The sequence below is a fragment of the Brachycentrus maculatus genome, unplaced genomic scaffold, assembly GCF_059751285.1.
Source record: "Brachycentrus maculatus isolate JH-2025_06_01 unplaced genomic scaffold, ASM5975128v1 h1tg000343l, whole genome shotgun sequence".
NCBI classification, from domain to species: domain Eukaryota; kingdom Metazoa; phylum Arthropoda; class Insecta; order Trichoptera; family Brachycentridae; genus Brachycentrus; species Brachycentrus maculatus.
Genome location: NW_028281092.1, coordinates 26,602 through 170,780, shown reverse-complemented (window position 1 = coordinate 170,780; position 144,179 = coordinate 26,602). Strand labels below are relative to the sequence as shown.

At 32.6% G+C, this 144,179-nt stretch overlaps 6 protein-coding genes across 7 annotated transcripts; 2 read left to right on the top strand and 4 right to left on the bottom strand.

The window, feature by feature from the left end:
- Positions 1–51,175: 51,175 nt before the first annotated feature.
- Positions 51,176–84,238, top strand: LOC148303862 (uncharacterized). The gene is made up of 4 exons (XM_088269262.1): positions 51,176–51,391; positions 80,391–80,483; positions 80,915–81,013; positions 81,831–84,238. The coding sequence occupies exons 2-4, from the start codon at positions 80,393–80,395 to the stop codon at positions 83,447–83,449; spliced, it is 1,809 nt and encodes a 602-aa protein (XP_088125388.1). The 5' UTR covers positions 51,176–51,391; positions 80,391–80,392; the 3' UTR covers positions 83,450–84,238.
- A 4,289-nt stretch (positions 84,239–88,527) lies between these two features.
- Positions 88,528–91,806, bottom strand: strat (RAB interacting factor STRAT). Its single transcript, XM_088269263.1, has 2 exons — positions 91,506–91,806; positions 88,528–89,299 (listed from the first exon to the last, which is right to left on the bottom strand). Exons 1-2 carry the CDS (start codon positions 91,623–91,625, stop codon positions 89,057–89,059), a joined length of 363 nt encoding a protein of 120 aa, XP_088125389.1. The 5' UTR covers positions 91,626–91,806; the 3' UTR covers positions 88,528–89,056.
- Positions 91,807–93,551: 1,745 nt separating this feature from the next.
- Positions 93,552–106,116, bottom strand: NiPp1 (nuclear inhibitor of protein phosphatase 1). Its single transcript, XM_088269267.1, has 8 exons — positions 106,000–106,116; positions 105,710–105,924; positions 103,983–104,091; positions 102,868–102,970; positions 102,700–102,783; positions 101,251–101,470; positions 99,822–99,954; positions 93,552–97,632 (listed from the first exon to the last, which is right to left on the bottom strand). Exons 1-8 carry the CDS (start codon positions 106,026–106,028, stop codon positions 97,404–97,406), a joined length of 1,122 nt encoding a protein of 373 aa, XP_088125393.1. The 5' UTR covers positions 106,029–106,116; the 3' UTR covers positions 93,552–97,403.
- Positions 106,117–106,639: 523 nt separating this feature from the next.
- LOC148303859 (facilitated trehalose transporter Tret1-like) lies at positions 106,640–117,188 on the bottom strand. 2 transcript variants are annotated; one of them, XM_088269270.1, is made up of 9 exons: positions 115,992–116,077; positions 114,427–114,576; positions 113,599–113,831; positions 112,387–112,710; positions 111,688–111,802; positions 110,554–110,712; positions 108,842–109,059; positions 107,741–107,941; positions 106,640–106,991 (listed from the first exon to the last, which is right to left on the bottom strand). In XM_088269270.1, the coding sequence occupies exons 2-9, from the start codon at positions 114,515–114,517 to the stop codon at positions 106,758–106,760; spliced, it is 1,575 nt and encodes a 524-aa protein (XP_088125396.1). In that variant the 5' UTR covers positions 114,518–114,576; positions 115,992–116,077; the 3' UTR covers positions 106,640–106,757. The 2 variants fall into 2 exon arrangements, with proteins under 2 accessions (XP_088125396.1, XP_088125397.1); XM_088269271.1 differs by lacking the exon at positions 115,992–116,077 and adding an exon at positions 117,063–117,188 and having other exon boundaries at positions 106,709–106,991.
- A 648-nt stretch (positions 117,189–117,836) lies between these two features.
- LOC148303858 (ubiquitin-conjugating enzyme E2 T-like) lies at positions 117,837–121,699 on the top strand. The gene is made up of 2 exons (XM_088269266.1): positions 117,837–118,265; positions 119,482–121,699. Exons 1-2 carry the CDS (start codon positions 118,022–118,024, stop codon positions 119,706–119,708), a joined length of 471 nt encoding a protein of 156 aa, XP_088125392.1. The 5' UTR covers positions 117,837–118,021; the 3' UTR covers positions 119,709–121,699.
- Positions 121,700–124,192: 2,493 nt separating this feature from the next.
- On the bottom strand, positions 124,193–128,484 carry LOC148303857 (kxDL motif-containing protein 1-like). Its single transcript, XM_088269265.1, has 3 exons — positions 128,249–128,484; positions 126,934–127,107; positions 124,193–125,531 (listed from the first exon to the last, which is right to left on the bottom strand). The coding sequence occupies exons 1-3, from the start codon at positions 128,386–128,388 to the stop codon at positions 125,102–125,104; spliced, it is 744 nt and encodes a 247-aa protein (XP_088125391.1). The 5' UTR covers positions 128,389–128,484; the 3' UTR covers positions 124,193–125,101.
- Positions 128,485–144,179: the final 15,695 nt, after the last annotated feature.

Sequence of the window (144,179 nt, the reverse complement as noted above, 5' to 3'; positions counted from 1 at the left end):
GTAACATTCACCTATTCAATCCATTATTGACAACCACACTATTAAAATTCTTGGAAGTTCTATATATATGACCCAATTTTGAAACATTGTTCTTGAATCACTACAACTTTACTAGAGACATCTAGTGTTGAGATGAAAATAAGCTTTTTTACTGAGCAGAAATTCTTTTATTAGTATGTGAGGTCCAAATCTTGGATTGTAATCACATACATGAGATACGCCGGAAAATATCATTCTCATTTTTATTACTTTAGCTTATAATTTGACCAGTTAATTTATTTACTACATTTTGAGTGTGTCTAAATACTTATTCACAAATCTGGATAATCTCCAATTATAAGAGTTATTTTTCATATTATTTTTAGACATCTCATCAAAGATGAAGAAGAATATGGAGAATATGGAATATGTAGAATTGTTGAATGTTACACGTGTGTAAAGTGATCGCTTTAATCAGCCTATGACGGTCGTCAGCCCCGTAAATGCCCAGATTTCCATATTCTTCTTCACCTTTGATGAGATGTCAAAAAATAATACGGAAAATAACTCCTGTAATAGCAGATAATCCAGATTTGTGAACAAGTATTTGGACACACTCAAAATGTTGTAAAAAAATAATTATAATAAAAATAAATACCAACACACACAAACAATAATCAATAAGTGTAAGTCCTTCTCCAAGCACAAGAGCTTAGTCTCTTGGATCTGCGTACCCCTGCGGGGAAGCGGCGTGATGGTTAGCTGGAAGATTAATTCAGAATTTCAAAAAATAAATTACATTACACATTTATATCCTTATTTTAATTTTTTTTTAAATATACTTACTAACTTATAACCCTTATCCGCACCCAATGGTGCATAGGGCACTGCATCGAATTGACGCAGTGTAATCTTGATCATTACTTACATGAAGGCAAGGTGATCACTCTTGCGCTTCAGGAACCAGTCCAGGGTAATATATTAAAAATAATAAAAAAATACACAGATCCGTGATAACTTCCATGGCAGGTATTTTTTATGTGTTGAGGTATTTTTTATTACATTTTGTTAGAGTATTTAATATTTGAGTAATTAACAAAAAAGTGACGACAGTTAATAAGCATAATTATTAATTTTAATGACCCTTTCATTTTGAAAAGAAATCAATACTTAATTTTTGTATATTCTGTGACAAGTAAAACCGGGTTAAGTCAAATAATAAAATACTTATAATTTATATTTGAAGCACTAACTTTGTGATTTTACATTTTATAATTAAAATGTAACCTTATTTTAAAATCACTATAAATAGTGATTTTAAAGCAAATTTAAATTTAAATTATAAAATAAAATAATTATTTTTTAATTATATTTTATTTGTTAAATACCACTATTTATTAAAATCTACTATGACACGTGTTTCGATGCATTCAGAATCATTATCAAATACTGTATGTAATTTAACTCAAACCCTTATCCGCACCCCAATGGTGCATAGGGCACTGCATTATATAATTACAGTGTTATCTTGATCGTTAACACGAAGGAAAGGTGATCAGCCCTTCGCTTCAGATACCAGTCCAGGGTAGTATTGAATTAATATTAGAGTGAAAAAATCACTTATATTTATTTGACCCCCCGTGGGAATCGAACCTGGGACCTCCAGAACGGTAGCCGGCGTGCTGACCTTTACACTACGGAGGCGGACAAAAGTTGTAAAGCTAAGTCTAAATTTTAGATTTGTGTCCTTGGGACGTTGAATTTTTTATTTATCAGAGCATAGACAATGGGGGGAAGGGAAAAATTTAGTCATTTTAAGTAATGGGGATATTTATGAAGTAAAATTCAATTTTAAAATGGATGGATATTTATTAGGTACCTACCACAAAGTGACTACCGAATCAATTTAATTTACACAACATTTTTTTAATTGGCGTTCGCTTTCTCTTCTTCTTACCCTTATTACGCATTTGTCAATCATGTATAGAATAGTGAATGTTCCATTGGTGTAAAGTGATCACTTAACCAGACTATAACAAATCATAAGCCCTGTAAATACCCAGACTTCCATATTCTTCCTCACAGGTGAAGATGAAAATTGATGTAGACATGTCAACTATTTTTTTTAATGAATTCCGTCCAAAAACTATTGTATATCAAATCAAATAAATGGCTTTTAACCCCTACCTTGTAGTGTACATTAGAATTTCGTCTAGCCTCCCATCAGTCTGATGATATTGGTAACGATAAAACCCGGTCACTGGTCAAATAATATATAAGGGGAAAAAACTATATAGTTCTTATTTTATTACATTAAATCTAAGAATTATATTTTGTCCGCCTCCGTAGTATAATGGTCAGCACGCTCGGCTACCGTTCTGGAGGTCCCGGGTTCGATTCCCAAGGGGGGTAGAATAAATATTAGTGATTTTTTTACTGTCATATTTATTCAATATTACCCTGGACTGGTAGCCCTGAAGCGGAGGGCTGATCACCTTTCCTTCATGTGTAAACGATCAAGATAACACTGCGTTTATATGACGCAGTGCCTTATGCACCATTGGGGTGCGGATAAGGGTTTCATTATTTATTATTAAATCTAAGAATGAAATGATGAAAAATTATACGATGAAAAACAAACGGTAATTTTAAAAGTAAGATTGGCCCGTTTTTCGTTGTGACCGGGCAATATTGAACCATCATTAGGGAGCATTTCTCGGTCGCCGTAAATTTTCTAATGCGCTTCTTGCCGACATCGGGACGTGAACCAAGGGTCACGCGGTACGGGTCTGGTCACGACCGCAGCGTCCTACCCGCTCGCTCTCTCCCGAGGCCGGAGATGAACTTGATACCTTGCCAAGGTAGGCGTGTACTTGAACCAGTGGCCACCGGGATGCTATAACAGTAATGGTAGAGACAAACTTGGCTTAGAAATGGTTGAAGCCTCAATGCAATTACTATCCTCCAACAATTTTTTTTAAGAGAAAAAATTGTGTTTTAATTATTCACACAAATATTTTGAATTCATGCTATTTCTGTAAGCCAAAGCTGTTCATTATTAGAAATAGGTATAAAATTATGGTAGAGTGGGTGCGAACCGAGAAACTCCGACTTAAGAGTCCGCGACACTAACCACGGGACCACTACCTGACACATATCTACCAATAACCAATTTATATATTTTATTTATTTATTATTATACACGTAATTACTTATTAAGGCCGAACACGCAAACATAGATTTAAGTAAGCCAGCGACTGCGCGAGGCGCCACACGTCTCTCTATGCCCATTTTTCGAAAGAATATACATAGATTGGGTTTTAATTTCAATATACACTTGGGTCTCTTTTCCACGTAATACATTGTTTTTTTTTTTTTTTTTTTCTTTTTAACTTCTTACTTTTCAAAAACGCCTTTCTTTTCAAAACCATATATTTATTTCTGAGTAAAACTTTTTTTTCAATACCAAAACGGTGTTTAAAGAAAAAAAAAACAATTACGTTAAATGTTACCACCCAGGTAATTTTCCACTAATATAATAATAATAAAACCCTTATCCGAACCCCAATGGTGCATAGGGCACTGCGTCATATAAACGCTGTGTTATCTTGATCGTTTTACACACGAAAGAAAGGTGATCAGCCCTCCGCTTCAGGTACCAGTCCATGGTAATATTGAATAAATATTACAGTGAAAAAATCACTTATATTTATTTTACCCCCCTTGGGAATCGAACCCGGGACCTCCAGAACGGTAGCCGAGCGTGCTGACCATTACACTACGGAGGCGGACAAATAATTCCTATTAATTAAATTTCTTAAAAATATTTTTCTTGTTTTAAAGTAATTATCAAATTACTTGAAAACAAAAAAAATATTAATGAAATTTGTAAATATAAACCTACAAAAAAAAAGATTACTTTTTTGAGTTTATTAATGTAAACACGACTAGTTTCGAAAACTACAGATGTTCTCATTAACAGACACGGTAGTTAGTTAGGAAAAAAGTTGTTAATTAATGGAGACAAATCGTGAAAACAGGATGTTACAATATACGAGTATACTGTAACAACTCAATACAGTGGTTCGACTCGCAAATCGTCATCTCGTAACCTTCAACATGGCTAAAATATTAGCCAAAGTTGAAAGTTCAAACATTATTAACATAAATTGTGTGTTATATTTTTGTTAAGTTTGCTTCTTGTGCTACCAAGAATTTAAAAGATTAATGACGTTACTGACGTCTTTATGAGTTCTACAAATTCTACATAAAAATAATTTTTATTACAACTAAAACATTATTTAAGTTAAGTTTATCATACATAACATTGTAAGTATGTAACTAAAGTGTCTATATCGAAGAAGCTACTATTTGGGATACCAAGGTACTATTTTTATCATGTCGCTCACTCCTTCAAAGAACGTCATAAATCAAAATTCGACAATTTTCAGTTGTGCATGTTTCCAGAATGCCTAGAAAATGTACTATATCCCAGCAAAAGTGGCATATTTTTTAACTTAATATTTACCCGTTACAGGGCAGGAAGTGTTGTTTTTGCATTTTGAAGAAAATGTATTTTTTAATTATTTTTTTCGATATCCTAAATATTTTTCAAATGAAGAAAAACCTTTAGGTTTTACCTAAAAAGATCTGTTGCACAGTAAAAAGTTCAATAAGTGGCTTGATATTTATTTTTAATACATTGTATTGTATTTCTAAACTTAAAATACGTTCTCCTGAAAAATCAAGTTTTTTGACTGTTGACTGTCGTCAACAGACCTTCCGTTCCACTAGAAGAGGGTTGGGCATTTTGTGTCCTAGCTTAGTTCATAGTACTTCACTATTTTTATCATGTATGTATCATACATCGCTCACTCCTTTCAAGAACGTCATAAAAAAATAAGATTTTACAGGAGAACGTTTTTAAAGTTTAAAAAAATAATTAAATGTATTAAAATAAATATCAAGCCACTTATTGAACTTTTTACTGTGCAACAGATCTTTTTAAGTAAAACCTGGAGGTTTTTTCTCCATTTAAAAAATATTTAGTATTTTTAAAAAAATAATTAAACAATACCCTTTCTTCAAAATGCAAAAACAACACTTTCTGTCCAATAGCGGGTAAATATTAAGTTAAAAATATGCCGCTTTTGCTGGGATATAGTACATTTTCTGGGCATTCTGAAAACACGCACAACTGAAAATTGACGATTTTTGATTTAGGACGTTCTTAAAAGGAGTGAGCGAAATCTACTATTTGATCTATAAACCTTGCACATAAGAAGCAAGGTAAATAATAAATAAAACTCCTTCCAAAAAAAGGTACTTATGAGATAATGACAGGCTAAGCAATAGTTCAATCATCTCTATTCACTGGTTGTCCAGTAAAACCTAAATATAGAGTGACGTCACTAGTTGCAAAACAGCCCTCTTAATTCTATCACATAAAATACGCAGAATAATCTGTCCGTTGGTTTGGTTACATAATTACCATCGACTATAGATAAATACAGACACATTGCTTAGAAAATTACCTAACAATTGGATAGGTGACCTTTTCTTCGGCATGATTATATCAAAAATATCGATCATTTATCAATTTAATGATGCTGGACCAGTTGTAGAAATGGTAACAGCTTGCACGATTTTTTCTTTAGGAGTTCGATTCAGATCATAATCTATGTCAGGAATGGCCAAATTTGGCGATAGATTGATCCTATTCCTAAGGTCAAATTTAGACTACATTTAACTTGATGATGGAGTATTATTATCTTATTTTTATCTCATCTCATCAAAGAGGAAGAATATGGAATTTTTGTATATTGACTTGGCGTTCAATTTGTAGAACTCCATTTTAATTTATGTATTAATTTTAAATCAAACACAGATTTTTTGAGTCTACTAAGTTGTATTTTATTAACAAAAAACACATAAAAAATTATATCGTGACAATTGTTTCGCCTTGTTAGGGCATTATCAAACGAATGTCACATTCGTTTGATAATGCCCTAACAAGGCGAAACAATTGTCACAATATAATTTTTTATGTGTTTTTTGTTAATAAAATACAACTTAGTAGACTCAAAAAATCTGTGTTTGATTTAAAATTAATACATAAAAGAATACGGAAGTCTGGGCATTTACGGGGCTGTCGACCGTCATAGGCTGGTTTAAGTGATCACTTTACACACGTGTAATATTCACCAATTCTACCCATTATTGTCAATCACACTACTCAAATTCTTGGAAGTTCTATATAAATAAACCAATTTTGAAACATTGTTCTTGAATCACTAGAACTTCACTAGAGATCCAAGATTATTGGTGAGATGAAAAGAAGCTTTTTATTGAGCAGAAACTCTTTTATTAGTATGTGAGGTCCAAATCCTGGATTATAATCACACACATGAGAAACGCCAGAAAATATCATTTTCATTTGTATTATTTAAGCTTATAATTTGACCAGATAATTTATTTACATCATTTTGAGTGTGTCCAAATACTTGTTCACAAAATCTGGATTATCTCCAATTACAGGAGTTGTTTTCATATTATTAATATGAAAATAACTCCTGTATTTGGAGATAATCCAGATTTTGTGAACAAGTATTTGGACACACTAAAAATGTTGTACTAATTTTTAATTTAATTTGTACTTGATAAATTCCACTATTTCTTAAAATCTATTGTGACAGGAGTTTCGGCGCATTCTGCATCATTTTCAAGCACCGTATTGAAGTTAAAGTCTTAATTTTAGAGTTGTGTCCTTGGGACGTTGAAGGATGAAGAGGGTTTCAAAACACGTATCACATTATAAACACGTATAGATTTTAAGAAATAGTGGTACAGTAAAATCTCGATGTAACGGATCTTTATTTGACGAACTTCGGATAAAACGGCAAAAAATCAAACCGTAAAACATAAAAAAATAAAAACGTCATATTAATATTATACATACTTAAATTCAAGTGTCGCCGCATGTTGACAAATTTGTAAGTCATGATAATCTCAAAGTATGTTTCAAAACTTCAAAAATGCAAACATAAATTTGATTCCCTTTTCAAAGCAGGATTACCGAAAACAAACCCGTCGATACCAAACAGCAACGTCACTTCACGACGAGTGTACGGAGACAATAAATACGGGTATATGTTATTGTGAGAAATAAAAAGACTTTGTTTTTTTATCCACTCACATTTTTATTAATAACCAACTAGTTTCGGCAACATCCTGTTGCCCTCTTCAATGTTTATTTTATGACTAAAATAAAATAAAATATCTTAAAAAATGACAAAAAATAAACCCTGAAGAGAGCAACAGGTTGTTGCCGAAACTAGTTGGTTGTTAATAAAAATGTGAGTGGATCAAAAAACAAAGTCTTCTTATTTCTCAAAATAATATATCACTATGGTCTACAAATTGTGGTATGTCCGCCCGTGTCCGCCTCCGTGGTGTAATGGTCAGCGTGTTTAGCTACCGTGCTGGAGGTCCCGGATTCGATTCCCAGGGGGGGGGGTGAAAATAAATATTAGTGATTTTACATTGTAATATTTATTTAATATTACCCTGGACTGGTTCCTGATGCGCAAGAGTGATCACCTTGCCTTCATGTAAGTAATGATCAAGATAACACTGCGTCGATTCGATGCAGTGCCCTATGCACCATTGGGTGTGGATAAGGGTTATAACTTATAACCCTTATCCACACCCAATGTATACTTTACTTATAACTTATAAGTAAAGTATTAGTAAAATGGTCTACAAAGTTAATGCTTTCAATATTCAAAATACAATAAATATAATTTGTATTGTTCATTTATATTTAAATGTAGTGTTTATATTTTCAATAAAAGAAATGTTAATATACAGATTTTAAACCTATTTTTACATCACGGGCTTTCGGTTTTAACGGACAAATTAGTCAGTCATACTAAAGTTTTAATGTATTTACCAAGTAAAACTCAATTAAAAATGGTTAGATATTACCGCAAAGTGACTGCTGAATCAATTAATGAAAAATATACTCATTAATTCAACCGGCAATTTTTTCATTTCCGCTAATTCATAGATCGCTCACTCCTTTCAACAACGTCATATAACAAAAAACTTGATTTTTCAGGAGATGGTTTTTAAGTTTAAAAATATAATAAAATGTATTTAAAATAAATATCAAGCCACTTTTTGAACTTTTCACTGTGCAACAGATCTTTTTAGGTAAAAACTGAATGTTTTTTCTCCATTTGAAAAATAGTAAGTATATTTTAAAAATAATTAAACAATACCTCTTCTTCAAAATGCAAAAACAACACTTTCTACCCTATAGCTGGTAAATATTAAGTTAAAAATAAACCACTTTTGCTGGGATATAGTACATTTTCTGGGCATTCCGAAGACATGTACAATTGAAAATTGTAGATTTTTGATATATGACGCTGTTGAAAGGAGTGAGCGATATATCAAATTTAAATTATTAAAATAGAGCAACGTACCCATCTTGTAAGTTGGGCAATCACCATAGAGAGACGGTGTGAAAACAGAAATTGTATCATCGGTATAACGCTTATCAAATTATAGTGAGAAAAATTCGTGTCACAATGTGATACCCACATAATATAGCAAACTTTTTACCCGGAAGGTAGGAATTTCGGTGTAGGCAAACGCGTGTGAGAACCACGATTATGTATGAAGACTGTAAAATTTTGTTCAAGCATTTTTTTACATAATTTTTTTGACAACTCAGCATAGTCGAAGGAGAATATGGAAGTCTGGGTTTACGATCGTCATAGGCTTGGTTGAGTGATCACTTCACACACGTGTAACATTCACCAATTCTACCCATGATTGACAACCACACCACTAAAAATTTTGAAACTTCTATGTGATAAATTGAACATACTTGTAACACTGTATGCGCGAGTTCTCAAAAGCCATCCATGGTGGAATGAGGAAAGCTTTTATTAAGCAGAGATTCTTTCTATTTGCATGTGCACAGTATTTTACTCACTCCATTTGTGCAGTATTTTACAAATTTTTTTGACATCTCAACATGGATGAAGGAGAATATGAAAGTCTGGGGATTAACCGGGCTTACGACCTTCATAGGCTGGTTTTAGTGATCACTTTACACACGTGTAATATTCACCATGATTGACCATACTACTAAAATTCTTGGAAGTTCTATATATATTATATATGATCCAATTTCGAAACATTGTTCTTGAATCACTAGAATTTCACTAGAGACATCTATTGGTGAGATGAAAATAATATGAATAATAACTCCTATAATTAGAGATAATCCAGATTTGTGAACAAGTATTTGGACACACTCAAAATGTTATAGATTTCAAATCAATTAAGGTACGGGTTGGTTAAAACGTTGGGTTGTGGTCCCGTGGTTAGTGTCGCCGACACTTAAGTCAGAGTTTCTCGGTTCGAACCCACTCTACCACAATTTGATACCTATTTCTAATAATGAGCCGCTTAGGCTCACAGAAATAGTATGAAATTGAAATATTTGTGTAAATAATAAAAACACAAATATTACTCTTTATTAAAAAAAACACGTAATATTTTACCATGTAAATTTTCTGTATTTTTATATGTCCATATATCGCTCACTCCTTGCAACAACGTCATATATAAAAAACAGTCAATTTTCAGTTGTGAATGTTTTCGGAATGGCCAGAAAATGTACTTTATCCCAGCAAAAGCGGCATATTTTTAACTTAATATTTACCCGCTACAGGGCAGAAAGTGTTGTTTTTGCATTTTGAAGAAAAGGTATTGTTTAATTATTATTTTTATTTAGTAAATATTTTTCAAATGGAGAAAAAACTTTCAAGTTTTACCTAAAAAGATCTGTTGCACAATAAAAAATTAATTAAGTGGCTTGATATTTATTTTTAATACATTTGATTATATTTTTAAACTTTAAAAACGATCTCCTGAAAAATCAAGTTTTTTGATTTATGACGTTGTTGAAAGGAGTGATAATATATTTCCGAAAACATCTCACATTAGCGATTTATTATTCCATTTCGGAGGTCATATTGACCTTAGGTTTCATTTTTTGTTTGACGTCTCATCGAAATTTCCTTTATAAAAAAAAACCTCCTAAAACTTCCGCACTCGACCACAATGATATTTGAAGTCTAAGAAATAATGGCTCTGACATTGCATTGGCAAAGTGGGAGGTAAAATGTATTTATTATTTATACTTTAAGATAATAATTGTCTATGTCAATACTGTACACTTGTTTTTTGAATAATTATACATGTATACAAATGAAATTTGCCACGAAAGGCATTGGGGGTTTTCCACATCGTTCACTCATTTCAAGAACGTCATAAATCAAAAATCGTCAATTTTCAGTTGTGCATGTTTTCGTAATGCCCAGAAAATGTACTATATCCCAGCAAAAGAGGCATATTTTTAACTTAATATTTACCCGCTACAGGGCAAAAAGTGTTGTTATTGCATTTTGAAGAAAATGTGTTGTTTAATTATTTTTTTTAATATGCTAAATATTTTTCAAATGGAGAAAAAAACCTTCAGGTTTAACCTAAAAAGATCTGTTGCACAGTAAAAAGTTCAATAAGTGGCTTGATATTTATTTTTAATACATGGTATTATATTTTTAAATATTATAACGTTCTCCTGAAAAATCAAGTTTTTTGATATGTGACGTTGTTGAAAGGAGTGAGCGACATGCCACTAAATTGAATTTTCACGCATTTCAAGAGGTGATTGACAGATGGTATGTGCGTGTGTTGTTAATATACAATTCAACATATATTAGGCCCACCCCTGTCTAATTTGTTTTCTTTTGTATGGAATTTTCGTTTCAAGGTAATATTTTATAGGCATTAAAATATGACCTTTAAAAAAAGTATGCACAACATTATATTTATTAATTTATCAGGGGTGTAAGGTGACGTCCGCCTCCGTAGTGTAATGGTCAGAATGCTCGCCTACAGCCAAATATAAGTGATTTTTTCACTCTAATATTTATTCAATATTACACTGGACTGGTACCTGAAGTGGAGGGCTGATCACCTTTCCTTCATGTGTAATCGATCGACATAACACTGCGTTTATATGAAGCAGTGCCCTATGCACCATTGGGGTGCGGTAAGGGATTTATTATTATTATTATTAAGGTGACAGTATTAATCCCGCCGAACAAATATATGTAAATAAAATATTTTTTTAATACGTGTTTTAAAAATATTTTTTCTATATTTTTAAAATGTACATTCATATTTTATTATTATTTTAAATATCTTTTGCATTTCACGACATAATATAAATACAACTAAATTTAAAAAAAATCAAATTAAAATCCCACAAAGGCATGGCCTGTGTGGCACTGCAAGAACACAATAGATATAAGAAGTAAAATTGGATTAAAAGGGTTAATATAAACTACAAATACTACATATTTTTTATATTTTTTTGGCGCTATGGTGGTATTTTCATTAATATATCGTAGTCGTACAGGAGAAAGTGACCAACTAACAAAACGTAAAATATTCAGGAAGGGCCATTCAAGTCACTTTTGTTTGGCAACAAAATAAACACCAATGCAGTTAGTCATTTTTACCAAGTCAATATATTATACTTCCAAGTTTAAAATCCTTTGGGATTTTTTCAGGGCAATATTAAGCTAGTAACATATCAAATAATCAAAAATCACGTTTTTGTAAAACAATGCACTTGGTCACTTTCTCCTGTATGACTACGATATTTGACAAAAAACAATTAAAAACAACCTGTAATAAATAAAATCACAAATAAATATATACAACAAACTAGACAAATATAGAAATCTTTTAGTACACAACCATGATACACGATTTACCCGCAACGAAGGTTTGATAGTCCCAAGAATTAACAATAAATATGGGAGTCCAACACTGCGATATATCGTTCCGAACATTTTTAATTTGTTGCCGACGGATGTTAGAGGTCAAAATAAAATATGGAACAAAGGCAAAATAAAGGAATGGGTAAATGATCAAGATTTAATTTTATGAAAATTGTAAAATGTTTATATTCTTAATTTTTCTCTCTTTTTTGTGTGTATATTAGGTTAGAATGGTTAAAAACAATAAAAAATGTTATTTTTTGACATCTCATCAAAGATGAAGAAGAATATGGAAGTCTGGGCATTTACGGGGCCTACGACCGTCATAGGCTGGTTTAAGTGATCACTTTACACACGTGTAACATTCACCAATTCTACCCATTATTGAAAACCACACTACTCAAATTCTTGGAAGTTCTATATATATGAACCAATTTAGAAACCTTGTTCATAAATCACTAAAACTTCACTAGAGACATCTATTGGTGAGATGTAAAGAAGCTTTTTATTAAGCAGAAACTCTTATATTAGTATGTGAGATCCGAATCCCGGATTATAATCACACACATGAGAAACGCCAGAAAATACCATTTTCATTTTTATTATTAAGCTTATAATTTGACCAGATAATTTATTTACAACATTTTGAGTGTGTTATTCAATAATATGAAAATAACTCCTGTAATTGGAGATAATCCAGATTTTGTGAACAAGTATTTGGACACACTCAAAATGTTGTAATAAAAAATGTATTCAAAAAGAACTCCACCGACAAGACACACAAGGTGGCTTGGTGGGTCTTTGCAAAATATATATATTTTAAAAATATATTTGAAATTGTGATTAAAATAAATGCATACAATTTATGTTAATAAACAAATAAAAATATATCCAAATCACGGGCGATGCCGGGTAGTAAAAAAACTAATTGGTACTCGTGCAAAATGCAAAATCCAATATGCAAATACGTTTTAAAAGCCATTTTTTAGATGTCTGAACCTTAAATAATGACAAAATGGCGACTTTCTTGTGCATTCATTGTCTACCTAATAATTACCATAAAAGTTGCGACACTTTTCTCAATTTTACAAATTGTGTGACACCTCAAACGCATTCATGTTATCTCGTCTAGAAAATTATGTAAATTTACTCTTAATTTTGACGTAATATTCTCAGGTATATTTTTCGTTTAGCTATGCTTTCAATTGCATTTGCAACGGTCATTTTGCATACCGAAATAAAAGAAAGTGCATATTATTACTACATTTTGAGTGTGTCTAAATAGTTGTTCACAAAAAAAAAATAAGTAGTGTGTAATGCGATCACTTAAACCAGCCTATGACGGTCGTCAGCCCCGTAAATGCCCAGACTTCCATATTCTTCTTCATCTTTGATGAGATTTAAAAAAATAATGTGAAAATAACTCCTATAATTGGAGATAATCCAGATTTTGTGAACAAGTATTTGGACACACTCAAAATGTTGTAAATAAATTATCTGGTCAAATTATATATAATAATATATAATAAAACCCTTATCCGCACCCCAATGGTGCATAGGGCACTGCGTCATATAAACGCAGTGTTATCTTGATCGTTTACACATGAAGGAAAGGTGATCAGCCCTCCGCTTCAGGTACCAGTCCAGGGTAATATTGAATAAATATGACAGTGAAAAAAATCACTTATATTTATTTTACCCCCCTTGGGAATCGAACCCGGGACCTCCAGAACTATAGCCGAGCGTGCTGACCATTACACTACGGAAGCGGTCAAATTATAAGCTTACATATTATTACTATTACTCGCATAAAAAAAAAACAAATATTACAGGTTTTTCACTTCAACGTATTACTCATGATTCAAAGAAGTATTGAAAATCTTGTCTGTAAACGTGAGTACACATCGCGCGCACAGACTATGACAGCGCGCCGCGCAGGCTAATCAACTTGTCGACTAACGCACTTGCTAGTCTTGAGACTAAAATATGTGGGCAGGTGTGGGTATTCACACTGACGGTATATAGCTAAATTCCTCGCAATCAACCTGCTCGTATTTCATCAAGATCCACATTTCAATCTGTAGAGATCGAAATGTGGATTTCACAGATATGTGGAGGTCCTCACCAAAACGTTACATTTCCATTATAAATGATTTTAAACTAACTAACCATCACGCCGCTTCCCCGCAGGGGTAGGCAGAGAGAATAGAGCGCCACACCACTCTGTCCTTGCAAACATTCTTCGCCTCTTCCACGTTCATGCATCTCCTCATACATACCCGCCGATTGTTACGACTCCTAACCTGACCACTTTCAAGTATTTGGCATACCTGATCGTGCCATGTTTTTCTCGGTCTTCCTCTGCTTCTTTTCCCGCTAATTTCATAAATTTGTTTTACCGTTCTTTCCTCATAAATTTGTTTTACCGTTCTTTCCTCACTCATTCGTTCTACATGTCCAAACCATCTCAACACACCTTTCTTAATTTCGAAAATGCTTATCTCAGCTTTGCATTCCTTCATTGTTTCACTATTCGCACATCTATCATACATCGTTTTGTCGCACATTCTTCTGAGAGATCGCATTATAAATGATTTTAAGTAATCAGGAATTCTAGCTTCTAAAATTGTAACGTTATGGTGCGATTTAATGTTTTCATATTGGTTTAACACAGGATTGGTCACGTATTGTCGCAACTTTAATTGAGATTTCGATAGAATACAGTAAACATAACAGATTTGCATTTAAGGAATTTTTGTGCAATATTGGAGATGTAACTTTTTTTTTGAGGACCCATATATAGAATTTACGACAATAGGCCTTTGTCAGGATGTTGGGTTATTGGCTAATAGATTAATATGAAAAATCACATGACTATCGGTAACATTCTAATTAAAATTTGTAGGGAACAAAGGGAGATATTGAAGTTTAAACTTTAGATATTTTCATATTATTTTTTGACATCTCATCAAAGATGAAGAAGAATATGGAAGTCTGGGCATTTACGGGGCTGACGACCGTCATAGGCTGGTTTAAGTGATCACTTTACACACGTGCAACATTCACCAATTCTACCCATTATTGACAACCACACTACTCAAATTCTTGGAAGTTTTATATATATGAACCAATTTAGAAACTTTGTTGTTGAATCACTAGAACTTCACTAGAGACATCTATTGGTGAGATGTAAAGAAGCTTTTTTATTAAGCAGAAACTCTTATATTAGTATGTGAGATCCGAATCCTGGATTATAATCACACACATGAGAAACGCCAGAAAATACCATTTTCATTTTTATTATTAAGCTTATAATTTGACCAGATATTTTATTTACAACATAATATAATAATAATATAATCCAGATTTTGTGAACAAGTATTTGGACACACTCAAAATGTTTTAGATATTTTAATAAAAAGAAAAACGTGCGTTCACATACGTCATCAAATAGAGAGGGTGGATCATAGACATTAACGAATAGAGCCGCCATTAATTAAGCAATGACACCAACATTAAAATAACTCATATTATTTATTGATTCGGCATTAACTTTGTGGAATGACATGATTATTTTATTAAAATTAAACACTTGAATAATCCACTTTATCGAGTTTTATTTTTATTTACGACTAGTTTCGAAAACGACAATTGTTTTCATCTTCTGGTACAAATTAAAACTAACGAGTAAAAATATATTTAGGTGTATATATAGGTTAATAAATATAGGGAGGGGGTTAAGGAACAACATTTTTTGTATAAGGAAAAATTGATAATAATGGTGACGTATTTTGAAACAGTATATTATTGATTTCATTAATTGATTCGGCAGTAACTTTGTGTTAAATCTCTCCATTTTTAATTAATGTTTTACTTAGTAAATACCACTATTTTTTTTAATAGTGGTATTTACTAAGTAAAACATTAATTTAAAAAGTATATTATTAATTATTGTTTTATCTGAAATAAAACTCGATAAAGTGGATTATTCAAGTGTTGAATTTTAATAAAATAATTAAAATAATTCCATTGTTTCTGTGAAGGCGAATTTTCCAAAAGAAAATGATCAATGAAAATATTATATATTATTTCGAGAAATAAAAATACTTTGTGTTCTGATCCACTCACATTTTTATTAACCAACTTGTTTCGGCAACAACCTGTTGCCCTCTTCAGGGTTACATTTATTACTAACTATTAGTAATAAATGTAACCCTGAAGAGGGCAACAGGTTGTTGCCGAAACTAGTTGGTTAATAAAAATGTGAGTGGATCAGAACACAAAGTATTTTTATTTCTCGAAATAATATATCAATATGATCCACAAAGTTAATGCTTTCAATATTCAAAACAATGAAAATATTAATTATATCGGCTGTTATAAACACTTCACGAGTCTAATACAATCTTTTATAGGTTGAGTATGTTAAATTAGATATTGCTCCCGTCTGACAAAGATCCAGTGATCAGTTTACATGAGCACTATTTATAGCATTTTACACAACACAATATTTATTTTTTCTAAACAAATATTTACCTTTCTGATCATGGTCTATCGCTGCGCTCTTCCCAAGAGAGAACACTCTCCATTCCTTGCCACAACACAGCATTCCTCAGTAATTCCTTTACTGTCCAAGCGGCTAGACTCTGGAATGAACTACCTCTACACGTAAAAAATGCACCTTCTATTTTAACCTTCAAAAAACGCCTGAAACATCATTATCTTACCTTAGAACCCTAACTGTCCATCTCCTCCTCCCCTGACCCCTCCTCTCTTCCTTAAACTTGCTATCTGATTCCCTTTTCCCATGCCTTCCTTACTCTATCGTCATTTTGTTTTTCTATTCATGTTACCCTGTTTAAATTCTTAATTTGTAATTATGCTCTCTTATGTTTCTTTGCTTTTCTTTTTTCTTATCCTTGTCTTAACCTGTTCAAGCATTATCTCCCCACTAATTTCTAACAGACATCAAAAGGTACAAGCCTAGATCGTTCACACTAGTCTGTTTTTTTTTGGTTGGTTGGAAGATATTGCTTTATAGCAATAAGCCCGCCAATGTACACACATATTGTACAAAAGTTCAAATAAAAAAAAATAAAATAAAAAAAGTAAATTTAATATATAGTATTATGGTATCACAGCTTTTATTATTTATTCGGTATTGAGGTCGATAACCTTATGTAGGTTTATTTGAATACTGTACAAATAAAGGACAATGGGAAATCATTTATGCAAATGGAGAGTAAATAAATATTCGTAAATACATATATTGAGTAAGGTAAAATCATAAAAGTATGATTTTTTTTATTATTTGACCTTGAATTACAAGTTTGTTTGAGTGATATGATATTTGATATACCTACAATTTAGAAAAAGATGACGTCATGTGTGTGTGAAATGACGTAACAGTTAACGCGATTTATTTTTTGCATAGAGCACTTGGTAATTAACGTTGCATGAGAATTTTATAAAATTAATTTTTATTTTGAATTTTTTTAATTTGTATACATTTATTTAAATCACAATTTATACATATTTAGAACTTTTTTGTAGAGACCCACCAAGCCTTGTGTGTCTTGTCGGTGGAGTTCTTTTTTTTATACATTTTTTTATTGTTTTTAACGATTTTAACCTAATATAGACACAAAAAAGAGAAAAGAATTGAGAATATAAACATTTTACAATTTTCATAAAATTAACTCTTGATCATTACTCATTCCTTTATTTTGCCTTTGTTTCAAATTTTATTTTAACCTCTAACATCCGTCGGCAACAAATTAAAAATGTTCGGAATATATATATATATATATATATATATATATATATATATATATATATATATATATATATATATATATATATATATATATATATATATATATATATATATATATATATATATATATATATATATATATATATATATATATATATATATATATATATATATATATATATATATATATATATATATATATATATATATATATATATATATATATATATATATATATATATATATATATATATATATATATATATATATATATATATATATATATATATATATATATATATATATATATATATATATATATATATATATATATATATATATATATATATATATATATATATATATATATATATATATATATATATATATATATATATATATATATATATATATATATATATATGTATATATATATATATACATATATATATATATATATATATATATATATATATATATATATATATATATATATATATATATATATATATACATATAGTCTATGTGAAATGAATTAAGAGCCATGAAAAATGAGTGTCCTTGCGCGAGTCTGGATTCGCAAAAAGGGATTTCTAGTAAATTATTCATATCTATCAATATTTTTAGGGAAAACATATTTAAGACACTGTTGGCAATAGATTCCTCGTAGCTCTAAAAGTTCAGCTTCCTGAAATAATTCGTTGGAAAGAAAAGTTATATTTTAGACAAGGTTTTATTAATAATAGTTAGTGACGAACATTGATTACGCCTCCATAGTGTAGCAGTCAAAGCATTTGCCTACCATGCTAAAGGTCCTAGGTTCGTTTCGGAGAAGGGTAAAAGCGACTTTTTTAATGACGTCATTATTTAATTTCATCACTTATTGTCTTGTATATACATATCGCTCACTCCTTTCAAGAACGTCATAAATCAAAAAACTTGATTTTTCAGGAGAACATTTTTAAAGTTTAAAAATATAATACAATGTATTAAAAATAAATATCAAGCCACTCATGCCAACTTTTTACTGTGTAACATATCATTTTAGGTAAAACCTGAAGGTCATTTCTCCATATGAAAAATATTTAGTATATTTAAACAATAATTAAACAATACCTTTTCTTCAAAATGCAAAAACAACACTTTCTGCCCTGTAGCGGGTAAATATGAAAAATATGCCTCTTTTGCTGGGATATAGTAGATTTTCTGGGCATTCCGAAAACATGCACAACTGAAAATTAACGATTTTTGATTTATGACGTTGTTGAAAGGAGTGAGCGATATGTACGCTCTGTAGAGGACATCTTGACTCGAGTTAGGTTGGAGGTCCGTCAATGCCTTGTACCTGACTAATTTAAAAACATCTCGCCATATAAAATACAAAGCTCTTACGTAATATTGTCTTAAAACATGCAAAATATCGTAAACCAGACTGCAAAATATCGTAAACCAGACGCAAGTCACTGGTAATTATGTAATTTCGGACATGCAGTTTATTTGGGACGTCAAATAGTGAAAGTAATTTGGTGTATTTAGCATAAATATGGCATTTCGGACAATGTATTGCACTCTATCATATATGAGATGACACCATTGGCAGTATTCTGTCATCCTGTTTGACCCTGGAACAAAACATCTAAATATATTGAAACACTCACACACACATATCGTAGTCATACATGAAAAAGTGACCAAGTGCATTTTTTTTTAAAAACGTGATCATTGACTATTTGATGTCTTACTGGCTGAATATTGCCATGAAATAAATCCCAAAGGATTTTAAACTTGGAAGTAAAAAACAATATATTAGCTATGATTAAAGAAAACACTTCGCTTTTTACCACTTGAGTTTTATTATAGACTACATGTTTCAGAAGTTAAACTTCCATCATTCAGGTCTGTATAATAACATAAAGTTATTATTCAGACCTGAATGATGGAAGTTTAACTTCTGAAACATGTAGTTTATAATAAAACTCAAGTGGTAAAAAACGAAGTGTTTTCTTTAATCATTGTAACATGTCTTACCACAAAGTTAATGCCGAAACAATAAATAAAATATATTAGCTTGTTATAAATGACTAACTGCATTGATGTTTATTTTCTTGCCAAGCAAAAGTGACTTAAATGGCCCTCCTGAACATTTTACGTTTTGTTAGTTGGTCACATTCTCCTGTACGACTACGATATATTGAAACTGTAACAGACGGTTGTTACATCTCTAGTTTGCATAGATTTTTCTAGACCAATTTCCCGTTTGACACATTGTGTGAATAAAATCGTTTAATTGTAATCACAGCAAGAGAATATTACAATAGTAGGTAGCAGATATGAACTGTGATTAACTTAATTTATTACAGTCGGAGAAATATCACAACATTTTCGTATTTCTCAATTAAAATTATAATACCTGGTTAATTCTTACATAGAAGGTACTATAAGATACTTCAAACTAACTCAATGGTACTTGAATAACAAATGGGGATAGGGTATTATCACTCGGGAGGAATATCTTATTTAACATACTCAACCTTCAAAGGATTGCGTAATACTCGTTTTGTATTTATAACAGCCGATATAATCAATATTTTCATTCTTCATTTTCTTTTGGAAAATTCGGCTTCACAGAAACTTTTGCTGGGCAAGAAAATAAACATCGATGCAGTTAGTCATTTTAAACAAGTCAATATATTATACTTCCAAGTTTAAAATCCTTTGGGATTTTTTCAGGTCAATATTATATATATATAGCTAGTAAAATATCAAATAGTCAATAATCACGTTTTTGTAAAAAATGCACTTGTCACTTTCTCCTGTATAATTACAATATAGTTCCGAACATTTTTATTTTGTCGCCGACGGAGGTGAGAGGGTTAACTAAAATATGGAGCAAAGGCAAAAAAGTAATGGGGTAAATGATCAAGAGTTATTACTGTGAAAAATGTAAAATAATTAAAAATTTTAAATAAAAAAAAGAGAAATATTTGTGTTTTTATTATTCACACAAATATTTAAATTTCATTATATTTCTATGAACCTAAGCGGGTCATTATTAGAAATGTTTATCAAATTGTGGTAGAGTGGGTTCGAGCCGAGAAACTCTGACTTAAGAGTCCGCGACACTAACCACGGGACCACAACCCGACACTCTCTTTTTCTCTCTTTTCTGTGGATATATTATGTTGAAATAGAATTTAAAAAAAATCGTAAGTAAAAGAATTTAGTTTGGTACTGATTTTTATATGTTAAAATAACAACTATATAGTTTTATCTACATAAATTTGATTTGACAAGCGACCGGGTTTCGTTGTGTAACCGACATCATCAGACTGGTGGAGGTTTGACAAAATTCTATGTTATATACACAACAAGGCAGGGGTTGAAAACCAGAAAAAATAAATGAACTCAACCCACTTTTGTTTGATAGAAAAAAATCATAGGTTTTCAACTCCTGCCTTGTTGTGTATATTACATAGAATTTTGTGTAGCCTCACACAAGTCTGATGATATCGCTGGTCAAATAAAATTTATATGGAAAAAAATCATGTTATTTTATTATTTAAAAAAAAGTACCTATATTAAAAGAACTCCACCGACAAGACACATAAGGTGACTTGGTGGGTCTCTGCAAAAAATATTAATTATGTTTCTGAATTTATAAATGAATGTTCAATAGAACGCCACACCAATCTGGTCTGTCTTTTGCAAACAATCTTCCACCCTATCCACATTCAGGCATCTCCTATAACATATACGCCGATTATTCCGACTTCTGAAAAACACTATACTAAATTATTGTAACACAAGTACACTATAAAATAAACTATAAAATAAAACAACAACTATGTAGCTTTTTCCATATATATTTTATTTAACAAGGATTTCGTCGTTCCGACATCAATAGACTTGTCGGTAACGACGAAACCCGGTCACTATTAAGATAAAATATATATATTCAACCCTTATCCGCACCCCAATGGTGCATAGGGCACTGCATATAAACGCAGTGTTATCTTGATCGTTAACACATGAAGGAAAGGTGATCGGCCCTCAGCTTCAGGTACCAATCCTGGGTGATATTGAATAAATATTAGAGTGAAAAAAATAACTTATATTTATTTGAACCCCCCTGGCAATCGAACCCGGGAACTCCGGAATGGCAGCTGAGCGTGCTGACCATTACACTATGGAGGCGGAATATAATATATAAGTTGGAAAACTATATACGTAGTTATTATTCTATTTTACAAAATGCAGTTCCACATAGAAATGTCAGTATAAAACTTTAATCAAATAATGAAATTAAAATTGAAAATAGAATAATTAAGTACACTTTAAATACACTGCACTATAGTGTGTATAAGAACATTTCATGCCAAAACCTCGTAAGTAAAATATCAATAGCATTGCGTGTGACCTTAAAAATTGTAAAGTTTACGAAATTGCGCATTTATCTGCATTATTTATGAGAACTTGATCAAGCGAGAGATAAGACGAAAAGAAATTAATTAAAAAAACTAAATATATTACAATTATGACTTATCGAGAAAAAATCTCAACCCTTTGAAGTCCGGCATCGCAATAATTATTTCAAATAAATAAATTAATTGATTTACTCTATTTTTTGTCGATAATTTAATAACAGCCGAAATAATATAATAATAATGTTATAACAGCCGAACAGTGTCTGGATTCAATACTCCTATACACCGAATGTCTCGGCAATGATTTCGCGGACCATATCCGATATCTGGAATATGTCACTTCCTAACTATAAAGCGATAATAATAACAATATTTCTAGCATAATTCCTTGTTTTTTATATGTTCATTCTTGTTTAGATAAGTACTTTACGAACCAATAATATGTAAACTTAAAGAGAAAACATATTATTTTACGATATCATAAAGTAGAGACAACATATCGCTCACTCCTTTTAAGAAAGTCATAAATCAAAAATCGTCAATTTTCAGTTATGCATGTTTTCAGAATGCCTAGAAAATGTACTATACCCCAGAAAAAGAATCATATTTTTAACTTAATATTTACCCGCTACAGGGCAGAAAATGTGGTTTTTTCATTTTGAAGAAAAGGTATTGTTTAATTATTTTTTTAAATAAACTAAATATTTTTCAAATGAAGAAAAAACCTTCAGGTTTTACCTAAAAATATCTGTTGCTCAGAAAAAAGTTCAATAAGTGGCTTGATATTTATTTTTGATACATTGTGTTATATTTTTAAACTTTAAAAACGTTCTCCTGAAAAATCAAGTTTTTTGATTTATGACGTTCTTGAAAGGAGTGAGCGATATTATACACACATGTGACATTATTATCTATCATTAGAATCCTAACTGTCCATCAAACCTTATATCCCTTAGTTTTCCCCTCTACCTCCTTCCTTAAACTCCCTTTTTCCTTTGCCATCCCCATTATCATCAATTTGATCTTTATGTTTTTTTTAATGTTCAAGTACCTACTTACTATCAACCCTCTGATTGCAAACAGCTATATTGAAAGGAGTGCCTTTCAAGAACGTCATAAATAAAAAAACTTGATTTTTCAGGAGAACGTTTTTAAAGTTTAAAAATATAACACTGTATTAAAAATAAATATTAAGCCACTTATTAAACTTTATATTGTGCAACAGATCTTTTTAGGTAAAACCTGAAGGTTTTTTCTCCATTTGAAAAATATTTAGTATATTTCAATGAATAATTAAACAATGCCTTTTTTCAAAATGCAAAAACAACACTTTCTACCCTGTAGCGGGTAAATATTAAGTTTAAAATATGCCGCTTTTGCTGGGATATAGTACATTTTCTGGGCATTCCAAAAACATACACAACTGAAAATTGTCGATTTTTGATTTATGACGTTCTTGAAAGGAGTGAGCGAAATGGTATCAAAGGTTTTGGCCAATATAACTAGCCTGTTTTTGGTTGGTTAGATATTACTTTTTTGGCAATAAGCTCGCCAATGTACTTATTTATTTTTTGTACATGATGTTAAAACAAATAAATCAAAAATATATTATGTACAAATTATGGCTACGGTCGTTAATAGAGGATTGTAAAAAAAAAAATGATTAAGTCTTCTTCTTTTTCAAGATCCTAATGATCTGTTTATACCTCCGCATGTAGCTCTTGGGATGTTGACTCCCAGCTGTCTTCCCACCTTTTTGGAGGTCTGCCTGGGGGTCTGCGTCCTTCAGGGATTCCTTGAAGGGCGATACGCAGAAGTCTGTCATCTGACATTCTGTTTACATGATCATTCCAGTATCGCCTTCGCTGTCGTCCCCACCTCACGATATCCTCCGTCTTACACATGCTCCGGACGTCGGTATTTCTTACTGGGTCTCGCAATGTGTTTCCGGTTATGGATCGGAGAGTCTTCATCTCGGAGGTTCGAAGTCGAGATTTTGTTCTGGAAGTATCTGCTCTTGCCTCAACCCCATAAGTGGCTATTGGTCGAACACATGTTTTGTGAAAATGAAAATGAAAATGATTAAGTGAAAGGGTTAATTTGCGCTTGCGCAGTTCAGAGCAAATTAAGTATGTAGACAGCTGATTATAATGTGTACCTACCATACAGTCTCGTATAGGAATTTCTCAGATTTTCACACTGTTTTAATTTATACAATACACAGATCTTATCTATTATAATGTTTGAATAAGAACGACACATGAATTGGAGAATTTTCATTATTGAATATTTCAAATATTTCATATGTGTTTCAACACATATCAAGTTCTAGCAAAAACAACAACAAATTTGCGCATGCTTCACTGTATACGTGATAGAAGTGAAACTTCTTCAAAAGTAAAGAATAAGAGAATTTTAGTATTATTTTAGAAATAAGTTTTTAAGTTTACCAAGTAAAGTTAAATTTAAAAAAAAATGTTGAACTAAAAAAATATTTCATATTATTTTTTGACATCTCATCAAAGATGAAGAAGAATATGGAAGTCTGGGCATTTACGGGGCTGACGACCGTCATAGGCTGTTTTAAGTGATGACTTTACACACGTGTAACATTCACCAATTCTACCCATTATTGACAACCACACTACTCAAATTTTTGGAAGTTCTATGTGTATATGAATCAATTTTGAAACATTGTTGTTGAATCACTAGAAATTCACTAGAGACATCTATTGGTGAGATGAAATAATATGAAAACAACTCCTGTAATTGGAGATAATCCATATTTTGTGAACAAGTATTTGGACTTATTTATTTTTACTTTAGCTCTAAATTAAGTCTGCCTATTAATTTTCTTAACTGCTATATTTTATTCTTGCTGTTTACGTTTAACTCATATAACATTTCGCTCACTCCTTTCAAGAACGTCATAAATCAAAAATCGTCAATTTTCAGTTGTGCATGTTTTCAGAATGCACAGAAAATGTACTATATCCCAGCAAAAGAGGCATATTTTTAACTTAATATTTGCCCGCTACAAGGCAGAAAGTGTTGTTTTTGCATTTTGAAGAAAAGGTATTGTTTAATTATTTTTTTTAATATCCTAAATATTTTTCAAATGGAGAAAAAACCTTCAGGTTTTACCTAAAAAGATCTGTTGCACAGTAAAAAGTTTAATAAGTGGCTTGATTATCATGTTTAATACATTGTGTTATATTTTTAAACTTTAAAAACGTTCTCCTGAAAAATCAAGTTTTTTGATTTATGACGTTTTTGAAAGGAGTGAGCGATTTGTAATTTTTTTTTTAATTGGAATGTTACAATTAATTACCTGCTTTATTTGTTATTCATTATTGTAAATGTATTTATGTTAATGTTATGTTAAATTTCTAAATAAATAAAATAAAATAAATTCGCAAGTGAAGAAACGTATATTCGTGAACATGGATTTGTACACAAATCCAAAATGCTGTATCTAATTCAGTTTTTTTTTTAATGATGAAATTACATCTTTTCTGCTCGGTTTGGTCATCTCGATACATTCGTTTTGACAAAATCCAACGCGCAATCGGTGTGGGAAGATGTTTTTCACCGAAATGAATGCAGACGTTAATTTAAAAAAGACGCAATACCTACAAAATAATTTAGGACGCAATGCATTATTCTAAATAATTAATCTCTTGGCTATTAAGATTGTGTTACAGAATCCATGTGTAATGTTTAATTAGATTACAGATCTTCTTGTTACAGTAAAACCTCGATATAACGGACCACTATCAATGAACTTCGTATTTTTTTATTTTATGTTAATATGTTATTAGATTAAAACCAATATTTTTAGCTTTTCCACTTTATTTTTATTTGACCAGCGACCGGGTTTCGTCGTTACCGACATCATCAGTCTGGTGAAAAGGTGACAAGACAAAAAAAAAGTGGAAAAGCTAAAAATATTGGTTTTAATCTAATAACATATTAAAAATGCAATTCCATCACGAAGTGTCAGTGGATAATATAAATCTATTATTTTATGTTTTTATTAACATAATCTGTATACATTTATTTAAATCATAATTTTAAACATATTAATTTTTTTTGCAGAGACCCACCAAGCCACCTTGTGTGTCTTGTCGGTGGAGTTCTTTTTTAATACATTTTTATATTGTTTTTAACCATTTTAACCTAATATATACACAAAAAAGAGATAAAAATTAAGAATATAAACATTTTACAATTTTCATAAAATTAACTCTTGATCATTTACCCATTCCTTTATTTTGCCTTTGTTCCATATTTTATTTTGACCTCTAACCTCCATCGGCAACAAATAAAAAATGTTCGGAACGATATATTGCAGTGTTTGACTTCCATATTTCGGCTGTCCAAACTCAAAACTCAGTAAGGGACATTTTTTTTGTAGTACGTTTTTTTTTGCATTTTTGGACTAAGTAGATTCTACTGTGTTTCAAGTTTGGACAGCCGATTTATTGTTAATTTTTAAGACTATCAAATCTTCGTTGTGTGTATATAACGGACAAAAAATCTGATCAAATGTAAAAAAAAATCAAAAACGCCACGCTAATCTGTCACTAATCGCCTGCAGAAGCCTGGGTGAGAACCTATCCGATGTAGGATGCGTGATAGTTCAGAAGGAACTCTCAAGAGAGGTGGTATCATACATGATAAAACTAGTGAAGGAACTAAGCTAGGACACAAACTGCCGAACCCTCTTCTAGTGGAACTGAAGGTCTGCTGACGACAGTCAACAGTCCGGCTTCTCCTGAGGAGTGCAACGTGGTTTCCTCCCAGCAATGAGCAAAAGCTGACAAGTTCCAGATTGGCCCACACTAGATTATCCCTCCTTTCCCCAACACAGATTAAAATAAAACATCTTCTTTTTTCGTCTTCAAACCGTCATCCGCACCCGATGGTGCATAGGGCACTGCATCATATAAACGCAGTGAATCTTGATCGTTAATACATAAAGGAAAGGTGATCAGCCCTCCGCTTCAGGTACTAACTAGTCCAGGGTAATATTGGATAAATATAATAGTGAAAAAATCACTTATGTTTATTTGATCCCCCCCTAGGAATCTAACCTGGGACGTCCAGTACGGTAGCCGAGCGTGCTGACCATTACACTAAGGAGGCGGTCCATATCTGAAGCAGGTCGCATCAATTGGAAAATGTCATATTTCATTTTACAAACAATTTTCTTTCATTGAATATGTATATATCGTAAAATGTGCCCTCGGCAAGTGAAAACTCAGTTTTGGCACATTTTTGTAATTTTAAATTTGTATTTATGTATGTAATAAAATAACTAGGTACCTACCTATACATTTTATTAAGTACTTACAAATAGTACCTACATAAATCAGTTCTACCACCAGATGTCGCATGCGTCGCACAGAATTAAACAAAAGAGATCCGATAGAAAAAAATATAATATTATTAACTGTCAGAATCAGATAGATATAAAATTTATTGTAAAGATTAATTGAGAATAAACTTTTATTGTCGTTTCTTTAATTACAAAGCAACACATTGTTTATTTTATTATTATACACCCACTTTACATATTATTTACACCCAATTTACAAAAGAAAAATATTATCACGTTATATGTATATGATGAAATAAACCAATAGATGACTCAACTTGTCCGTGATTAAAATAATTAATTATAATTTAAAACACAGAAGTAATTTATAAACAATGAAATATTTGAGATGAGAGCGATTACGTATTATTTAATTCATTATTCAATATCTTTTTAATAGAATGGTGAAATAAGGAAGGAATGCAAGGCTGAGATAAGCTTTATCGATAAAATTAAGAAAGGTGTGTTGAGATGGTTTGGACATGTAGAACAAATGAGTGAGGAAAGTACGGTAAAACAAATTCACGAGGCGAACGGAGTTCGAAAAGGAAGCAAAGGAAGACCGAAGAAAACTTGTATTTTTTATAATAATTTTTTTGGCAGTCACTTTGTAGTATAATATATCCGTTTTTAATTCAAGTTTTACTTAGTAAATACTACCATTTCTTAAAATCATGAACTGCAACATTTTGAAACAGTAGAATTTCATTAAAATATAAACAGTAATAAACTCATAATTAACAATATGACAATGATTTAAGTCTCCCCCCTATTGTCTATGTTAATAAAATATTTTACAACATTTTGAGTGTGTCCAAATACTTGTTCACAAAATCTGGATTATCTCCAATTACAGGAGTTATTTTCATAATATTTTTGTAACATCTCATCAAAGATGAAGAAGATCATCTTCTATAATCTTTGATGAGATGTTAAAAAATATTATGAAAATAACTCTTGTAATTGGAGATAATCCAGATTTTGTGAACAAGTATTTGGACACACTCAAAATGTTGTAAATGAATTATCTGGTCAAATTATAAGCTTAATAATAAAAATGAAAATGGTATTTTCTGGCGTATCTCATGTGTGTGATTATAATCCAGGATTCGGACCTCACATACTAATATAAGAGTTTCTGCTTAATAAAAAGCTTCTTTACATCTCACCAATAGATGTCTCTAGTGAAGTTCTAGTGATTCAAGAACAAGGTTTCTAAATTGTTTCATATATATAGAACTTCCGAGAATTTCAGTAGTGTGTTTGTCAATAATAGGTAGAATTGGTGAATGTTACACGTGTGTAAAGTGATCACTTAAACCAGCCTATGACGGTCGTCAGCCCCGTAAATGCCCAGACTTCCATATTCTTCTTCATCTTTGATGTTAAAAAATATTAATAAAATATTTATTTATTTATTTTTCAAAACATATTACATACATTAGTCATACATATAATATTCCCGATGAGTAATTTCTATTTCTCGTCTTGGGACATGGGATTAAGGTTAACGAGACTGGAACACAAATAATAAAGTAACAAAAAAGATTTTTTAAATAACCAAAACTAATAACTAATACATGGCAAAATATAAAAACAATAAACAGGTTTAATAAATAGGCATAAGAAGCATATTTAAAAGAAATAAATGAGAAAAAATAAAAGGTAATGAAATAAAAATCCTCCTACAGCTCCTACCCCCTCTTCATCCTTCAACGTCTCAAAGGCACAACTGTAAAATGTATCACATAGAGCGCTTGTGCACTACACGGAATTTTACCGTCCGGCAGTCCGGTTTTGAAAAATGAAAGCGACTACGACAGTTTAGCGTGATCGAATTTACGCGCAATGCGTTCACGCATCAAGAGCTCCGATCCGAAGAGAGATGGACAAAAGCACAAGGCAATCCAAGCCAATCATCGTATAAAACGATTTTGTTAATTACCCTTCCCTTACGATAACTAATAACAATAAATTATTTACTATAACCTAACTATGAGTATTTCAATGTTTTAAAATTAGTACATAAACCCTGATGATGACAAGGTTCTTGTCGAAACCGGTTGGAAAAAGTGTACCAATAAAAGTGGTTAAAACAAAGTTTTTTCATTTTATAATGTTGCCACAAGGAATCTGCGAAAAACATTTAAGAAAAGGGATTAGTATTAAGTTAAATTTAGGGCACTGTATTATATAAACACAGTGTTAACACAAAGGAAAGGTGATCAGCCCTCCGCTGCAGGTACCAGTCCAGGGTAGTATTAAATAAATATTAGAGTGAAAAAATCACTTATATTTATTTTTAATAAATGTTTTACTTACAACATTTTGAGTGTGTCCAAATACTTGTTCACAAAATCTGGATTATCTCCAATTACAGGAGTTATTTTCATATTATTTTTTGACATCTCATCAAAGATGAAGAAGAATATGGAAGTCTGGGCATTTACGGGGCTGACGACCGTCATAGGCTGGTTTAAGTAGTGATCACTTTACACACGTGTAACATTCACCAATTGTACCCATTATTGACAACCACGCAACTCAAATTCTTTGAAGTTCTATATACATATAGTGACGACCAATAGATGTCTCTAGTGAAGTTCTAGTGATTCAATGATAATGTTTCAAAAATGGTTCATATTTATAGAGCTTCCAAGAATTTGAGTAGTGTGGTTGTCAATAATTGGTAGAATTGGTGAATGTTACACGTGTGTAAAGTGATCACTTAAACCCAGACTTCTTACCCATATTCTTCTTCATCTTTGATGAGATGTCAAAAAATAATATGAAAATAATTCCTGTAATTGGAGATAATCCAGATTTTGTGAACAAGTATTTGGACACACTCAAAATGTTGTAAGTAAAACATTTATTAAAAATAAATATAAGTGATTTTTTCACTCTAATATTTATTCAATACTACCCTGGACTGGTACCTGAAGCGGAGGGCTGATCACCTTTCCTCTGTGTTAACACTGTGTTTATATAATACAGTGCCCTAAACTTAACTTAATACTATTTTTTTTAGTTAGTTCAGTTAGTCAGCTAGATCCGATGTCTCTAATACTGGCAGAGATGTGAACATTATTACGAAACTGCATTATGCATTATGCATCCAAGTACGTACTTGTTAATTTGATGTCATTCAAGAAGCCAGACATTATTGATAAGGTTGCTAAACATGGTTTATAACCTTTTTGAAACCATTTTTGTATCAAGTCATCATCGGAAAGTCATGGATCATTGGCGTTGCGTCATGTTCTATTATAAATATTGTATGTAAGAGGTACTCTTTTGTTAACTTGAAAATGAAGAAGATTGGCCTATTGAACTCTCAAAGCAACTGTCGAGCGATTTCACAGAGCAAAGTGGGGGGACTTCGAAATGTAGGAAATAATTAAATTAATACTGTGCAGTAAAAAAATATTTTATTTGTTACTTCTACATAATATTAAAACTAGCAGAATTGTTGTTAAGAAGTAATATCTCCCAACTTATATATTTATTTTAAAAAAGAAAAACATTTATGCTTTTATTACTTACAAAAATACTTCAGTAAATTATTTTTGTTATATTTAAAACTATTTTATAAGAGAGCAATATGGATTTTTATATTTTAATTAGGATAATGACCTGTCATCGGTTGGTTTGAGCGATTAATCTATAAAGAATAATAAAAACCATAATAAAAATTATATTTTATATATATTTATGAAATTAAAAAAAAAAAGTATAAAGAAATAGTAAAATAATGACAACAAAACGCTTAAAAAATTCATATATATATATATATATATATATATATATATATATATATATATATATATATATATATATATAAATATAAATATATATATATATATATATATATATATATATATATATATATATATATATATATATATATATATATATATATATATATATATATATATATAGATATATATATATATATATATATATATATATATATATATATATATATATATATATATATATATATATATATATATATATAAATGTAGCTCTGGTGATACAAAATCACCCCGCATTACGCCATTTTGTTATTACATTTTAAGATGAATCTTATGAAGTGCGTAAGTATGACAAAGCATGCATGACGAAACAAGATGATAGGCAACTAGTTGTGGTTTGGTCGCAAAATATGGTATTTCGATTAAAGCAACCGCAACCAAAGCATTATGTGGTCGCCCCAATCTCATCTTTACGATTGGGTTTTTATTTTGCACTATAGTACTACAATACAACTTGGCAACTAGTTTATACACCCATACCTCGCTAAACGACCGCTCTTTATACGGCATTTCGCTATAACGGCACTCTTCAATTAAGGCACGTTTTCGATTCACGGCCTAAAATGTTTCGCCATAATGGCAAAAAAACTTTTTTTCGTTGTCAATATACATTTTCTACATGTATATCGACATCGATTTTTTTTATTTAATTTTTTTAAATCGATATACATGTACTCGTATCTACCATTCATTCCTATAATATTTTTATACCATTTCTTCATCGTCTTCAGATTGAATCCATTTAAAAAAAATGTATGTATACAAACACATATTTTATGTAACACGAAGTTGTTTCCAACATTTTGAGTGTGTCCTAATACTTGTTCACAAATCTGGATTATCTCCAAGAATAGGAGTTAATTTTCTTATTATTTTTTGTCATCTCATTAAAGTTGAAGAAGAATATGGAAGTCTGGGCATTTACGAGGCTGATGATCTTGCTGGTCTAAGTGATCACTTTACACACGTGTAACATTCACCAATTCTACCCGTTATTATTACCGATTATCTGGTCAAATTATAAGCTTAAATAATTAAAATGAAAATGATATTTTCTGGCGTTTCTCATGTGTGTGATTATAATCCAGGATTCGGACCTCACATACTCATACCTCACTTAGACCATCAAGATCATCAGCCCCGTAAATGCCCAGACTTCCATATTCTTCTTCATCTTTGATGAGATGTCAAAAAATAATATAAAAATAACTCCTGTAATTGGAGATAATCCAGATTTTGTGAACAAGTATTTGGACACACTCAAAATGTTGAAAATCAGATCTTTACGCTGATCAGTTATCCCAAGATACAACTTTTAAGAGCACCAATGGGTTTCAAGTTTCAAGCCATAATGGGTGAAGTAGAGTTACGTAATGTATGAAGAAGACGATGTAAAGAAAACGGCAAAATGTCAAAATTTATACAAACATAGCATTTATACAAATTGGTTTCGGATCACGGTTGATTCTCGATGTTCCGATTCAAATGCATCGCATTCATTTGTTATCACAGGATGGTCCGAAAATCACTTAAATTTATTTATGTAATAATTTTTAATTCAAATTTTGTTACTGTCTCGCTAAACAAGAGAACAATGTTAGTGTTTACTACTTCATACAACTACTACTTAATTTTTTTTTCCATACAATATGTTTTTAAAAACACTGTAGTAAATATGTAAAAATCTCTTATTTGTAATTGACCTTGTATTTATAAGCAGGGTACAAACATTAAAGGAAGTCTTCTTCTTCTTTTTCCTTATGAACCCTCTGTCCTTCACTGCTGGATATAGGCCTCTTCCCCTTCTTTCCATTTCCTCTGGTTGGTTGCTGCTTGCAGCCAGTTTTTACCCCCCACAGCGACAATATCGTCAGATCATCTTTTTTGGGCTCTTCCGACACCTCTTTTGCTCTCCCAATGTCTTCATTGTAGATTTCTTGGGGTCCATCTTGTAGGGTCCTGTCTCGCTGTATGTCCTGTCCTTATTCTATCTCTTAGACTCTTGCCAGATATGCTCCTTAGAGTCTTCGTTTCTGACACTCTTAGGGTTTTTTATTACTTTAGTGTCCGCTCTGCATTCGATCACATATTCAATTCAATTTATTTATTTATTTCAATTGATACATACACTACAAACTATAAAAAAATTAAATCGTATACATTAAAAAAAAACATTAAAATAAAATAAATGCAAGAACTTTTGCTAAAGGTGTAGAAAAATCCAACTTCAGAAAACTCCTTCAGACACATGGAACTGTTCAATATCCAATGAGATATTGTTCAACATAGCGGTAGCTCTTCCTACAGGCATAACCATCGGCAGGTTGGTCCTGTTTATAGGAATGTGAAACAATCTATGCCGACGCTGTCTTAGGTAACTATCGGGAACATACAGACTAATGTTCCGGATAATTTCAGGATTATCGATCATACCGCGCAACAATCGATAAAAATGCGTAATCAAATACACATTCCTTCTAGTCTCTAAACTATTGTAGCCAACCATACCCTGGAGAAACTCGGTCGGATAATAGCCGTACTCTCTCATGTAGAGAAATACCTAATATATGTAATATGTAATGAGATATAAAATGATGGGTCGCAAACAAATTTCAATAAATAAAAATCAATAAATAAATACTTTTGATTAATTCAAAAAAGCATTTTCTATTTCATTTTAAATGCCATGATTTTCTGGTCAGTCTGTACCAGGTAGAGAAAACTTTCCTTTGATAATACGAGTATATGGGAATATTAGAATGGTTTGTCTTCACTTGTTTCCCTCCATTCGACATAATTATCATTATCGAATTATATAACGTCGATGGCTTTAGTGCGCTAAACTGTTACAAGTCCTCAGAAAATCATATAAATAATATACAAACAATATTGTCAGTCATCATGACGCTTTTCATTCTGTCAAGCACTCTCAAGTTTCTAAGCTGCAATGTCTTCTTCTCTTGGTGTAGGCCTTGTGGCCTGTTTTTAATTTAGGGATTAGTCTCCTGCGATGTCGATTCCCAGATGTCAATCCATCTCTTTGGTGGTCTGCCCGTCGGCTGTCTACCTCGGGGTCGTCCGGGCAATGCAACGTAGGAGAGTCTGGATGGTTCCAATCTCCTCCCATGCGCATACTATTGTCTCCTTCGTTGCCTTCCCCACCTAACGACACCTTCGAACTCGCATATTTCTCTTATCCTGGTGTTCCTTAATCTATAATATTCTATAAATATATTATTAGATTAAAACCAATATTTTTAGCTTTTAAACCAGCCTATGACGGTCGTCAGCCCCGTAAATGCCCAGACTTCCATATTCTACTTCATCTTTCACGAGTCACTGTCAAAGTGTCAGGATTTGATTATTACAAATACTTGATCACGCCAACTTTTCCTCGGTCTTCCTCTGATCCTATTTCACTTGTGTAACGTTCACCATTCTGCCCATTAGAAAACATCCAAAATGTATTAATTTTTAAAAGATGTATTGTACTTTATATGTAGGTACTGTTGTTTGATTCCTTGCGTGTGTGGATTCCTTGTAAGATGTGGAATTTCAGTTGTCGGTAGCTCGCTCAGTTGACAATTTATGAAGCATATAGTCTTCAGACTTCCAACTTTCTTGGTACAAACGTTTTTGTACGAAAAAATAAATAAACCTTGAAAACAATCGTTGGTCACTTTTGTCGAATCTTTTTTAATTTTTTTTTGTTACTTGTTTAATAATGTTACATTTTTAAATACAACATAAAACAATTTCTAAACATTTATACATAATTCAAACTTAATATTTAAGATTCGCTGTGCCTCTTCAAAAAAGAGACTGAGCTCTTGTGCTTGGAGAGGGACTCACACTCAAGGTGAATGTTTAATGTTTTATATAATAAATGATATAATAGTCTTTTATGTATTTTATATCATAAATATGTAACAATAAAATAATAAAACCCTTACCGCACCCCAATGGTGCATAGGGCACTGCATCATACAAACGCAGTGTCATCTTGACCGTTTACACATGAAGGAAAGGTGATCAGCCCTCCTCTTCAGGTACCAGTCCAGTGTAAATATGAATAAATAATAGAGTGAAAAAATCACTTATATTTATTAAACCCCCCTGGGAATCGAACTCGGGACCTCCAGAACGGTAGCCGAGCGTGCTGACCATTACACTGCGGAGGCGGGCGGTAATATATAATGGGCTGTCAGTATTTATATATATAAATATATATATATATATATATATATATATATATATATATATATATATATATATATATATATATATACATATATATCAATGGAAAAAGAATATAATACGTTTCGTATGAATAAGAGACCATGTGCTATTTACTACGATCTTGATCTAAAAGGAAATAAATACCATATTTTGTATAACGCAATAATTATACAATTCGTATTAAAGGGTTTTGTATATTTTGAAGTTTAATTATTCTTTTATATGTATTGAAATGATTCAACCTATTATTTTTCTGAAGTATTGGATTACTAATTACAGTAAATGTCAAAAGATGGCATCTTCCTTCAATGAGAAGTTGTTCAGTTGATCATCTGAAGACCTTGGTAGCTCGTTGGAACTTCCTTATAGAAGGAAGACGTGGTGTTGCCATAAACTAACTAACTCTTCTGTGTTGGCGACTGTTTCTTATACCATAGGGCACTGAAAGCTCCCGCCAAATTCCCAGATTCGGTATAGAAACTATTGGTTTTCATTTGGACCTATCCATTAAAAAAACCTTTTTTTACATTTTAAAAATCTAATATTAGTATTAAATAATTCATGCAAAGTTTTTCAATGTCAAAGATACTTTATTTTCAATACTTATGCTTTTAAAGTTCCTATCACTGTCAGCGGGGCATGTGAGTTAAAACTAACCAGTGTCGGCAAAGAGGTTAAATAGTGCAAGTCTTGACAAAGCACACATATCACAATTAAGACACTTGGTGTCTAGATTAGTACTACTTGATCCAAAACACAGAAACACTTAAAAAACCACATACTTATCTCTTTTGGTCAAAAGAACTCTGTATTATTTTTTGACATCTCATCAAAGATGAAGAAGAATATGGAAGTCTGGGGATTTACGGGGCTGACGACCGTCATAGGCTGATTTAAGTGATCACTTTACACACGTGTAAAATTCACCGATTCTACCCATTATTGACAAACACACTACTCAAATTCTTGGAAGTTCTATATATATATATATATATATATATATATATATATATATATATATATATATATATATATATATATAACACACACATATATATATATATATATATATATATATATATATATATATATATATATATATATATATATATATATATATGTATATATACCAATTTTTTACATTGTTCTTGAATCACTAGAACTTCACTAGAGACATCTATTGGTGAGATAAAAATAAGCTTTTTATTGAGCAGAAACTCTTTTATTAGTATTTAAAAACATAGCCCAGACTTCCATATTCTTCTTCATCTTTGATGAGATGTCAAAAAATAATATGAAAAATAATAATTGGAAATAATCCTGATTTATGAACAAGTATTTGGACACACTCAAAATGTACTAAAAGAACCTTGATTATTATGAAATAAAATTATACAACATGCATTTATTGTCCAAGAAGTCACTAAAAAATTATAATTATGTTTAAAACAGCTATTTATAAATGGATAATGGAGGTGGGTAGATCCGAAATAGATCGCATCATTCGGCCATGTCATATTTGATTGCATGTCAAAAATAATTTTCTTTTAAATATACAGTTTTATAAATAAGTATTGTAAAATGTGTCCTCTGCACGGGAAAATTCAGTAAGGGCACATGATTTCAAATTATAATATGTGTATGATAAAAGAAAATAGACTGGATGCAGTAAAAATGCGATCTCTTTTATGAATATGTGGCAAAACAATTTTCGAATGTGTATGATGAAAAATAAACAAATAAGATCTTTTTTACAACATTTTGAGTGTGTCCAAATACTTGTTCTTTACAAAATCTGGATTATCTCCATTTACAGGAGTTATTTTAATGTTATTTTTGACTTACTAATATGAGAGTTTCTGCTTAATAAAAAGCTTCTTTACATCTCACCAATAGATGTCTCTAGTGTAGTTCTAGTGATTCAAGAACAATGATTCAAAATTGGTTCAAATATATATTGATCTTCCAAGAATTTGAGTAGCGTGGTTGTCAATAATGGGTAGAATTGGTGATTGTTACACGTGTGTTAAGTGATCACTTAAACCAGCCTATTACGGTCGTCAGCCCTGTAAATGTCCAGACTTCCATATTCTTCTTCATCATTGATGAGATGTCAAAAAGTAATATGAATTTTCTTTTATATAAAGTTTTATAAAAGTATCGTAAAAAGTGCCCTCGGCATGAAAAACTCAGTGAGGGCACATCATTGCAAATTATAATTTGTTTATGATAAAAGAAAATAGACTGGATGCAGTAAAAATGCGAGCTCTTTTATGAATATGTGGCAAAACAATGTTCGAATGTGTATAATGAAAAATAAACAAATAAGATCTTATCAATTCATTAATACCGCTTTTAAACATAATCGAAAGTTAATTTTCTCTCATCGGCTATATTTTTTTTGGTGATCAATAACAGTGACCAGTTATTGGCAATTATGGTTATCTCGTGGCCTTGGGATTGATTGAAAGATGCGTCGAGCTGTGGACACGTGTCACCCCCTCACGCGTGGGAAAGTGGTCTCGGAACCGAACTCTTACTTTCCAGATTGAAGGTCATCTTGTACCAGTGGTCCGTCGAGTACTCGGTACTTAGTACATACTTAGTACTCAGTACTCAGTAGTCTGCGCATCAACTATTATCTGTAGTCTATAATATAATCTGTAAAGGTCTCTTCTTTGAAAGTCGTTAAGGATTAATTAGGTAGAATTATCATTGAATTATCAATTATCAAATGCAGCACTGTTGTCACTTAATACAGCATTATATTATTTTTTGACATCTCATCAAAGATGACGAAGAATATGGAAGTCTGGGCATTTACGGGGCTGACGACCTTCATAGACGTTTATATGATCACTTTACACACGTGTAACATTCACCAATTCTACCCATTACTGACAACCACGCTACTCAAATTCTTGGATGTTCTATATATATATATGAACCAATTTTGAAATATTGTTCTTGAATCACTAAAACTTCACTAGAGACATCTATTGGTGAGATGAAAATAAGTTTTTTATTGAGTAGAAACTCTTTTATTAGTATGTGAGGTCCGAATCCTGGATTATAATCACACACATGAGAAACGCCAGAAAATATCATTTTCATTTTCATTATTTAAGCTTATAATTTGACCAGATAATTTATTTACAACAATTAACACAGTGCAGTGAAAAAATCATAGTAATAATCGTAATTTCAATAAATATTTCAAGTAGGACATTTTGCGCGTCGCTTCACGACACTCAATAAATAACTACATTTTTACTAAACGTTTTTTTGCGAATTAATGTACACTACGGTAAAAATAATCCATACACACAAGTGATCATCTTGGAGAGAGATTTAACCCTTTGACCTGTGGTATATGGTTAGCAGCAGCAGTGGAGATTTGCATGACATGAGATTTATAAAAGGAAAAGTGGTCATGCGCGTTGAGAGCCGATAGGATAAACAAATTGTATTGCAAACGGCTTTTTGAGGGGTTATTACTATCGTGATTACAGGGGAATCTTGAGTTACTTCTATCTTGGTTTCGTTTTACCACAGTAAGACTGTTGGTAAAACGAAACCATTATCTTCATTAAAATAGATGAACACGACACCGAGGGTTTTTAACATATAACCTACCACTAATTTGGGGTTTTTGACATATCGCTAACTCCTTTCAAGAACGTCATAAATCAAAAAACATGATTTTTCAGGAGAACGTTTTTAAAGTTAAAAATATAATACAATGTTTTAAAAAGAATTATCAAGCCACTTATTGAACTTTTTACTGTGCAATAGATCTTTTTAGGTAAAACCTGAAGGTTTTTTCTCCATTTGAAAAATATTAAGTATATTTAAAAAGAATAGTTAAACAATAACTTTTCTTCAAAATGCAAAAACAACACTTTCTGCCTTGTAGTGGGTAAATATTAAGTTAAAAATATGCCGCTTTTGCTGGGATATAGTACATTTTCTGGGCATTCCGAAAACATTGCACAACTGAAAATTGTAGATTTTTTAAAATATGACGTTGTTGAAAGGAGTGAGCGATGTGTTTACTGGCAGTATGCAGAATTCATAAGTTTTTCTTATTAGATAAGATTGGACTCTCTTTCTCTAAATATTATGTACGCAAACCGAGGCGTTTTTTCGTTGAAATTTTATTCGTAGCTCGAGGTTTATAATTTTAATTTATAACAGTGATGCTTTCGAATGTCCAATGCGATGTCCGCCTCCGTAGTGCAATGGTCAGCACGCTCGGCTACCGTTCTGGAGGTCCCGGGTTCGATTCCCAGGGGGGTCAAATAAATATAAGTGATTTTTTCACTGTAATATTTATTCAATATTACCCCGGACTGGTACCTGAAGCAAAGGGCTGATCACATTTCCTTCACGTGTAAACGATCAAGATAACACTGCATTTATATGAAGCAGTGCCCTATGCACCATTGGGGTGCGGATAAGGGTTTTATTATTATTATTATTTAACAGCGATGCCTTCGAAACATAATATAAAAACGAATCCTAACCGGATTGTATTTTGGCGTATTATAAAGTTGATTGGCGATTTGAGATGATGAAAAAGATTGATCTTGATGTAATTACACTACCAGTTATCAATGGCAGTATGTAATCGAGCATGAATACATTATCCGCCTTATAAGATTGACCCCATCTCGCGGAATAATGAAATGAGTTCTATGCTTGTTTTTGAAATCCGACATAATGACTTAAATTGTGTAAAGGAAGCTATGTATTCATTATACACAGTATTCGGGTATCATATTTAAACTTACTACTTATAAAAACCGGGAAAAAAACATGGATTCGACAGTCACATTGTCATAAAATCTATCCATTTTTAATTTAAGTTTTACTTAGCAAATACCACTATTGAATTGTTGGGTAATATATCCAATATTAAACACGGTTATAAGATTGAATTCTTCTATTGGTTTTTTACTTTTTAATATAATTAAACAAGTACAAGTAAATAGTAATAAGTCTCAGAATTTGATTGAGTTGGCGGTATGTACATACCAAAAACCTTTCAAAGGGTTAAAAGCAGATCTTTATTACCGAGTTATGAAAGAGTGAAAATGTGTTTTACGGTATGGAACCACGAGTGCTCTAGCTATTGCTCTTTTTTCTTGCCTATTAATCCTCTTTCAATTTCTTTCCCATATAGCAGTTATGTCCTTTTCCAGCAAACTGTATTGCCGGGGCCCATGTCAGTGTAAAGCACAAATATGCGGCGAACTATGATCTACCCGGGCGCATGTTAGTGTAAAGCACAAATATTGTATACCTTTGACACGTTGATCTTCTTCTAGTTCTCCATCAGATATTTCTTCAAAATCAAGATTATCAAGCGCTTCTTCTCCATCATTTTGTTCGTGAGTTGACTCAGATTTAGGTTCCACGCCGGTAACAATTTCCTAAAAGTATAAGCAAAAGGTTAAAAAAAAAAACCAAATTCTACTTTTATTTACATATATAGCTCACTCCTTTCAAGAACGTCATAAATCAAAAAAACTTGATTTTTCAGGAGAACGTTTTTTTTAAATATAACATAATGTATTAAAAATAAATATCAAGCCACTTATTGAACTTTTTACTGTGCAACAGATCTTTTTAGGTAAAACCTGAAGGTTTTTTTCTCCATTTGAAAAATATTTAGTATGTTTAAAAAAATAATTAAACAATACCTTTTCTTTAAAATGCAAAAGCAACACTCTCTGCCCTGTAGCGGGTAAATATTAAGTTGAAAATATGCCTCTTTTGCTAGGATATAGTACATTTTCTGGGCATTCCGAAAACATGCAATCCTTCGTCTATGTTAAGATGTCAAGCAAAAATAAGTAGAGAAATTCAAGAGTTGTGAACATGGATTTGAACTCACTAGAAATGTTGCGGATAGAAATATATTATTTATGAATTTTTATTTCTCTAAAAAGTCTTAAAAAACTACCTTATATTTAATTTATTTTTACTACCGGAAAATTTTGCACGGTAGCCGGACGCGCTTCCACTACACTACGGAGTCGCTACGGACGGGAAACGGCTTTGTAGTATTTAAATATTAAATGAAGAAGAAAAATAGTGCAATTATGTTCTTGCTTGATACCACGTTGTTCCTACATGTCCCGACCGATGAATCTCAAACATGCGCCTGTAGCACCACATCTCAAATGCCTCCAACCGGCCCTTTCTGCCTACCCGATCGTCCATGTTTCGTTTATATACAACAGTATATTCATAACATAGCAAGCTAATAACAGACAAAGGTGGTAAGCACAATAATTTCAAGGGATGCTGATCATTCCTAGTATGTATGGGTGGAATGCGCTTAGTATGTTCTCTGATCTTTAACCAGTATAAACAGTATAAGTAATCTCTGAAAAAAACTCTCATTCATATATCAATGAATAATTTTAATTTTAAAATACGTAAAATTTAATAGTAAGTTATTTCAATCAACTTTTTTGTATTTTATTTTAACCGTACAGAGACCATCAAGTTTTTCTAAATAATAATTATTTTAACCATGCACATGTAAATTGGTAGTTGCATATTATATATACATTGAATTCCTTATAATATTTAAAAAGAACTTTTTAATTTAAAATTATCAAATTCAGGTTAAATATTTAATGAATTAATTGATTTTATTTAACTCATACACATGAACACAGTTTTTTTTATTTTTTTATTATTTATTTATTGGAAAACCAACAGAATATATGTATACAAAACTAACATAGGTAATTTAATAAATTTTAAAAAAACCATCCTAATTACAGGTTTTCACTTAAGTAATCTAAAAATAAAAATAAACTGCCATGTATATAAAAGTATAACTATATAATAAACTTACATGTTTTTATCAAATAATAGAAATTTTCTTAATCAACTAGTCAAATAGACATCAATATTTCTCTTAAACGTATTAAAAGAAACATTACGACATTTTGAGTGTGTCCAAATACTTGTTCACAAAATCTGGATTATCTCCGATTACAGGAGTTATTTTCATATTATTTTTTAACATCTCATCAAAGATGAAGAAGAATATGGAAGTCTGGGCATTTACGGGGCTGACGACCGTCATCGGCTGGTTTAAGTTATCACTTTACACACGTGTAACATTCACCAATTCTACCCATTATTGACAACCACACTACTCAAATTCTTGGAAGTTCTATATATATATGAACCAATTTAGAAACCTTGTTCTTGAATCACTAGAACTTCACTAGAGACTAATATAAGAGTTTCTGCTTAGTAAAAAGCTTCTTTACATCCCACCAATAGATGTCTCTCGTGAAGTTCTAGTGATTCAAGAACAAGGTTTCTAAATTGGTTCATATATATAGAACTTCCAAGAATTTGAGTAGTGTGGTTGTCAATAATGGGTAGAATTGGTGAATGTTACACGTGTGTAAAGTGATACTTAAACCAGCCGATGACGGTCGTCAGCCCCGTAAATGCCCAGACTTCCTTATTCTTCTTCATCTTTGATGAGATGTTAAAAAAAAAATAATATGAAAAGAAACATTATTGATGTCATTTATAAATGTTATTTCATTAAGCACAACATTGCACAATCGCAGGCTCGATTCAAAAATGAATTTTGCTAGGACTTGGTGTGCATTTTGTAGATTTCAAATAAAGTTTAAAGTTACAATTATATCGCTCACTCCTTTCAAGAACGTCATAAATCAAAAAACTTGATTTTTCAGGAGAACATTTTTAAAGTTTAAAAATATAACACAATGTATTAAAAATAAATATCAAGCCACTTATTGAACCTTTTTCTGAGCAACAGATATTTTTAGGTAAAACCTGAAGGTTTTTTCTCCATTTGAAAAATATTTAGTTTATTTAAAAAAATAATTAAACAATACCTTTTCTTCAAAATGAAAAAATAACATTTTCTGCCCTGTAGCGGGTAAATATTAAGTTAAAAATATGCCTCTTTTTCTGGGGTATAGTACATTTTTTAGGCATTCTGAAAACATGCATAACTCAAAATTGTCGATTTTTGATTTATGACGTTCTTGAAAGGAGTGAGCGATATGTCCTCCCTGGCATTTCCCGTGCCGAGGACACATTTTACAATATTGATTTTTTTTTATAACTTATAATTAAATAACTTTGTTTAAAACGCAACCTGCCAAAACTCAACTAAGAAATCGGTAATTATTAAAATATGAAAATAAATATATTAATAAAAAAGTAATTCATTTATTATTTGTTATTTTTTTATTATTTGACGATAAGTTATTTATTCAAGGAATTGTTATGTAACAGGTCCATGAAATGTTTATTATTAAAAGGTTATTGAATGGTTAATTTTTTAAACAATATTAATGGAATTTTATTCATGAAATAATAAAAAGGCCTTTGGATTTTTACCAACGGACTCTCTGTCATATAATTTTACATAGTGGTTTCAAAATACCGTAACAGTCACAGGACGGTTAGTGATTATTTACATGGAAAAATAAACAATAAAAAAAGGTGAAAGCAAATATTTTTTATAGTCTATTATGTTTGTTTATGCGTGGCCGGTTTTAACCTTGAGTGAGTGTGAATTGTGACCTGTGACCCCATGACACGATAATTCATTCTGACCCGAGAATGTAAAATTTTAACGACAAATCTGCGGAAAATTACCGTCCTTATAAATAATTTAAGTTATAAATAATGCAGATTTTTTGCTTTTGTGAAAATATTGATTTTATGTAATAATAATGAAAACATGAAAAAAATATGTCAAAAGGAACAAAATTATTTAAATAAAAAATGATTTATTAAAAAATAAAGTTTTTCCGTTGAAATTAATTTAACTTTAAATTAAAAAAAAAAATAGTTTATGTTTTTCCCAATTATATTTGATTTTCATTATATTAATTAAGTTTTATTATATTTTATTATTGTATGTAAATATTCAAAATCTTATTTTTAATTTCATTTTTATATTTTATAATTTTTAATTTCCTATTTTTTATATTTCGCTTACTCCTTTCAACAACGTCATATATAAAAAAATCGTCAATTTTTAGTGGTGCATGTTTTCGGAATGCCCAGAAATTGTACCAACTACTGTATATACCAGCAAAAGCGGCATATTTTTAACTTAATATTTACCCGCTACAGGGCAGAAAATGTTGTTTTTGCATTTTGAAGTAAAGTTTTTGTTAAATTATTTTTTTTAACATACTAAATATTTTTCAAATGGAGAAAAAACATTTAGGTTTTACCTAAAAAGATCTGTTGCACAATAAAAACTATAATATAATAAGTGGCTTGATATTTATTTTGAATACATATCAAGCCACATACTTTTACATATATTTAAACTTTAATAACGATCTCCTGAAAATTAAGTTTTTTTGATATAAGACGTTGTTGAAAGAAGAGAGCGATATGTGATGAAGTCAAATCAGGAAATATAAATTAAAATTCAATAATAATGGTGACTTATTTCATCCTAAAAACAAACGTTCAGTTGAAATTTCACTTTCAGTAATTAGAATTAAGAATTACAATAAGGTTTGACTGCATGTTAATTTTTAACGGCTTTGTTGCCAAATATTTCTTCTTAAAAACTTATTATGGCATTTTCTAATGTACCTGCTTAATAAAACGCACGAAATCAAGTGTAGCGACCTCCATTTAAACAAAAAGAAACAAAAAAACACATGTCGCAATATTTGATTTAAAGGATTCGTCTGAGAGTAATGTTGTGATTAATAACATATTCAAAATGTATAAAGATTTTTAAAACTTCAAACTCTTAGCTTTACTCTTATAAAGCTGTAATAGTAGTAGTGTGGATTCGTTTCTGTGACGTCGTCATTTGTTACCAATTTACGAAAACAACGTTTTTACGAAGGCGAATTTTGCAAATGAAAATGATGAATGAAAATATTGATTATATCTACTGTTATAAACACAAAACGAGTCTAATTCAATCCTTTATAGGTCGAGTATATATTATATTAGACTCCCGAGTGATAAAACCCCATTAATAAAAATAAACTTTTTTTTTATTTAAGTTTTACTTCGTATATACCAATATTTCTTTAAATCTCTTGCGATACGAGTTTCAATGGATTCCTCATCATTTTCAAACACCGTATGCTGAGAATGATGATGTGGAATGCATCGATACATGTGTCATAATAGATTTTAAGACGCAATGGTATCTTATCAAGTAAAAATTGAATTAAAAATGGATATATATTACCACAAAGTGACCATTGAATCAATAATTCAATGAAAAAATGTATAAAGATATTTAAAAGATGACAAAGTCATTTTAAAAATATTGAATATATCATAAATTAAGAATATTTTAACTGTCGTTTAGGATGTATAAAATACTGCAACGTTGAGATAAGCACTATCGATAAAATTAAGAAAGGTGTGTTGAGATGCTTTGGACATGTGAATCGAATGAGTGAGTGAAAAAGAAACCGTGAAATAAATTTGTGAGACGGATGTAGTTAGAAATAGAAGCAGAGGAGGATGAGGAAAACTTGGCATGATCAAGTAATTTCGATACTTGGGTGTGGTCAGGTCAGGAGTCGAAATAATCGGCGGGTATGTATGAGGAGATGAACGAATGTGGTAGACACGAAGATCGTTTGCAAAGACAGATCGGTGTGGTATTCTATTCTCTCTGCTTACTTATGCGGGGAAACAGCGTGATGATTAGTTTTTTTTACGATGTTTAAAAAGGTTAGGATCAATACAGCTGTCCAAACTTAAAACACATAAGTGACATTTTTTTATAGTATTTTTTTTTGCAATTTTGGACTAAGTAGAATTTACTTAGTCCAAAAATGCAAAAAAACGTACTACAAAAAAATATACCTTACTGTGTTTTGAGTTTGGACAGCCAAATATCGTTACTGTCGAAATAAACGTAACTTAAGTTTTATAATAATCGTGAGAGGTATGATATTTAAAAATTGAGATCGATGTCGTTGATTCTGTTCAAGATGATCACATATTTTGGAAGTTGTGTAATTTTGAGCAGTCAATCGTTGAATTAATATACATGTTAGTTTTTATTTTAGCATTTCTTACTAATTACCACACAACAAACGAAACGGTAAAAGATTGTTGATAGGATGCATTTTTCTATTATCTACATATCTTTGCCTTATACAATAACTTATTTGGTACAATAATCAAAGAAAACACTTCGTTTTTTACCACTTGAGTTTTATTATAGACTACATGTTTCAGAAGTTAAACTTCCATCATTCAGGTCTGTATAATAACTATACATAATAATATAATAACCATAATAACTATGGGATATAATAACTGTCCGCCTCCGTAGTGTAATGGTCAGCACGCTCGGCTACCGTTCTGGAGGTCCCGGGTTCGATTCCCAGGGGGAGTAAAATAAATATAAGTGATTTTTTCACTGTAATATTTATTCAATATTACCCTGGACTGGTACCTGAAGCGAAGGGCTGATCACCTTTCCTTCATGTGTAAACGATCAAGATAACAATGCGTTTACATGACGCAGTGCCCTATGCACCATTGGGGTGCGGATAAGGGTTTTATTATTATTATTATTATAATAACTATAATAACTATACATATAATAACTATAGTTATTATACAGACCTGAATGATGGAAGTTTAACTTCTGAAACATGTAGTCTATAATAAAACTCAAGTGGTGAAAAACGAAGTGTTTACTTTAATTATTGTAACATGTCTTACCACAAAGTTAATGCCGAAACAATAAATAAACTTATTTGGTATTTGTATGGATTGTATGAAAGGGTATAGCAACGTTGTATTTTCATTAATTGATCTGGCAAACATTTTATGGTAATATCTATCTATTTTTTATAAAAAATAAACTTTCAAATTTAGACTAACCTTCAATATTTAATAAGCCTTAATGCACATATTTATGTATTAGTTTTTAAATCAAAAACAGATTTTTTGAGTCGACTAAGTTGTATTTTATTAACAAAAACACATAAAAAAATAATATTGTGACAATTGTTCCGCCTAGTTATGGCATTTTCAAACGAATGTGAAGATCAAATGGACTGACGGTCCTTATGTAGCTATACAATTCTAAGTGACAGTTTTAACACGTGCAACAATAATTTATGGGAGACTTACTTGTTCACAAAATCTGGATTATCTCCAATTACAGGAGTTATTTTCAAATTATACAAAATTATTTGACACACTCAAAATGTTGTAAATAAATTATCTGGTCAAATTATAAGCTTAATAATAAAAATGAAAATGTTGTTTTCTGGCGTTTCTCATGTGTGTAATTATAATCCAGGATTCGGACCTCACATACTAATATAAGAGTTTCTGCTTAATAGAAAGCTTCTTTACATCTCACCAATAGATGTCTCTAGTGAAGTTCTAGTGATTCAAGAACAAGGTTTCTAAATTGGTTCATATATATAGAGCTTCCAAGAATTTAAGTAGTGTGGTTGTCAATAATGGGTAGAATTGGTGAATGTTACACGTGTGTAAAGTGATCACTTAAACAAGCCTATGACGGTCGTCAGCCCCGTAAATGCCCAGACTTCCATATTTTTCTTCATCGTTGATGAGATGTCAAAAAATAATATGAAAATAACTCCTGTAATTGGAGATAATCCAGATTTTGTGAACAAGTATTTGGACACACTCAAAATGTTGTAAGTAAAACATTTATTAAAAATAAATATAAGTGATTTTTTTCACTCTAATATTTATTCAATACTACCCTGGACTGGTACCTGAAGCGGAGGGCTGATCACCTTTCCTCTGTTAACACTGTGTTTATATAATGCAGTGTGCCCTATGCACCATCGGGGTGCGGATAAGGGTTTGAATTGAAATTGAATACAAAGTATTATATACACTTAATATTATTTACATCGCAAATATGTATATACATCTTCTTACAGTACACATAACATTTCATTTTAAGTTCTTTCAGACTCTTTCCATTCTTCGTTATACATTTTAAAACTTTTATATACAGTGAAACCCCTATCTATCGTTTTTAAAGGGACCTACTGTAATAAACTATGAATGCGGGAAAACAATGAATGCGGGATAAAGAAGTCAATACACAAGGATATACGATCGAGTAAAGATACCGTCTTCCCAATAGCAAAACCATTGGTAGGTTGAAATTTTAAGAATGAAATTTTTAGATGTAAAGAAATGTATTAATTAAAAAAATACAACGTTGAACAGAACACAAAGATCTTGAGATCTCTTCTGCTGTATCCATCACAAAAGCTTTTGATAGTCTGCATCCCACACGTTGAAATATTGTCGTCGAATATAACAAAATTGAGAAAATGTAAAAATGTAAAAAAAAACAGACAAATTATATCAAATATATATCAAATATATATGCGGTAAAATGTTGGATGAAAACGATCGATGCGAAAATTTTTTGTATGAAATGAATTCGGGGTAGAAGAAATAAACGACACATCCGGGATAACGATTATTCGAGGAACGATAGATAGAGGTTTCACTTTACTTATTATACAATTTTGCGATTCTATGTGTATAATAATAATAATAAATCCCTTACCGCACCCTAATGGTGCATAGGGCACTGCTTCATATAAACGCAGTGTTATCTTGATCGATTACACATGAAGGAAAGGTGATCAGCCCTCCACTTCAGGTACCAGTCCAGTGTAATATTGAATAAATATTAGAGTGAAAAAATCACTTATATTTATTAAACCGCCCTGGGAATCGAACCCGGGACCTCCAGAACGGTAGGCGATCATGCTGACCATTACACTACGGAGACACTATGTGTATATCACTGTACATAAAATTATTTTCGGATTGTAAGCAAACTGGTTTATTATGTATTTTTACAATGATCTACGCAAATATAGGTCGTCGAATGTATCTGTGCCAGTGTTAACATTATAAGGTACCAGCCAAAGGAAGCATATTTAGCAAGCTCCACTTTTTGCATCCTCTTCTTTCGCAAATGTCAAAGTCATCAGTTTTATTACTCTTATTATTATTTATTATTATTATTGCATCGTTACCATAGGTTAATGTGAAACATAAACTATCCCGATCCAGTTTAATGGTGTCCGAATGAGGTGAAAAATATTTTAAAAATATGTTTTCCATGAAATTATGCAAAATTAAATAAATAAATAAATATATATATATATATATATATATATATATATATATATATATATATATATATATATATATATATATATATATATATATATATATATATATATATATATATATATATATATATATATATATATATATATATATATATATATATATATATAATTATATATATGTATATATATATATATATATATATATATATATATATATATATATATACATAAATATATTCTTCTTCAAACCCTTATCCGCACCTCAATGGTGCATAGGGCACTGCATCAGATAAACGCAGTGTTTCTTGATCGTTAACACATGAAGGAAAAGTGAACAGCCCTCTCCGCTTCAGATACCAGTCCAGGGTAATATTGAATAAATATTATAGTGAAAAAATCACGTATATTTATTTAACCCCCCCCCCTGGGAATCGAACCCGGGACCTCCAGAGCGGTAGCCTAGCGTGCTGACCATTACACTACGGAGGCGGACAATATATACACATATATATATATATATATATATATATATATATATATATATATATATATATATATATATATATATATTTATATATATATAAATATATATATATATATATATATATATATATATATATATATATATATATATATATATATATATATATATATATATGTATATATATATATTTATATATATATAAATATATATATATATATATATATATATATATATATATATATATATATATATATATATATATATGTATATATATATATATATATATATGTATATATATATATATATATATATATATTTATATATATATACATATAAATATATATATTTATATATATATATATACATATAAATATATATATATATATATATATATATATATATATATATATATATATATATATATATATATATATATGTATATATATATATATATATATATATATATATATATATATATATATATATATATATGTATATATATATATATATATATATATATATATATATATATATATATATATATATATATATATATATATATATATATATAAATATATATATATATATATATATATATATATATATATATATATATATATATATATATATATATATATATATATATATCTATATTTATATATATATATATATATATATATATATATATATATATATATATATATATATATATATATATATATATATATATATATGTGTTTACATGTATATTATAGTCGTAATCTTTCATCGTAACTAACTAATTTTTTCAAGTTTTTCTTCGCTATCTCATTATTTTAGTCTGAAACGTATAAAACATCTCCATTTTAATAAAATGCATTAAAATAACATTAATATATATTTTAATATTTATTAAAATATATATTGATAAAACAAATTTTAACAAAATAGACAGATCACAATTACCAAGAGCCCAGGAGCTAGAAGAGGTGGCTTGGTCCAAGGTACCAACACATCCGTATATAAGGCAATCTCCCGCGAGATGCATCATTGCTCTTTGCTTTATGAACTGTGTCACACCGCGCGCTAACGTACGAACAATTCAAGTCTCATATCAAACATTTTAATTCAAATTATTTCATCTCGTGTCCTAGGTGCTTCGGTTTTAAAATCTGTGTATTGTTTGATTTCCTGTCTCTGGGACATTTTTTTAAAAGGACGTTTTGTGAGCTTTTGGTGTTAGTGAAAGGATCGAATAAAAGTTGGTGAGTTTTTTTTCTAAATCATTTATTTGCAAATATTCAGAATATATATTTAATTTATTTTTCAGTAATAAACACACTAACAAAAAAAATAAAAAAACAATTTAAAATATCAATAATTAAACGTTTGTTAGTTGTGAGGTTAAAATGCGATCACTTAGACGAATGTGCGTCAAAACGACGTATGCTATCACATCTTCGAATAGTGAAATAAGGAAATAATGTAAGGATTAATCGATAAAATTATAAAAAGGTGTGTTTAAATGGTTTTGGCATGAGGAACGAATTAATTAGAACGATAATATTGGCAGCACACAACGGAGTCCTAGTTCCAACACTAATGTATGGAAGTGAAGTATGTAGTTGCTCAAACAAATGTGCGGCAAAACGATGTATAATAATCTATTATTTCACCATTCAAACATCTGTTTGAATGGTGAAATACAGAAATAATTCGATGCCGAGATAAGCATTACCGATAAAATTAAGAAAGGTGTGTTAGGATCGTTTGGACATGTGGAACGAATGAGTGAAGAAAGAACAGAAAAATTCATTTACGAAACGAATGTAGTTGGAAATAGAAGCAGAGGAAGACTAGGGAAAACTAAGTTTAAAAGCGGGTATTTATTCAGGCTAAAAACTTTAAATAACAGGTATCATTCAAACAATGGTTTTAGAGTTAACGTTTTTTGCTAGTATACCCACGATATATCACAATATTAATTTTAAGCAAATTTCATGTATGAATTTTACATGTCGCTCACTCCTTTCAAGAACGTCATAAATCAAAAATCGTATATTTTCAGTTGTACATTTTTCGGAATGGCCTGAAAATGTACTATATCCCAGCAAAAGCGGCATATTTTTAACTTAATATTTACCCGCTACAGGGCAGAATGTATTGTTTTTGCATTTTGAAGAAAAGGTATTGTTTAATTTTTTTTTTGAATTTACTTAATGTTTTTCAAATTGAGAAAAAAACCTTCAGGTTTTACCTAAAAAGATCTGTTGCACAGTAAAAGTTCAGTAAGTGGCTTGATATTTATTATTAATACATTGTATTATATTTTTAAACTTTAAAAACGTTCTCCTGAAAAATCAAGTATTTTGATTTATGACGTTCTTGAAAGGAGTGAGTATAGCTGTCTGTAAAGGGTATTAGCAACAATAGTTACCCATAAATATGTAGATAAGTTTAAATTTCCATAATAATAACGATTTTTCATAAGTTGTGCAATCTGTTAGAAATCTAAATGTTTTGTTATATTTAACATTATTTTTAAAACCTATAACAGTAAGTTTTTTAATGTGCAAATCATATAATTTAATTCATATTTATATACTTAAAAAATCGTCAGTAGTAACTATTTTGTAAGGATTTATTAATTTTTTTTCTATTTCTGACATAGTGTTCTTATATATTTTTTTCATGTTATTTCACTTAATTATATTTAAAAAAAAAAACAAATACATGCTTTATACGAATTAATAATTAGATTTAGCTTAAAACAATTAATTACAGGTATACCATATATACAATATGTACATATGTATGTGTTTATAAACATGTGTAAGTATTTTTCAGTGAACGCATTTTTCTGGCACACTTTTCTCTTTTTACGGAATTTCAAAGTACACATTTTTTTGCATATATTTTACATCCTAGTTCCCAGTTCTTATTTTACTTAACGCTTTTTTTAGTGTACGCAATTTCAATATTTTTACACATTTTCATAACGCGTATTTTTCCTTTAACGGATTTTTAAGGTACGCATTTTTCAGTGTACGCATTTTGAATGTAGCCTTTTTTAGTGTATGCATTTTTTAAAGGAACGCATTTTTCAGTGTGCGCAATTTCAATATTTCTTCATATTTTCATTGTGTGTATTTTTCCTTTAACGGATTTTTAATATATGCATTTTTTAGTGTACGTATTTTTAATGTACGCATTTTTTAATGTATGAATTTTTTAATGTACGCATTTTTTAGTGTACGCATTTTTCAATATATCTACACATTTTCTTTGAGTGTATTTTTCCTTAAACGGATTTTAAATTTACGCACTTTTTAGTCTAAGCATTTTTCTGTGAACGCATTCTCCTTGTACGCATTTTCAGTGGATCCAAATTCAATGTACCTACACACTTTCATTTCACTTTATTTTATTTTATTTTAAATTCTTTTGCATTTCACAATTATGTATTATAATTCAAAAAAGATCCAATGTATGTAATATAATACAAAATAAAGAAAATATATAATATTAATACAAGAAAAGATCCCACAAAGGAATGGCCTGTGTGTGGGTATACATTATATTTTAGGTTAAAGTAAAGGGCACTGGCAAAAATAATATATATACTTATTATCAGAAATAACATTAGATTAATAGTGCTAATACAAACTACAAATATTTGATTTTAACAGAAAACAAAAAATGAAAAGCGTGAAAATTAAAAAATGTTACTAAATATGTACTAAATGTTACTAATGTTACTAAATACGTTTAAAAATGTTTTATGAGTTATAAGTTTTTAATGTACCTACGCATTTTCCATACACGTATTTTTTATACAGGTACCCTATTACACTGTTTTACAAAATTTCCTCGTACGTATTTTTACTGTGGTCTTTTACGACAGCTTTTTCTTAACGCGTCCCGTTCGCATTGAAAGCTCACTTACGTCATCTATACACAGTACTTGCCCAAGCACTGACCGTAGGTGAATTAATTTCATTACCTTCACTCGTACTAGACCGCTCGCACGATTCGCATTAGTACTTGCGCCAGTAACTGTCAGCCGATTGAACAATAAACCATTCTGTACCTAATCTATGCGGATCTTTATCTTAACCTTATAATGGTGCTTTGCATGGAGCTTTCACTCGTGGTTACAAGAAGAGAGAACAGATCGTGCACCTTGAATTTGCTTATATGGCCGATGTGTTAACATGGTCGCTGGATAATATAACTTGTATAGAAATATAATTTGCAAGAGTACTGTAAAAATATACAAATGCAATGCGTTATCGTTGATATTGCAAACGTGCCATCTAAAATGATTTAGGAATCACTTGTTTTTATACCACTTGAGTTTATTAATGACTACTAGTTTAGATTCCGAAACTAGTAGAAGTGTTCCCTTAATCATTTTAACATGTCTTACCACAAAGTAAATGCCAAAACAATAAATAAAATAGCCATCTAAAAATTAAAGGCAATCGACAGGAGTATTATTTTTTGACATCTCATCAAAGATGTAGAAGAATATGGAAGTCTGGGCATTTACGGGGCTGACGACTGCCATAGGCTGGTTTAAGTGATCACTTTACACACATGTAACATTCTCAAATTCTACCCATTATTGACAACCACACTACTCAAATTCTTGGAAGTTCTATATATATATATATATATATATATATATATATATATATATATATATATATATATATATATATATATATATATATATATATATATATATATATATATATATATATATATATATATATATATATATATATATATATATATATATATATATATATAAATATATATATATATATATATATATATATATATATACATATATATATATATATATATATGTATATATATATATATATATATATATATATATATATATATATATATATATATATATATATATATATATATATATATATATATATATATATATATATGAACCAATTTAGAAACCTTGTTCTTGAATCACTAGAACTTCACTAGATGAGATTATTTTCTTCTTCATCTTTGATGAGATATCAATGGAAGTCTGGGCATTTACGGGGCTGACGACCGTCATAGGCTGGTTTAAACCAGCCTATGCCCAGACTTCCATATTCTTCTTCATCTTTGATGAGATGTCAAAAAATAATATGAAAATAACTCCTGTAATTGGAGATAATCCAGATTTTGTGAACAAGTATTTGGACATATAATACTCAAAATGTTGTAAATAAATCGGCAGGAGCGCTAAGAAACGTTAATGGATCAATTTCATTGGCTAATAAATTAATATGAAAAATCAGACATCGGTAACATTCTTATAGAAATCTGCAGAGAGCTAAGGGAGAAAAGAAGGTTTAAACTTTAGATATTTGAATAAAACGAAAAACGGACACCGCTATACGTCATCAAATTTTACATTATCGGGTGTGTTATGGGGCGTATCCCTTTATGTATATGCTTTATAGAGCTGTAATAGTAGCAGTGTGGATTGTTTTCTGTGACGTCATTCGTTACCAACCTACGAAAACGTTTTTACGAAGGCGAATTTTACAAAAGAAAATGTTGATTATATCGGCTGTTATAAACACAAAACTAGTCTTACACAATCCTTTATAGGTTGAGTATGTAAAATTAGATATTCCTCCCGGGCGATAATACCCTTTTCATAATATAAAAAAAATATTTGAACATCAATATATTACAAGGTTTCTTCCTCGCTTTGCAGCTTCGTAATCCAGATTTCCGAAGACGTTTCTTCGCGACGCGTGTCTAAATTTTTGTATTGCATTCACTTTTCAGTTTGGAAGATAGTTTAAACACATATTAGTCCGATTTTTTAATGGTTTTGATTAGTAAACAGAGTGTTTTTAAATAAACCACGCTCTTTATTGTCGTAGGTCGGGATAGCAGGTAGTAAGTAGTCGGTAAAATCCATCTTAATACAATAATACAATACAATATTGTACCCGAAAAGATTGCAAGAATTCCAAGAGTCGCAGTATTCAAAGACATAGACCGATTCTGTAGGGGGTGCCTAATACATATGGCCACGGTTGTGTACGTATATATAATATATACACATACCTTTATACAAAGTAAACCTTTACCAATTGCAAGCATTGTATTTCAACTTCAATTATAATTATGGAAATCTTGATTTTTATCTTCCAAAAGTCCTTGACTCGCGAGAGAAATGAAAAAATGTCGCAATCACAAAACAGTGCTATGAAGGGCTAAGATAATTTGTTTCCATTTGTATTGTAAATTAGGGGTGACCAAACTTTCGATCACAGCGGCGACCTGTTTTTTTTAAATATTTTTTTAAATGTTTACCAACGTCACTTGTAAATAATAAGAAAAGTAGTAATTTGAAACCAAATATAAGTATAAATAAGTTTAATTAAGTATAAAGGCAGTATGTTAAATCTGGCACTTCTCCCCAATACAAGTAACACATTATTTATCCAGCAATTATAACAGCAACACTAAAAAAAATCCAGTTTGCTATATCCAGCATTCCTGCCGATTTCGAATAGCCAAACTTGTTATCAGTTATTATTATTAAACCAGAAATACCGAACAAACAAGCATTATTTCGTAGTAAAAATAGAGCATTATCGAGCAATACCGAAAAAGGCGGTATGTTTAATCTAGCATTTCTCTCAAGTAAAAATAGGGCATTATTACACAAGTAATACTGGAAAAGGGGGCATGTTTAATCTAGCATTCTTCTAGAGTGAAAAAAGTGCAATATTAAACCAGTAATACAGAAAAAGACGTTATGTTTAATCTGCCATGCCTCCAGAGTAAAAATAGTGCGTTATTTAACTAGTAATACCGAAAAAGGCAGTACGTTTAATCTGGCTTGTCTGCAGAGTAAAAACAGTGTATTATTTAACTAGTAATACCGAAAAAGGCGGTATGTTTAATCTAGTATTTTTGCTGAGTGAAAAAGTGCATAATTGAACCAGAAATACCGAATAATGTGATATCTTTAATCTGGCATATCTATCGAGTAAAAGTAGAAAAATTAATTAACAGAAATGCTAAAAAAGCTAGTATCTTTAAACTTACGTTCCTACCGAGTAAAAACAGTATTTTATCAGACTAGCAACACCGAAAAGGGCGGCAAATTGAAACTGTCAGGCGTCACCTCGACAAAAAGTTGCCAGACTTTGTTTCCGTTTTGAAATAATTACGCATACACAAGTGCGAGTAATTATTATGAATAGATGGCGAAATCCTTTATTTGTGTATCGTGCGGCCGCAGAATAAACATTTTCGTGGGAAATGTCAGATATATCTAGGAGGCAGTGTAGCCGAAACGCGCCATTGTCTTTCACTCGCCTCTTTTTCAGCCCGGCGTTTTCAATAAATACATTTATTGTGCAATCTGTGGGCATAGTTAATTTTCATTGCTTTATTTGAAGGCAAATTCGATAAGATACGTCAGTGCGAATGGATCGTTCTAGATTTCTTCTTGTGTGCTTGTCATGTAGGTCCCTCTGACGTCGACTATAACTTGAGAGTAATTGTCCTTGTCTTGGGCAGATCTAAACAGGTCCTGATCCCTGTCCAATCTCGTATATTTCCGAGGCAGGAGATCTGTCTTTCGAGGAGGATCCAAGGTGATTGCCTTGTCCCCAAATATGATCAGGCTTATGTATACATATAATTTTTAAACAAATACTATTTATATTATTTTTTGACATCTCATCAAAGATGAAGAAGAATATGGAAGTCTGGGCATTTGCGGGACTGACGACCGTCATAGGCTGGTGTAAGTGATCACTTTACACACATGTAACATTCACCTATTCTACTCATTATTGACAACCAAACTATTCAAATTCTTGGAAGTTCTATCATCTTTGATGATATGTCAAAAAATAATATATAAAAACACTTCCTATGCCACATCAATAGATTCTTCCTTTCCTCGAAAACTGATATAAGTACCTATATGCCCCATAACCCATAAAACACTTGGCCTTTCCCTCACTTATTGTTTTCTCCCATAAAATATTACTGCACATTTTATAACTATTACTTAAGTATCTACAATTTTAAAATAATAATTTAATAAAACCCTTATCCGCACCCCAATGGTGCATAGGGCACTGCGTCATATAAACGAAGTGTTATCTTGATCGTTTACACATGAAGGAAAGGTGATCAGCCCTCCGCTTCAGGTACCAGTCCAGGGTAATATTGAATAAATATGACATTGAAAAAAATCACTTATATTTATTTTACCCCCCTTGGGAAACGAACCCGGGACCTCCAGAACGGTAGCCGAGCGTGCTGACCATTACACTACGGAGGCGGACATAGCTATATTTTATCTTCACAGCCTTTTATCTTCACATTATTTGGAAAATGCCATAACTAGGAGAAACGATTGTCACATTTTTATGTATTTTTAATAATAAAATACTATTTTTTAATTAATTTTTTACTTAGTAAATAGGTACCACTATTTCTTAAAATATACTGTGACACGTGTTTCGATGCATTCCGCATCATTTTCAAACACCGTATTACGGTGTAAAACATTAATTAAAAATGGATAGTTTTACCACAAAGTTACTGCCGAATCAATTAATAAAAATAAAATACTATTTAGTAGACTCTAAAAATCAGCGTTTAATTGTAATATTTGATATTTCAATTAATGGAAACCTACAAATTAAACACCAAATATATATATATAAATGATCAGGTTACTTTTCATACCGTTTTTTGGTAAATATTTTACATTAATTTGCATAAATCGATATCACACGAAATGATTAAAATAACAAAAGCAATGTGAAATATGAATCTTGCATCTGTTCGGATGGCTCAACTTTTATTCTCGTTAAAAAGTCAATATCTAGTTTCTTCAAGGTCGCGTAGATTGGAAATACTATCTAGAGATATTCCTTTCAATGAAAACGTGCTACAAAAAATGACCCTTACTGTGTTTTAAGTTTGGACAGCCGAATACAGAATATGTCAGTTTTGCAATCCAGCGCATCTCAAAGTTTGGAGACGCTCTCTGTATCCAGAAGGTTTGGCAAAAACCTTCTTTGTAACGAACAGACAAGTGTGCCAAATTATTTACGACGGTTTCACAATCCACAACTTGAGGATAAAGCGCTATATAACATCAAAACACAAATATTTAAAATACCGTAGAGAATGCATTTTCAATTCACGTAACACATTTCACAAATGTACGTGTCCTATTGATGATAGTACGAGAAATTATTGCCCAATTCGGAGGCCATCTTATTTATCCCGTAGCGAAATGGATACTCCGTCTTTTGTAGGACGAAGAGCCGTGTGCATAATTAGCATAATTTGGTAAGCCTCCCGACAGACAATGCGGTTTCGCAAATATGTTAACATGTCGTGCTCGGGCCGGGTTATTATCATAATTTTACAAAATTGACGCTAGAAATCTCCTATATTTTGATATTCTGTGAGAATTCCTTGGTTTTGTGTCATTTTGCAACATCGAGCGTTAATTTATAACTGAGCTGTAAAAAAAATCGCCGAAATTAATGCCCGCTCTTAAGGCCCGACATACGATATATCGCAACTTAATTTTCTTTAAACACAGGTAATATTTTTGTCTGCCTCCGTGGTGTGATGGTAGTTTAGCTACCGTGCTGGAGGTCCTGGGTTCGATTCCCAAGAGGGGGTGAAAATGAATCATAATGATTTTACACTCTAATATTTATTATATTACTCTGGACTGGTCCCAGAAGCGTAGGAGTGATGATCTTGCCTTCATTTAGCCTTTCATTATATAAGTTTTTATTTGAAATAACTTAAATGATTTAAAATGAATTACATACATATTACTTTTTGTAATTACACTTTACACACGTATAACATTCACCAATTCTACCCATTAATGACAACCACACTATTCAATTTCTCGGAAGTTCTACATATATATATGAACCAATTTTGAAACATTGCTATTGAATCATTAAACCAGCCTATGACGGTCGTCAGCCCCGTAAATGCCCAGACTTCCGTACTCTTCTTCGTCTTTGATGAGATGTCAAAAAATAATGTGAAAAATACTCCTATAATTGGAGATAATCCAGATTTGTGAACAAGTATTTGGACACACTCCAAATGTTGTGAATTATACACAAGTTAATCTAAGAAAAAAAAGAAAAACACAAAAAAATAATTTGAATAAAAATAAATTATGTTCCCAACAAACAGAAACAATAAATAATACGTGTAAGTCCCTCTCCAAGCACAAGAGCCCTTTGTTAGAGAGAACTGCGTTATTAATTTAGATTGTGAAAGTAGAAATGTCTAAAAAATTAATTAAAATTACGAAAAATAACTTTTGTAATAATAAATCGTTAAAAAACAGCTAGTTTTTGAAATTATAATTATTAATTAATTATATTAAGATATGCTATTACAATTATAATCACATTCTAACATACGACCCTGTGAATAAATCTTCTGTGTAGTTTTTATCTCAAATCGTCTGTGGGAATCTCAATAGTATGATCATTATTGAATAATATTGCCTAGTTCAATACACGAAGATAAGTACCGCGTTATTCTTTTATTTTGTATATAATATGCTCGTACATCCGTAAGACTGTATACTCCGTTCGTTTCTCTGCAGTTCCTCAAATGACATAATGGTTATTATCTAATGGGTGCCACACAACTCGAGGGATATGTTTTATGTTATTTATTTTTTATTATATTGTAAAGAAATGTGTGTTGAGATGGTGTGGACATGTGGAACGTATGAGTGAGAAAAGAACGGTTAAACAAAATTATGAGGAATTACATAGTTGAAAAAAGAAGTAGAGGAAGACCAAAGTCATCTTGGACTCCTGGCCTGACCGCTTTCAAGTATTTGATATACCGAACCATGCCAAAATTCTGCCAATATATATATATATATATATATATATATATATATATATATATATATATATATATATATATATATATATATATATATATATATATATATATATATAATTTTATTTTTTGTTTTTTATTTTTAATTTTCTTATTTTTTATCAATTGTTTCGGCATTTACTGAGTGGTGAGATATGTTGAAATTATTAAACAAAACACTTGTTTTTTATGACATCTAGTTTCATAAGATAAGCTTCCATTTTCTAGTTTACATTTAGACCTGAATATGAAAGTTTAGCTAGTTGTCATGAAAAAACTCAAGTGGTAAAAAAAAACAAATGTTTTCTTAAATAATTGTGTGTTTATATATATATATATATATATATATATATATATATATATATATATATATATATATATATATATATATATATATATATATATATATACGTTTTATTGAGTACCTACATGTACTGCAAATCTACCACCAGATGTCGCATGCGTCGCACTGAATAAACAAAAGACATTAGATAGAAAAAATTATAATATTGTGAACTATCAGAATCAGATAGATAGAAAAATATTGTAAAGATTAATTAAGAATAAACTTTTTCTGTCGTTTCTTTTATTACAAAGCAACACATTGTTAATTTTTTTATTATACATCCACTTTACATATTATTTAAACCCAATTTACAAAGAAAAATATTACCACGTTTTATATATATATATATATATATATATATATATATATATATATATATATATATATATATATATATATATATATATATATATATATATGAAATTAAAGTGTACTGAGAGTTTTGAAGCACCGTATTCAAGCTACAAAACCGATTAAGGTTACATAACAACAAAAGAGGTGCTTTTCTTATCCACAGTAGTTTGTTTAATCTCTTGACTGAAGACACGAGTCACAACTTACTAGTTCCACTATACCAGATCATGCCATCGTTTTTCATGCTAATCATAGATCTTGCATTTGTTTTCGTAGAATCCAAATCACTTTCTCACAAATCATAGTAAATACCATAGTAAATACGTAAATACAGTTTTGGTATACCAAATCGATATTATAGTCCGCCTCCGTAGTGTAATGGTCGGCAATGGTCGCTGGGCCACCGTACTGGAGGTCCCGGGTTCGATTCCCAGAGGGGGGTCAAATAAATATTAGTGTTTTTTTCACTGTAATATTTATTCAACTACCCTGGACTGGTACCTGAAGCGGAGGGCTGATCACATTTTCTTCACTTGTTAACGATCAAGATAACACTGCGTTTATATGATGCAGTGCCCTATGCACCATCAGGTGAGGATAAGGGTTTGAAAATATATAATATGAAGAGAAAATCATATGTTTTAAAACGATCTTTGAAATGTGAGTACAGTAAACCTTTGATATGACGAACTAATTTGGGGGGAGGGGAGTGTTCGTAAAAACTGAAAGTCCGTTATTTAAAGATAGGTTTTAAATAGATCAAAAACTTTTTTTTTTTAATATGAACACTTAATTTATAATAGATAAACAATACAAAACACAAACAAAAATTCATCTATTGTCTTCGGTAATCCTGCTTGGAAAAATTAATCAAATTTTGTTTGCACTTTTATAATTTGTATTTTTTATTATCAACTCTCTAAAATTGGCAATATGTGGTGTTCAATAACGGACAGGATACTGAACATTACACAAGGATCACTCAAGCCAGCCAATGATAAATCACAAGCCCTGTAAATGCCCAAATTTTCATATTCTTTTTATATGAACTTTTAGTATAAGTATACTTATGTATATTAAATCTGTGTTGCAATGTCTATGATATATCGTGAGTTATTATTATCTAGGTGGAATTTAAAAACGAATAATTCAATTTCTAGTTTTTTTAGTCGGTTATTAAATGTATATATTCAAGGAAATCGATGCTACGATTTCGGTTACAAAGCCGCGGAACCAAAATTCGATTATTATATCACAAAAACTCACACGTACAAAATAATCCGTCGAAAAATACACATTTCAATGTTTTATAGCGTTAAAATGTGTAATTATCTCACCGCAGACAAAAGTAAGGCGAAAGAAATGTGCTTTAATTTATTGTCTTACATTTTAGGTCAAAAATATTGCGTCACAGCCGAAATGTGAACATCGTTACAATTTACAGCGCCTTGCATAATGGTGCAGTTCGCGAAGATGAGAAAATAGACCAATCTAGTTATTGTTCTCAGGTGATATGATCATTAATTAGATCCACCGCGTAATTATGCTATTATCCGAACGCAGCGGCGCGGATTTGTGAATCGCAGAGTAATGTACGAACGTACCTCCTTCGCTTTCTCGCGCTAAATTTTGACTTGCCCGCCAATTGAGTTGTCAAATGAAATGTCAGTGTGCAATGCGCATGCGTAAACCATAGATAAATTTACTAATTAAAAAGATAGACAATATTTTGAAATAAATTAAGGAACGTTTGCTACCTGGTATAAACTTGAAAATAAATCATGAAAAAAACTTAATTGGGGGCTGTTTGGTTTTTTAAGTGATTTTTATCACTGCGATATCTAATCGATATGGGTTTCTGCAATAACACTAATTTTACAGCATTTTGAGTGTGTCCAAATACTTGTTCACAAATCTGGATTATCTACACTATTAGGAGTGATTTTAAATATATATAATTAATATGTATAACTTCCCGTTAATGTAATATATGTAATTAATATGTATTTTTATATATTATTTTTTGACATCTTAGCATATAATAATATGGAAGTCTGGGTATTTACGGGGCTTACGACTGTCATAGACTGGTTTAAGTGGTCACTTTATACGCGTGTAACATTCATCAATTCTACCCATGATCCATATGATTGACAACCACACTACTCAAATTCTTGAAACTTATATTGTTCTTATTCGAAACATAGTGCTTGAATTCACTGAAATTTCACTGGAGACATCTATGGTGATGTGAAGCTTTTTATTGAGCAGAAACTCTTTAGTTTGTATGTGAATCCGAATCCTGGATTAAAAATCTTAAAATGAAACTTGTGAAAATGTATCACCATTTTCGTAAAATACCATCTCAAGGGCGCTTTTTGTGATATTATATGATAAATGTTTTATTCTTAGACACGACAATAATAAATGTTAGCTCGAAGGTTTGCTTTTCTTCGGATATAGCGTCAGATTGCCTGGTCAAATTTGTTGCATCCGGTTCGAGTCAGCCAGGGTCACATATCCATCAAACGCATTTTTAATCTTAGCCAGAATTTAAAAAATATATTTGAAATGATTACTTCAATAACTTCAATGACATTTCGTTTACTTTGTGAATGTCTACATAGACTTCTATATTCCTTTTTTTATAAATTCTTTCTTCTCTGACGAGTCACGTTATAATATTCAATTCAATCAAAACCTTCAACCGCACCCAATGGTGCATAAGGCACTGCATCATATAAACACAGTGTTATCTTGATCGTTAACACGTGTCGGATTGTGGTCCCGTGATTAGCGTCGCGGACTCTTGAGTCAGAGTTTCTCGGTTCGAACCCACTCTACCACAATTTGATACCTATTTCTAATAATGAACCGCCTAGACTCACAGAAATAGTATGAAATTGACGTATTTTTGTAAATAATAAAAACACAATATTTCTCTTTGAAAAAATAAAAATAAAACATAAAGAAAAGGTCATACGCCCTTCGCTTCAGGTACCAGTCCAGGATAGTATTGAATAAATATCATAGTGAAATCACTTACATTTATTTGATCCCCCCCTAGGAATCGAATCCTGGACCTCCTGTACGGTAGCCGAGCGTGTTGACCATAACAGTAAGAAGGCGGACTAAATATTTAATGTTACTCATTGTTTTTTGTCAAATTTTTGTTGGTACATACTCGAAAATAAGAAAGTATTTTCATAACCTACGATTAAAATAAGTGAAAGTATGCAAATAAAAAAATAGTTTTTTTTTCAAATTTTATTTCTTGAATATTCGGTGAAGACAAGGATAATGAACGTAAATGATGAGTTTTTTTATTAATATTTAAATTAAATTTTGTAATAGTGTCTGACACTTAGCATCACGCGTGTTATTAGACAGAGTGAATGTTTTTAATGATACGCGCGAATGATGCAGGTGATTTATGATGTGGAGATATAATATTTAATTGAAGTCATAAAAGGCACAATTAGAAAAAAAAGTCTTCCAATTATGTAACAGTAGAATCTTCCCGTGTTTCATAATCAATCTTGAAATCATCATCATGAAGAATTTGTATACAACATTTTGAGTGTGTCCAAATACTTGTTCAAAAAATCTGGATTATCTCCAATTACAGGAGTTATTTTCATATTATTTTTGACATCTCATCAAAGATGAAGAAGAATATGGAAGTCTAATATAAGAGTTTCTGCTTAATAAAAAGCTTCTTTACATCTCACCAATAGATGTCTCTAGTGAAGTTCTATTGATTCAAGAACAAGGTTTCTAAATTGGTTCATATATACAAAACTTCCAAGAATTTGAGTAGTGTGGTTGTCAATAATGGGTAGAATTGGTGAATGTTACACGTGTGTAAAGTGATCACTTAAACCAGCCTATGACGGTCGTCAGCCCCGTAAATGCCCAGACTTCCATATTCTTCTTCATCTTTGATGAGATGTCAAAAATAATAAGAATTTGTATACTTATATAAAAATATTTACAACATTTTCAGTGTGTCCCAATAATACTTGTTCCCAAACCTGGATTATCTCCAATTATATGAGTTTTTTTTTTAATTACCTAAAGTCCAAGTGACTCTGAAATCTAGCTACGGCTTATGCAACACCGTTTATCATGTCCCTACTCAGGCTTCAACTTTATAAGTTTCATAGCCTATGCCTACTTGTGAGTGGATTTACTCTTTATGTTTAAAGTTACTATAATTTCATGTAATTCATGAGTGAAAATTCTAGGCAAAAACACTTGCTATCTCGCTAGAGGCATGAGTTTATATATTTTATTGATTCTAAGTTAGCAGTGAAGTTACTTAGGTGTGTGATTTCAATTCTTGATTCTACTCAGGTAGTGAATTTACTTTTTTGTTCTTATATCTATGTACATACTTACATTGCGCCTAGGAAGGCAGTTATAGGAGTTATTTTACATATTATTTTTTGACATCTCATCAAAGATGAAGAAGAAATCTCACCAATATCTAGTGAAGGTACTTAGTATTTTCCCCTTTTCGGCTTCTATTTTTAACCACGTTCTACTGTTTATGCGACTTTTTTACGAGAAAGCAACAATGGTGGGACTCCAGTTTGCACCGGTTCGCTAGATCAGGTGCCTAAAATTTTTAGAGTTCGCCGAACCGGTCCTCAACCCTTTGTTGTCACACAATATTCCGATTGAGATCATGTATCGGAGCACGCTCAGTTTACTTGGCCCGCCACCTTGTAAAAATATTTGAACCTCACGAAGAGAAAAATATACTGGAAAGATGAAAAAAAAAATAGAAAAATTCAGTCAAGTTATAGCACTTAGTAAAAAGAATATCGCGAAATATATACCCTTCAAAAATATACAAGTAAACAATATTTTCCTTTCCATAACTTGCCGGTCTCCCACAGGGCTAGAAAAAGATAGATACATTAAATTAATTTAAAAATGCGATAGAAAATCACTACAACATTGCTACATTACATTTAATTGACTTTTAAATCTGTACCTACTATTATAATTGGAGCATTCTGAGTTGGTATGTGAATGTTCTATTTATGTGAATAATAAAAAACAAATACATGATTAAACGTAAAAACTATTTATTTAGATACTTAACCCCTAACCCCTATGGGTTAGGGGTTAAGTACCTAAAGGGCGAACGGCGGTTTTTGAAAATTTTGAATCCCATCACTGGGTAGCAAATATCGATTTTTGATTCGATTTCCGATTCGCGGCTTCCGAACGCACGAATTCCGAATACAAAAAAAACTCTATCCCATTTTTTCGCCTACTCGTGTATGCACGACTAAAATATTTGAACCAAATACATTCCTACATAATCGTAGGTAGGTACTTCGTTTATTTTTCCTGGTGAAATCTCTTACGCATTAATTCGTGATTGTGTTTTTAGGCTAAAAACTTCGACGCAAATAATAAATATTGAAATTTTCTCATATTTTGACAAGTGATCGGTATTGGCCAATGAGGATTGGTTGCCAAAGGGTATTATTATCTGCGCTTCATCACGATTTACGCGCAATATGATAATGCTGTGGGAACTAGAATTTAATTTGAAGTACCTACCTGCCTGACGCGTTACGCATGGGTGTGTGCTGTATCGACATGTGAAATTAAAAAGGGGAAAACAAAATATAGAGCAAAAGTAATATAAAGCGCCCTTTGAGGTAGAATTCTACAAAAATGGAACTATTTGGATAATTCATTTAAATTACCTACCCTAATTTCTTATTTACAACATTTTGAGTGTGTCCAAATATTTGTTCACAAAATCTGGATTATCTCCAATCACAGGAGTTATTTTCATATTATATTTTGACATCTCAGAAAATATGAAGAAGAATATGGAAGTCTGGGCATTCACGGGGCTGACGACCGTCATAGGCTGGTCTAAGTGATCACTTTACACACGTGTAACATTTAGATTAAAATGTTTAGATTGAAACAGCAGCAGTGACATTACACATCCCTGTTTAGCGCCTTTGGAGATACCAAACCTAGATGAAAATGAGCCATTTACCCTTATGCATGAAAAAAACTAATTTATTATTATTATTATAAAGGAAAGAAAAGGGTTAGCGATCAAGGGTTTATATACAGTAGAACCTGAACTGTTCGGAATAATTTAGGATAAGGGTAGTCCAGATAAGGATCTGTCAGCGTGCTTCTTGGCAGCTGCTAAAATATTGTATTCTCACAACCACTGTAAAACTAAGCATAACAAGTATTTGTTCCAAATCTTAAATCACCCTAAGTTATATACTGATTGCTTTGAAATATTGTCACAACGATGCATTGGAATACTCGCGTGTTTTTATAAACACTTATGACTGATAATGTTTTTTTTTACCACGTGACAGCAACTCACGCGCTACCAAATATTGCGCTTGGCGGACAGCATCATGCTTCTTGGCAGCTGCTTCACGTAGTATTTTTATTGGTATTCCATTAGACGTGTCATTTCGGTGAGAAAATACGAAATCCTGATTTTTTAAATTTAGCATGTTCGAAAAATTCCATTCGAATACTTGCAATAGTATTCACTTTTAAATTAAGAATTTTCAAGCTTTTTTGATGTATTGTAAGAACCGTAAAAAATCCATTCGAATACTTTTTTTAAACAAATTTTCAGTTTCACCGTTTTACACAGTAAATTTTATTTTGACAGTATTTCTAAATATTTATTATTATCATTTATTCTTAACATCTTTCAACACGCAGTTTCTTTAGAATTTTACAATAATTGTATTATACCCGATGTGAATCTATTATTCAATCGATATTGCAATGTGTTTCGAGTGTTTGCGTGTGTACAGACGTACCCGAAGAAGTATATTGCATAATATTACTTACCTCCATCTTCATAATATAATTTTGATAACTTACAATGTGACTCCAAGGCCGTATATCGTAATAAACGAGATGCAAAATTCATAAAACTTACAAAAAAACATGTCAATTTTCCATTATTTTTCGTAACAGCGACAGGCGCAATAGAATTACGTATGTTGCTGTTACTTTCAACAGATGTCGCTGCCATTGCAGTCAAAAATATTATTTTTGACCATAAACGTGTCTCATATAAAAAAAGCGCGTATTCCAATGCAACGTTGTCAGAATTTTAAATTAATCGATGAATAACGTTAGGGATTTAAGATTTTGAACAAACAAACTTATACAGTTTAACTTTGTACGTGTATTCTTCATCTTCAAACCTTTATCCGTACCCCGATGGTGCATAGGGCACTGCATCATATAAACGCAGTGTTACCTTGAGGTAACACTGCGTTTATATGATCAATTTAACGATCAATCGTTATATACAATTTATGAAGCATGTAGTCTTTAGACTTCCAATTTTCTTGGTACAAACGTTTTTGTACGAAAAAAAAAACAAATGTTGAAAAAAAATCGTTGGTAACTTTTGTCAAATCTTCTCAATAATAATAATAGTAATAAAACCCTTATCCGCACCCCAATGGTGCATAGGGCACTGCATCATACAAACGCAGTGTCATCTTGATCGTTTACACACGAAGGAAAGGTGATGAGCCCTCCGCTTCAGGTGCCAATCCAGTGTAGTATTGAATAAATATTAGAGTAAAAAATCACTTATATTTATTTGCCCCCCTTCCTGGGAATCGAACCCGGGACCTCCAGAACGCTAGCGTGCTGACCATTACACTACGGAGGAGTACAAAGTGTTAAAGATTGAACAAAAAATAGACGTATAATTATGTAAATACTTCGTTCACACATTTCACCATAAGAACAAATTGGCAACTACTATAATAGATGAAAATAAAAACGGTAATGTAATTCCAAGGGTATTTGATTTAGCCATTTTTATTAGCATTTTAAATAAAATCGAAGGTCCAAGTGTGTTGTGTAATATTTATATTGTATACTGAGAAGATGTTCGCGGTGAAAGTGTGTACAGTAGATCATATGCACAGTAGATCACAATATGTATGTGGGTAATAAACTAGTAATCTAATAAAGATTACTGCAAGTTATCCGCCTCCGTAGTTTAATGGTCAACTACCGTTCTGGAGGTTCGATTCCCAAGGGGGTAAAATAAATATAAGTGATTTTTCACTGTCATATTTATTCAATATTACCCTGGACTGGTACCTGAAGCGGAGGGCTGATCACCTTTCCTTCATGTGTAAACGATCAAGATAACACTGAGTTTGCATGACGCAGTGCCCTATGCACCATTGGGGTGCGGATAAGGGTTTATTATTATTATTATATAATATAATTAGTTTTCATAAATCAGGCTTATTTTTATTATTTTATATGGTAGCAAGAATTTTAAATTTTAATCCTGCAATATATCGTTCCGAACATTTTTAATTTGTTGCCGACGGATGTTAGAGGTCAAAATAAAATATGGAACAAAGGCAAAATAAAGGAATGGGTAAATGATTAAGAGTTAATTTTATGATAATTGTAAAATGTTTATATTCTTAATTTTTCTCTCTTTTTTGTGTGTATATTAGGTTAAAATGGTTAAAAACAATGAAAAATGTATTAAAATTAGAACTCCACCGACAAGACACACAAGGTGGCTTGGTGGGTCTCTGCATTAAAAAAAAATAATGTGTTTAAAATTGCGATTTAAATTACATTTTATTAACACAAAATTAACAATTTTTTGTTAATAAAAAAAAATACACATATGTACTAGGTGCTGAATAATATATCGCTCACTCCTTTCAAGAACGTCATAAATCAAAAATCGTCAATTTTCAGTTGTGCATGTTTTCGGAATGCTCAGAAAATGTACTATATCCCAGCAAAAGAGGCATATTTTTAACTTAATATTAACCCGCTACAGAGCAGAAAGTGTTGTTTTTGCATTTTGAAGAAAATGTATTGTTTAATTATTTTTTTAAATATACTAAATCTTTTTCAAATGGAGAAAAAACCTTCAGGTTTTACCTAAAAAGATCTGTTGCACAGTAAAAAATTCAATAAGTAGCTTGATATTTATTTTTAATACATTGTATTATATTTTTAAACATTAAAAAGTTCTCCTGAAAAATCAAGTTTTTTTGATTTATGACGTTCTTGAAAGGAGTGAGCGATATGAATAATAGGTATAAAAAATTCGCCTATTCACCTAGGAAATGCTCAATTAACGATATTTATATGCATGGTTTGTAAAACTAAGCATGACAGAATCAAACAAACATATTTACAACATATTTTTAATTAATTATTTTCTTTTAACAGAATCATTGTAGCGCTAGATTAGGGTTATATTGCACAATGGTTATAATCAAGGTTCTTTGGACCAAAAGAGGTATATGTGACTAGTATAAAAATCAGTGCGTGGTTGAAAAATTCGAAGTTTCCTCATTTGAGCTGTGCGTTGATTTCGCCTCATCAGTTTTAATACCTCGAATATAACAATAATTATTACGGTAATATTTAAGCCTTATTACGCGCGTGCGTTATGCAATGGACCATAGATTAGAGAAAGAGGTGCCTAATAAGCTCGATTATGCACAGTAAAAACGCCGGTTACAAAATGCCAGTAAAAAGACCGTAAACCGATTCAAAGTCTTTATTACATTGTAATTTAAAGTCTAGAAGGTCGCAGAATCAAATTAGAGAAAAGCGATATTAAAATTACATTCAAATTACCTCCCATTACTGGCAGTTTTGGTCATTATGGGGTTTTTTACAAGCGAAAATAATAAGATAAAAAATGTGTGTTGGATGTGGTCCTGCAGTTGGTGTCGAGGACTTTGAATAAGAGTCTCTCGATTCGAATCTACTCTACCACAATTTCTTCTTGCTTCTTATAGATTCTCGAATCTGTCTGTTCCGTTTTCTGTCTCTTGTGATGTGGACACGTCATCGGTTGGATGTCTTTATCACAGTGGATCAATTTCGTGACGTGTTACTATTGGCTAATAAATTCATGTTAATTATCGGTAACATTCTTATTGAAATCTGTAGAGAACTAAGGGAGATATTAAGGTTTAAACTTAAGCTATTTGAATAAAACGAAAAACGGACACCACTATACGTCATCAAATTTTATGTCATCGGGGTGTGTTATGCGGCTTATCCTAAAATGTCTCTGCTTTATAAAGCTCTATAGAGCTATAATAGTAGTAGTGTGGATTGTTTGTTTACCACTACACTACCATTTGTGTTATAATATGAACGGGGGCTATTATTTTAGCAGTGACACCAATATTAAAAAGAGTCCATCGCTCCTGTGACGTCATTCATTACCAACTTACGTAAACAACGTTTTTACGAAGGCAAATTTCCAAAAGAAAATGATGAATGAAAATATTAATTATATCGGCTGTTATAAACACAAAACGAGTCTTACACAATCCTTTATAGGCTGATATCCTTTATATCCTGGCTGGATTTTTTTACATACTTGGAGAGACACATGAACACATGGTTTTCAATTTTGCAATATTATCCAAGATCATGGTTTTTGAAAGAGAAGAATGCAGATCTGAATGTGAAAAAACAGTCTAGGTTTCGAAAGGGTTAAATAATACATCCTGAACACTTACCGATAAATTTCACTTATGTCCTTGGTAATTTTATGAATAATATAATCTCTTCAACAATCATCAAATTTACGAGGCATTGCGTTTATATCATGTTTGGTAATTTGTAATTTTGCCATAAGCGGTAAAAAATTCAACATTAATACTTCCGTGTTGGGTTAGGTCAAATGCTGGATGGGTCTATACTGTATATCGCTCACTCCTTTCAAGAACGTCATAAATCAGAAATCGTAAATTTTCAGTTGTGCATGTTTTCGGAATGCCCAGAAAATGTACTATATCCCAGCAAAAGCGGCATATTTTAACTTAATATTTACCCGCTACAGGGCAGAAAGTGTTGTTTTTGCATTTTGAAGAAAAGGTATTGTTTAATTATTTTTTTTAAAAATACTAAATATTTTTCAAATGGAGAAAAAACATTCAGGATTTACCTAAAAAGATCTGTAGCACAGTAAAAAGTTCAAAAAGTGGCTTGATATTTATTTTTAACACATTTTATTATATTCTTAAACTTTAAAAACGATCTCCTGAAAAATCAAGTTTTTTGATTTATGACTTTGTTGAAAGGAGTGAGCGATGTGTAGCTATACTGACATACTAAAAAAGTTCAAATCTACATTATATATGTACTATAAAGGAAAATGTATACGATATTTTGCTAAAAATCTGTAATCCCCAATTTTTTTTACATCTCAACATAGATGAATTTGGAGGTGTACAGGGCTTATGACTTTATGAATGCTGCATGTTTGTAAAGTGATCGCTTAACCAGCCTAATGGCAGGTCACAAGCCTTGTAATTACCCAGACTTTCATATTCTTCTTCATCCATGTGAGATGTCAAAATGTAAATATACTGAGGCCCAATATACGATAAAATGCAACTTAATTTTCTTTAAAACGTAACATTTAACGTAATCGCATTTTTTGCTTAAAACACCGTTTTAGCATTGTAAAAATAAGTTTTTCTTCGAAATAATTACATGGTTTAAAAAAAGATTTATTTAAAGCTAAGGAGTAAAAAAATTATCAAAAATATTTATTCCCGAAATTCCAATATATTATATATTAAAAAAATATATTGAGCGGACAATACGTGTGGCTTCTACTGACTTTGCGACTGACTGACGTGCGTACTGACTTTGTTCATTTGAGAGTACATCCTTAAACGTATGTAAAACGACAAGTAATTTACAGATCATTACATTGATTCATATAAAAAACCTATTACATTACAAATAATAATTACATACAATACATATAAAAAAAACCGTTACAGAACATCACACAAAAACGCAACGTGTTGTAAGAAATTCATAAATATATATGTCACGTTTTTTGCGGAGATCTCCGGTCAAAAGTCTTCAATTCGTGTGGTATTATTGGATGATGAAAGTACGGGTACCTTCATATGATATTACGACTCTCAATTTCTTTGGTTACTTTCAAATATCGATATAATAACGCCGGTGACTTTCTTTGACCTCGTCTTATTATGTAATTTGTGCAACTGGGAATCTTCGGTGGCATCCTCTTACTGCGTCTGCGCAGGTAAAGCGTGTTGTATTTGTGCATATATATATATATATATATATATATATATATATATATATATATATATATATATATATATATATATATATATATATATATATATATATATATATATATATGAACCAATTTTGAAACATTGTTCTTGAATCATTAGAACTTCACTAGAGCCATCTATTGGTGAGATGAAAAGAAGTTATTTATCAAGCAGAAACTCTTTTATTCGTATGTGAGGTCCGAATCCTGGATTATAATCACACACATGAGAAAAATGTAAATAATAGTTTATATTAGTGTAATATAAGCTAAGTAAAGAAATAAATAACAAATAAAAATGACATTTCAGACTACTTAGTGTATTTTGCCAGTTTATAGAAAAATTAAAACATGATAATACTGCATTATTAGTTAAAATGGCATATTTTCGAGTATCCGTTTATTGCACGTGAATAATCCACGTGTCTGATATAATATATTATATTAAGGATGATACCTACTTTCATATATTCTCTTAGGCTTCTTTTCTGTGACAGAGATGAGTTTATTTAATTTCTCTAATCAATCGTAGTATTAATCTATCTATTACGTATGACATTTACATATCGCTCACTCCTTTCAACAACGTCATATATCAAAAATCGACAATTTTCAGTTGTGCATGTTTTCGGAATGCCCAAAAAATGTACTATATCCCAGCAAAAGCGGCATATTTTTAACTAAATATTTACCTGCTACAGGGCAGAAAGTGTTGTTTTTGCATTTTGAAGAAAATGTATTGTTTAATTATTTTTTTTAAATAAACTAGAGACTTTTCAAATGGAGAAAAATCTTCAGGTTTTATCTGAAAGATCTGTTGCACAGTAAAAAGTTCAACAAATGGCTTGATATTTATTTTTAATACGTTTTATTTTATTCTTCAACTTTAAAAACGATCTCCTAGAATATCAAGTTTTTTTAGATATGACGTTGTTGAAAGGAGTGAGCGATTTATATTCGAACATTGTAAAATAACTCTCACTCGTCTATAGAAGCTTTACACAAGCAAAAAACAGTGCAATTAGTAATAAACTGTTTTGTATAATTTCTTTTAATTATAAAAGAAAAGAAAATTATCAATTGGAAGCGAAAATACTCACGATAGGTACTCATAGGAGTCATGTCATAGGACACATACTCCAGCGGCCGAATTAAGGAGGTAGGTACCCGCAAACACACAAATTAATAAAAGACCCGCTGCACGAGGAGCCACACGTATCTCCGCGCACGATTTAATAAAAAATAATGTAAATATATATTGGAATTTGATTATTCAAAAATATATTTATTGAATAAATATTTTAATCGTTTTTTTTTAACTTTTACCTTTCAATAACTCTTCTTTTCAAAAACATATATTTATTTTGAAGAAAAACTTATATTTTGGGTACAAAAACAGTTTTAAAAAAATCTACGTCAAATGGTTACATTTAAAGAAAATTAAGTTGCGGGCCATCTGGGTCATCTGGGCGATATTGGTTACTCATCTCTAATCAGCCATACGCGCCTAGCGCGTATTCCGTACTAAGAAAAAGGGTATATGTACGCGCCTAGCGCGTAAGCTGCACCCACCGTATAACTCAGTTTTAAATATTTCCACAATTTTAATTCCAAATATCCTACGACCATTCCGGTAAAAATTTAAGTGATTTTTAAGCACCTTTAATATTACGTATAACAAGGCGTCTCTCTTTCTGACCTTTACCCGATTCACACGAAATAATAATACTCAATTTTGGTTCAGGTAACCACTGTAGTGCAGAAAGGACTCGAACTACGCGTTCATGTAAAAAAAAAGTGCTGGGATTAAAATTGTACAACAAAAGACTTCGATATGTTATTTTCCAATGGACATTTGTCGTTATGCGTGAAATGCACCATGTATAATAGTTGACCCTAAATACAGTGACCACACTAAATATACGAGCTGGGACTTGTATGCATATTTTTCTTAACTTAAAAGCACACACAAATATATATATATATATATATATATATATATATATATATATATATATATATATATATATATATATATATATATATATATATATATATATATATATATATATATATATATATATATATATATATATATATATATATATATATATATTATAGCCCTTATCCACACCCAATGGTGCATAGGGCACTGCATCGCGTACGGACGCAGTGTTATCTTGATCGTTACTCATATGAAGGCAAGATGGCAAGATCACTCCCGCGCTTCAGGGACCAGTCCAGGGTTATATAAAAAAATATTCCAGTGTAAAATCACAAATATTTATTTTCACCCCTCCTGGGAATCGAACCCGGGACCTCCAGCACGGTGGCTAAACACGCTAACCATTACCTTCTTCTTTCTGACTCCATCCCAACTTATCTTATTGCATCGTCTTTGTAGACGACTGCTGGGGTCAGCTCTCCTCGTCCTCAGGTTGTAGGTCCTTCTATCGTGGACAACGTCGCCTATGCCATTCTTTCGAATCATATTTTCTTTCTGCAGTTCTTTGGTTGTCCTCTAGATGGTTTTACGAAGAAGATCCACGGCGTCAGATCAGGTTCTCTATGTGCCCATACCATCTCAATTGCCTTTCCTCTACCTTACTATTGATGCCTGTTACAACCAGGCTTCTACGAATGCGTGAACTCTTCATTTTGTCTCTAAGGGACACTCCAGCAGACTATCTGCATTTCAGCAGTTTCTAGATGCCTAGAGTAGGTGTTATACATCGTCCAGCATTTATCCATGTTTTATGATCAGGTTCTCTGCGTCCTATGTGCCCATATCATCTCAATTGCATTCCTCTGCCTTACTATTTATGTCTGTTACACCCATGCATGCGTGAACAAATATCTGGACACATTCATATTTTGCATTTCGTGAGTGTTCTGGCAAAAAATGTTTACTCGAAAATATGCAATTTTGACTTAATGATGCGAAATTTGAAGTTTTCAATTTTATAAACTGGCGAAAACGAGTAAGTAGTTTGAAATATTATGGTTTTAAAAGCAAATTCAACTTTAGTAGCGGGTATTTCATGCAGGCTTTAGCCTTTAAGCTTGAATTAAAAGGGATTATTCAAACAGGGGTTTTAGAGTTAACGTTTTTGTCAGTATACCCCGTGGATATATGATTAATGAATGGGATAGGAAAATTCCTTCTTCTTCTTCTTTACAAGCCGTGTCGATACTTCTTCTTTACAAGCCCCCCGACGTTGAGACTATCACTAGAAAGTTACCCTATTTTGGGCAGTCCGAAACAACTTCTAGACGCTCCGTACTCCTTCCTGTCCACTCGTGTATATTATGGAGCCAAGAGATCCGATTTCTTTCGACACTTCTTCGACCCTTGAAAGATCAAGCAAGAGCTTAGGCAAGATATTTTTAGCAAAATAGGGAAATTCCTAGGAAATCTCAACTTTTCGTCACCCCAACATCCACAAAGGTCATTAGTACTTTAGTTATTTACACTGATGACCTTCAGTTACGATATTTGACCCTAAAACTCGGAATACTTCAAACCGATTCCGTTCCACGCTTCAGCTAATATCGCGGATCAAATCTCGGGCCATTGTTGGTTTGTATAAAAAAAATTATTGAATTTTTATTGTATTAAAATACCTGTGCATAATCAGTAATCAGTTTCGATGCGAATCGCTTGAAATTTTACGCAAAACTACTCGTTCTTGCGACTTCACAGTGGGTAGATGTACTCGTATCTATACACAATTGTTATGGACATTGACCCACTAATTGCATAATTGAAACGAAATATTACGAAACAAATGAATGGGGCGATTGTGGTTGATAATAGAAGCAAGGGAAGATTGAGGAAAACTTGGCATAATCAATTATTTCAAATAGTTGAAAGTGGTCAGGTCAGGAGTCGGAATAATCAGCGGGTATGCATGAGGAGCCCGCCTCCGTAGCACGCTCGGCTACCGTTCCGGAGGCCCCGGGTTCGATTCCCAGGGGGGGTCAAATGAATAAAAGTGATTTTTTCACTCTAATGTTTATTCAATATTACTCTGGACTGGTACCTGAAGCTGAGGGCTGATCAACTTTCCTTCGTGTGTTAACGATCAAGATAACACTGTGTTTGTATGCAGTGTTTGTATTTAACTTTTTTTGCAGAGACCCACCAATCCACCCTGTGTGTCTTGTCGGTGGAGTTCTTTTTACATACATATTTTTATTTTTTTTTTATTTTTTAACCTAACATATTCACAAAAAAAGAAAGAGAAAAAATTATTGATCATTTACCTTTACCTTTTATAATTTCTTTATTTTGCCTTTGTTCCATATTTTATTTTGACCTCTTACTTCCGTCGGCAACATATTAAAAATGACAACATTTTCAAGATGTTGTAAATAAATTATCTGGTCAAATTAAAAGCTTAAATAATAAAAATGAAAATGGTATTTTTTGGCGTTTCTCATGTGTGTGATTATAATCCAGGATTCGGACCTCACAGTATGTAAATAAAAGAGTTTCTGCTTAGTAAAAAGTTTCTTTACATCTCACCAATAGATGTCTCTAGTGAAGTTCTAGTGATTCAAGAACAAGGTTTCTAAATTGGTTCATATATATAGAACTCCCAAGAATTTGAGTAGCGTGGTTGTCAATAATGGGTAGAATTGGTGAATGTTACACGTGTGTAAAGTGATCACTATGACGGTCGTCAGCCCCATAAATGCCCAGACTTCCATATTCTTCTTCATCTTTGATGAGATGTCAAAAAATAATATATCAAAAATGTTTGGATCATTATGCGAATTACTTGTTTGCGAAGTGCTCATTATGAGAGGTTCCACTGTATTTTTAAATCAGCACAGAATACCGGCATCTGCCTACTACTGACCTAGACATTTGCTCTAATGTAATCAAAAATCTTCATACGTTTAATAAATGATAATAGCGGTAAAAAATCAAACACTTGATGAAAAAGATATTACTAAGTGTCAAACATTCAAATTAATGGGCGCTAATTCTGTCTTGAAATGTCAGACAATGTTTGTGAGAAGATGAAAAACATTAATTTATATTTTTAGCCTTGAATGCTAGTAGCAACACAATGGTCTTAAAAAAAATAATCAAAGCTAAGTAACTTACTAATCATCACACTGTTTTGCCTCAGGGGTAAACAGTGAGGATAGAACATCACACCACTATAGGTTTGTGATTCCCCACAGAAGCTCTAAAGCTTAGCAAAAAACAAATAAGCATCCTAACCAGGACCTTGACAGGACACTGCAGACTGAGGAAACACATGACAAAATTGGACTTCATGACTCCCCAGTATGCAGATTTTGTATGGAGGATAACAAAACGCCAATCCACATTCTCTACAATTGTGACGCACTCGCTCGCAAATGAAGTCACATCCTTGGAGGACCCCTACTGGACTCCGAGAAGGTGAAGCTCCTACCACCAAGACAGGTCGTGAGTTACATGACTCACATAGGTCTTGGCAGTGAGCTGTAATACAGAGGGAGGTAACAATAGACTTAATATGGTCGCAGTGACCTAAGGGATGCAAGATCCATTGACCTCAAAAAAATGGGTTTGTGACTCCGAGAAGGTGAAGGTCCTACCAACAAGACAGGTCGTGAGCTACATGACTCATGTAGCACACAATAGACTTAATATGGTCGCAGTGACCTAAGGGATCCACAATCCCTTGACCTCATAAAAAAAGGGTCTGTGAACATTCTTCGCCTATCCTGATTCATAGATCTCCTTACATATAATATATATCTGCCCATCATTCTGAGACTAGAATACATTTAAACAAGTCTGTTTGTTAAATAATTCGATTTGTTGAACATTGAGCCAAACTTAGCACTAACACAGACACAACGATCATATACAGATTACTGAAAAAATTGTTACCAATGTAACAATTTTTACATTCCGATTTACGCTTCTTAGACTCATTCTTTTTATCCTTATAGTCGCTCAATGGTGCAGAGGGCACTGCATCGTATATGACTGTTCATATATCAGCTAAGAGTGATCAGCTCTGAGATGAAATTAATACATATTAATAATAATAATAAAACCCTTATCCGCACCCCGATGGTGCATAGGGCACTGCATTATATAAACACAGTGTTATCTTGATCGTTTACACACGAAGGAAAGGTGATCAGCCCTCCGCTTTAGGTACCAGTCCAGGGTAATATTGAGTAAACATTAGAGTGAAAAAATCACTTATATTTATTTGACCCCCCCTGGGAATCGAACCCGGGACCTCCAGAATGGTAGCTGACCGTGCTGACCATTACACTACGGAGGCGGACAAAAAAAAATTAGAATGATAAATCCCTTATATTTATTTCCACCCCCATGGGATTGGTAGCCAGACGATCTAACCACTGCACTACGGAATCGGAGGTATTTTTTACCTATGTATAAAACTATTAACTAATCTAATTGTTTTTCATGTTGTTACAGAGATGAAGGTGGCAACACTGGGGTTGCTTCTCATGCTGGCAATCCTGCCAGCGTGGTCAGAAGAAGAAGAAATATACGACTATCCACAAGATGGTATAAATTTAAAATTTACCTTATTACTGCTCCGCAATTAAAATTTAAAAAAATTCTAAAACGGACCTTCAGATTTATCTATGATTTCCCATTCCTTTTATATCATTACCAGACTTTTATATCATTATCAGGCTAAATTGATATTAATTAATTAAAAGTGTCTTCTGCTCTCTACCAACAGTTTGTAAAATACACTTTTAAGGTAGAGACTGACCGGAGCATTTCGTCGTAACATAACGTCGTAACATCGCTCGCGGCGGGCATCACCGAGCATTCGAAACTATGGATGGAACGCTCGGCGCGGTGTACTGACTGCCTGAATGCTCGCATCGTAACGTGTTACGTTACGACAAAATGATCCGGTCAGTCTCCACCTTTAAGCGTTTCCCGCAAATAATGTGTCAATTGACTTGTTGATCATCTTATTCCAGCAAGCGTACGACAGGCGAGACAAATCCACGCAGACGAAATGGTCCAGAACATTTTGCAATGGCTCCAGGGTGTGTACAAGCACAATAATAATAGAAAAGGTTGGTTACACTTTTGTACACTTGTATTTCCTAATCACAAACTTTGTCACCCCTAACTAACTTTGTGTTCCTTTCTGATTGTGGTATATTAGTTGCTCTTCTCAGGAGAGAACACATTCCATTCCTCGCCATACCGCAACATTCTTCTGTAGTTCTATTTTTATCTAAGCACAAGCTCTTGTAGATAAAACATAGCTACGTTTGTAAAGATATTTTCAACAAATGCAATGTTATTATTGAAAAACTTATTAGTATAGTGGTTCCTAGTGGAACACTTGGTATTATAAAATGTTACACTCACTTTGAAAACACTCCCCTCTTCCGTTTCACCACAGATACGAGTGTATCAATACAATTTTTACATAATACTTGAGCTGGGATTCCATACGGAATTTATCTATCACTTTAAGTATACAGTGTAGATAATTTAAATTTACTTCTGAGCTCTGGTTTCTAATGTTTTTAGGCATGTTGAAACTAATTGTGGATCAGTTTTGTCAAAAGATAAAAATTACTAATTGGATATTTGTTTTTACCAAGTTGAAGTAAAGTCAAAGTTATCTATACTATGTAATGTAGTTAGAATGTGTAAACATTTCGTACTTACTTCCGTATGAAATCCTAGCAGATATGACTAAAATAATGAATCATTTCCAGAAAAGTACTTGTGCTTTTCAAGGAGATTATGTCACTTACTTGAAGGCTAAGAGCGCTCAAAGTGAAAGGAGACCATTAATATAACTAGCTCCTAAAGTGCTAACTCAAGATTAATTGTGTAATTGACACTTCACAACCGAGATGTTTATTATGTTTTCAGCTCGTCAAAATCTCGGCTACCTTCCGCCGGCAGGTCAGAATGCGGAGAGACCTCGGCCTTTCCGACCCGCACCATCTCAGAAGCCCTATCGGCCTTCCACGTCTGTGACCTTCGAGACGACCGAAGGCCCCACCAATACTCCGTACCAGCCATCCGGATCAGGGTTCTCTCCTTCCGGAGCTCCATACCCTCCATCGAGCCAGCAATTCCCCGACTATAGCAATTCCGGTTATCCTTTACCCGGACCTTCTCCTCAGCCCCCTTTCATAAGCCCGGCGGGCCCGGATTATGAAGACAAACCTTACTCGACGAATACTCCTTACAATCCATCGAGCACTCCCGGGTACAGGCCGACAAGTTCACCAACTTACCAAACATCCACATCTCCTCCGGAGCAAAGTTACGAAACCAGCGAACCATCTTACAGACCGATTCCGACAGAACCCCCGGTGAAACCTTCGTATAAACCGATCCCGACAATCCCTCCACCCAGTCCTACATACCAGCCATCGACCCCGGGATATAGCCCGTCCACAACATACCAACCTAGCACAACTCCGGACGATGATGACTCTCACCCTCCGCACATCCATGCTATAGACGTGCAATGCGCTAAAGACATGATGACCATCAATCTGGAATTCAACAAAGTGTACAATGGCATCATCTACTCTAAAGGGTTCTATTCTAACCCCAATTGCAGATACGTTCAAGAAAACTCAAACCAGATCAAATACTCTTTCACTCTTAGTCTCAACTCTTGCGGCACCGAGTTTATCAACGGTTTCGATACGCAAGGAAAATCGTACTTGGAAAATGTACTGGTTCTCCAGAATGAAGCCGGCATACAAGAAGTCTGGGACAGCATCCGAGCGGTGAGATGTCTCTGGGAAGGAAACATCAACAAGCAGCTCTCAGTTGCCCTAAGTGTCGGCATGCTTAACCAAGAGATCGTCACATTCAGCGGAGACACGGCCATGGCCAGTCTGGACATCCAAGTCGGCAAAGGACCATTCGCTCAGCCGGCTAATGGATTGGTCAAGATCGGAGAAACGATGACTCTGGTCATTTCCATCACCGGAGACCCAGCATTCGATATCCAAGTCAAGGACTGCGTCGCCAGAGACGACAACTCCATCAACGTCGTTCAGCTGACTGACGAAAACGGCTGCATCTTGAAGCCCAAGTTATTCGGGGCTTTCCAGAAGACCAGAGAGACAGGGAACACTGGGGCTTCGATCCTCGCTTACGCTTACTTCAACGCCTTCAAGTTCCCCGACGCCATGGACCTCATCATGGAATGCAACGTAGAACTGTGCAAGACCAACTGCGAAGTTTGCACAGAGCCAAATCAGAAGCTGGAGCCAGGGAAGAGGCGAAGAAGGGATATCTACTCCGCGAATAATACACTCGCGGATCCCGTAAGAGTGGGCAAGTCACTGAAAGTAATTCTGCCAGAAGATATTTCCTTTTCAGAACCTCTGGGAATTTGCCTATCATACTCCGGTTTCCTGTGGGGCGCTGCTTTCGTCCTATTAGTCCTCATCATCAGCTGCATCTCCGCAGGATGCATGTGGCTCAAACTACAAAAGCACGTCCATTGCAAAAATCACATGTGATCACTTACAACGAAACATATTTATAATTTATAATAAACGGATATGCGTGATGAGTGAATGAAAGATTGCCATTTCGTCATCCATAAAAATCATCAAACAAGTGACTTTATCACAATCGCAAGAATTTGAAAGATATTCAAAGAAAAGTATATCATTTGTATTATAAAGAAAAATATTCATCTTATCTCAACCTCTTCTTAAGGTCTCTGACCACTCAGTTAATGTAAATAGTATCTATACAAAGTAAACAGTGGAGTTATCGACACCCTGATTTCAAATGTAATTATTATCCGATATTAGGTGCATATTCAAATTTTAAATATCCCATTTTTACACCACAAAAATACTGCCTGTATAAGATCATCAGATGATAATTTTGACAAAATATTTTGCCTGTATAAGAGATGATAATTTTGATGAAATATTTGTAGTGGTCAACACACACACAGTATTTTTACTATTTTTATTTAATTTTTACATGTGTGTGTTTTAATGTGTCAAACCTTTTATCTTACTCATTAGTGCTGAAAACCGGATATTTTACTGTACTTTCTTCCCATCAATGCTACATCCTGAGGTAGGACTTTTACCTTCACAAATGTTCTCCAGCAGCTCCTATCCCTGATCATCCTTCTCCAGATTCCATTCTTCTCAGTCCTCTAGTCTTTTTCCCCATAGTCCATCCATCTTTTCCTAAGTCTACCCAAAGGGACACCACGCATCGAAGCATCTATTTGATCATTCTTTCCAAATTTTGCCAAATGTCTTACAATTAAAGAAAGAAAAAAAGTACATCAATGATCAAACTCCAAAATGTAAATCATTTGTTACAACGTTAAAATAACGGGCTTCTTTTTGACAATATTTTCATTATCAAATAAACATAAGTTTGTTTTAAAAACATCATTGTGCATATCGCTCACTCCTTTCAAGAACGTCATAAATCAAAATACTTGATTTTTCAGGAAAACGTTTTTAAAGTTTAAGAATATAATACAATGTATTAAAAATAAATATCAAGCCACTTATTGAACTTTTTACTGCGCAGCAGATCTTTTTAGGTAAAACCTGAAGGTTTTTTCTCCATTAGAAAAATATTTAGTATATTTAAAAAAAATAAGTAAACAATGCCTTTTCTTCAAAATGCAAAAACAACACTTTCTGCCCTGTAGCGGGTAAATATTAAGATAAAAATATGCCTCTTTTGCTGGGATATAGTACATTTTCTGGGCATTCTAAAAACATACACAACTAAAAATTGTCGATTTTTGATTTATGACGTTCTTGAAAGGAGTGAGCGATATGTAGAAAATTCTTTAGTATAAAAACATTTAACACTGGCATGGTTGTTAGTATGTGCATACTCCCAATTCAATCTAATTCCAAGCACATTTCTATTTTATATACGTCCATGATTTCATTTAATGGTTTAATTTAATTAATGATGATTAGCCAAATGCATTCTTAAAGTCATTTATGTGTTTGTACTAGACATGAAAATTTCAATTCTAATGTCGGTATTACAGGTAACTGTAAAAAAAAAACTATGTAAAAAGGTCCACAGATGTCACTATAAGTCCTATTCAATTATTACTATTTCTTGAAAACTAAATAGTCACACTCTTTTGAGACTAATTTTGTTTGGATCATACGTACTATCTGACAGATTAATATAAAATAAATATATTTTTAATATCCACAAAGGCGATAGGATGATTAACCAATTACAATGGTCAGTATAAAATAAAAACACTAACATATTTATTATTTATATTATTTAAAGATATCCACACATTTCAAAGCATTTTTATTTTTAAAGGACTGTCAATATAAGGATCATATAATCTATAATTTTCTCAGAGGTTGTGTTTTGTATTAATTTTAAACAATTTGTGTGATTGCATTTAAAACATTTAAGACTATGTAAATAATATTGGAAACGCAATGTAAATACATTCACCCCTTCCCGGTAGAACATTGTATAGATCAATAAAGAACAAAATAATTTATAAACATTATAATAACCATAAACACTTCATAAAAAAAGCATGTAGTATTTTTTATCAGCTTATTTCATAGTACAGATGACAATAAAACCATGTTTTATCTTTTAACAAAATATAGCTACAATCAGGTCACACATAAAAGTGAAAAGTAAACATTTTTCTTACACATTGTTTGCGGGAAACGCTTAAAAGCATCTTTTACATATTGTTGGTAGAGAGTGGGAGACTTGATTACTTTTGATAGAGCGCAAGAGACGCCAAAAAATATTGTACCAATCGGAATTCGGTTTGTGGTTACTTGAGATTACGATCCTATTAAGTATGCTAATTAGGGCCGGGGTTGATGATAAAACCACCTGACAACAATGTGTTAATTACGTGCCCCAAAAGATGCTAAAATATTCAACGACTGGTTGCAATTGCTAGCCTAGAAGGAAGGAGAGGGAGAGGAAGGTCCCCACACGATGGACCGACCAAGTTAAGGCACCTCGGTGGTTGGAGCGCTACGTGCAGCGCAGTCAAGGGATAACAGGAGAAGAGTCATTGCTTCCACAAGGGTCACAACCCTCAGTAATGAGGAGTAAGAGGGAGAAAAAGAAAATTTTAAATTGCAAGATTGTTTTTTTTCCTACAATGTTTTTCCGGGAAGGGATCAATATATATAAAGAATGCCAGTTACCATTTATATAATGTAAAATCTTGTACATTTCTGTGAACAGTTGCTGTATTCAGTTTTTTTATTTTCAGTAACAACAGCCTAATGAAATAATTCAAATAAAAACATAGTAAAAATATCACTGCCAGTAAATAATTTCTATGGATAAAAAATTAGGTGATCAGACAGAGATCAAATGTATATTTTATACTTTTATATAAATACCTAAATGTTATCTGTCTGTACATAGTAGATAAGTATTTTATTTTAGATGTAAACTTGATAATAAAAAAGAAAAAGAATTATACATTATTTTATTTCAAATTCCTTTCCTTTTATTTATTGAACTTCTCTTACAGGAATATACATACGTTGGCGGGCTTAAGAAACATTATCTTCCAACCAACAAAAGACTTGAGATACTGGTCAAAGTTTGATCCTTGTACAGCCGTTTATAATTTAGAGGGCAGATAATGGTTGTACATAAGTATACACGAAAGTCAGTCCGCCTCCGTAATGTAATGGTCAGCACGCTTGGCTACCGTTCTGGAGGTCCCGGGTTCGATTCCCAGCGGGGGTCAAATAAATATAAGTGATTTTTTCACTCTCACATTTATTCAATATTACCCTGGACTGGTACCTGAAGCGGAGGGCTGATCACCTTTCCTTCGTGTGTTGACGATCAAGATAACACTGCGTTTATATAATGCAGTGCCCTATGCACCATTGGGGTGCGGATAAGGGTTTGAATGAAAAAATGAAAATGAACGAAAAAAATAAAAACATAAACTATGCGGTATGAAACAAATTATTATAACATTTTGAGTGTGTCCATACTTGTTCTCAAATCTGGGTTTCCTCAACAAAGATGAAGAATATGGAGGAAGTCTGGGCATTTACAGTGCTTAGGACCTATCATAGGCTGGTTAAGACAAATTCACCATTCTACCCATGATTGAATTGAATTGATGGAATTTTTACGATCTCCTATTCATATAAAACTAAAATTATTATTACTATAATTCTTTGAAAGGCAGAGAAATGAACATGAAACAACATTTGACCTGATGATCTATCAGGTCAAATGTTGATTATTCGAAACTGTTAGTCACGAAGCGGTGTTTTTTAAGAGGCATTACACAAAGTGAAAGATGAATGATAAGGAGAGTTAAGTTTTGTACCGAGATTTCTTGGTGGAACTGTATTTTATAGAATAAAATAACAACTACTTATGTAATTTTTTCCACATGAATTTTATTAGACCAGCAACCGGGTTTCGTCGTTATCGACATCATTAGACTGGTCTGATGATGATGTCGGTTACGACGAAACCTGATGCTGGTTAAATAAAATTTATGCGGAAAAAATTGCAGAGTTGTTATTTTATTCGATAAGGAGAGTTTTATATTACCATATCACAAAGTTAACAATGCTTTTAATATACAAAATATGATAGACTTTAGTTAGGCACCACATATTTATAATGTCAAACAATCGTTCTTGTGGTCTATTTTCGATATAGCCACAAAACTCTTCAAGGTTGTGAGATTGTCAAAAATTTGGAAAATCGTAATTATGATCAGAATCACTGGAACTTTGTCAAAATCGCCTTTCTTCCAAACCAGCTGGGTTTATTCAACTGTAGAGAGTTACACCTGTTCAACTTATTATTGTTTTAATTACAAGCCACCGACTAAATGATATATTTATTAAATATTTAGAAAATGATGACATTTTTAGTAGCCGGGACATTCGTCCTTTTTTTAACACTTCCCTAACAGTGCTAAAAAACTTCCGCATGCACCAATGATATGTATTTTTTACACCGTATGAAAATGTGGTTTAAAACCGGGAAAAATGTGAATATTCCTAAATGTTGCTTTTATTGACCATAATTGAAGTTTAAATGTAACAATTTTGTAATGTTAGCTCTGGTAAGTATCTGAAAATGAGAAAAAAATACATTGCAAGTAGCCGCAACAGCTAGCGTAGCGACACGACTGCCACGTATGATGATCCACACACTACTAAACTTGCTACGACATGTGCGTTTACGCATACACACGCACACTGAGAAACGTTTGTGCATTGGTGATATTATCACCAATTTTTTCACAAATGATTTATTTCCATCGCCGCAAATGAATAACTTTATATTATAATGATTAAAGAAAACACTTGTTTTTTACCACTTGAGTTTTATTATAGACTACATGTTTCAGAAGTTAAACTTCCATCATTCAGGTCTGTATAATAACTAAGTAAGTTATTATACAGACCTGAATGATGGAAGTTTAACTTCTGAAACATGTAGTCTATAATAAAACTCAAGTGGTAAAAAACAAGTGTTTTCTTTAATCATTGTAACATGTCTTACCACAAAGTTAATGCCGAAACAATAAATAAAATACTTTATATTATGATGCTTTTATGTAATGTGTAATTATATTACGGAGGAATACACAAATTCTGAGCCTGTGGATCTATTTAAAAGAGAAATATTTGTGTTTTTATTATTTACAAAAATACTTCAATTTCATACTATTTCTGTGAGCCCAAACGGCTCATTATTAGAAATAGGTATCAAATTGCGGTAGAGTGAGTTCAAACTGAGAAACTCTGACTTAACCCTTACTGGTCCAATGTCGAATCTCATTCGACATCGATTTTTTCCTCTTAGATCCCATGTCGGATGTTATTTGACATTTTTTTCATCATTAGTATTATTTATTTAAATTCCAAGCTTACATTTTTGTCACTCGTATCTATTAAAACAGTATGTGGAGCAGAGGACAATTTTTTTTTCCACTTTTTTTGACTGTCTACCTATATTTTTTATTTTATTTGGGAGACTGGAAAGGGTTAAGAGTCCGTGACACTAACCACCAGGTTAAAATTGCTTAAAATTACTGGTATAATTAAGTTAGGCACTACACATTTATAATGTCAAACATCGTTCTTGTGGTCTATTCTCGCAAGAGCCACAAAACTCTTCTTGGTGTTGAGATCGTGATATCCCACGGGCCCCATCTCGCAGTCTGCGCAGCTGAGATATTTCATGTTGTCCTTGGTGAGGGAGAACCCAATGTTCTCGAACGTGTACATGTCGTCCACTTCCCAGAAGTCCAGCAGGTCTTCGCTTTCCGGATCTAGAAAGTTCTTTTTCTGCGTCATCATCGGGAGATTCTTCTACAAAATAAACAGACACAACATTCAACCATATATAAACATAGGTACCCTTTTTTTAAAATTAACTAACGTCCAAGTGACTCTGAAATCCTAAGTAGGGCAACAACACTCTACTTGGGCTTCAACTTTTTAAGTTTTATAGCCTAGAGAAAGTTCTTTTTCTGCATCATCATCGTGAAATTCTTCTAAAAAATAAACAGACCCAATATTCAATAATATAAAACCATAGTATTTTTTTAAAATAAACTAACGTCCAAGCGATTCTGAAATCTAGCAACACCGCCCTACTTAGACTTCAACTTATTAAGTTTTATAGCCTAGAGAAAGTTCTTTTTCTGCATCATCATCGTGAAATTCTTTTAAAAAATAAACAGACCCAATATTCAATAATATAAAACCATAGTATTTTTTTTAAATAAACTAACGTCCAAGCGATTCTGAAATCTAGCAACACCGCCCTACTTAGACTTCAACTTATTAAGTTTTATAGCCTAGAGAAAGTTCTTTTTCTACGTCATCATGGGGAGATTCCTCTAAAAAACAAACAGACCCAATATTCAATAATATATAACCAAACTTTTCTTTAAATTAACTAACGTCTAAGTGACTCTAAAATCTAGTAACACTGCTTATCATGGCCCTACTCATAGGCTTCAACTTTTTAAGTTTTATAGCCTAGACAAAGTTCTTTTCTGCGTCATCATTTGGAGATTCTTCGACAAAAAAACAGACCCAACACTCAACCGTATTTAACCACACCTTTTTTTAAATTACCTAACGTCCAAGTGACAGTTAACACATTTTGGATGGGTATTTTTTATACTCCTGCAAAAATCAACGCTGGCTTACATGAACAGAAAATTTATTATTAAATGAACAGAAAATATGTTTTTTTTTATTCAAAATCAATAAGTAAAAGAGAATTTTTAAAGAATCGGCTTTTTAGACCGGAATTCTGAAAATTGCCATGGCAGTCAATGTGTTAATTAACACACTAAGGATGGGTATTTTTAAGCCTGCGGACAGCTGGCGACGGGATTTGATAATTATTTACATATTGTTTAGACCTTAACAAAGAGATTGGTACATAATATTCATATAAAAACATCAAAGAATTCCTTCTTTTCTGCCTTTGAAATGAGGCCGGCGCAGAAGGTAAAAATACCCTTCCCATCCTTAAGCATCAATCCACCCAACGGGTAGAAATACCTTACCTGTCCTAAGGGCGATTGTCCATTACCTGGAATTTGACCGTCCGGCAGTCCGGTTTTGAAAAATGAAAGCGACTACGACAGTTTAGCGTGATCGAATTTACGCGCAACATGTTCACATACCGATCAAGAGCTCCGATCCGAAGAACGATGGACAAAAGCACAAGCCAATCGTCGTTTTAAAACGCTAACTAACGTGCCGGGCGGTAAAATTACATGGAATTCCAGGTAGTGGACAAGCGCCCTAAGTGTGTTGATAGTTCCCTGTTGAGAATATTCTAGGCTTAGTGATCGATTATCACTGCCGCGCTTACAATCAACTTACCACTTCTCTGCTATTCAATAGAGCAGTGATCCGCAAACTTTTCCTTTTCAAGGTACACCTACCAAATTAAGAAATTTCAGAGGTGCATATTTACCGTATTATGGTAACATAAGAAATTATGTTTAATGTGAAATGTGAGCCCACTTAACTGAGCACAGGCAATCAAAATTTGGAGCGATTCTAGAAAATCGTAACTGCATACACAATTCGCTCACTCCTTTCAACAACGTCATATCAAAAAACTTGATTATTCAGGAGATCGTTTTTAAAGTTTAAAAATATAATAAAATGTGTTAAAAATAAATATCAAGCCACTTTTTGAACTTTTTACTGTGCAACAGTTCTTTTTAGGTAAAACCTGAATGTTTTTTATCCATTTGAAAAATATCGAGTATATTTAAAAAAATAATTAAACAATACCATTTCTTCAAAATTCAAAAACAACACTTTCTGCCCTGTAGCGGGTAAATATTAAGTTAAAAATATGCCGCATTTGCTGGGATATAGTACATTTTCTGGGCATTCCGAAAACACGCACAGCTGAAAATTGATGATTTTTGATATATGACGTTGTGGAAAGGAGTGAGTTGTTCACAGCAACAATTGTACAAAGATGATAACCATTTATTTTAGTCCTGCAAAAAAGAAACATAAGAGAAATAATACTCACTTCTTGAGATACGTAGGATGCAGATTTTGGGAGCAGGATCTTCGATTTGCAATATTTGCAAAGAACATGATTCTTGTTTTTGTCGTTTTCGATTTCCGATTCGAATTCCGCAGAAGGCATCGTAACTTTTGTTGTTTGACGTTTCTATTTTATTTTTATTTTTAAAACAGTTAATTACTTAAAAGTTTTATCTCAAAAGAGGTTAATTAAAACATAAATCACAATAATAATTCGATCACAACTCGCAGCACGACCGGTAATTTTGACAGCTTGATTTGACAATTAAAGCATAGATAAAACTGTTTCATGTATTAGTTTTATTAAGTTGGTACTTGTACCTATCAATTTATTGACTAAACTCTCGATCATCCGGGATCTCGAAATTTTATGTTTTTTTTTATCATTCAATTTTTTTTTCTAAGAATTTCATTAATAAAGGAGTATAAGGCAAACACCCGGGTCCGTAGTGGGTGTTTGATTCCTTGGAGGATAAAAATAGACAAAGTTATATTTACATTTCTGACAAATCAAACGAAGATGAAGAAGAATATGGAAGTCTGGGTATCCCGTGCGACACATCCAAGACTTCGCTCAGTCACTTCAAAATAAGAGATTCTTCACCATGGATCTGGTGCGCGCATATAACCAGATCCCGGTAGCTGGAGAAGACATGGCGAAAACAGCGATATCTACACTTTTGGTTTATTTGAATTTTTGTATATGTCATTTGGCTTGCGAAATGCAGCCCAAATGTTTCAGAGGTTCATGGACGAAGTTCTCCTCGGCCTGGACTTTTGTTATGCATATATCGACGATATTTTGATCGCCTCAAAGACGTAAGAACAACATCGGCACCACTAAAGTACGCTCTTTAAGCGGTTGCAAGAATACGGTGTTGTGGTCAACGCCGGGAAATGCCACTTTGGCAAATCCGAGGTAAAGTTCCTCGGGTATCTCTTGTCCGCCGAAGGGACATGCCCGCTCCCGGACAAGGTCGAAGCTATAAGAAAATTCAGCAAACCGGAGACGACTAAAGACTTGCGAAGATTCCTTGGGACTCTGAACTTTTATCGTAGGTTCATCCCCAAGGCTGCTGAGAGGCCAGACATTCTGGCCCGATTGTAGTAGGCAGCTCCGTGGGCCACAATGTCTGGCCCGGCGCAGGTATAACTTTAATCACTGATTTCTCTATCACCCAAGTATATTCTACCAAAAAATATTTCAGATAAATACAGTTAATCTTAATTAACATAGTCATGCGAATTGCCAGACAGTGTCCCAAAATTAGGGAACCAAAATATTTATTTTAATGGTAGAAAAACGTCGCATTTTTTTGATCAGAGTAGCTGATCAGTTATGAGAAAAAATGGTCAGAGTGGAAAGGGTTAAATGACCTCCTTGTAAGGAACGTAAAAGGGAAACATCCAGTACAGTGGACGACAGTAAAAATCTCTGCTTTTAAACGGTGTAAAGAAGAATTAGCCCAAGCAAACCTCCTAGCGCATCTAAGGTATGACGCGAAGTAGTTCTACACTAGCGACACGTCTCTACAACCGGCACCAAACTCCGCCTCGGAACATTCGTACTCCGTCAACTCGGGAACCGCTACGTGTCAACTACCATGTATTATCGATAATCGTAATAAGTAATCGATTACTTAAATAAATACCAATAATTCAATTTGAAGTGTTTTCATTACAATCCCTGACCCACCTAACCAGCGAGCCCAAATATCTCTTGCAGGTGTAGTAACCACTTAGAATTTTACCTCTATCAAGTCCTCTCTCTTCCAGTAATGTAAAGGTGGAGGCTGACCGGAGCATTTCGTCGTAACGTAACACGTTACGATGCAAGCATTTAGGCAGTCAGTACAGCGAGCCGAGGGCTCCATCCATAGTTTCAGATGCTTAGCTTCGCCGCGAGCGATGTTACGACGTTATGTTACGACAAAATGCTCCGGTCAGTCTCCACCTTAAGACCTAGTGCGTTTGTGCAACAGTGGTAAGGCATTGAAAATAATGGCAATACAAAAAAAGTAAATGAATATTTCAGAAATAAAAACAAATTTTATTGACACTTTATTAAAACTAAGAATAGTTTCTTCACCATAAAAATAATCTTACATAGTCTTCCATGTTACAAAATACATTATAAAATGAATATATTCAGTTTCATTTTGTTACATATATAGCTAAAAATGAAAAATACAATATTGAGAGAGACAATTTCCAACAGTTATTTTGTACCTATATATTTTCAAGGTTACCTATATATTATATCCGCCTCCGTAGTGTAATGCTTAGCACGCTCGGCTACCGTTCTGAAGGTCCCGGGTTCGATTCCCAGGGGGGTCAATTAAATGTAAGTGATTTTTTCACTTTAATATTTATTCCATATTACCCTGGAGTGGTAACTGAAGCGGAGGGCTGATCACCTTTCCTTCATGTGTTAACAATCAAGATAACACTGCGTTTGTATGATGCAGTGCCCTATGCACCATTGGGGTGCGGATAAGGGTTTGAATGAATGAATGATATATTTCAGGCAAATCAGTGTGAGACAACCCTAACAAAACACTAGTAACAAAACCCCGATCAGCATACACAGAACCTTTAACAAGCGTTGTTTATTTTTACGCTAATCTTTCAAACCAATTGGGTTTACTATGTGATGTGTAATGACAAGTTTTGCTTTAATACATGATGACAAGTATTGCTTAAATATGTAATGATAAGTATAACATTTTGCATTCATATTATTGACAAGAATTACATACTTAAATATGTGATGACAAGTATTGCTCGAATATCTAATGACAAATATTGCTTAAATATTTAATGACAAGTATTGCTTAAATATTCAATGACAAGTATTGCTTAAATATTCAATGACAAATATTGCTTAAATATTTGATGACAAGTATTGCTTAAATATTCAATGACAAGTATTGCTTAGATATTCAATGACAAGTATTGCTTAAATATGTAATGACAAGTATTGCTTAACACGTTGGGTTTGGTATATGCGCCAGGCGAGTAGATTTAACATTTTTCCCGCCGCAAATGAAATGTCAGATGTACATGCATTTTCAACAGTTTGTATTTAGACCTGTTGATGAGAATATTAGTAGTTCTCGAAACTAGTCGTGTTTACATGTCGCTCACTCCTTTTAGAACGTCATAAATAAAAAATTGACAATTTTTAGTTGTGCATGTTTTCGGGATGCCCAGAAAATGTACTATATCCCAGCAAAAGAGGCATATTTTTAACATAATATTTACCCGCTACAGGGCAGAAAGTGTTGTTTTTGCATTTTTAAGAAATGAATTTTGAATTATTTTTTTAAATATACTAAATATTTTTCAAATGCAGAAAAAACTTTCAGGTTTTACCTAAAAGATCTGTTACCTAGTAAAAAGTTCAATAAGTGGCTTGATATGTATTTTTAATACATTGTATTACATTTTTAAACATTAAAAACGTTCTCCTGAAAAATCAAGTTTTTTGATTTATGACGTTCTTGAAGGGAATGAGCAATGTATGAACTCAAAAATTGCCTTATGTAAGTATTTTATTTTTATATACAAATTAGAATATCAGCTTATTTATAACGAGAACAAGTACATTGAGAACGAAATTTGCCAGATTCGATGAACATATGTGGGTAATGAACCTCAGTGATAGTCTTTGTCATTATTGAAGCTTTTTGCCTCTTTCTTGGGACATTGAAAAGAAAACTCCGGCTTATTGTACGGATTAACACAATATCTGATTCAACAGTATAACAAATATATCATATAAATAACATGTCTGGGCAGAGTCTACGAGACAGAATAAGGAACACCAGGATAATGGAAATATGTGAGATTGAAGATGTTGTTAGGTGGGGAAGGCAACGAAGGAGACAATGGTACGCATGTGAGGAGAATGGAACCATCCAGACTCCCTCAAATTGCACTGCACGGTCAACCTCAAAGTAGACGACCAAAGATATGGATTGACAGCTAGGAATCAACATCGCATCCCTCTTAAAAACAGGTCACAAGGCCTAAGAAGAAAAAAAGACATTGATACTTTTAGCGGCTGTAACCGCTTTGTCTTTGGAGAACTGAAAATACAAGACAGCTGTAGCTGTCTCCGTCACAAAAGAGGCTTTATTTATCAACGGCTACATTTGTGTTGCCCGCAAACATATTAAAAATGTTTGTTCTCAAATTTGTTTATTGCAATGTGACATTTTATACATGCCCTCGATCATTAAACCCTCTCATAGGGTCTCATAAGGGTAGAGCTAAGACTTAAAAATATAGCAGACGGTTCTCTCCAAACTTAATATTTTTAGCAACTGTGAATCATTTTTATTTATTGAGTGCAAAAAGCATTTTATTTTAGTAAAAGTAAAAGATAATAATATTACTCTTAATACATTGTCATTGGGCGGTTTTTTCATCAACTCCGGCGTAATCATAAATAACCACAAACCTAATGCCAAGCTGTACAATGTTTTTTGGCATCTTTCGTGCTGCCAAAAGTAAGCAAATAGAATGCTTATAAGCGTCTCCCGCTCTCTACCAACAATATGTAAAAGACGCTTTTAAGCGTTTCCCGCAAATAATGTGTTAAGGTGTAATATGAGATGTAATATTACACTTAGGGCGCTTGTCCACGGTTTTGAAAAATGAAAGCGACTACGACAGTTTAGCGTAATTGAATTTACGCGCAACGTGTTCACGCACCGATCAAGAGCTCCGATCCCAAGAAAGATGGACAAAAGCACAAGCCAATCATCGTTTTAAAACGCTAACTGAAGTGCAGGACGGTAAAATTCCGTGTAGTGGACAAACGCCCTCAGTGTGTAATATTGTCTCAAAAAAAATCCGATCGCACCGTTAATTAAATAAATTTAAGCCGCATTTTAATTTATTGTACTGTATATATTTATTGATCATATTTTTCACAATTTGGGTCTCAGAGAGTTAAGTTTTGGATCATTACAGGTATGTACATTTTCGGTAAGTCAGTATTTGAGCTGTTAAAGGTGGTACAAAATAGTTTTCAGTTGAAGAGCTATTATGAGCTTTGCCGGGTCATAAGACAATTAAAATTTTCTAGATTCCAATCCTTCAAATTCCTGTTTTGGTTTAAAGATAATGTTAAGAACAGTACCGATTGCCTTGCGATATTGTCTTATTAATTTTGCTAACGATGACCACACTCTATTTTCCATCAAAAAAATACAAATCCCATCTAAAAAAAGTGGTAGTATACAAAATTAATATTATTTTTTGACATCTCATCAAAGATGAAGAAGAATATGGAAGTCTGGGCATTTACGGGGCTGACGACCGTCATAGGCTGGTTTAAGTGATCACTTTACACACGTATAACATTCACCAATTCTACCCATTATTGACAACCACACTACTCAAATTCTCGGAAGTTCAATATATATGAACCAATTTAGAAACCTTGTTCTTGAATCACTAGAACTTCACTAGAGACATCTATTGGTGAGATGTAAAGAAGCTTTTTATTAAACAGAAACTCTGTAACATTCACCACAAGAAATTATATGGTGAATGTTACACGTGTGTAAAGTGATCACTTAAACCAGCCTATGACGGTCGTCAGCCCCGTAAATGCCCAGACTTCCATATTCTTCTTCATCTTTGATGAGATGTCAAAAAATAATATGAAAATAACTCCTGTAATTGGAGGTAATCCAGATTTTGTGAACAAGTATTTGGACACACTCAAAATGTTGTATACAAAATTAATGATGGATAATAAGGAGAGTGTTATATTACCATACCACAAATTCAACAATGCTTTTGATGTACAAGATACAGCAATAAAACCCTTGATCTAGATATTCCACACCCGCCATCTCTGGTCTCTTCACACTCCGGAGAGTAGCGGAGGCTTCCGGCCCGGCCAGGCTTCCTTGGCGTACTTCTTCCTCCGGGGCTCGTTGGACGGGCCCTGGGTCCCCTCGGCAGACATGTCGTGGGACCGGTTGACGCTGGAATTGGCGCTCATGTTGGTGCTGATGTTCTCGTGGTCGGAGATCTCCATGCTTTCGTAGAGATCTACGTCCGGCGCGGGGTTCGGAAGCGAGAGACCGAGCCTGTGAAAAAAATAATAAAAATAGTCAGGAACACTTTCCTTAACCAGCCAATGACCGGTCACAAGCCCAGACTGTCTTGTGAACTCAAACATAAAGCGTCATGAAGTTCCAAAATATAGTAGAAGTATATACATAGAAATATATACGTACAAATTTATGTGTATAAATATATACATAGAAGTTCCAAAAAATTTTGTAGTGTGGTTGTCAATCATGGGTAGAATGGTGAATGTTGCATGTGTGTAAAGTGTTCACTTAATCAGTTTACGACAGGCCATAAGTCCTGTAAATACCCAGACTGTCTAATATAATAATAATAATAAAACCCTTATCCGCACCCCAATGGTGCATAGGGCACTGCGTCATATAAACGCAGTGTTATCTTGATCGTTTGCACATGAAGGAAAGGTGATCAGCCCTCCGCTTCAAGTACCAGTCCAGGGTAGTATTGAATAAATATTATAGTGAAAAAATCACTCATATTTATTCTTACCCCCCCTGGGAATCGAACCCGGGTCCTCCAGAACGGTAGCCGAACGTGCTGACCATTACACTACGGAGGCGGACAAAAAGTCCCAGACTGCCTAGTAAACTCAAACATAAAGCGTGATGAGATTAATGATGTATGCAATAGTTTCAAAAAATTTAGAACTTTTCATGTGTGTAAAGTGTTTACTTTAATCAGCTTATAATCAGTCATAAGCTCTATAAATATCTAGACTGTCTTGTGAACTCAAACATAAAGAGTCATGAGATTAATGATATACGTAGAAGTTCCAAAAAATTTAGAATTTTTCATGTGCGTAAAGTGTTCAATTAACCAGCTTACGACAGGTCATAAGTCCTATAAATACCCAGACTGTCTGGTAAACTCAAACATAAAGCGTCATGAGATTGATGTATACGTAGAATTTCGAAAAATTTTAGTAGTGTGGTTGTCAATCATGGGTACTGTGAATCTACAGTTATTTTACCTCTAGATGTTATGTTTGCCAACTAAATATAAATCAGAGGTAAAATAAATATAACTAAATATGTATAGTATAAATATCGTAGTTGTACAGGAGAAAGTGACCAAATAACAAAACGTAAAATGTTCAGGAGGGCCATTTAAGTCATTTTTGCTTGGTAAGAAAATAAACACCAATGCAGTTAGTCATTTTTAACAAGTCAATATACATATTATACTTCCAAGTTTAAAATCCTTTGGGATCTTTTTCAGGGCAATATTAAGCTAGTAAGATATCAAATAGTCAATGATCACGTTTTTGTAAAAAATGCACTTGGTCACTTTCTCCTGTATGACTACAATATGTATAAAGTAAAATAAATATGAATACAAATAAATTAGAGGAAAAATAAATATGAATGGACCGTAGAATGGTGAATGTTGCATGTATGTAAAGTGTTCACTTAACCAGCTTACGACCGGTCATAAGCCCTGTAAATACCCAGACTGTCTAGTAAACTCAAACATAAAGCGTCACTAGATATATGATATACGTACGAGTTCCAAAAATTTGAGTAGTGTGGTTTTATATTTATTTATTTATTGAACGGCTAATGCCTTTAACATAATACATATATACAATATCTAATATAAAAATACACTAATGAATACACTAATACAGAAACAAAAAGTCTTAAACATAAAATAATAATAAAATAACTGGTAAATACACGTCTCCTTCACACACTATCAGCGAGCAGCGAGAGAAAGTGAAACACAATGTTTAAATTTATCCATTATAACATGGAGAAGAAATGCTGAGAAGGTACAGACTTCAAGGTCGTTAACAATATATTAAACAAATCTATACTTTCAAAAGCACTATATAATAATTAGGATACTTTTTATAGCGCCATTTTTATAAAATACTGCCTCAAGGGCGCTTATAATGAATTTGATAATAATAGGACGATGACGATAAAGAAAGATACAAAATAAAACATATTCAATCAGTCTCAAGACGTCGAGAGGGCTGAGTCTGGAATGGGTCAGATGAGCTGACAAATTGCAACGCCTTCCTCTCAATCCTCATGGGCTGGGGAATGGCAAAGATGTTGTGCAGGATGTCCCCGGACAAAGTAGTCAATCATGGGTAGAATGGTGGATGTTGCACGTGCATAAAGTGATAGTTACCCATTAGCACATCTCTACTGAATTGTGATGAGAGTAATAAACATACCTGGCGCCAAACATTGACATGCTTCCCGATAGGGTGAGGCCGGCGTTGGTCTGCGGAGGCGGGAGGTCGTGATACAGCACGGATGGGTGGAGATGCTTCGAAAGGTCTCGGAGGTGATGAGATTGATTGATATCTGTAAAAAAATACACTGTAATGTAACATGACGACATTGATGTCAAGTAGGGGGGATGATGTCAGCCAATGAATGCCCGCCATGTTGCCTGGAGCACGTGTGCTGGAAAACAACTGTTCGATCATACATAAAATCGCATCGCGCTTGTATTATGAATAAACCTTGTGGTACAAACCATTAAGTATCTTTACTGACAATCACGACGGCTTTTACAATATATTAAAAAATACCCTTTGAACAATTTGCCCATACCACATATGCGTAAAAAATAAATGGGACTTTGCGCATATCGCTCACTCCTTTCAACAGCGTCATATATCAAAAATCGGCAATTTTCAGTTGTGCATCTTTTCGGAATGCCCAGAAAATGAACTATAATCCAGAAAAAGCGGCATATTTTTAATTTAATATTTACCCGCTACAGGGCAGAAAGTGTTGTTTTTGCATTTTGAAGAAAAGGTATTGTTTAATTCTTTTTTTAAATAAACTAAATATTTTTCAAATGGAGAAAACACCATCAGGTTTTACCTAAAAAGATCTGTTGCACAATAAAAAGTTCAATAAGTGGCTTGATATTTATTTTTAATACATCCTATTATATTTTTAAACTTTAAAAAATCTCCTGAAAAATCTTTTTTTTAATAAATGACGTTGTTGAAAGGAGTGAGCGATATGTCCGTACCTGGTACGGGCACATAAAATGGACCTTTGCAGCCATGTTATAAATGATTGCATGACTTCTTCTTCTTCTTCCTGGCTTCATCTCAACTTATCGTCTTAGTAGACTGTTGGAATCAGCTCTCCTGGTCCTCAGGTTGTAGGTCCTTGTATCATATACAACATCACTTAGGCCGTGCCTTCGAATCATGTTATCTTTCTGTAGCATCCATGAATTTTTCGGTCTTCCTCTAGATGTATTTCAAGGAAGATCCATGGCGATTGCCTGGTTTACAATATGTTTAGGTTCTCTGTGTCCTATGTGCCCATACCATCTCAATTGCTTTTCCTCTACGTTACTATTGATGTCGGTTACATCCAGGCTTCTAAGATGCGTAAAATCTTCATTTTGTCTCTAAGGGACACTCCAGCTGACCATCTAAGCATTCGCATTTCAGCAGTATGTATCTAGTTGTATGGAGTAGGTGTTATAGATCGTCTAGCATTCGGAGCCATAGAAGAGTGTGAAAACTGTGTGAAATGAATGTATCGACATGATTCATTGTTATACGTTATACGTTTAAAAGAAGAAGGTATTTAGATCTGTTTTATACATTAAAAATAAATAAGTCAACTTACTCTCTTCACCGGTGGAAAGCTTCATCCGTTTGGATCCCAGGGGTCCGGCCGTCGGCACTATGGTAGTCTTCACCAGGTTCCTGAAGCGTCCGATGCTGGGATCTATGTCCTCGGGGTTGATGATGTCCACGTCCTCGTTGAAGGACACCTCTCTCCGGTGACGCTTGGACGGGGGGACGTTGGAGGACACCGCGCTTGAAGAGCGCTTGCCACCCACCGCCTGGAGTGGAAAAAAATTGTAACGTCAATCAAACTTGACAATATATATTTTTTTCTATTTTAAATTCTTTTGCATTACATGACATAAATTCAAATACAAAAAAATATGAATAAAATATAAATATAAATACAAAAAAAGATCCCACAAAGGCATGGCCTGTGTGTGGGTATACAATATACATAGTAAAGGGTATAAAAGTATAGGTATTATAAGTAGAACTAGAATAATAGTGTTAAATGACAGAAAACTAAAACTATAAACAACATTTTGAGTGTGTCCAAATACTTGTTCACAAAATCTGGATTATCTCCATTTACCGGAGTTGTTTTCATATTATTTTTTGACATCTCATCAATGATGATGAAGCATATGGAAGTCTGGGAGTTTACGGGGCTGACGACCGTCATAGGCTGGTTTAAATGATCACTTTACACACGTCTAAAGTGATCACTTAAACATAAACTCGTTGGATGTATTCAGAAATGGAAATAAAAAAAAAGTGTGTTCTATTTTGATATTTATAGTTTTATATTATTTTTTTACATCTCATCAAAGATAAGGAAGAATATGGAAGTCTGGGCGTTTACGGGGCTGACGACCGTCATAGGCAGGTTTAAGTGATCACTTAACACACGTAAAACGTTCACCAATTCTACCCATTATTGACAACCACACTACTCAAATTCTTGGAAATTCTATATATGTATATGAACCAATTTTGAAACATTGTTCTTGAATCACTAGAACTTTACTAGAGACATCTATTGGTGAGATGAAAAACCAGCCTATGACGGTTGTGAGCCCCGTAAATGCCCAGACTTCCATATTCTTCTTCATCTTTGATGAGATGTTAAAAAATAATATAAAACTATAAATATCAAAATAGAACACACTTTTTTTGATTTGCATTTCTGAATACATCCAACAAATTTGATGTTAATGAAATTATAAAGACAACGAAGAAGATAATGGTATGCACATGTGAGGAGAATGGAACTATCTAGACTCCCCCACATTGCACTGTGCGACCAACCCCAAGATAGAGGACTCCTGGGTAGACCACCAGAGATGGATTGACAGATTTACAAATGTGTTTTTAGTTTTTTTCTAAAGATCACCTCGCTCTCACTATTTCTAACTACTGGTGTAAGAACATTATGTTAAATAATGACGTAATCAATTAAATGAAAACTTAAATAATTCATTTATTTCTAATTTTTTTATAATACCTTCATAGTATCAGAGGCATCATCAGTAGAAATTCCAAGCATAGATATTCTTCTATTGTGGGCCGTGTTGAACTCCGTTAAATTCTGTAGGATGAAAAAATATCGTTATCAATCGATTAGGCACCAAAATCAGGAGAAGAAGATTTTACAAAACCATATCGATCTTACATCCATTTCAGTCTGAGTTTCAGGAAGCCCGAGTAGGACGCCTTCAGAATCCGCAGCGGGGATATCTTCCATTATGCTCCTGTTGTTTCCGGAAGGACGCTCTCTAAAAATTATAGAAACAAATATGACCTTGAAACACTGTTTGCGGGAAACGTGTAAAAACGCCTTTTACATACTGTTGGTAGAGAGCGGGAGACGCCAAAAAACATTGTACAGATGAGAATTGGGTTTGCGGTTACTAATGATTGGTATATGACCCTAATTAGTATGTATTTTTTTTTACCCTTATCCCCACCCAATGGTGACGCAATATTACTTTCATGAAGGCACGGTGATCACTCCTGCACTTCAGTGACCAGTCTAGGGTAGTATCAAATAAATATTAGAGGGTAAAATCACTAATGTTTATTTTCATCCCCCCTTGGAATCGAACCCGGGACCTCCAGCACAGTAGCTAAACACGGTAACCATTACAATTTAGGATTGTAATGGTAGGAGGCGGGCAAATTAGGATACTAATTTATCAACTAATTTTAAAATAATAATTTTAAATAGTTTAAGTTTAGTTGCAAAAACTATGGATGTTCTCATCAACAAATGAAAATACAAACAGTTAATATTTCCACCTGTTAATGAGAACATCTGTAGTTCTTGAAACTAGTCGTGTTTACATTAATAAACTCAAAAGTGGACAAGTGTTATTTTTTTGTGTTTACATCATGTTATTCCACAAAGTTAATGTTAAATGTTAAAATCAAATACTGATTTTTTGAGTCTACTAAGTTGTATTTTATTGTTAATAAACACATAAGCGGGAGGCTGATCACCTTTCCTTTGTGTATTTGACAATCAAGATAACACTGCTTCTATACGATGCAATGCCAAATGCACCATTGGGGTGCGGATAAATCAAACTAATGTCTTTCGTTCATTCGGTTGAAAATGCCATGACTAGGGGAAACAATTGTCACAAAATTTATTTTTATGTGCTTTTTAACAATAAAATACAACTTTGTAGGTTAAAAAAATCAGTGCTTGATTTAAACATTGAATATATAAATTAAATTGTAGTTCTATAAATGAAATGGCAAATTTATAAATAATATTAGAAATACCTGATAACATAATTTCTTGTCGAGGCCCCAAAGTGAAAAATAGAGTCGATAGGAAGCTGTGTCGGTTTATTAGATTCTAGCCGCATCTGTCCAATAAACGTACCATGCGCTGCAAGTCAATAAAATAACCACAAATTTACTCATTTCATTCAATTGGTGGAGTAACTTAATGTATCGTAGTCATACAGGAGAAAGTGACCAAGTCCATTTTTTCCAAAAACTTCATCATTGACTATTTGAGTTGCCTACTTTCAAAATCAGCCAGATCCAATTTTATAAGAATTTAAAATTAATACTCTATCGGAATGCCAATTGTGGGTTTTATTGTTTAAAATATTTATACACTTAAAAACCCTAAATAATAAGAACACAAATATTTTTTATTTAAAAAAAAAACAATTTCTAGTTCCTAGTAATATCCTTTTAAAATGGATAGTTTAAATTCGAAATTGATATAATGATGTACATAATTGTGAAAATTATTTTCAGTGCGTAGGGTAGAAAAACCGACTAATCAGAGTTTGGTCGTTGACGGATGGCAGCGAAAAGCCGACTAGTCGGCTTTTGGTAGTTATTGTAATAAAAATCATAATAATCAAACGATTGATACATAAATTATGAATATCAATTGCTTGTATTTTTGCTTTTTGAACAAATTAGCATGGTTTTTAAGGTAAGTCTCTCAAAAATATGTTGGCAAAAAAAGTGTTAAAACGAATATGAAATATGAAATGAAATATATGCTTATCTATATATCTATATATATGACTCTGGCCAATATCTGTACCAGACGGATTCTCCAGTTCTTTGGACACGTTGCGCGTGGCAATGAGCGACTAGTTGTGATCGGTGGCCTGGAGGGAAAGAGAGGGAGAGGAAGATCCCCACACGATGGACCGATCAAATTAAGGCAGCAGCAGGCACCTCGGTGGTTGGAGCGCTACGTGCAGCGCAGTCAAGGGATAACTGGAGAAGAGTCATTGCTTCTGCAAGCGTCACAACCCTCAGCAATGAGGAATAAGACGGAGAAGAGAAGAATATGCTTATCTAGTCAATTGTGATTGTTCCTTTGAAACGAAGAAGGGATTATAATATTGTTTACACAACTTTATACTATTATCTGACTTTCAAAATAATCACCTATGTACATAAATTAACAAAGGTACTAAACTTCATCCAATATTCAGAACTCGGTGAAACAAGGTAGTATTTTTAGTCAATATAACCCAGAGGTATTCAAAAATGCATATGCGTCAATTCTACATATCGCTCACTCCTTTCAACAACGTCATATATCAAAAAACTTGATTTTTCAGGAGGTCGTTTTTAAAGTATTGAAAATAAATATCAAGCCACTTATTGAACTTCTTACTGTGCAACAGATTTTTTTAGGTAAAACCTGAATGTTTTTTCTCCATTTGAAAAATATTTAGTTTATTTAAATACATAATTAAACAATACCATTTCTTCAAAATTCAAAAACAAAACTTTCTGCCCTGTAGCGGGTAAATATTATTAAGTTATAGTACATTTTCTGGGCATTCCGAAAAAACGCACAACTGAAAATTAACGATTTTTGATTTATGACATTCTTGAAAGGAGTGAGCGAAATGTGAAAGAAAAGTATGAGAAGTACCATTTGTGAGCACTTTTAACTTTCGTACTTTTAGACCTCGATCGAGGGTTTAGTGTTCGAGAGGGTTAAAGAAGTTATTTTCTATACTTACTGCTTCCCAGGTCGACTAAGAACGCCCGGTTCAAATGCTTGTGGTACACAAAAGCCGAGTGAACTCTCGAGCAGCTGGCATGGTCAATGCAGAAATCATTCATCTGAGGGTTCCTCCCGAAAAGGTAGCATTTCTTCTCGTCCAGCATGAGTTTCTGTATCAACTTGTCGCCTTTCAAAACATCCAAATGAAGCCCAGTGGGTGGCTTCCCGGCCCTGAATAAAACAAATAACTCATCAAAACGGGGGTTAAATTAAATACGTTGACGATCATATGGACGGATAGTTTACCAGCTCGGTACGTCGTAATGATTCGCCATGATAATCAACGCTGTTTACTCTCTTTCATCATTTAATTTTGTAAATTCGTAATAGTAAACCCATGCTACGGAGGTCAGTTTGACGTTTCCAGTACAATGTTGCCATTCAATAAATTTGAAAAAAAAATACTATTATTAAATTTAAAGTACTTACTTTCAATCATTTCCATTTCACCCTTTAGAAGCATTCCTTGCCGCAAAAATGTTTTTCTTGCGGTTTCGTGTTTTGTTTGCAGTAATAATTCACATTTACAATTAAAAACAAAAACTTGAATTCACTGTAAAATATTGTACAGTTTCTCTATGCAGGGGATTTAAAGGATTGTATCAACAAACGCTTTACGTGTATAAATAAACATTAATTATTCCTATTTTTTTTTGTTGAGAAAATAAATTGAAATATTTCAATTAAATTGGTTTAGGATACACCGTTTTTTAAATCAGTGTTTTTTGACAAATATATACCATATATATTAGTATCAAAATTAAACAAATACATAGATTAGTAATAAAATGAAATATTTTCTTATTCATTTTTAACAGGCTTATGTTTTAAATTTCAATGTAAATTATCAATAAAAATCAAATAAAAAAGTTGTTAAAATTAGTAATTTTTTTATTTTACAACTATTGTTGAAATAATAAAATTTAACAAATAATACGATAGGTATTCAGATAATAATAGACTATAATATTTACAAAATTAGGCTATATATATTTTTTATGGCATCATTTACATATAATCCCTTTATCCAAAATCTGTAGAATTTCATCTTGTGTCTTGCCTTTAGTTTCTGGAATGAAGAGATATGAAAGTATTCCAGAAATAAAAGATGTAGCCGCAAAGAAGAAAAAGACATTGGCTATTCCAAATGTAGAGACACACGGTGAGAAGAAAAACATCAAAATGAAAGAGGAAATCCACATAAATACCATGACGATGGTGTTAGCCAAGTCCCTCACCTGGAAAATTATCTATAGTTAATATACACATACAGAGAGGAAAGACAAAAGAATCTGTATAAATTTGTTTAATATTGACTAATGTGTTTTGTAATATTGACATGTATTTTGGACAAGCGGTCGTTCGAGTCGACACCTTTTGATATTGGAACACACATAATGGAGGATGGTAGTGTCCAGAGGGAACTGAACGAATGAACGAAGAGGGAACTGGAATGGCAGGAACTATATTCAATAATATGTGCAATGTCTGGGACTCACTGCTTTACTCGACAAAAACTAAGTGTTGTCTCTTTAACGCCTGCATCCTAACAGTGTGTAACGCACACGGGTGCGAGTCGTGGCACCTTACCAAAGCTCAGAGCAAGAAACTAGTAAGTTTTGAAAATAGGTGCCTAAGGCGAATACTGGGAGTCAAGTGGTATGACTTCGTCAGGAATGAGGATGTGAGGAGAAGAACCCAACAGCCCCTCATACTGGAAGTTCTGAGGAGTAGAAGGTGGACATGGTTGGGATATGTACTTAGAATGCCACCTGAGAGCATAAACCCTTCATGTCTCTTCTTCTGACCACGAGGATCCCGGCGCTCCGGAAGGCCGCTGACGACCGATTATACTCAGAGGAACTTTGAGATGCCAGACTAACCTGGGAGGAAGCCAAGGAGATGGCGCATGACAGAGTGACTTGGAGACGTCTCGTATTGGCAAATTAAAATAAAATAAAAGAAAAGAAGATTTTGTAAATCATACCTCGGCTGCAAAGTATTCTGCCAGCAAAACAAATACAACAGGAGATGGTCCGGCATTAAATGTGATCACAGACACAGTCAATGCTATAAACGCTAACCAGGCCATCCAATCGGGAGCATAATCGTTAGTGGACATATAGAAAAAGATGCCAAGAATCAGAATTCCAATAGAGACAATGAAACACGACCATATTTGAAGTGCCTGCAAGGAAAAATAAACAAATTCAAGTATTAGAATTGTACCATATTCCATAATAAAGAGATGTAAAATATAAACAAAAACTGCCCTATTTCACAATGATGTATTAGCATAGTAACAACATTGGCTTAGGTTACAATATTAGGTATGAATATATGAGACCATTTTATTTAGTTTATTAATGTAAACTTGACAAGTTTTGAGAACATCTTTAGTTTTAAAAACTAGTCGTGTTTTTGTTAATAAACTCAAAAGTGATCTTATATAAGTGTTTTATTTTTATAGACAAGTGCCGTGGCGTAGTTGGGTAGACCCTCGACTGCGAAAACTAGCATCACGGGTTAGATTTCCGCCAATTGCAAATTTAATTCGAGAAAGATTCATTTTCAATTTGTCAGGGTGTTTGTGATCTATTTTTCATATTTATTTTCCCTATCCTTTCTTTTCTACCTGCAGACAAGCATCTAAAATAGACGCTTTGCAGGTTATTCTTTTAAAAGAAAAATATTGAAATCATCAAGTTATCTCACAAAGTTAATGTCAAGTCAATAAATAATATTATTGTGCTATAGTAACAACAAAACACGTTTTTTTCAATAATTTAGTTTTTCAGGGTTCTTAAATCAATATTTAGACACTTTAATAAACTTACAAATTAACCAACTGACTAACTATTACACCACCTCTACGCAGGGGTAGGCAGAGAGAATTGAACGCCACACCAACCTGTCTTTGCAAACAATCTTTGCCTCTTCCATATTCCTGCATTTCCTCATACATACCCATCAATTATATCGACTCTTGACCTGACCACTTTCAAGTACATTTGAAATACTTGATCACTTTAAACTTGTGTGAAAAATAGTTTATCTCCCAATTCATTTTAAAAACAAGCTTGCTTACGCGTCTTCCAACCAAATCCATCATCAAGGTTCCGGAAGCGCAGCCAATCATCAGTATAACAGAGTAGATTATTGAACAGATGTCTGAAGATAATTTCAGATGAACTGCGTCAAAAACCACGCTAGCATATACCGATATCGCACCGAGACCCATCAAAGTTTGAGAAGCAAGTTGAGCCAGGCAGATGATCAATCCACGAATTGCTGCTCTTGAAGAAACTGGAAAAACAAGAGATTATTATTGTTGTTTTGACAGCTATCAGTCATTGCATCCATGGCATGGTATACTCTCTGTCAGCCCCTTTAAGTCATTGCTCCTCCAGTGAATTTTTATATATTTTTTTAGTTGACTAAGAAAATTCTCCTTGCCTATGTGCAAAATGTACAAAGTTTTAGAATTATGTACAAAGATCTACAGCATATTCAGTTTATATATCTTAAAAATGATTCACTCTAATATTTATTTAATATCGCCTGGACTGGGACGAGAAGCACAGGGCTGATCACCTTGCCTTCATGCAATTAACGATCAAGAAAACTCTGCCTCGCTACGATGCAGTGCCCTATGCACCATTGGGTGCGGATAAGGGTTAGAAGAAAGAAAAGTGATTGTGAATGTGTATATTAAATAATAAATGAATAAGGTTGATCCCTAAAAACAATATAATAGATATAATACAATACAACGGATTCAATATCTTATATCAAGCAAGATTTGTCACATAATAAATTTATTTGTCTTATTCCTCTTGTCATCTTTTTTAAATAAGACTCCACTAAATCTGATAGATCTTTATGCCCATCAAATTTTGTCAACTGCATACGTTCTCTTGCGCATTCTGTTTCCAATTAAAATCTTTCTTTTTAAAAAAATGGACATATCCACACTAAATCAGGGACATTTTGTGATGACGTCTCATCACATTCACAAAAAGAGTTTTTTCTGATTTAAAATTTTAATTTAAGGGAAAAATTACAAACAATATCTTCCCAAGTATACAAAATTTTATAAACTCTCATAAAAAAACATAAATTGAACTATGCAGTGACCCAAATTTTTAAGGGTCATGGAGTATTTCGAGAATACCTCCAGTGACGTTGCTGTGTCTGGGGTTTGACTGGCTCAAAGAGAAGGGTATCAGGGACTGTCTTAAGTGGAGGGTGATTATCATCAGGCGAGCTGTAATTTGGTGTCATGTGAAGACCCATCCCTCAGACACTAGCTATGGAAGAAAATGTACTAAGAAATATTATTTTCAATTCAATTAAATTTCAATTTTTAATTTCAATTAATATATACATCACAAATTATAAATGTTTAAGAATCGTATACATTTAAATAAAATATAAACTATTGCTAAAGGTATAGAAGAATCCCGCTTCGGAAAACTCCTTCAGACACATGGAACAGATCAATATCCAATGAGGTATTGTTCAACATAGCGGTAGCTCTTCCTACAGACATAACCATCGGCAGGTTGGTCCTGTGTATAGGAATTTGAAACAATCTATGCCGACGCTGTCTTAGGTAACTATCGGGAACATACAGACCAATGTTCCGGATAATTTCAGGATTATCGATCATACTGCGGAACAATCGATAAAAATGCGTAATCAAATACACATTCCTTCTAGTCTCTAAAGTATTGTAGCCAAGCATACCCTGGAGAAACTCAGTCGGGTAGAGCCAAGGTTAATATTGAATATACTCACACAAAAGCTTCCAGGCTGATTCTTTTTTTAGTGCCAAATTCAATTCTTTTGGAGTGATACCACCCGGATACTTTTTTTGAATTAATACTGGACGCTGAGGATTTTGAATTGCAATCCATTCCATTTCCATAGCTAGGTCATCTTTGGTAGGCATATACGCTGCAAGTAATGAAAATGACATAGATAGCAATTTTTTTTTCTTGAATGTTTTTCGCAGATACTTTATGGCACATTTTATAAACTTTATAAAATTAAACAACTTGTTTTTACCACTTTTTTATTATTAGTATACTTTAATCTACTGGTTTCGACAAGAACCTTGTCATCATCAGGGTTTATTAAATTCTTGTGCATTGCATAGCAACTCCCAAAAACATTTTTTTTTATTCAAGGTTTATTGATATCTCCACATAGGTGAATATGTAAGTCTTTTTAATGTAAGATAACACCCTATCATGGGCTGGTTTAGTGATCACTTTATACACTGTGTAACATTGACATTTCTACCCATGATTGACGACCACATTACCCAAATTGTGGTGAACAGTATTGTACATATTTTATGTTGGAAAACTTTTGTGTGGCAAGTGACAACACACATAATTTTTCAGACTATATTTAAACTATCCACCTCCTTAGTGTAGGAGTAAGCTTGTTAGACTACCAAGTCGGAGGTCCCAGGTTTGATTCTCAGGTAGTTCATAATAAGTGTAAGCAATTTTACACTTCATTATTCATTCAATATACCCTGGACTGGTACTTTCAGCGCAGTACTGTTTATTTTGCCTTCACATAATTAACGATCAGTGAAACACTTGTCGATGCAATGCAGTATCTTATGTACCATTTGGTGTGGATGAGGGTTAGTATAAGAAGAAGCAGAAGAAACTGCATGGGTAATATGTATTTAGTAAGTAAGCAGAGAATTTCACGATTGCATAATTCTTCATGATGAAAAAATAATTAAGGATGAAGTATGATGGAATTGGGTGGTCCTACAATGGCATTCACAGCTTTTTAAGGAGCAGGATGTTGTCAGATTTGCTAGAAACTAATGGTTGACTTGGTTGAACCAGATAGCATAGAAATCCAAAGCTAAATACAAAACAGATTAAAACAGTAAAGATAACTTACAAATGTCTAATGGTTCTGCTCCTCGAAGCTGTCTCGCAAGGCTTACTAACTCTGTCCGAACGGCAACACTGTTCAATGGTATTTTTCTTAGCCAAGCTACAGCTCTGGCTGCAGCCTAGAAGAGAAAACAAAACAACAGAGAGTTCAATTAGTTAATCACTTTTTATAAAAACTCCATAAAACCAAAAGTTTTTTAAAGTCGAAAGTAACACCCGACTGTTTTTACAAATTGTTTGCGGGAAACGCTTAAAAGCGTCTTTAACATGCTGTTGGTAGAGAGCGGGAGACGCTTATAAACATTCTATTTGCTTACTTTTGGTAGTGCAAGATATGTCAAAAAACATTTTACAGATCGAAATTGGGTTTGCAGTTACTTGTGATTAGTATACGACTCTAATTAGTATATTATAACGAAGAGTATACTATGGGTCGGGGTGGATGAAAAAACCAACCACCAACAATGTATTTATACATGGGATCTTTATATTATTACAATTTAAAATATTTAAAAGCATGTAATTTGCAGTAGTATACTATTACAAAATGTAAGCTGGATTGAATAAATATTACATAGCAAAATAAATAGTATTTATTATATCTCTCCTGGGAATCGAACCCTGGACCTCTGCCAAACGCTAACCATTACACCTCGAAGGCGGATATTTGGGATATTTAGGATAGATTATATAAACATCTTACTTCTTCTTCGCCTTTCTTCAATCTGAATAGCGGAGTCTCTGGCATAAACCAAAAAGCTACCATAAACAAGATAGGCGGAGCTAGCTGCATGGCATTCAGGATATCATAGGAGAAGATGGCACCTAGTAAGTAGCATACGAATACTCCGAAGCTGTACTGAACCACTATGATGGATGATATGGCTCCTCTTGCGCGAGGTTCACAAGTTTCACTGACATATAACGACGGTAAGGAAATTGCTCCAGCGCCTCCAATACCACAGAACAGCTGGGAAACCAAAATCCAAATGCTATTTGTGGCATACATTTTAATGAGTGCAGCAATCTGGAAGCAAAAACCTCATTCTAAAACATAAAAATATAGGTAAAAATCAATGAAATACACTTTATGAAAAATTAGATTATTTAGCTTTGGTATTTTGGTAACTTTTGATGGAAGAATGGTCACAATAATGTGAAATAATTATACTTAATAGAATAAAGTTCACCTCCATAGTGTAGTGGTTAGTGCGCTAGTCTACCATGCTGGAGGTCCCGGGTTCGATTCCCAAGAGGGTCAAAATAATTTTTGTGACTTTTCAGTCTCGTATTTATTTGATATGACCCTGAACTGGTACCTGAAGCGGAAGGCTGATCACCTTTCCTTCGTGTATTTAATGGTCCAGATAACACTACTTCTATACGATGCAGTGCCCTATCCACCATTGGGTGCGGATAAGGGTTAGAAGGGAAGAATAAAGTAACTGCCTACTCCCGGATGCGATCCTGCAACCTTCAGATTTCGCATCCGCTGTTCTAAATATCAAAATAAGCAGTCGAGAAATTAATTATGTCCTAATGAATGTAATTACATACTTTTGTATTTTATCATAATTAATATTCAAGATAATACTAAAATCAAACCCCTTTACATCATTGGGTGCGGATAAAAGTTCTCTCTTTCCATGACCCCTCTCTGCACCCAAATGATGGATAGGGCATCGATAGGATTGACACAGTGTTAACTTGATTGTTTATTAAATGAAGAGAAGGTGATCAGTCGTGAGCTTTAGATCTAAAATAGGAGTAGAATATATTTGAAGGGATACAGATATTGTACATGAAGTAAAAACGATTCTCCCACTCTTTCCTTTCAGTGGCCGGTTGAATTAGGAGAAGGCGAAGCATTTCTCTCCTTCGTCTGATCAAAGCCATATATGTATTAGTAACTTACAGTCATAGGAATCCCAGCAGTATAAACCGATGGTTTTCTCCCTTTTGTTTTGGCCACGTAATTGAATATAGGCTGGCCGATTAGAGCTCCGCCGCACAGTAGGCCCCCAGCCCAGGAGACCTCAGATTCTGTCATGGGAGACTCGAGGGGGCCACCTTCCTTCTTCTGCAACTCGTCTAGCACCGGAGACAGCCATCCCAAAGAGCAACCAAAAGAGAACACTCCAAGATTACCTAGTCCAAAAAAAAAAAACAATTTGTGTATCTTAGGGTTTCTGATTTATCTTGTTGCTACATCGTAGAACGCTACACATTATATGGAGTGATATGGTCAGCAACGCAAATGTTCTCCAACAAGCAAAAGCAGGGAGACAGTTGCTGACTGATATCAAGATCTGGAAGATGTCCTATCTGGGGTAGACAAATACGAGTTATTGTACTTAATCATAAAAGGCAAAATAGAGGGTCGATGAGGTGTGGCCAGAAGGCAGATCTCCTGGCTCCAGAATATACGAGATTGAACGGGGATCAGGACCGTCGAGGCGCTGTTTAGAGCTGCCCAAGACAAGGACAATTATTATCAACTGATATTCGACATCAGGGTGACCTGACATGATACGCACAGCAGAAGAAGGGTTTCTAATAGGATGATGAATTGAATGAACCGGATATCAACTTATCAAATGAAAATTAAATAATCTTGATATGATAAATAGTTTCACAGTGAATCAATATTGACAGAAGTGATCTAATTAAAATTTCAGTAACCGGGGTTTTATTTCTGCATATAAGTAAATTATATCTAAAAAAGTAAAGCAAAAATTCTCACATATAAATGTAGCTATTACTTGATTCTGGAGACTTGTCTTGATAGGATTAACTGGCAGGAAAATACCTTCTTCCATATTTGAAGTACCCATTGTTTTAGAAAATAAATATCTCCATCACAACACAGCTGCTATCATTGCACTGTTAGATCCTAGAATTCAATTTAGGTAGGTACATACAATCCAGGCAACATTGAACTCCTGATAAACATTTAATTTAGGAATATATATCTTCCCAATAAATGGTCTGCAAATACTTCATTATAAGTTACTTTTAAAATCACACAATAATAAAAAATTGATAGTTTAGAGCTCTTAATTTAATTTTCTTACCAATGCTTTAATATTTATTTTATTTAACTCTATCTTATTTCACATCTTTAAAAAAACTAATTACCTTGTTTTTCTAACTATTTTTATGGTGTAAAATGATTACAATAGTGGGGAGCTACCCTCACAGTGTATATTATATATATCCATGCACATACTGTGCATATGTAGGATTTTTTATTAATGTTTTGGATATACATACATAGACGAATGCATGTACCATGAAATTGTAAGAAATGAAATTTGAACAAAACATTGCAATTAAATATTGATTAAATGATATCCTGATGTCTCACATCCAGCACTGGATCTAACGAGATCTTCACAAAAGGTATGGATATATATACATATTAAATAGTACATGAATACAAACATAGTAAATGAATACAAACATATTGTTTCTTCCTCCTTTGTAACTAAATGCCTGGGCATAAGTGTAAAATGAACACATTGTTGGTTCAGCACTCATTAGAACTATAATTTGACTATTGCATTTTAAAAAAAAATTATAACCAACCAGATTTAATACTTTTGTTGTACTTAAAGTTATTTTTTTTAATATTAACAGTATCATTGCTTCTACATTTTTATATTTAATTTACTCAACAGGCGCCGTGGTGCAGTTGGGCTTGACTGTAAAACTTACTGAGTATATTGCTGATTCAATTCAAGAAATATTTATGTATAATCTAAATATTGTATGAGTATTTTTCACGTCTACCATCACCCAATTCTTATTATCCTATTTACAGACTAACCTTTAAAAATACAGGATTTGTGGGTTATTCCTATATAATATAATATTTCAAATATTCGAGAAATTTACATTGTGGTCAGATATTTTTTATCAAAATATTAGCTATGTACTAATATAAATAACATCACTTGAATTTCGTTATTTGTTTTCATTTATGGCCATAAGAAAAAATGTCTTTTCAAAGGTAACTATTAATTTTATATTAAAATCCACACTACCATATAGAAATCCATTCTTTGAATTTATAGTCATACATACATAATTGTTGACATATATTTTATTATAATGAAAGCCATTACAAGATACCTCTGCATATATGAAGCTTGATTAGGTCAATTAGTTATTAAGTGTGCTTTATTAAGTTATGCAAATACATACACTAAAGTATAATGCAATATGCAACATAAAAATGAACAAATGAAAAGTTAAGAGAAACATTTGTATTATAGGAATTAATTGTAATTTTTTACAAACAAATACCTTTTATATTTAAAAAATTAATATTTGTGCACGTTATAAAATTAAATTGATACAAGAGTACTAATGGAGAAGGTAGAAAATTAACTGAATTATTTCTGGACTAGACTTCTTAGGAATTAGAGCCGTAAGCAAATACTGTAAGAATGGGTAAACAGAAATGAGATAAAATGATTGTACAATTGCCGTTGTGTTAATTGAGATTAATAAGATCTGATAGTGTTCTCCTTTGGAGACGTAATAAACATGTTTACGATATTCAAAACTAGCAGATCTGAGTTCACTAGAAAAGTTGGAGTTTTTTTTGTTTTGTTGTAGGGTGGTGGAGGATTATCAATAAAAGATTGCTAGTTCTTTGGCTTTGGTTTATTCCATATTTAAGTTACTAGGCATTAAGTTACTTAATGAGCGTCAGCTTTTAACGAGAGACTAATCTAGAATCCGTCTCCAAAGTGTAGTGGTTAGCACGCTAGGCTACCATGCTGGAGTTCCCGGGTCCAATTCCCAAAAGGATTAAATTAAATATTAGTGATTTTTCAGTCCAATATATATTTAATATGAGCCTAGACTGGTACCTTAATTGGAAGACTGATCACCTTTCCTTTATTTTTTTAACGATCTCGATCAGTGTCCTATGCACCATTGGGTGCGGATAAGGGTTAAAAAAAGAAGAATCTATGCGGGTATATGAATGATTGTAGGACGTTGATGTCACCACTGTGACAGTAACATACCATCATTCCTTACAATGGGAATGAAAAAAAAACAAATAAGAAATTGTCCAACGAAATTTTTCAAAAGGTATTGTTTAATTATTTTTTTTAAATGTACTAAATATTTTTCAAATGGAGAAAAAACATTCAGGATTTACCTAAAAACATCTGTTGCACATTAAAAAAAAGTGGCTTGATATATATTTTTAATACATTGCATTATATTTTTAAACTTTAAAAACGTTCTCCTGAAAAATCTAGTTTTTTTATATATGACATTGTTGAAAAGAGTGAGCGATATGTAGAATTGACGCATATGCATTTTTGAAGAACACTGGGATATATTGACTAAAAATACTACCTTGTTGTCACCGAGTATTCTGAATATTGGATGAAGTTTAGTACCTTTGTTAATTTATGTACATAGGTAATTATTTTAAAAGTCAGATAATAGTATAAAGTTGTGTAAACAATATCATAATCCCTTCTTTGTTTCAAAGAAACAATTACAATTGACTAGATAAGCATATACTTCAAATTTCGTGAATATGCTAGAAAATATAAAATATTAAAGTAATTACTCGACTACATAATGGTTATTTTTATCAAAGATTTGTTATTATTTATTTTTACTTAATATTTAAAAACATTAATCTACAAGCATGGGGAATCCAATATTGATCTTTGATTGAATATTTTTTCGAACAAAATGATATTGCTATATTTAATAAAATGAACTATTTTTATGATTCAATGCAACCAAAAAATGATCAAGTTGGAAGTAAATGCTCTTTCCAGTTTATAATATGAATTAGGGTATTAGCTTCAATATTCACAAAAAAAACTAACAACTATTTTCTGAAAACACACCCTCATTTTAAATTATAAAGTGACAGTTTTAAAATGTATGTTGGAAAGTTCTGAGTAGTGAGTTCTACAAAATTTGCAGACTAGTTCTATCACAAAGTAAAACTATTATTTATTTTATAACATATATTTTTAAAGCACTTTTGTAATTTAATTTTCAGGGAGCAAAAAAAAGTACATTGTACCTAGGTAGGTACTCTTATTGTATAAATAAAACCAAAGACTAGAAAATATTTCCCGCCAAAAAGATTTGTCTATGACATAGTTTTGAAGTTCAAAGTTTACGAAACGTCAAAATAATAATATTCTTGGTAAACGTCAAACGAGATTTAAAAAAGATTATTTTTGCTGTTTGAAATGTTAGAATAGTAATAAAATCTTGTAATATATTGTGAAACCTTGTAATATAAATTCTCAGGTTCAAATTGTGTCATTTCCGATTGATATTCGATAATGCGTGCGGCGAGGGTGGCCAAAGAATTGGACAACTTGAAGAAAAATCCGCCATGGGGTATTTCTTGTAACGCGGTAAAGAATGGTATTCTGGACAGCCTGGAAGCTTGCATTATGGGGCCCAGAGGCTCTCCTTACGAAGGGGGAGCTTACAAAATACAAATTGGCATACCGGAAAAATTTCCCTTTGAGCCTCCTTTAGTCAAATTCGTAACTCCGGTTTACCATCCAAATATAGATAAAGGTCAGTGCAATGCTTGTGATAGATAACATATATTATAAAACGAAAAAATTCGACTTTATTTGGGTAGACACCATGAAATAGCAATCATTGTTTTGACCTCATTCACAAAAAAATATATATTGTTTTTTTTTTGCCAGCCTATAATGATACAAGTGAATATTAGAGGGAAAAATCGCTGGTTAGCGTGTTTAACTGCAGTGCTAGAGGTCCCAGGCTTGATTCCCAGTAGGTTTAAGATAATTATTTTTCGGTTTTAAATATTAAAATCATACTGATTTTTAAATCAACAGCTGTATATTTTTTATTTAAAAAAATATAAAAAATAAAATGCGTGACAGTTGTTTCGCCTTGTTTGGGCATTATCGAACTACTGTGAATATTAATAATATTATTATCATACTTATGAACCTATATAAGGACCCTCAGTCCATTTAATCTTCACAGTATTTGCCCTAACAAGTCACAAATGTAATGTTTTGAATATTGAAAGCATTAACTTTGTGGATCATATTGATATATTATTTTGAGAATAAAAAGACTTTGACTTTTTTGATCCACTCACATTTTTATTTACAACCAACTAGTTTCGGCGACAACATGTTGCCCTCTTCAGGGTTTAATTTATGACTTTATGACAAATTTTATTCTTGTGTTTATAAAAATGAAATATGCAACTTTCATTCAAATCATTATCTTGATCGTTAACACATGAAGGAAAGGTGATCAGCCCTCCGCTGTAGGTACTAGTCCAGGGTAATATTGAATAAATATTAGAGTGAAAAAATCACTTATATTTATTTGACCCCCCTTGGGATTCAAACCCGGGACCTCCAGAACGGTAGCCGAGCGTGCTGACCATTACACTACGGAGGCGGACAAACGTATTTAAATTATGAAAATTTTACAAGTTGCTGTTAATTTTTATATTATTATTTTGTTTGTAAATACATAAAAACAAGGAGACTGGCAGAAATATTCATTAACTGGGTGAAAAAATCACATATATTTATTCGACCATCTCTTCCTGGGAATCGAGCCCAGGACCTCCGGTACTGCAGCCGAGCGTGCTGACCATTACACTACAGAGACATTCATCAGCTTAGAGCACTGTAAATCTGTATTTCCTGATAATCTGGCCTTTTCTGCATTCCGGAACATGCCGCCTGATCCAGAGGTAACAGGTTAGATGAGTTCTACTGTAATAATAACATTCCAGGTGGTCGGATATGCCTGGACCTGGTGAAGATGCCCCCCGCGGGGTCCTGGAAGCCCACGGTGACCCTGGAGTCCCTGCTGCTGGCCATCCAGACGCTGCTGGTCAGCCCCAACCCCGACGACCCGCTCATGCTGGACATAGCCCGCCAGTTCAAGGCCGACAGATCGGCATTCAACGCCGATGCTAAGGAACATACTAAAAAGCACGCCTGTAACCATATCTCCTAGTACTCTGTTGCATCTGATCATTTCTGTATATGGACTGAATGTAGAATAAGAATGTGTGGCAAAACAATGTATGATAGATGTTCGAATGGCGAAATAAGGAAAGAATGCAAGGCTGAGATAAACATTATCGAAAAAATTAAAAACCTTTCAACTGCCGTCAGGTACATGTATGGCGGTACCCAGCATGCCGCGAATTTTACCACATAAATAAAACCTTTTAAACATATTGTTTGTCCGCCTCCGTAGTGTAATGGTCAGCACGCTCGGCTGCCGTACTGGAGATCCCGGGTTTGATTCCCAGGGGGGGTCAAATAAATATGAGTGATTTTTTCACTCTTATATTTATTCAATATTACCTTGGACTGGTACCGGAAGCGGAGGGCTGATCACCTTTCCGTCATGTGTTAACGATCAAGATAATACTGCGTTTATATGATGCAGTGCCCTATGCACCATTGGGGTGCAGTAAGGGTTTGAAAAAACATATCGTTATTGAAAGTGTAATAACGTTTATTTATAAAACTTACCAAATAAATGAAGAGCGCGCCAGTCGTGCAGTCATTTGTCCATAATCATAAAATTAATCGTTCATGGTGCGGGGTTGTCACAAAATTTGTCATAGAAAATATGAAAACTGAATTATATGTCAAAAGTAATTGTTTATGTTAGTTTAATATTAAAAGTATACACACACACTATGATTTAAAAAAATTAAAAATTAAAAATCATCAGAATCGACACTAAAATCACTGTCGTCAGATTCGGCAGTGACGGCAACTCGGGGATTATTTGACAACCCTGAGTGCCATTAGTTGTTCCGACGACAAGGCTCTCTTTAATTTACGTTTAAAGTGGTAAAAACAAATTATGTTTCTATTCCAAGTATGCAAAGATATTCTCAATAGATGTCACTATGCGTTGAATATATTTGTACATTTTAAATAATTGATTTTCTTTAATAAAAGCCCATTTAAAACGGCGCGTCTAAAGACGTAATTTTTTTATGAGCGGCGCTCCGTTCACAGAAAATTATGCGTCTTAAGAAGCTTTTGACAGTTAAGCGGTTAGTGCAATTTTGCCGCTATTTGGATAATGAATATCTCAGTAACGGAAAGAGATAGAGCAAAATCTGTAATTGTATATGATAGAGGCCAGCTATAAGAATGCTTTGAGCCGTGTTACGCCAAACAGCCGCAACTTGAGTTACGGCTAGTTGCCTTTACACATTAGTAGTACTCTGTTGCATGTGATCATTTCTGTATATTGACTGAATGTAGATAAGTATAAGAATGCATGGCAAAACAATGTGTGATAGATGTTCGAATGGCGAAATAAGAAAAGAATGCAAGGCTGAGATAAACATTATCAATAACATAAAGAAAGGTGCTTCAAACTTTCTGGAGTATGAACTTCAATGTGAATTTTCCTCAAAGAAATATCGACGTTAATGAACCTCGAAGTCCGTCTGTCAGTTCGTATGATGTAACTTGTATAGCAATGACACTGTGGATATTTGTTTGTATTTTTGTTATAATTTGATCATTTTCACATAATTTTTATTTTCATAATACACAGATTTTGTGAATTAAAAAAATATATATATAACGTAAAAAGAAATTCTTCCTACAGAGAAAGTAAGATATCAACTATTATACTCCCGGAAAGGTTAAGATGGACATGTAGAAGGTATAAGTGAGGAGAGAACTGTAATTTTTTTAAAAATATGGGGCGAATGAAATTAGAAATAGGAGCTAAGGAAAACCGAGGTTTTTGAGTTCAAGTATGTCAAATACTTAGATGTGCCAGGTCAGGAGTCGGAATAATAGGTGGGCATGTATGAAGAGATGCACGAATGTAAAAGAGGCAAAGAATGTTTTGCAAAGGCAGAGTGGTGTGGCATGCTTTTCTCTCTGACTACCCCTGCGGAGAAGCGGCGTTACGGTTAGTTTAAAATATTTTTGTATGTAAATAAAAAATTGCATTTAATTTTTTTTACGTCTTTCATTTTATCCCATATTTGTCATGGCATCCAAGGATACCCAACACAAAATTGGCTGTTTATTTGCCACTAGTTATATCCGGCCAAGGACCTGTCACCAGTTAACACATTGTTTGCGGGTAATGCTTAAAAGCGTCTTTTACATACTGTTGGTAGAGAGCGGGGAGGCTTAGGAGAGTTCTATTTGCTTATTTTTGGTAGAGCGCGAGAGATGCCAAAAAACAGTGTACAGATGGGAATTAGATTTGTGGTTACTTGTGATTAGTATATGACCATAATTAGACTATTTAGGGTCAGGGTTGGTGAAAAACCACCCGGTAACAATGTGTTAATACTTACAACTCAATGGATCTTTGCCTTAAGGGTTTTTATGCACACTACTATGGGCAATCTTTGGTATTGCGTGTGTTGCTGTTATATTCAACAGATGGCACTGCCATTTAAACAAATTTTTTTACCTACCACAGGTACATATATAAAAACATATAATAATAATAATAAAAGTAATAACTCTTTATTCCAGCTTGACTATGTGGTGGGTGCAATACTTAGTCAGCCATATATGTTTTACAACATTTTTTTTTATAGAATAAAATTAAAAATAATAAACAAATAAGAAAGTGAAAATAATACGCACACTCAATGCAACGTTGTGTCAAAATGTCAAAACAATACGTGAATAAAGTGAAATCTGTGAAAGAATAACATATTGGCCCGCAGATGTATCAAATTAAATAAATAAAAATCACTGGGAGTTTATAATAAATTGTATTTAATAAATTACTGTTGGCTTATAATATGTTTCAATGTATCGTCAGATAAATCTGTGAAGTATATAATTCCATATAAATCCACAAATGCTGAGAAGATACTTAGATTTTTTGCCAAAAATCATATTGCACAAAGTACTTTTTTTAATCTGCAAATCCTCTTTCATTCATACATCCGCTATCCTACACTTTGTCTTGGTTTAGTATGGCTTTGTTTTTTACAAGTATTATTCGCTACATCTTACTAACAGCATTCAATAGACTGATAGTTCCGTAGTCCTCACATTCCATTCTAGAACCAATCTCTTGTAGAGATGCATTTTAAAGCCCTTCTCCAATCGATGGGAGTACTCGTATAACTCTCCTCTAGACACTCATGGAAATTTACATTCTTACTCCTTTCTCTCTATTAACAGTAATTTTCGTTCACTTACTTCTTCTTCGTCTTTTTCTAGATCCTAAGGATCTGCTAGTGCCTCCGCTTGTAGCTCTTGGGATGTTGACTCCCAGCTGTCTTTCCACCTTTTTGGAGGTCTGCCTGGGGGTCTGCAGATTCCTTGAAGGGCGATACGTGGAAGTCTGTCATCTGACATTCTGTTTACATGATCATTCCAGTATCGCCTTCGTCGTCGTCCCCACCTCACGATATCCTCCGTCTTACACATGCTCCGGATGTCGGTACATATTTCTTACTCATTCTCGCAATGTGTTTCCGGTTATGGATCGGAGAGTCTTCATCTCGGAGGTTTGAAGTCGAGATTTTGTTCTAGAAGTATCTGCTCTTGCCTCAATCCCATAAGTGGCTATTGGTCGAACACTTACCCCTTGTTTAACTATCCTGTTGCATTCACCATGCACTCTTTTAACCAATTCATACCCAGTGAAGCTGTATTCTTCACTGTTACAAACTTTAACTATACATACTTCTTTCACTAGTTTTTTCCAGTAATTTTTTCGCTGTATACTGATGGATTCCCTTGTGAGCGAATAAAGTATTTGATATAAAGAGATTCCATTCCAGGCACACCTCTAGCAATCTCTTCCCACTGTCATTCACTCTTGCATCCCTATGTACTTTGGCAATTAAGCATTGATAATTAATGAAAAGAAAGAGAAAAGAAAAAAAAACTGATACCAAACTTATTTATTGTAACTGCAGACAGTTGGTAGAATTCCATATTAAATTGTTGAGTAATATATCCAAAATAAAACAAGGTTTGTTGGATTGAATTCTACATTCATTTATGTATATGTTGATACATGACGCGTTTCGTCTTAGGACATTATCAAACACGTGTTTGATAATGTCCTAAGAAGACGAAATGCGTCACATATTAACATATACATAAATAAACGTAGAATTCAATCCAACAAACCTTGTTTTATTTTGGATATACATATTACTTAACAATTGATACCAAACTATTTCATACGCAAAAATATATCAAATGTTTTGGAAATTTCGGTACAATCACGGCCAGAAACTACATACAGAATGTGGGATGGGAGATTCTACTGCTCTCGCCTTACTCATCAGACTATCACTTGCTTATATCAATGACACATGCCTTAGAAGAGCAGCACTTCCATTCATATGCAGATGTCAAGAATTGGGTCGATACCTGGATAACCTCAAAAGACATGGTATTTTTTCCATGCAAGATTCATCTATTGCCAGAGAGATGGGAAAAGGTAGTTGCTAACAATGGAAAATATTTTGATAGATGTATTTTTTATTTTACCTTTCAAATAAATGCAATTTTCACATTGTAAATCAGGCGATCGCCGTGGATCTCTCGAAAGACATCTAGAGGAAAACCAAAACATTCATGAATGCTAAAGACATATAACATGATTCAAAGGCATGGCCTAGGTGATGTTGTATATGATAGAAGGACCTACAACCTGAGGACGAGGAGAGCTGACCCCAACAGTCTACAAAGACGATATGTTTGGATGGAGCCCGGAAGAAGAATAAATAAATGCAATTTTCACAAAGCAAAAAACAGACTGAACTTTCTGAAACACAAATTATGAGCTCATATCGCTCACTCCTTTCAAGAACGTCATAAATCAAAAAACTTGATTTTTCAGGAGAACGTTTTTAAAGTTTAAAAATATAATACAATTTATTAAAAATAATTATCAAGCCACTTATTGATCTTTTTACTGTGCAACAGACATTTTTAGGTAAAACCTGAAGGTTTTTTCTCCATTTGAAAAATATTTAGTTTATTTTAAAAAAATAATTAAACAATAACTTTTCTTAAAAATGCAAAAACAACACTTTCTGCCCTGTAGCGGGTAAATATTAAGTTAAAAATATGCCGCTTTTGCTGGGATATAGTACATTTTTTGGGCATTTCGAAAACATGCACAACTCAAAATTAACGATTTTTGATATATGACGTTCTTGAAAGGAGTGAGCGATATGTGGTTTGAAACGTTTTGCAAGTAGTCTGTTTGCATTATTTTACCTCTAGTTTTTTTTTTTAATTTTTTATTTGGCAGTATAAATAATTTTAAAAAACTAGAGGTAGAAAATAACTGAGAACAGACTGTAGTATGAATGATGCAGCATTATAGCTTTAAACCGCTGTGAAATTGAAAAAGTTTTAATAAAATTAACCAGTATCTGAAGTGCAGTCTCCCGAAGTATCGCTTGCATTGGAATTATCTGAAGAACTACTTGATTTACGACTATTCTTTTGTGTCAACTTTTTCCTTAAAACAACATCCTTCTTACTATCATCTTCTGGTTTCCCGGGAGCACTCTCTCCCAATTCGCTAGTCTTTTCAACCTCTCCTTCCTCTTCGGTTCTATCAATAGTTTTTTCGTCAAGTTCTTGAATAGTCTTGGATTCTTGGTCATTGGGACTCTTGGAAAACACTTGCGATATACTCGGTCGAAGGGTTTCCGTGGATTTTGAAATATCTTTGGTTAAGCTTGTCGATGGTTTAGGGATGTGCGCATTTTCTTCTTCTTCTTCCTCCTGCGATGCTTTTAAGAGAGCAGCTTTTTGGGCGATGTCAAACGCCTCTGGGTACTGCTGGCTGTGAAACACAAGAAAAATTACTGAAAAACATAAAATCCTCCCCTGACCCCTCCTCTCTTCCTTAAACTTGCTACCTGATTCTACCTATTTATCATTAGAATCCTAACTGTCCATCAAAACCTCCTCCCTTAGTTTTTCCTTCTACCTCCTTCCCTAAACTCCCTTTTTCCTTTTATCATCTTTTGTAATTTATGTTTTTTTTTTATGTTAATTTCTTATTTATGTTTTTTTTAATGTTCAAGTACTATCTTCCCTCAAATATCGATTGCAAACAGCTTTATATGGTATCAAACGTTTTGATCCATATCACTGGTCTGTTTTTGGTTGGTTGGAAGATATTGCTTTCTAGCAATAAGCCCGCCAATGTACTTATTTATTTTCTGTACATGAAGTTTAAATAAATAAATAAATAAATAAATCAAATCATTAATTGATTCGGCAGTCACTTTGTGGTAATATCTTTCCATTTTAAATTTGAGTTTTACTTGGTAAATACCACTATTTATTAAAATCTCTTGTGACATGCCGGCTGTCTAAACTTAAAACAAAGTAAGGGACATTTTTTTTGACAAACGTTATTTTGCATTTTTGGACTAAGTAGAATCTACTTAGTCCAAAAATGATAAAATGTCCTTTACTGTGTTTTGAGTTTGGATAGCCGATGTGTTTCGATGCATTCCGCATCATTTTCAATCACCGTATGTAAAACACCTATTGTCCATGTTCCTACTGATAAAAAAAATATAAATAAAAAAAAATAATTATGTGCATTATTTTAAAATAATACGCTATTTCTTATTTCTATTTATTTGTTTATTTATAATTTTTTTTTATCAGTGGGAATATAGACAATAAGTCTTCGAATACGATGTTTAATAATGTTGCTAAATGCGTCGAAACACGTGTCACAATAGATTTAAAGAAATAGTAGTATTCACCAAGGAAAACTTAAATTGAAAATATCATTGAATCATTCTCATATGGCTGAATCAATTTTTTGACTGTAGTAAAAAAATTATAAGACTAACCCCGAATGTGACATGTGTTTTAATAACTTAGAAATTCATAAAAATAAAAATAATAAAAAATATTAAATTAACAATATGACAATGACGAAAGCCTCCCCCCTATTGTCTATATTCCCACTGATAAAAAAAAACACATTCTACCCCCTCTTTATCCTTCAACGTCCCAAGGACAAAACTCTAAAATTTAGACTTTAGACACATACGGTGTTTGAAAATAATACGGAATGTGTCGAAACACGTGTCACATTTGATTTTAATAAAAAAATGGTATTTACTGAGTAAAACTTAAATTAACAATGGATCTAAATATCATAAAATCATTCTCATATGGTTGTAGCAATTTCTTGACTAGTAAAAAATTATTCAACTAACCCCAGTTTGGTTTTCAAAGTCCTGATCTTCTTAAATATAAAATCCAGATCTTTTTTCATGTCTAGCAGAAGTTGCGTGTGTTTTTTGAACTCCGCTGTCGCAACTTTGAGGCGACTGGCACTCAAGGCATTGCAATTTGTCAACATTTCGTTTGTCTTTTCGAATCTCTGTAGCCTGAAAGTATGGGTACATTTGAAAGGTAAAAATAAAAAATATTCAAGAGGGTAATTTCAAGTTTTTGTTTTTTTTTTCATCTAAATATTACTGATTGAAAAGAGGCGCTTTTCAGTAACAGGAATGCAGAAAGAGTTCAACATTCAAAGACTCGTAATTATGAACTTACAAAGTACGACTGTATACTTACAATATATTGCCTCCACCCAAATTAACCAGGTGCCTGACATATCGTAGTCGTACAGGAGAAAGTGACCAACTAACAAAACGTAAAATGTTCTGGAGGGCCATTTAAGTCATTTTTGCTTGGCAAGAAAATAAACATCAATATATATATATTATATTATATATTATATACAAGTCAATATATTATACTTCCAAGTTTAAAATCCTTTGGGATTTTTTCAGGGCAATATTAAGCTAGTAATATATCAAATAGTCAATGATCACGTTTTTGTAAAACAATGCACTTGGTCACTTTCTCCTGCATGACTACGATATATGCCATGTGAATCTTACAGATTTGCAAACTTTACCCAAAGGCTTAAAAAGGAGAAAGTGACCAACTAACAAAACGTAAAATGTTCAGGAGGGCCATTTAAGTCACTTTTTCTTGGCAAGAAAATAAACATAAATATATTATACTTCCAAGTTTAAAATCCTTTGGGATTTTTTCAGGGCAATATTAAGCTAGTAAGATATCAAATAGTCAAAAATCACGTTTTTGTAAAAAAAATGCACTTGGTCACTTTCTCCTGCATGACTACGATATATAAAAAAAGAATTCAATCAGGGTTCCCAAATTAAATAAACTAAAAAAATACTTGATGGAAAGATATTTATATTAGTCATATATAAATATCGTTATATTTTATTATTTGTGTCTTTTAGACATGCTTTTTACCTAATGTTTTTTTTATATGCCTATTTACTATCCCCGTTTACTGTTTTATATTTTGCCCTGTGTTGGTTTTGTTTCATTTTTCTTATTTCTGTATCAGTCTTGTTAACCTTAACCCCATGTCCCAAAATGAGAAATGAAAATTAATCATCGGGAATATTACATATATAAGTTATGTATATAATATGTTTTTGAATGAAATAAAATAATAAGATAATTAATAATAAACAATAGTATTACATTTGTTTTTGGGAACGAATCATCGTTTCAACATCAGTCTGATTGACGATTCCGGCCAATCCTTGTATAAAAACTTCCGGAGCAGAATAGTTTTGAAAGCATTCGATAGAAAATTCACTTTCCGGCGTACCGTTTGCCATTTTTAACCGATTTAAATTATAATCAAACTGTACACAACTATTATAAAATGAGATTTGACATCTGACGTTTGTCGGTAAGAAATTATTGACGTTTGTAAATATATAATTTGTTAAGTTGGTATCCTGTACATGATACCTGCTTTGAATTTTCAATAACTTCATACTGTGATCAATAGATGTCACAACATTCAAATTTCTCTCTAAAACTATCAATTTACCGGGAGATAGGAAATCGCGGTTTAACGGATTTTCGTGCATATAAAGAAATATAATAAATGCTTTATTTGCATTATTTAATTTTTTAATTAGAAAACTTCAAATAACAAACTTTCTTTAAATGCATTTTTCTATATCTTTAAATCGCAACGAGATATATTTTCATTAAAATGTAAACATGGATTATCAAAAAAAAACTCTCCGGATGGAAAATATTTAGCGATCGGAATTTTTGCATATTTGTGATTATTTTGAATACTATGCAGTTTTTTCTTTGTAAAAATTTAAGTTCATGGTTAACGACATATTAATTTATCATGAAACGTGTTTTTGTTATAATATTTTATAAATAATACAATATTGTAAAAGAAATAAAAAAGAAAAGGAAAAAATCACGAGAAAATATTAACCAACATGTAATAAGATAATATCCACTATCAAATATCAATAAAACTACAAAGAAAACATATTGAATAGCAAAATACACATAAATAATAATAATTACAAAAACATTAATCAAGTAAAATAAATAAATAATTAAGAAAGGTGTGTTGGACATGTGGAACGAATGAGGGAGGAAAATACGGTAGAACAAATTTATAAATTGAAAAAGGAGCTGAAGAAGACCGAGGAAAACTTGTCATAATCAGGTATTTCAAATACTTGGAAGCGGTCGGGTCAGGAGTCGAAATAATCGGCTGGTATGTTTGAGGAGATGCATTAATGCGGAAGAAGCGTTTGCAAAGACAGAGTGGTATGGCGTTCTATTCTCTCTGCGTGGGAGCAGCGTGTTAATTAGTTAGTTAATAAATACATTTTGAGTGTAAGTCCCTCTCCAAGCACAAGAGCTTAGTCTCGTTTTGGAGAGGCACAGCGTAACTAGTATAAGATTTTTATATATAGATTTGTGTAGCTAATGAATTCAATTGTAATACTTTTTATTAAACTATATTAAACAATTTTTAATTTAAGTTTAACTTGTTAAATATCCTGATTTACCAAGTGATATTTGCATTAAAATAGTGGTATTTACCAAGTAAAACCTAAATTAAAAAATGGATAGAGTTACCACAAAGTGACCGCCGAGTCAATTCATGAAATTACACTAAACAAATTTTAAAAAAAGGTTTGTGTAAGTAGGTACTTAAATTAGTACCCATCTACACATACCACATTATATATATAAATTAAAATAGTGGGTTTTACCAAGTAAAACCTGAGTTAAAAATTTATATAATTTACCACAAAGTGACTGCCAAATCAATTAATGAAATTATATTACGCAAATTTCGAAAAAAAAGGTATTTTTAGGTAGGTACTTAATTATTACCTATCTACAAATACCACATACATTTACATTAGGTTGTGCATTGCCCACATTCTCGATCGGATCCCATTTTTGCTTCCCAGGACTTCCCATAGAACTCTCATTCTCTATGGCAATATCTGCCTTATATCCCTGTCTAACCAATCAATGAATGCATTGATCATCCAACTCTATCTTCCGAATTTGCACATCACCAAAACTACAAATAAAAAAAATAAATAAATAAAATAAAAAGCAGTTTTTTCGCTTCTCACAGATTGTTTTTCCATCCATTGCTCTAAATATTTCGTTTTGTACCATCTATCTCACTCGTGATAACGAATTTCCCCGTCTTTTTGTCTCTGTCGCTCTCTTTGTTTGAAGTTACATCTGGTTCGGAAGTCGGAATCAGTGTTTATGATGTATGGGGAGCTGTGCGCCGATGTAAATTTAAAATTTCGATAGTTAATTTTATATTTTGGAGAAAAAAAATGACTTTGACTTTGAAAATGTTTTTTGATCCACTCACATTTCGCTCACTCCTTTCAAGAACGTCATAAATCAAAAAACTTGATTTTTCAGGAGAACGTTTTTAAAGTTTAAAAATATAATACAATTTATAAAAAATAAATATCAAGCCACTTATTAAACTTTTTACTGTGCAAAAGATCTTTTTAGGTTGAACCTGAAGGTTTTTTCTCCATTTGAAAAATTACTAGTTTAAAAAAAAAAAACCTTTTCCTCAAAATGCAAAACATCACTTTTTGCCCTGTAGCGGGTAAATATTAAGATTAAAATATGCCTCTTTTGCTGGGATATAGTACATTTTCTGGGCATTCTGAAAACATGCACAACTGAAATTTGACGATTTTTTATTTATGACGTTCTTGAAAGGAGTAAGCGATTTGTATTAAAAAACAACTGGTTTCGGCAACAACCTGTTGCCCTCTTCAGGGTTGGCTTTATGACTAAACATACTTACATGATATATAAAAGAAACAGTGAACAAATTATTGGGTTTCGATAAGAAAAGGGATGAGGGTTATTGTGTTTTAAGAAAGGGTAGGAAAGGAAGGGGATAACTATGTTTAGGTTAGGTTTGATTTTATAGGAAACATATTAAAAATTAAATTTATTTTAAACCTTTGGGTAAAGTTTGCAAGCCTGTAAGATTCATATGGCATATATGTTATAAAACAAACAATGAAAAAAAACATAAAATGAAAGAAATAACGGTCTTCTTCTTCTTTTTCTGCTTGGTGTAGACCTTGTGGCCGGTTTTTAAGAGGGATTATCGGGATGAGCCTCTTGCGATGTTGATTCCCAGTTATCAATCCATCTCTTTGATGGTCTACCTTAGGGTTGGTAGTGCAATGCAATGTGGAGTCTGGATGTTTAATTTCTTATGTTTTATGAAGTGTTTTATTTCTCCAAAATATAATAAAACTAAATTAGTATTCGGCGCAGAGGCCCACCGAAGGTTCTCGTCACAGCTCTAAAGCAGACGTCAGTCTCAGGCTCCCGTTATTCCCTCGAAGGGCTAAACGAAATCCGAAAATTTATTTCCAAATTATATTTGTTGACGTACTGAAAACCTGAATATTAATCCCGAAATTCAGGTAAAACTTTCACCGCACAAATATATAAAAGTAAAATATATAAATACGAATAAGAGAATTTTGAAAATTAGGAATTATTTTTACGCTATGTCGCTCTCTCTTTTCAACAACGTCATATATCAAAAATCGTCAATTTTCAGTTGTGCATGTTTTCGGAATGCCCAGAAAATTTACTATATCCCAGCAAAAGCGGCATATTTTAACTTAATATTCACCCGCTACAGGGGAGAAACTATTGTTTTTGCATTTTGAAGAATATGTATTGTTTTATTTTTATTTTTTTTAATTACTATTTATTTTTCAAATGGAGAAAAAACATTCAGGTTTTACCTAAAAAGATCTGTTGCGCAGTAAAAAGTTCAATAAGTGGCTTGATATTTATTTTTTAATTCATTTTAATATATTTTCAAACTTAAAAAACGATCTCCTGAAAAATCAAGTTTTTTGATATATGACGTTGTTGAAAGGAGTGAGCGATGTGTAAAACGGAGGTATATATTGAGTCGTCAATCTAGGAGTTTTTATGCAGTGGCGTGCTGTTAGTTTTAATAACATAAGTTATAAGTTATAACGTTACTATAATATTTTATTTCAACCGTATCCGCTCCCTATGTGGAGCATATAGAGTCCACCAACTGTCTCCAGGCTTTTCTGTTGGTCGCCAGCTCCATTGCATCCTCCCAAGTCAGATCCGCGTCCCGAAGTTCAGACGAGAACTGCCGACGAATTGTCAGCAGTGGTCGTCCTAGGCGGCGCGAACCTGATACCTTGATATAATAATAAATATTATATATACCATAATAACTACTGGATTGAATTATTGTACATAATTGATAATATTTTTTCCTAAAACAAAACGGCACAAAAAGAATTTAACATACGAGTATAAGATACAATAAGATCTTACTATTTCCATTAAAAAGTTACCACACATTACTTCACGTCAGATTTGTTGATATAGATAATTTTTTATGTATTTACTTAAACATCAAGTACAAAACATTAAAAAAACATAAATTAAAAAGTAACATTTAAAAAACATGAATTACAAAAGATGATAATAAGGAGGGCAAAGGAAAAAGGGAGTTTAAGGAAGGAGGTAGAGGTAAAAACTAAGGGTGGAGGTTTGATGGACAGTTAGGATTCTAATGATAAGCAGTAATGTCTCAGACGTTTCTTAAAAGTTATTAGAGAAGGTGTATTCTTTACAAGGAGAGGTAATTCATTCCATAGTATGGCTGCTTGGACAGAGAAGGAAATACTGAAGAATGATGTGTTATGGCGAGGAATGCTAAGTGTTCTTTCTTGGGAAAAGCGATGTCCCTTTTTGAGGACAAATACGAGTATAAATGGTTAATTTAATCATACATCTTTCCAAGACCCACATTACAACACCCACTGAAAATCTCATGATTAATATTTTTTGTATTTTCATTTATTTAACACCCTTAAAGAAATGACACCCGGATCACTGTTTCATATTCCCTGGTTTACATTGTATAGGCGATTTAATTTCGCAAAATGGAAGCTAATATTCGTAAAAGAAAGATTACGGACGTCGTGACGCCAGCGGCGATCCAGTGATCCCGATACGCAGTTATCAAAGAACGGAACGCACCCATTTTTCCCACAAACAACGGAAAATATTGCCAGATGGCTTGCTTGTCAATAACAGCGAGTTCCCCGAGCAGTTTGATCGCCCCAAGATACGTTTCGGCGGGAAAATACAAAATAAAATGTTTCGGGTAATTTTGCAAAGAAATTTACGTAGGTACCGAACGCCGCGGGCTTTTTTTATGTAATGTAACTAGGAAAAAGGAGTTCGATAATCTAATATCGTTGTGAACTTTACCAAAAAGAATATGCTGGAAAATTGAGGTATTAACGGAGCTAAAATCAGCTACATTTTGTTGAAAATATTAATATATATTTATGTATTAAAAAAAAGTGATTTTGTTAATAAAATACAACTTAGTAGATTCAAAAAATCTGTGTTTGATTCAAAATTAATACATACAATAAAATGGAGTTCTACAAATTAAACGCCAAGTCAATAAATAAATAATATTAATATAAAGGATAATACGTACATATTTAAGAACATACAATGAAAGTTTCATATATTAATTAAGCCCATGGTCAACCAATGTATATATATATATATATATATATATATATATATATATATATATATATATATATATATATATATATACATATATATATATATATATGTATATATATATATATATATATATATATATATATATATATATATATATATATATAATATATTATATATATATATATATATATATATATATATATATATATATATATATATATATATATATATATATATATATATATATATATATAAATATATATATATATATATATATATATATATATATATATATATATATATATATATGTATATATATATATATATATATATATATATATATATATATATATATATATATATATATATATATATATATATATATATATATATATATATATATATATATATATATATATATTTATATCTTCCTTGCTCCATCCCAAATTATTACCTTGTAGACTGTTGGGATCAGCTCTCCTCATCCTTAGGACCTTCTATCATATACAACGTCATCTAGGCCAGACCATGTCTTCGAAATCATAAAAACCCAAACAAATTAAACCCGTTTCGTTAGCTGAAACAACTTTCCATTCAAAATAAGTAGATTTTTAAAAGTAATTCTATAATTTGACAGCACATAATATAAAGGTGGGGACCGACCGGAGCATTTCGTCGTAACGTAACGTCGGCGTCGTAACATCGCTCGCGGCGAGCATCAGCGAGCATCCGAAACTATGGATGGAGCGCTCGGCTCGCTGTACTGACTATACGAATGCTTGCATCGTAACGTGTTTCTACCATAACATACATTTTAAAATGATCTCCGCGAAATAAATAAAAGTTTTCTCAACTCAACATAAAAAAATTAAATATAGTTTCATTGACAATAATAAAAGCCGATCAAATAATTCCACATACTTATACGAGTATGTTATGAATACTGTTTATATATATATATATATATATATATATATATATATATATATATATATATATATATATATATATATATATATATATATATAAATATATATATATATATATATATATATATATATATATATATATATATATATATATATATGTATATATATATATATATATATATATATATATATATATATATATATATATATATATATATATATATATATATATATATATATATATATATATATATATATATATATATATATATATATATATATTTATATCTTCCTTGCTCCATCCCAAATTATTACCTTGTAGACTGTTGGGATCAGCTCTCCTCATCCTTAGGACCTTCTATCATATACAACGTCATCTAGGCCAGACCATGTCTTCGAAATCATAAAAACCCAAACAAATTAAACCCGTTTCGTTAGCTGAAACAACTTTCCATTCAAAATAAGTAGATTTTTAAAAGTAATTCTATAATTTGACAGCACATAATATAAAGGTGGGGACCGACCGGAGCATTTCGTCGTAACGTAACGTCGGCGTCGTAACATCGCTCGCGGCGAGCATCAGCGAGCATCCGAAACTATGGATGGAGCGCTCGGCTCGCTGTACTGACTATACGAATGCTTGCATCGTAACGTGTTTCTACCATAACATACATTTTAAAATGATCTCCGCGAAATAAATAAAAGTTTTCTCAACTCAACATAAAAAAATTAAATATAGTTTCATTGACAATAATAAAAGCCGATCAAATAATTCCACATACTTATACGAGTATGTTATGAATACTGTTGTAAATTAAGAGAGAAAATAGAAGAGATTTTAATAATAATTGATAGATTGATCATAATTATAATTATAACCATTTTTTAAAGATTATTTGTGATTTTATTATTTACAAATATAATTTAATTTCATACTATTTTTATGAGCCTAAGCGGCTCATTATTAAAAATAGGTATCAAATTGGTTCGAACCCAGAAACTCTGACTAAAGAGTCCTCGACATTAACCACGGAACCGCAACGCGACACAGAAAAGAAAAATCGAACAAGCGCTTTGGTAATTTCGTTTTAAATACAATAAACAAATGACATTATAAAATATGAAAAATTATATTGTATTGCAATGCTCGCAACTGGTTATCTCCTCCCCTAAAGTCGGAAGACTCGGCATATAGTATCAAAGAGTTTTTGTGCTGCTCAACCTGTCCTTTGTGCTTTTGACGTTTCTGGACCAGTGGCGATACATCCATAGTTATTTTTTTTTATTGTTTTAATACTGTTACAAAAATTATTACATTTTAATCTATTAACTAGACATTTCTACTAGTAAAATGTCTATTTCTAGGTTTGCCGTGCCTCTCCATAAAAAAATATGCTCGTAGAAGTCTAAGAGCTTAGTTTTGATTGATGATTTATAAAAGTGTTAGATACATTTTGAACAATATATTAGGGATTCTTTCAGGGTTGTGCAAAATTTTTCGATTCGTGTTTTTTTCTTCAATAATTTATACATCGATATTCATATTTAAATGATAATTTAAATCTCAAAATTAGTTACAAAATATTTCAAAAATTGAAGTAACAAAACACTAGAAATAGAACTATAAACTTAGAAAGAACATAATTATATGATTATTAAAATCATTCGAACAAACGCGTTAATCAAGTCTCTCGATTATTTTTGCTCGATCATCAATTAAGCAAAAGAATATTACCAAACGATTTTAAAAATCATTCGAATCACGCTAATCGAATCGCTTCATTCCGCCGCAAGTTTAAACAATGAGATTATCGCTATCAGGGCAGCAGCAGAGTGTTGGAAAGAGCTCCGAAACAACGAGGTATCAATCAGGGCTTTTTTGTGATGGGAGTTGCATTAATTATTTCCCTCGCTTATTATAAACAAGGTTTATACGATTATTAAAATCATTCAAACAAGCACGTTAATCGAATCAATCGATTATTTTCGCTCGATCATTCTGTCGCAAGTTGAAAAATGAGATTATCGTTATCAGAGCAGCAGCAGAAAGCGGGAGAGAGGTAAACATAACTGAATCTATTCAATGTTTGTTATCGATGGTGGGGACCTACTCGAGTTACCGCAAATTGAATAAATAAGAACATGATTATACGATTATTAAAATCATTCGAACAATCGCTTATTTAAACGATCATTTTCTCTCGATCAAGTTGAAACAATGAGATTATCGCTACCAGAGCAGCAGCAGATTATGGAGGAGAGCTCCCTCTCGGTATTGTGTGTGTGTGTTGGCGCCCGCAGGTAAACGTCAAAAACACTGATTGCTCTCGCCTCACGACCCGCCCACAGCCCCGATATTCCACCGGCCGGTCGGGGGGCGGGGAGGAAGTGGGGGAAACTCACCCCTATTCGTATCCGAAACTTGCAACGTTGGAATTAATTAACAATGCTTTACGATATAACATATGCGAAAAAAAACATGGATGCCGCAAAAAGAGAACATGGTTCGAAGACATGGCCTAGGTGACGTTGTCCATGACAGAAGGACCTACAACCTGAGGACGAGGAGAGCTGACCCCAGCAGTCTACAAGGACAATAATTTGAAATGGAGCCAGGAAGAAGATGTGGTTAAAAAACAAACTTAGTAAAAAAAATCAATCAGTCTTTGCAAACAATGTTCGCGTGTTCCACGTTAACGCATATCCTTATACATACCCGCCGATCATTCCTACATTACATATCCTTTTTCTTACCTTTATCCACACCCAATTGGTTCATATATACAGAACTTCCAAGAATTTGAGTAGTGTGGTTGTCAATAATGGTAGAATTGGTGAATGTCACACGTGTAAAGTGATCACTTAAACCAGCCTATGACGGTCGTCAGCCCCGTAAATGCCCAGACTTTCATATTCTTCTTCATCTTTGATGAGATGTCAAAAAATAATATGAAAATAACTCCTGTAATTGGAGATAATCCAGATTTTGTGCATTAGACACATTCAAAATGTTGTAAACAAATTTAATAATAATAATAATAAAAACCCTTATCCGCACCTCAATGGTGCATAGGGCACTGTGTCATATAAACGCAGTGTTATCTTGATCGTTTACACATGAAGGAAAGGTGATCAGCCCTCCGCTTCAGGTACCAGTCCATGGTAATATTGAATAAATATTACAGTGAAAAAATCACTTATATTTATTTTACCCCCCTTGGGAATCGAACCCGGGACCTGCAGAACGGTAGCCGAGCGTGCTGACCATTACACTACGGAGGCGGACGTTTAAACAAATTTAGTATTATTTTATATATTTTTTACATTGTGCAATAAAGTGTCTACAAAAGATATCCAAGATATATTTTATTTTGTGTCGCTAGAGGGTGGAGATTTCTCTCAGATGTTAGTTTTTCAGAATGTTTCAGAAGCCGAGTAATTTTCGTTTCAATTCGTTTTCAATATTCAGCGTTTTACTTTCCGGACCTCAAAATTTCTTGACGGGACAAGGAAGAATGCCTTCTGGTTTATTTTCTGGTTTTAAGGAAGCTTTCAGCGCCCTGAAAGTTCAAAGGACACCCTTAACGTACAGCATTGGGCCCTTGAGCGATGGAGCAGCTTATACCTATACTAGAATTTGTATTTATTTATCAAACTTCTTGTAAATACTATATGTTTATTGGTGGGCTTATTTCTAAGAAGTAATATCTTTAAAATAAAATTGTGTATTTTCTATATTAAAAGCGTTAAAATTGTTAAAATTCTAAATTTCATAATATTTCATCTAAAGATAGACAAATCTTTTAAACACAAATGTTACCCGGAGAATTTTGCATGTTTTGGAAAATCGACTTACAAGGATCTGGCGGATTTTGAAAGTAGGCGACACATATCACTCACTCCTTTCAAGAACGTCATAAATCATAAAACTTGATTTTTCAGTAGAACGTTTTTAAAGTTTAGCAATATAATACAATGCATTAAAAATGAATATCAAGCCACTTATTGAACTTTTTACTGTGCAACAGATCTTTTTAGGTGAAACCTGAATGTTTTTTCTCCTTTTGAAAAATATTTAGTATATTTAAAAAAAAAATTAAACAATACCTTTTCTTCAAAATGCAAAAACAACACTTTCTGCCCTGTAGCGGGTAAATATTAAGTTAAAAATATGCCGCTTTTGCTCGAATATAGAACATTTTCTGGGCATTCCGAAAACATGCACAACTGGTAATTGACGATTTTTGATTTATGACATTCTTGAAAGGAGTGAGCGATATATAAAAAATACATCAATTAATGAATATTATAAATTTATCACCTAATTAAATTAAGGCAATTAAAATATAGAAATATATGTTTTATTTCAACAAAAAAAATGTATTCGATTATGGTAAGGGAGTCAAAAAAATATAAAAAAATTACGTAAAAATTCTTAAGTAGTTACGCCGTTTTTGATAATGTGTTACAGTATACATTGATTCATATCCCTGTCCCCTTTTCTCCAATCCAACTCTATCCTGTCTCTTTCTCACGTTTTAAAGATTCAGAAATTACAAAAATGTAACAATTTTGTTGTTGTTGCAATGGTCAGTACTCGCGTTGCCTTGGTTCGATGCGCTTGTCTTCTCCAGTCGAATCTCGCTGAAATCGCGTTATAAAAACGTAAACACATCCGCGTGAAATATGTTTATATTAAATAATTAGATTAAAAATACGTAATAAATTAAATTTATTGTTAAAAAAAAACAAGAAATATTACAGTGTTGAGTTTGCAGCTTGTAACAGTTCTGCCACGAGGAATTGAAAATCTACAAAAGGTCAGTGTTTAAAACGTTTTTTTTTCTTTTATCATCCTACAAATCAGTAGTATCCACGTATCTTCTGTCGTGTCATAGTCTCCTGATAACTTAAAGAAGAAAAAACTATATTACGCAAGTATCCATATAACTCCTGTCGAGTCATAACCTCCTGATAACTTGAAGAAAGAAAAACCATTTTATTTTAGGATTTCGAATGACGGATATTACGCAAGTATACGTGTAACTAACCCCTGCAGAGTCATAGTCTCCTGGTAACTCGAAGAATAAAATTGATATACTCCTGTCGAGTCATAACCTCCTGATAACTTGAATATGGAAAAAACTAAACTAGGGTTGTGGTCCCGTGGTTAGTGTCGCGGACTATTAAGTAAGAGTTTCCCGGTTCGAATCCACTCTACCACAATTTGGTACCTATTTCTAATAATGAGCCGCTTAGGCTCACAGAAATAGTATGAAATTTAAATATTTGTGTAAATAATAAAAACACAAATATTTCTCATTTAAAAAAACTGTAATTAATTAACCTTTATCCGCACCCAATGGTGCATAGGGCACTGTATCATATAAACGCAATGTTATCTTGATCGTTGACATACGAAGAAAAGGTAACTAGTCCAGGGTAGTATTGAATAAATATGAGAGTGAGAAAATCACTTATATTTATTTGACCCTCCTCCGGGAATGGAACCCGTGACCTGCAGTACGATAGACAAGCGTGCTGACCATTACACTACGGAGTCGGAAAAATTAAATTCTGAATGAATTTTTAATATATATAAAAAGGATAATATTTTATATACTTTTTCCATACATACTGTTCAAAGTGTTTCTGCCTCAATTATTGTCACCCACTAATTAAAAAAAAACAAGTGAAATGTATGTAAACTTCAACGCTCAAATCGGGCAAAATTTCAAATTTGTAATTTAATTTCGAGATAAAATAGGTAGGTAGGCCTTACCCTCCGCAAAAAATAAATTTCATATTACGGACTGTCAGAAAAAACCGCCAATTTTCCCACGCAGTTTTACCAATTTTCAAATTTCGCAAAGCTTTCGCACAGTGCGCCCGTCTCGCTCTGGCAAAGGGTAAACACGATACGAACCACTCGCCGTCAGGAGTTGCAAACTAGTTATTGAGATGTCATCGAGTGACAATGCGTGGACGCTAAGATGAACGAATGCGACCATTCTTGATGATCGACATCTCAACATAGATAGAGCAACATTACTTACTTACTTATAACCCCTATCCGCACCCAATGGTGCATAGGGCACTGCATCGAAATTGACGCAGTGTGATCTTGATCATTGCTTACATGAAGGCAAGGTGATAACTCTTGCGCTTCAGGAACCAGTCCAGGGTAATATTAAATAAATATTACAGTGTAAAATCACTAATATTTATTTTCACCCCCCCCGGGAATCGAACCCGGGACCTCCAGCACGGTAGCTAAACACGCTGACCATTACACCACGGAGGCGGACATGTGCAACATACTCCTAGAAAATTTGATGGTGGATTTACAAACTGGTATTTATTTCTTCTGAGAATGCACTGCGACACACAGATACAGTGCCCTATGCACCACTGGGTGCGGATAGGGATTAAAAGAAAAAAATATTTAGATTGGCAGTGACAGGGATATTTAAAGCTTTTATATGTAAATTCACAGTAAAATCGGCATACAATTTTATATTGTTTCACATTTTCAATAAATTTCGCAACTTAGTTTTAAAAAATGCTTTGCAAGAGAAGGTCTGTCACGAAGCCTAGATGATTCTGTATTAGATCTGGGGAAGCGGTGGGATAGCTTTCAATATATCTAAACAAAGATGAAGGAGAATGTGGAAGTCTGTGTTTTTACAGGGCTTAGCTCAAGGGAACGCTTTATACACGAGTAACGTTCAGCTTCTTTCACTTTTGAGTTCCAGGCACCATCTATGGTTGAGTTAAGTATTTTTAAAAAAAATATTATTATTAAGCATCAGAGGCCTTCATGAAACGTATGTTATATTCTCCCCGAATTAATTTAACTAGTTTTTTAATACCTGGTGATTTGCACTATTTTATAAATGGTTTTTTATATTGGGGAATCGAGCCTGGAAACGCCAGTACAATAGTCAAAAGAAGGAAAAAAATAAAATTTCAATTAAAGTAACCCCTATCCGCACCCAATGGTGCATAGGGCACTGTATCACATTGACGCAGTGTTATCTTGATCGTAGCTTACATGAAGGCAAGGTGATCACTCATGCGCTTCAGGGACCAGGCCAGGGTAATATTAAATAAATAATAGAGTAAAGAAATAGACCTCCAACACGGTAGCTAAACACGCTAACCATTACACCATGGAGGCGGACAATATCAAGCTACCGTTGGTAAATTTAAAATAAAATTGTAAATTTTCATGACATTTCGGATATAAATTGGTACTTACTTTATTGTATTTAAAAAATTTAAAAAGTATCTACAAAAGGTTTCCAACGTCTGTCAGATTTCCCGCCCAGAGTATTCGGTCGTGTCTAGCGCCATTCAGTCTGCTGCTACCCGCGGTCGGGGTCGTTCGTGTCGCGCGGTATATCGACAGCCCGAGAGTCGCGATCTCCCAGCGCTAATCATCTGTGGGGGTACCTACCTCCTGCCGGCGTCACTGCTGCCAATTAAAAAAACATAACAGCCTTTTAAAATTTGACAGACGTCAAAAATTGGCGGCAAATCAAATCATTCTGTATTTTTAGAGATCGTCTTCTGACAGGTGATTTCTGTTCTCACGGTGTCCTGATAATTCGCGTGTTGATATCTACGTAAACTGAAAAACAGATAAAAAATATAACATACGAAATAAGGTAGCTAATCTCTTTGAAACTTTGTTTTTTTTTTCTTAATCCTACCGTGCGTTTTTTTGACAATTGTGTTGTGTTCCATTCGAGTTTTGAAATTTCAATTTTGACGAATTGGCGCCTTTTGTTTTGCACATCAGAAAATCAGGTAAGATTTTTAAAAATATTTTATTTAACCCTTCACTGCATAGTGTATCAAATTTGTTACATACCCAAAAGTTAGTGTTAAAACGTTCTTTAAAAATATAAGCAACCATTCTTTGTTGTTACTGGTTAGATACATTCATAACTCACGTATATAGTTCATAATTTAGCCAAAAGACGCGCTATGAACGCCAAAATAATAACTTCACTTGTTTCTCGAAGACGAACTGTCAATGCAGTCATGCAAAAAAAGTCATGCAGTTAAGGGTTAAATATATAACTGTATTTTGAAGGAAAAAAACGCATGCATGGAAAGGTTCGAAAACGATTCACGCGTTTATATATTTCTTATTTTAATATTAAATAAAACAAAAACTAGTTTTATTTCGTTTTTCCGCCTCCGTAGTGTAATGTTCAGTAACGCTCGGCTACCATGCTGAAGGTCCCGGGTTTGATTCCCAAGGGGGGAGGGGTTCAAATAAATACATGTGATATTTTCACTCCAATATTTAATCAATATTACCCTGGACTGATACCTGAAGCGGAGGGCTAATCACTCTTCTTTCACATGTTAACGATCAAGATAACACTGCGTTTATATGATGTAGTGCCCTATGCACCATCGGGTGCGGATAAGGGTCAGAGCATATAAATAACTAACTAACTAACCATCACGCCGCTTTATGTTAGGGGTAGGCTGAGAGAATAGAACGCCTCACCACTCTTCAAACATAGGAACCAGGATTAAAATACGTAAATTAAGCATTATTGTTAAACATTACTGTTACACAATATTGTGTAAATAAAATATACCTACGTATAAACTCTACATATGGATTTATTATTTACCAAAAAATATGTTACCAATTGTTATGCAATGTATATAAACTTCGTTTTTTATTATTATTATTTTTTATTTACATAAACTGTATACATTTATTTAAAATAATAATTTTAAAACACATTAAAAATATTTTTTTGCAGAGACCTACCAAGCCACCTTGTGTGTCTTGTCGGTGGAGTTCTCGTAACGTACGTTTTTTTATTGTTTTTTTTTATATTTTTTAACCTAATATACACACAAAAATGAGAGAAATTGATTTATAGCTTTACCCGGCCACGCGTTTATGCAGCTCAGTCCTGGTCAAATGGAAAAGAAAGAAAAGATAATGTAATGTAATTGATCTCAATCGGAAAGTTGTGTGACAAAAAAGGGTTAAGGACCGGTTCTGCGAACTCAAATACAAATATTAGGCACTGGTTATGGCGAAACGGTGCGAACCGGCTGAATCCCACCACTGCCTGCACTCCATTTTCATGACCTGAACTCCATTTTTCATAACCAGCACTTCGCACACATTTTCACAAATCAATTAAGATCGCCTGCATTTAATTACGGGCAGCGATTCTCCAATTTCAACACATTTTTCGGCACATTCGTAAAAATAAAATATTTAAAAAATACCTTCATATTTCAATCGGGAGATTTAAAAAAATATTGTGTTTTTTTTTAAGACTTTGAGCCGTTCCTAGCTTGTACGATGATTTTAAGGTGGCAGATGTTGAACGCGCGATGTGTTTTTTTTATGTGTAATTGTATGGTGATTACTGTCTAAAATAATGAAAAGAATATGTAATTAATTAGAATAAAGCTTGCTATAATGTAATATTTCGTTCGTGCACATATTTGTAAATACGTTGGTTAATAGAAAAAGTGTAATCTCAACCTCGATTACCATATGGTACCATTTGGCACTAAATTTGTTTCTAGGTACTATAAATACATAC

What these genes read in the sequence shown, in the direction of transcription:
- LOC148303862 (XM_088269262.1), top strand. Translation starts at nt 80,393, where the DNA reads ATGAAGGTGGCAACACTGGGGTTGCTTCTCATGCTGGCAATCCTGCCA. An exon ending in ATACGACTATCCACAAGATG is followed by an intron (nt 80,484 to 80,914) that starts GTATAAATTTAA and finishes ATCTTATTCCAG; the next exon opens with CAAGCGTACGACAGGCGAGA. An exon ending in GCACAATAATAATAGAAAAG is followed by an intron (nt 81,014 to 81,830) that starts GTTGGTTACACT and finishes TTATGTTTTCAG; the next exon opens with CTCGTCAAAATCTCGGCTAC.
- strat (XM_088269263.1), bottom strand. Translation starts at nt 91,625, where the DNA reads ATGCCTTCTGCGGAATTCGAATCGGAAATCGAAAACGACAAAAACAAG. An exon ending in CATCCTACGTATCTCAAGAA is followed by an intron (nt 89,300 to 91,505) that starts GTGAGTATTATT and finishes TTTATTTTGTAG; the next exon opens with AAGAATCTCCCGATGATGAC.
- NiPp1 (XM_088269267.1), bottom strand. Translation starts at nt 106,028, where the DNA reads ATGGCGAATCATTACGACGTACCGAGCTG. An exon ending in CTTAGTCGACCTGGGAAGCA is followed by an intron (nt 104,092 to 105,709) that starts GTAAGTATAGAA and finishes ATTGACTTGCAG; the next exon opens with CGCATGGTACGTTTATTGGA. An exon ending in ACAAGAAATTATGTTATCAG is followed by an intron (nt 102,971 to 103,982) that starts GTATTTCTAATA and finishes TATAATTTTTAG; the next exon opens with AGAGCGTCCTTCCGGAAACA.
- LOC148303859 (XM_088269271.1), bottom strand. Translation starts at nt 114,517, where the DNA reads ATGGGTACTTCAAATATGGAAGAAGGTATTTTCCTGCCAGTTAATCCT. An exon ending in CTGCTGGGATTCCTATGACT is followed by an intron (nt 112,711 to 113,598) that starts GTAAGTTACTAA and finishes TTTTGCTTCCAG; the next exon opens with ATTGCTGCACTCATTAAAAT. An exon ending in TGAAGAAAGGCGAAGAAGAA is followed by an intron (nt 111,803 to 112,386) that starts GTAAGATGTTTA and finishes TTTCTCTTCTAG; the next exon opens with GCTGCAGCCAGAGCTGTAGC.
- LOC148303858 (XM_088269266.1), top strand. Translation starts at nt 118,022, where the DNA reads ATGCGTGCGGCGAGGGTGGCCAAAGAATTGGACAACTTGAAGAAAAAT. An exon ending in CCATCCAAATATAGATAAAG is followed by an intron (nt 118,266 to 119,481) that starts GTCAGTGCAATG and finishes ATAACATTCCAG; the next exon opens with GTGGTCGGATATGCCTGGAC.
- LOC148303857 (XM_088269265.1), bottom strand. Translation starts at nt 128,388, where the DNA reads ATGGCAAACGGTACGCCGGAAAGTGAATTTTCTATCGAATGCTTTCAA. An exon ending in ATTCGTTCCCAAAAACAAAT is followed by an intron (nt 127,108 to 128,248) that starts GTAATACTATTG and finishes CCATACTTTCAG; the next exon opens with GCTACAGAGATTCGAAAAGA. An exon ending in ACTTTGAAAACCAAACTGGG is followed by an intron (nt 125,532 to 126,933) that starts GTTAGTTGAATA and finishes TGTGTTTCACAG; the next exon opens with CCAGCAGTACCCAGAGGCGT.